The sequence below is a fragment of the Nannobrachium achirus genome (genome assembly GCF_963921795.1).
Source record: "Nannobrachium achirus genome assembly, chromosome: 20".
Lineage (NCBI taxonomy): Eukaryota > Metazoa > Chordata > Actinopteri > Myctophiformes > Myctophidae > Nannobrachium > Nannobrachium achirus.
This window is the reverse complement of record NC_137827.1, coordinates 29,131,135-29,275,313: the sequence shown is the minus strand read 5'-3', so window position 1 is coordinate 29,275,313 and position 144,179 is coordinate 29,131,135. Positions and strand designations below refer to the sequence as shown.

Genomic DNA, 144,179 nt, shown 5'->3' with positions numbered 1-144,179 from the left:
TTATGTGCACTCTTGTAAATATACACATACACCGAATGGAGAAGAGTGAATGAGAGAGAGAGAGAGACAGTGATGCATGCCGGAGAAGACAGAGGTAGAAATGGGAGGAAATAAAGAGTGTGAATAAACGCGTGAAAAAGAGACAAAGGATTGTATTTAATCATGTAAACCCTCTAAGCTTATCGTTGTTGTCAGGTGGAAACCTTGTATGTCCAAAACTGTTCCTTTTGTATCTTTCATTTTGAAAATGATTTATAATAGTGAAAATAGCGGATCAACAAGCGCACAACGCCTCGCACCGCGAGGCGTTGTGTGCTTGTAGATCGGCTGAGGCGTTGTGTGCTTGTAGATCGGCTATTTTCACTATAGCCTTATGCGACAATCTTGTATGATGAAGCAGGGCTTTACTTTATGAAATAACATACACATTTGAAACATGGAGATAGCGAGGTTTCTGCCCGACAGTGACGTTATAATACTTATAGTTGACCGGGCTTGGCTCTGTACTTGATGCGTTCTTTTTTCCATCTATACCAAATATCTTTGCGGAAAATGAGACAAATTAACGCAACGCATTGTGAGCTTGTAGGTCTGTTATTTTCTGCAAAATGTTCGCACCAGAATGGCATACTACATATACTGGTTCATGTGGTTTCAAAGAGATTGTGTTCTATGGAGGTAAAAGGGAATCATTGCCTCTGAGCTTGACCTTGTGGTGGGTGAGTTGTCTTCAAGCTGAGGACATTGGGAGCTTTAGATGGACCAGGCAGAAGCTGGGGGGGTGAAACCCCACTATCACGGTGGTGGGAGGGTGGAGGATGGGGCGTCAGACTGTCATTTGTGTTTGCCGTTGTTTGTGTTGAGGGGCACTGAAGGTTATAGGCTTTTCTGCTGCCATTGCCTCCCACTTTATACTACTGCAGTCATACATCTACAGTGGTAGTAATATACCTGCCAGCTCACCACCACCATACAAACAGATATATACTGTATAGCCCATGCACGTGCATGGACGCAGGCACACACATTGACACGCATGCCTACAAGAGTTATCTAAAGGGTGACTCTTGTGAGTTGAACCATATAAGTGAGCATGATAGAGAGATGTGTAAATTGCTTTGCATAGGACATGCAATTGCCGCAGCATATACTGTAGCTGGCTATACAGCACGGTTCAGCTCAAATAGGCTCCGAAAGCGTCCATGTGTGACTCCCAGTTTAAATGGGTCATACTGTACAGGTACAATTCAATCACACACGAAATGAGTTTGCTGCAAGTAAACTTTGGAAATGATTTTCTTTGTCATGGCTAATGTGCTGGATTCAGTGGCCACGCGGGTGGCAAGTGCGACTCGGATATTTGCAAGGTGATGTGTGTGCGTGTGTGTTGGGAGGGTGGGGGGGTTAATTTAAGAGGCTTAATAATGACCCCCTACCATTCTCCGCAGGAACTGCCTCCATTCGATGTGCCATCACATCACACGCATGGCATGACGTGCATGCAGGGGATGCATGTCATTTTTGACATGCTTCTGCAGTCTGCACTTACAGTACTGGCTGCGGGGAAAACTTCTACATGGACATCACGCTGCGGTACCTAATCATTTCTAGGAGAAAGACAGGCTGTAAAAATGGAAAAGAAATTAAAAATAATTCTAAATTCTTGTTCTTTTATATACCATGGGTCTTCAACAGGGGGTCCGGGACCCCTAGGGGGTCCTCAGAGTTACTACAGGGGGTCCTCCAAATCTTTGAGTGATAGATTTTTATTTTCCTTTTTTATATTAACCACTTGAACCCTAGTGTCCATATTCTGAGAACTTAAGGCAAAAAGAGCAGATCTACAAGCTCTCAACGCCTCGCACTTGTGAGCTTGTAGATCGGCTATTTTTGGAGCTTTGGTGTAGAGGGGAAAAAGAGCAGACTAAGTACAGAACGAAAGGTCAAGTTTATTAAGTATTGACAGTTCAAGTGGTTAAATATCTGAAAACACAAATTGACATGAATCCAAAATACACTGATTATTGTGCTGTCAAACAATGAAACAAAAATCTATGAGAAGGTTGTGGGGGTCCCTGTTTCATCTCTGTCTCAACTAAGGGGTCCTTGGCCTGAAAACATTGAAGATCCCTGGTATATACTATATATATTTACTCCCATGACTGGGGTCCCCCAGGGCTCTATAATAATAACTCCCCTTTTCCCTAGTTTCTCAAGCCAGACTGTTGACTCATAATTTTCTGTAAAGCAATGCTGAAAATGAGTTGGAAGTAATGTGGACGTAACGCCTCCTCGCTGCTTCCGTTTCGTCATTGCAGTTATGCAAAGTTGTCCTAATGTAAATCAAAATAATCTAAGCTTATATAGCATGCTGTTTATTGTGACCGTTGGGAGCCGCCTCATGTCAGTGAGTGAGTCAGTGAGTCACGACTCACACCTCATGTCATGCTCCATATATGGCCATTCATTTATTAGTGAATACATTTTCCCTGTTGACTTGAATGGGGACAATTCATATAAGACAGAATTCATTTGCAAGTGTGACTCGCGTCACAGCAACCACACTTGCAAGTTAATTCTGTCCTTGTCCCTGTTATGCCATATGGAAATCCCTGATGTCATCAATATTAAGCCCATATCTGGGAATGCCCATATATGGACATATTATGTCAGTCTTATGATAACCAGTGTGGTTGCCCCGACGCGAGTCACACTTGCAAATTAATTCCGTCCTTGTCCCTTTTATGCCCATATATGGAGATTTTATTCCCATATATATAGATCGTGGGCGAGGTCGCTTCTCGCCTTTAGGGTGTCATACAGGTCAGAAATGGAAATTACATTTTTAATTTTAAAGATTCCTTTCTCTGCCTTCAGGGGGTGTAGTTCCAGGCTCTATAGTGTTCGGAGATTGTGCAGTAGTCATCTGGCTACGCAAGACAATCCTTTCCCTCGACACCAAATCTCTTCGTTGAAAATTGTGCTGCGTTGTCAGTTTGTAGATGGTCTATTTTGCCGTATGTTTGTCCCAGAATAGGAACGCAAGGCTTCATGTGGTTAAGGAAGAAAACAACATCCAATATTTTTAACTGGACTGCATTCTATTGTACTGCAACTTCACAACTGCACAGCTAATGATAGGAGGATTCGGCTTTGTTCTCTGAATCACTACATCTCTGATTTCCTGAGGAAATAAACATTCACTAAACTGAAAGACCATGTAGGGGCGTCACAAGGGGGGGGGGGGGGAGTGGGACTGAGTTACTAGGGCCCAAGGTGGAGGGGTAGGTAACTTTAGCTATTGAAAAATAGCAGATATATCTATCTGCTATTTGTGAAAAGTCACGAAAATGTGTGCAAATCTTTAAATATATGTGTTTCTTAAGCAAATATTTGTAACTAAAATTTTGCTTCTGGGGGGTCCCTGGAACTAAATATTTTGAGATGGTGGTCCCGTAGCCAAATAGATATCATTTTGGGGGTCCTTGACCTTGACATGAAAAAGTTGGAGCACACATTTTCACGATTTAAAAAAAATAGCAGATCTACAAGCTTGCAGCGCGGAATCTGCTATTTTTCAATAGTTAACATTCATGGGGGGCCCGCAGTGAATCCTTGTACCCAGGGCCCAGAATTTGGTGTGACGCCCCTGTGTCTCTGCCATACATGTAGGTGTGGGGCTGGAAGCTGTCTCTTTTAATTGATGGTGCTTTTGTCATGGCCTCTCACCGCGCTTCAAACAATGGGGGAGGGTTATATATAGACAAATTGGATCCGCCGGCCACACGGTGTCTATATGGACAATTTAAATCTTACCTGCTGTTCAAAGTCTCATTAGATTAATTGATCCAATCTGTGGCTGACGAATCAGCATGAGAGCAGTTAAGAGAGAATGAGGGGAGGGGAAGGCATATTCCTCCATGTTTGTGTTAAATATCTAGGGATTCCCTGCGCTCAAAAATCCAATTCTATGACCTTTTTTTTTTTTTTTTTTTTAAATAAGCACATGTCTTGCAGGGAGGATCTGTAGTTCACCAGATTGATTGATTCTGGTGAATTGTATTGGAGATAAACTGACATAGCAGTAAAATGGAGTAATACACTATGTCAGGGGTCTTCAACATTTTCAGGCCGTGACCCCTTAGTTGAGAGAGAGATGAAGCAGGGATTCCACTATATGGAAGTGCAATCATCAGTGTATTTTGGAGCGCAATCATCAGTGTATTTTGGATTCATGTCAATTTGTGTTTTCACATATTTAACCACTTGAACCGTCAAGACTTAATAAACTTGACCTTTCACTCTGTACTTAGTCTGCTCTTTTCCCCCTTTACATCAAACCTCTTTGCCAAAAATAGCCGATCTACAAGCTTGAAGATCAGCTATTTTTGGCTAAAGTTCTCAGAATATGGACGCTAGGGTTCAAGTAGTTAATATAAAAAAGAAGAAAAAAGGTTTCTATCACACAAAGATTTGGAGGACCCCCTGTAGTAACTCTGAGGACCCCCTAGGGGTCCCGGACCCCCTGTTGAAGGCTCCTGCACTATGTACTTTTGTTACTCAACACATGTTTGTTTATTGACACATTTAACAAAAACTTTTACATTTTAAGTCTTACTTACTTAATTTCACTTTACTTCTCCGCTTGTTGTGTGATAATGATTTATGCTTTTGGTTTGTTGTTTTTCTGCTTGGACCTTTGATCTCATAACTTGAGTTTTGAAGCTCGAGTCACTCCTAAACTGTGTTGGTCTTCCTTAATTCTCTTCTCACAGTAGAAGCCCCAGAAAGTCCCAGGGATCAATAGAAAGCAGGGGCCCCCTTTGCATTGGCTCTTGATGCAACAGTCCCTATAATGCAAGTGGCATGGTGTGTCCGCTGGTAAATGATTTGCATAAGAATCTCTCTCTCCGTTTATCTCAGCTCTTTAGTTTTCCCGTCGTTGACCCATGTAGAATCTAGCTTCCCATTTGGGTCTGCATACGTCCAACCGTTTACATTTCGCCACATTCACATTCCTCCAAATTGGATCTGAAAGGCATGTAGCGTGGCCGTGATTTCATTAAAAATGTCATGTTTTGGGGGCGTTTCAGTGTGTGTGTGTGTGTGTGTGTGTGTGTGTGTGTGTGTGTGTGTGTGTGTGTGTGTGTGTGTGTGTGTGTGTGTGTGTGTGTGTGTGTGTGTGTGTGTGTGTGTGTGTGTGTGTGTGTGTGTGTGTGTGTGTGTGTGTGTGAGTTGGGGGCTTCTCAGAGGTGAGCAGATGTTTTTATTCTGAACTATGGGTTCAAAGTGTGAATGTGAGTCAAAGCCGTCTTTGACTCACAGTTTAGTTTAGTAGCACTTCTTTTTAAAGTCATTTTCATGTATCATTACTTTGCAAATGATGCATTTAAAGCCCCCAAACTGAAAGAGTCCACTTCTTTATCATGTCCAGAGGGCAAAGATACAGTAGTTGGAAGGTAGGTGGAGTTGAACCAGGGACTCTGTGATCCTGTGGTCGACGCACCATTCAGTTAGCCATGTGTAGCCAGACTATATCACTGCGTGGATATGAGTCTGGTATTTCTATTTGGAAGTAGTTTGTTTTTCCAAGGGGCGGGTTAAAAAAAATGGCTCCTGTCTGGACACAATTGGTTAGATCAGACCAATACTGGGCCCTGATTGGTCACCCAACTCTTTGGGGTGAGGAAATGGATTCACGATGGAGTCGGGCCAGACGCAAATCTGCCACAGGCATTTTTTTTTGCACCAGCGGATTCGTCTGACTCCAGGCTACCATCCAGTCACAGACTGGCACGTCCGCCTTCTGAATTCCCTAAAATTAAATAAAATCGGATTTGGTATTATTATGAGGAGCCTCACATTTATATCAGAATGTTCACTCTGTCCCCCCCCCCCCCCCCCCCATGTCCCGCTGGCTCCCCACCCACTACTGTTGGAATGAGAGCCATGTGTGTTCTGTCTGGGCATCGTCTGATCTTACTATCATTGATGCATATTCCACACTCACTGCAGGCAGTTGATAAATCGGAATTCCGACTATTAGAGAACATTAATAACATGTCTGGGATAGCAGAGGGAGATATGAGGAAAACGCCGAAACGGCGCAACTGTGCTTTTCATCATGGTCCCACCATGAGCATACAGTACAAGGTCCAGTGCAGGGACGTGCAGAGAATGTTAGAAAGGCAGGGGCTGAAATTTCTAAAAGGGCCTTTTAGTGGAAACATCGAAAATAGCAGACCTCCAAGCTCACAACGCGTCGCAGGTGCTTGATACCACACTGAACTAAGCATAATCAAGTCAATACTGGAGATGTGGTGTAACGGCATGGATTTCTACACAAAGAGGGCAATTCTTTCAACACAAGATGCTGCATTCAAGTTCAGGAGAGTTTGGACAAGGCAATTCTCTTGAATGCTGCCTTCAGGTATGATATGGAAAGAGGGCATTTGCATTTCTTTCACCACAGTAAAAACTGTCTGGTCTGGAGAGGGCACTTTTTACAGATGGATAAAAGGGCAGGGGCTCAAACCCCCTTTGATGTGTGCACGTGCCTGGTCCAGTGATGTCCTGGCTGGGGAATGCATCGCGAGAGCCAATGGTATCTGAGGACAGTTCACAGAAGGCCTATGGAGACCTTATACCGCTAATGATGATATTATTGCAATTGCAGTTCGGCAGTGGGAATTCCATTCCGGGTTATCTGATTTCAAGCCAAAATGGGTTTTCTTTATGATGATGGATAGTAGTAACACGCGGGCAAGGTTATAAGACCCCTGCAACTGTTTGCAAACCAAGTTCCTTATCGGTGATCTGTTTTATAGAAATGCAATTCTGAAATTAGTCCTCTCTTTAATCATGTGCGCCATGGTGTTCCTGTGCTGAAAACTCCTTTTCCGGAGGTTGTTGTTGGGGAAGGAATTTGGTGGATTAGACTCACGTGCTGTCTCAGAACCTTTCTGTAATCCCGGAGGAAGCACAGCTCCTTTTTTTATATTATCAGGACGCTGATAAACAACAACAATAACACATTTCAGCTAATGAAACAGACCCCAGTGCATGGAGAGCTTACTCTATAAGCCATACACCTTGGGCTCATCACCATTTTGTGTAGCCATGTTTGTTTTTAACTGCCTGCCATTGTTACTGCTTTTAATCCAAGAGAAATAAACGTATTCGAATGCCTGGTGGATTAAATAAAAAACGCGTCTGATTCCCCCCACTTCAAACACACACGTCGGCGGCGTGCCGGGCGATAAAGCGACTGCAGCTCAGCACCGGAGCTTCATTGTCCTTATTCCTCCTGTGCCAAATGCTGTTTACTTAAACATTTCCCCTTTTCTTTTCTGTTTGGGTTTCTGAGTGTTTCGGGTGTCTGTGTGGTCATATCTGTACTATTCAAAGGCCTTGTTTACCTTGTTTCAGTCAGGAACTGTTTGGAATAATCACATCCCACCTGCCGAACTAAAAAAGAAGACCAGGTGTGTGCGTGCGTGCGTGTTTGCGCAAAGAGGAGAATCAAGAGAATATGGATGTATACGTACTTCCAGTATATATGTGTGTGTGTGTGTGTGTGTGTGTGTGTGTGTGTGTGTGTGTGTGCGTGTGCGTGTGCGTGTGCGTGTGAGCGTTCGTGTGTGTGTGTGTGTGTGTGTGTGTGTGTGTGTGTGTGTGTGTGTGTGTGTGTGTGTGTGTGTGTGTGTGTGTGTGTGTGTGTGTGTGTGTGTGTGTGTGTGTGTGTGTGTGTGTGTGCGCGTGTGTGTGTTTAAGGGAAGCCCCTCGGCCCTTGCACAATGTTGCCTATATCTGATTACAGCATAAGGAAACAATGGGGCTTGGGAAGGCTTGAGGACCAGTGGACTGCAGACTTTATTCATGTCACATTGATCTCTTATCTGTCTGCTGCCAGTCCTCCATCCACCCAGAGCTCCAATTAGCACCTCTTCCTCTGTTGTTTCAGGAAGCCTGCTCAGATGACCATGGTAAAGGCCAATGCGCTCCTTAGGGGGAAAGCAACTCCAAGGTCTGAGTGAAAGAGATGAGAGTTAGAGGAAGTGTGTACAGTACGTGCGCGCGAGTGTGTGTGTGTGTGTGTGTGTGTGTGTGTGTGTGTGTGTGTGTGTGTGTGTGTGTGTGTGTGTGTGTGTGTGTGTGTGTGTGTGTGTGTGTGTGTGTGTGTGTGTGTGTGCGCACATGCAGGTCTTCCTATATTTGTGAGAACTATAGTAGTAGTTTATCCCCATAAATATAAGGAGTTTGACAAATCGTTCGTTTGACTGGACCTCTCTAGAGAAAATTCCCATTTCTATGGTAGCAAAAAGGGGAAAGCTGCACAGTGCACATCCCACAAATAGGGTGTAAAAGGAGTAGAGACTGTATGCACCATATATTTGGTATAAGACTTTCTTCAGAATATGTGGGTTACAATTAGTAAAAGGTTTGGGTTAGGATCTGGCATTTAGTGATTAGGATTAGGGGTTACATTTAGGGTTGGTTAAAAGTTGGTTTTGACACCCTCAAAAGCCTGCGTGCGTGTGAGTCCTCACAAGCCTAACCCTAACCCCAGGGCACATGTGTGACTTTTACTATCTAATCTCCCATCATGAAAGGAACAACCTCATGGTTCGTTGTACAGCTTACAATTAGTAAAAGACTCGGGTTGGGGTTATGGATTCGTGTTTAATTAATTAATTAGGGTGAGGGGTTAGAGAACGGGTGCAGCGTGTGTGTGTGTGTGTGTGTGTGTGTGTGTGTGTGTGTGTGTGTGTGTGTGTGTGTGTGTGTGTGTGTGTGTGTGTGTGTGTGTGTGTGTGTGTGTGTGTGTGTGTGTGTGTGTGTGTGTGTGTGTGTGTGTGTGTGTGTGTGTGTGTGTGTGTGTGTGTGTGTGTGTGTGTGTCTGCACATCCGTGCGTGTGTGTGGGAAATACAGAGGGAGAAAGGGAGAATGAGAGGTGGAGGCAGTGGGAGGGAGGACTAGAGAGAGAGAGAGAGAGAGTGTGTGTGTGTGTGTGTGTGTGTGTGTGTGTGTGAGTGTGTGTGTGTGTGTGTGCATGCGTGTTGCCTGTGTTTCTGGGTTTGGTTCTATGGGTAATAGGAGCCCGAACTACAAATACCCACAGGTATGACAGTTGAACAGCATTGTTCAGAAAAAGACTGAATATGGCTAATTATAAACCAGCTGAATGGACAGACATTCACAGAACCAAGGGAAAAGTCAATTATAAGTGAGGACAGAAATACAATCCCCGCAACCCAGAGTGCTCCAAGTTTAGAATCTAATGGGAAAATTCATTAGTTGCTAAATACGTGCCTGTAGGATGTGATTCTGCAGGTGCAGAGTCCTGGCGTACAAATAAATCTTAATCATATGTTGTATCAAATATCCAAATATGCATTTTGCTTTGATGGGAAATGTTAAATGTATTCAGTATTAGGGCTGTCACGATTATGACATTTTACGTGACGATTAATTGTCACTCAAATAATTGCGATTAACGATTTAATTATGTTTTTGTTGTTAACAATTACAAGCTCACAAAAAAATATATGAAGGTTTTTCAACATGGAAACGATTATGACGATTATGAGAAATAATCGCGATTACCGATTATGTCAAACAATTGCGATAAGACGATCATGTAATAATTGTGACAGCCCTATTCAGTATACATGCTGTATAGTAGGCCTACCTTCTGTTTCTAAAGGGTGACTCACTGATTGGATAAACTACAGCTGTGCGTATGTGTGTGAGCGCATGTTTGTATCTGTGCGCATGCATTTTATGCATGGGTATACTGGGTATGAGTGTGCATACATGCGCATGAATACGCATGAGCACGTAAATGTGCATGCTTTGAGAGCTATAGGTCTGTCAAACAAGAAAAGAAAAGAAACGTGAACTGCCAAAAGAGAACAGTGTAGCATTCTGACAGACCCCACCCCACCCTTAAACCCCACCACCACCACCACCTCTTCCTCCCCCCAGGGCCAGGGGCTTTTTAATTGGCCCACTTCCGAACTGTAATTTTTTTAATTGCTTGGAGACACTCCGCTCCCTTAAAAAAAAAAAATCAATGGAGATGTAATAATATCTGTAATTGTCTAGCCACGCTCCGGGGACACCACAAAAGCCTCGGATCAATGGAAGAGAGCCGGGAAGCTGGTAGGGGTTAATTTTTCCCCTTTTCTGTAGGTAATGACAGGGAGGCAGCGCTCGGCTGCTGGCATGGAGGCACAACTTGTGCTGTTCCTATTGTCTCTGCGGCTCCTAATTGGGCCAAATGCAGTTAGCTCCCCCTGGCAGAGGCTGTCGAGGCAGTGATTAATGAAGCCTCCAGTCACGGTAACCTGATAAAAAGGAAAGAGAGGGATCTTTTTTTTTTTTTTTGGAGGGGTGGGGGGGACACAAAAAATCAACCTGCTTTGTGTTTCTCATCCCTTTTTTTTGTGCTTTTTCACCGCCTTTGTCAATTCTTCCAAACTTCTTTCTACCAAGTAAACAGGTGAAGTACTTAGGGGTTTTCTTTCCAGAGAGAGTGTGTTTGGGGTTAAGTCCATTAATTCACCACGGAGCAATTAAAAAAAAAAGAAAATCTGATCATGTGGATCTCCAGATCCACATGGGAGCCACGCTGTTTCCATCACAGATTAACGTGGTCAGCCTGTGATGTGTCGTATCTATATGACTCCTACAACGGCTACATAGAATTAAAGTTAATTATTTCAAATCAATATGAAACGCAAAACTAATGTGTGGAGGTACTTCTTTGGCCTATACTCAATCCAGCGGTTTGTGAGACACTAGCACCGGACACACGCACACACACGCACACGCACACGCATACGCACGCACGCACGCACGCACGCACGCACGCACGCACGCACGCACGCACGCACGCACCCACACACACACACACACACACACACACACACACACACACAGATCCTCTTATAGACGACAACAGAGCAACGCCGTAAAAAAAGAAAGGAGACTGATGTGTGAGCTGGTGGTGGTCGGGTAGCAATAGACTCCCATGTTGCGCTCACGTCTTTCAGTGCTTTATATCAGTGGTTCTCAAGCTGTGGTTCGGGACCCGCAGGGGGGTCCCCAAATTATTTTGGGGGGGTTCCCAGATGATTAACTTAATGTGCAACATTGTTTTCTCTCTCAACAGTAAACAAACCAAAATAAAGTTTAAAGTGTATAGAGGGTGTCTGTACATTTCTAAAGTAACACATTTAAATACTTTTTAAAACCACTAAAATGACAAATTAAACATTGGCCAAATTGTCAAATATTAGAGAGGCAGAAATTGTGAAAACAGCCGATCTACATGCTCACAACGCCTCGCAACGCGAGGCGTTGTGAACATGTAGATCTGCTATTTTCACAATAGAACCGGCCTGACAAGGTTGAGAACCACTGCTTTATATCACACATCGTAGGAGAGCTGGTGAGAATGAGCTGACCCTGGAGCGGGCGCCTTCCTGTACCATCTCCAGAGACATGTGTCAGGAATTCGGGATCAAGAGGTCACAGGTATTAGCCTCCCAGGATCGTCATGGCCTTTGACTAATTACCTCATTAAGCTTGCACTCCAATACTTTGCAGGGCCTCTGAGGCTGGAGCCTCGGCGCTCCACGCGAGGACAGAATGGACGGAGGAGGATTCACTCTGAACCAGGCACGTGCACACATAGACATCAAAAGACATAAAAGGAGGGGCTTGAGCCCCACCTTTTATCCGTCTGTGAAAAAAAAGTGCCCTCTCCAGACCATGAATGTAGTTTTTACTACGGTGAAAGAAATGCAAATGCCCTCCATACCTGAAGGCAGCATTCAAGAGAACTGCCTTTTCCAAACTCTCCTGAACTTGAATGCAGCATCTTATGTTGAAAGAATAAAAGCCTGTCCATACTTTGACCGAAACCGCCCTTTTCGGTCAAAAGGTCCGGTTCCACTACAAAATTACGTCACTCGCGACTTCTGAAAAGCATTAGACCGAATGAGAGTTCGGCAAATTTGCACATTGGAAAGTCCAACTCACGAACATTTCGGAGATACGATGGAGAGGCCTTAAGAATTGCCCTCCCTGTGTTAGAAATCCACGCTTAGTTCAGTGTGGTGTCAAGCACCGCAAACAGCCCACATCCGAGCTTGGAGGTCGGCTGTTTTCTGTATTTTCACCAAAAGTGTCCCTTTTAGAAATTCCAGCCCCTGCCTCTCTAATATTCTCTGCACGTCCCTGACTCTGAACCCGGCTGAACTGACAGCAGCTTGTTGCTGCGCAGCGGGCGGTGTGGGGGTGGGGGGGAATCGATCCTGCGTAAATATATTAGATGCAATTACATCCTGTTGGAGTTTGCCTAACTCATTTATGGAGGCATTAGGGTAAAGTCCTGCTTTATCGACCCCCCTCGGGCCGTTTGGAGACGAGACAGGTAATTTTCACCATGTAAGGAGCTGTTGGAGAGGCGCTGGCATGAGGACACAGGTGAAGAGCAATGTGTACCGCTTTTGATTGTATTCAAGACTAGAGTATATCGTCGTCGTCGGGTGGAAACCTTGTATGTCCAAAACCGTTCATTTTGCATTTATCATTTTAAAAATGATTTAAACTAGTGAAAACAGCCAATCTACAAGCACACAACGCCTCGCGCTGTGTGCTTGTAGTGTTTTCACTACTTTTGTGCGACGGCCTTGTATGATGAAGCAGGGCTTTACTTTGCGAAAGAACGTACAAATTTGAAACTTGGAGATACGAGGTTTCCACCCGACAACGACGATATGTAGCCTGTGGTGATGGTCGATGCAACGTCACAGCTAAGCTTATTCCCGAGTCTAATGGAGGCTTTGAAGATCATTTACTTGCAAAGCAATAGTTGTAGAAGCTAGGTATAATAAATCTGTATTCACACATCATAATTCCAATTTAAAAATAATTTGACAATATAAACTTGCCATTCATTTGCACTTTAACTTGTGATAAATGCAGGGGGGAGGGTGGGGGTGGGATTGATTAGCCTATATCTTCAAAATCATATGAATAACCATCATCCTAATAAACTAATGATCAACACGGCTTTATAATTCTTCACAAAGGGAAAGACTGATATCCTCATTTTCTAAATGTTTCATTCGAACACTCGGGGTTTGCGAGATTACCGCCCAGCTGAAATATCATCACATTATTTCAGGAATTTGATTAATGTTTGTATTTGGGCATGTTCATTTTGTCTGGAATTCCATGGGCACCTTAATTCCTCAGTGAGAAACGTCCAATTACCATAAAACGTATGAATGATAATTGTGGAACAATGTAATGTCAATAGCCTTCTGATTAATCCCTCTGAATGCGGCCAAATGGCTGGCGCAGTAACTCGCTAAGTGATAAGCAATTTCATTTGTTCCTAATTACTAAGAGGCCCATTTCAGCCGCCGTCATGACGAGATTTCTAAACCTGCTTAACAAGTCAAGGCTAATACATTTATAAAAGCATCTTTTTTTACCCTCCTTTCTCTCTGTCTTTCCTTCTCTCCCTCTTTCGTCTTGGAAGGTAGTCAAGACTAATTACTCACAAGAGGGCATGTGTGTGCATGTGTGTGTGTGTGTGTGCGCGCGTGTGTATGATGGCATAAGAGGTGCTTGACGACAAAGTTTCTGCCAGACGGCCAGATTTCAAAGTACCTTCAGGTACTTTTGGGAGAAAATACTTGGCCCTAATGAGAAAATGAGAAAACAATGAGTGTGTGAGCATGAGGCCATGCATTTGCAGGCGCGCGTGTGTATGTTTGCGCCTCTGCGCCGTCTGTTTTGTGTGCTTGTGTGTGTGTGTGTGCACGCCTCTTGTGTGCGCGCACCTCCTGTGTGCTTTTTATTTGAGTTTTTTTCCCCTCTTTTTTTCATGGGGCATCAGAGCCAATAGTGCAGGTTTGTATGTTGTCATCCATGAAATAGCCTTGGGCCTATATGCCATAGGTTCTTCAAACAGCATCCCCCCCCTTTCCCACCCTTCTCTTTCTTTTAGCAGTGGATGGGAGGGAGAGGGGGGGAGGGGGGGGGGGTGTCCTGGTCAGCCCTTTTAGATGGGCTGAGATACAGCATCACACAGTTTCAGCTCAGGGCTTCCTCGCCGTCGCCCAGCAGCACCCTCAAGACCAACTATTCTCCTCCTTATCCTAGACCTGAATTCTTCATTTGGTCACACCGCTTGCTCCTGAATAGTCACCTTTGAGAAGATTAACCCTTTCATTAAAAATGCCTGACCAGGGTCAACCCTACTGCCTGTGCTCGGGAGTCCCAGTGCACTCACTTTGATCTATCAGCTATGGAGAAATTATTAGCAAACTCTTAAGCCCTGCCATGTGATTTGTTTTTCTAAATTTGTAGAAATTATTCCTAATCCTATTATGTGGCCCAGAGGGGCAAACCTGCATTAAACATATGAGGCCCTTTGTTATTGTGGCGGAGGCAGAATGAAGGAATGCTGAATGTGGGTACGCTGGGAGTTCTGGGAATGCGCAGGGCTCCAGGGACCAACCCTAATCTTCTGACTGGGCCCTACAACACCTTTTGATGAATGCCCGCCTGTGACCGCTGATGCCACTCAAGCCCAATATATACAGTTTTTATTTCGGTGGCGGCGCTAGTCGAAAATACTTTTTTTTAAATTGATAATTAGGTTTTTCGGCGAGCAATGCTTCACTCCACTTTTGGGCAAAAAAAATGAGAATTATACTCCACATTTGCCCTCTTGCGAACCCCACCTCAATCCTGAGTATGGTTCATTCTTTTGTAGACAAGGAATAATTGTGACATTACGAGCCTCTGTCCCAGCAGCATGCATTATCGGGGTTGAGGGGGGTGGAGGGTTAGCGAGGGGAGGTGTGTGTGTGTGTGTGTGTGTGTGTGTGTGTGTGTGTGTGTGTGTGTGTGTGCGTGTGTGCGTGTGTGCGTGTGTGCGTGCGTGCGTGCGTGCGTGCGTGCGTGCGTGCGTGTGTGTGCGTGTGTGCGTGTGTGTGTGTTGGAGGGGCAGCACATAACCAGGGGAAGAGGAAAAATCGCAATTTTTACACCTCCCATCTCCCTTTCAGGGGCCGACACTTTGCAGAACAAAAGTCAGTGTCTCAGCCCAAATCTCGTCTGACAACGCGTAGCAGCCTGTGCTATTTTGGGCTCTTTGTGGTGCCAATCTCCTATCTCTCCTGTGACATTTTTTCAAAGAGAGAGTAGATTTCCTAGAGACTCTGCCCTTTGCAACTTCCACTGCGTATTCTTCCTCATAGAGTAAGGAACCTCCTCCTCACCCTAATGCCGTCGCTCTCTGCACTGACCTGAGAAAGGGAAAATTAAGACAGCGTATCAGGCTAAGACCCATATCTTTGGCTGGTCAACTGAAAAGACGTTATACAGACGCTTAATTCCCGGTTACACATTCGGGAATAAAAGGCGGAGAACCTGGGAAAGTTTAGTCTGTTTGCAGCGCTGCAAACAAGCCCCTGAAACATTTTAAAAGTTTGTTGCATTTGCCATGAATCGTTCACCTCTTTGTCAAATCCCAAATACACTACGTGATATTCGGTGTCTTTTAATCCTTCCATAATAACTGCATAGGTTTCTTACAGTTATTTCTAAACTCAATCTTTGCCATTCCGTTCAACTCTCTTTTACAGCATAAAGAGAAGAAAGCTTTCTCGCTCTCAACGTCCCCAATTCCATACAGGCTACCCTAGCTCCTTGGCAGGCCACCAACTTCACATTAATTTGCTGCAGTGTCTGGGTGTACAGGTCTTATCTGGGGCTGTTTTTATTCATGGTGAAAAGCTGAGTAGTTCTAAATAACACAGGTCTAATTGGCTGTGTTTTGTAGATAATTTCCATAAAAGAGTCTAAGGAGAGTGTCACCTCGCTCCGGGAGGACAGGGTGCTGAAGCTGGAGCCACAGCCAGCCCGTTAATCAGGGAACACACTTTCGCCTCCTTCTCAAAGGGCACAGTTCAAGGAGGAGGGGCTGACACCATATCTGCAAGAAGAGTATAATTGTAGGAGTGTAAATTGTTATAGAAAAATGTCCTGTCTTTGAAATTCAGGGAAAATGCATGGTGAGCATCTTGCCCAAAGAGGTATTATGAACTCTGGTAGCCAGCAAAGGTAGCTCTCGTTTTTATTCTTTACTTTAGGTGTGATGGGTTTGATTTGAGCTCTAATGGGAACAGGAGATCCAAAGGATGACAAGTTAATCCTCCTCACAAAGCATCATAATCAAAACCATAAACCATGAATAGAAATCCATAACTTCCTTAACACGAAACATATTTTTTGTCCTCTCTCACTCATATGCCAGAGTTCTATAATGCTGTCACCTTTAATGACACCTAAGGTAAAACTTCTGTGTCAGCCATAAACTATCAGTAAATCTCCGGGCGAAACTGACCAGTACCAAAGTACTTTAGCAACAGTCCTTAACCAACTTTTACACCTGCCATCAAAATGTATACCAAATATAATTGTGGTTTTAGTGGACAAACCAATACGACACCAACATTCTATTATACTGCAGGTACTAGATCAATTTGTGATGCCTGTTCTAAAGGGGAAAAGAATATATCCCCTACAGTCCTAATATATATTAAAGTTACATTTTGATGCTGTGTTCTTTATGAACAAATCTCATACAAATTTCCAACTGCATGCTTAAAGTTTTTTTTTCTTTCTTTTTTTTTTCTTTTTTTTTTTACTAGGCCAACACCTGTCTACAGCTCCAAGGGGCTCCTATCCCCTCTGGTTTCAACCTCCGTAGTGTTACTAAAGGCGTATCCATATCAGTGCACTCAGCAGTCTATATGAGGGAGAGAATTCACCTGCCTATGGTGTTCTGTGTATTCATGCTGCAACGTACCCTGCTCTCTGGGGTTGGACTCCATAGCCCCAATACAATATACCCTGCTCTGGGGTTGGACTCCATACCCCTGATACAGTGGTTCTCAAACTTGGGGTCGGGACCCCAAGTGGGGTCCCCAAATTATTTTGTGGGGTCCCGGTCCCCAGATGATTATCTTAATGTAAAAAAAGAAATGTCTCACTCAACGGTAAACAAACCTACATAAGTGTATACAGGGTATCTGCACATTTATAAAGTGACAATTTAAGGACTTTCAAGACCAAAACTTTAATACCAAACTGGCCAAACTGTCAAATATGAAGTAAGCAAGAGGCAAACATTGCGAAAATAGCATATCTGCATACTCACAACGCCTCGCAGTGTGAGGCGTTGTGAGCATGTAGATCTGCTATTTTCACAATATTTATCTGTGGAACCAACCGAGTCACATTAAATGTAATACCAATTCCAAGTGCTTGTCAGGGTGGGGGTCCCCGATTCATATATGTTTATTTTGGGGGTCACAGCCAAAAAGGTTTGAGAACCCCTGCCCTAACACAATATACCCTGCTCTGGGGTGGACCCATACCCTTAACAGTTCTGCTGCCGTTGACGATCCTCACTGGCATTTAAAGGGTTAAAATCATGGTGCCGTTGACGGTGAGCACCGTCAATCTTACTGTATTTACAGTAAAAGTATTATTACTGTCCGCGATTTGTTTACAACGCACGTTGGGCGTGCACGCGAAGTGAAGCTCCGCCATAGTAAATCCATTGAGCGGCCCATAAAGAGACTTCATTTACTCAAAAAGAGACATTTTGATCCAAAGGGTGGCCTGTTTACAGACACAAACTGCACTCGGCTGGGCACAGCCATGTTTCTTTTCTGGGCCCACACTGTCATGTGACTAGATGATGTAAACATTGACGTCAAGTGATAATCCATCTGCGCAAAAACAACCCCCGCCCGGCCCATAATAGCGGCGGCCTACGGAGGAAGCGGCGCGGCACCAAGGCACCAAGCATCCCTTCAAATTAAAAGGCAGTAGTAGTGTTAACACAATGTACCCTTCCCTGGGGCTGGACCCATACAATGTACCTTGCTCTGAAGTTGGACCCTATGCAACATACCCTGCTCTGGGGCTGGAGCCTACACTCCTAATGCAGCGTGCTTGATCCCGCAGTTGTGATTTTCCGGCTGCCACTTAGCATCCAGTGGCTCCAGCACCCTGAATAGAGGTGGTCTTAACGGAGCCGACTGGCCCCTTGGTTTTACGGCTGCCTACCCTCTTACTCTGCCTGTGGCCTCCAGATCTGAATTACTGAAAAACGTGTGTATCGGATGACAACTCATGGAGGGTAATCATTATTTTTTTGTCAGCCATTTTTATTTCTTACACTTAGAATAGATTGCTTGGTTCATGTGCGCCCATTGACTGAGGATTGTATCCGTGAGTTATGTTGAATGAAAGTTAAAGATATGGTAATGGTATGATTATGCATGGAACTCAATTGCCTCATCTGTGGTATCAAGTGTGCTTCTTAGAAAGATTAAAAACCTTCCCTTGCAGAGATAAATGTAATCAATATCCATTTTAATAGTGTGAGGGTAAGAATTCAAAATAGAAGTAAACAAGCTGCTATATCAAACATAAACATGCCCCAGAGGTACTACTATACAGCACAGGTTTATAGCACTGCCAACAGCATGCATGAAATCCTACAAAGTCTCAGGGCTGTTTCTTTAACATTGCTTAGCCAAAAAGGGGGCAGAGCATGACTAAACTGGCTTTATTTATTCCGTTTAAAGCGTCCATATTGGGTCCGTGCAATACACTAAGCCCCAGCGGTACACTTAAGTGGCTCGCAAAGAGATTCAGAGGATGGCGCTGCCAAGTGTGGCTTTATGGGGACAATTTAACATAATGGTCAAATAAATACTGGTGTAAAAAAACACCTGTGAACACTGGTGGCAGCTTGGAGCCTATTACTATATTTTTTGTGTGACAGTTCAGCAATGTTCAACAGATTTCATTCCATTTCACCCAAGTAGAGGTTCACATTCAGGCTTTATGTGGCAAATCTGAAATGCGATGCAAATATAGTCCACTTCATGCGAGAAGGCAAGGATGCAACAAGCAGTACAGTAAGTACATTTTGTGTATCGGCACTCTCGATATCTCTGTCTTTTAGAGTTCTTCAACACTTTATCACTGAATTCCATTGAATTATTTTAAGGGCTTTAAGTGTAAGCTTTATGTGTAATCTTTTTCATGTTCAAAGAAGAATCTGAAGGACTTACAACAGCCGTAGTAAAATCAGGTTTTAGGCTACATATTGATTTCTGCATCCATATTGTCTTCGATATTTGCTCATCTTCATTTGACACTGTTGATAATGTCTATTGGAAATCCAAGACAAATAAGGCCAGTCAACGTTAACAAGCACAAACAATGGTCAGTGACACGAGCTCTGATTACCCTTGGTCTTTGAGAGGTTTTCGGTGTTACGTTTTGTCTCATGGGGTCAGAGTGATGACTGGGTATCTACAATCTGTCAAAATAGGCCATAATTAACAACTGGCCCCACTCACGACTGAAATCAATACAACACAATCAAAATGACAATAATGATGGTGTCATAGAAAAGAAGGGTTGAACTTATGTTTGAAGCTAACTATTTTGAATTATTACTAGTACAGACAGACTACCAAATTCATAAAGTAAACAAGTCTATTTGTTACACTTTCAATATTTTCAATTGTTGAGCGGTATTTCAACTGTCACTAAGGTACTTTTTAAATCCACCTTTGTGTCATTGCTTCCTCTGACCTTTGTCTTAGCCTCAACCTAAGGAAACTGTTCAATGATTTAGCTCATATCCCCCAACCATTCCTTTTTGTTCTTAAACCTGACCCAGCGTCATAATCCTAGATCTTACATGACGCTGTCACTGTGTGACGGTCCCATGTAACCACCCTCACCCCCCCCTCCCCTCCTCTCTTTTTCTCTCATACTCTCTGCCTTTCTCACTCCCTCTTTCTGTTTGTCTTCTCCCACAATGCAACAGAGAGTTGACCCTGACCTCACCCCATGATGCTGGCTGTGAGCTGGGTGTCCCAGTCAGACCTGTCCTGCTGAATGCCTTGTGACAGGTTGTTTGTGAAGCCCTTGTGTTCTGTTTGTTCCCCCTCCCCTCCTCTGTCCTTGCTGACAGTGTCTCCATTGTGAACATGAAGGGCCCGGGCTTTGTTTCGTTCGCCTCATTGGAGCCAGTTTAAGTCCAAAGAGAGATCACGCACACCTCGGCCCGGCCTGTGAGAGCACCTGTTGACTTACCTGCCCATTGCGTAAGTCTCTCTCTCTCTCTCTCTCTCTCTCTCTCTCTCTCTCTCTCACCTCTCACACACACACACACACACACACACACACATTCCATAGCATTTGTGTTGTTGATTCCAAGGTTTGCATGATTGTGTCTAAAACTTGGAATGCCATGATCTTACATTCATCTGAAACCCCACCTGAATCCAGTGTTAATTCTGTCCTGCAGGGGGCATACAAGACACCACAAGGCTATAAACTGCACCTCATTGGTGGTTAGCAGTTAAAAGTGCTGCATGTTCCACATGGTTCCACATCATGGACCGTTCAAATCAATAATTATATTATAATAAAAACGGAAAGAAAGAATAAAATAAAATGAAAATAAAACACTCGCTACAATCAAATCCCATCTCATCCTTATATCCCCGCCACCCCTTAATCCTCCCCCCTCCTCCCCCTCGCATCAGTGGGGAGCGTGGCTAATTTACGAGCGTGGGCAATGCCAACATACTCTCTGAGGAGGGCCCATTTTAACACCTCCAAATGCTGTAATGCATCCCAGCTGACCTTAATTATAAAAGCATGCTGCCTGGCCTCCCCCCACCCCCCCCTGCTTTAACCCCCCTGCTCCATACCATACCATCCACCGCAGGGCCGGGGGTGTGAGCTGCTGTCTTTTACCTGCAGAAAGCACCACAGCAGCTCAATGTTAATAGTTGCATCCTGAGAGGAAATCAATAAACCTATAAAGGCTGATATCACAGTGCGTCCTGCTCCTCCACCCATCTCTCTCCCCCCTCTCTCTCCTCTCTCTCCTCTCTCTCAGGGGCGTCACAAGGGGGAGGAAAGTGGGACTGAGTTACTGGGGCCCAAGGTGGAGAGGCCCTAGCAACTTTAGCTATTGAAAAATAGCAGATCTACAAGCTCACAGCGCGGCACCGAGTGCCGCGCTGCGAGCTTGTAGATCTGCTATTTTTGAAAAGTCGTGAAAATGTGTGCAAATCTTTGAATATATGTATTTTTTAAGCAGACATTTGTAACTCAAATTTTGCCTCTTGGGGGTCCTCTTGGCCTCTTGGGGGTCCTTTACATGAAAAGGTTTGAGCATCACTGACATGGAAACATAGGTTTCTTGCACACATTTTTACAATTTTTCAAAAATAGCAGATCTACAAGCTTGCGCTGCAAGCTTGTAGATCTGCTATTTTTCAATAGTTAACGTTCATGGGGGGCCCGCAGTGAATCCTTGTACCCAGGGCCCAGAATTTGGTGTGACGCCCCTGCTCTCTCTCCTCTCTCTCTCTCTCTCTCTCTCCTTTTCCTCTCCTCATCTGAGCGGAACCTGTTTATGAGTCTGTGTGCTGGTTGGTGGACGATGGGATGCAGCTGAAAGGTCAGTGCTATGAGGTTTTGATCCAGGGATAAAAGTCCTTCCCAGGGAGCATTACATGGGGTAAAAGGCAAAGTGGGACCCCTCGCTCATTCGGGGGAGAAGTGGAGCTTTTTAAAGGGCTCATGGCCAGTGTGCGTGGTCAAGGTAGCTCGGCATTAGCGTCGGCAAGGGCCTATTGATGCCGCCAATGTACGGTCAGCGCCACGGGGGAATCCCTAGAGGTAAAGAGGGGCCTCGCTAAACTGCTGATGGACCCAGGGAGATATTAAAAGACTGACTTCTTCTGTCTGTATTGCAGATTTTTGCCCATAATATTGATATACGCACAGCACGGGGCTTCGGCATCATTGGGCTGATAAACTACTCGTACAATAGATAATCTTTTATGTACCTCCCCGTGCACAGCACAAATATTATGACTATTAGTACATTAATTAACTCCCTGGCCTGGGGGTCCTCCGCCTAGCCAAGGTTAAGAGCTTCTTTAATTAAAGATCGATACGGTTTTGCAGTATATTTCTACAGCACCGAAGGAGACAGAGGCTCTTTACTATCTAAAGCATGTCAGAGTGATATAGAAGTGATAAGTACAGATAGAGATTCAAAGTGCAAAACCAGACCATTTGCCTACAGGAGACGGTGTGCTCATGTAATAAGTCATGGCTGCTAATATGAGGGGGAACAATATATTCTGTTTCTTTCTCTCTCTTTTTACAATTTACAATTTAAGTATTTTAGAAATCTTATCTGATTTGCATAGTGCAAGATCTGAGTAAATAATAGTCGACGAAGGACAGGGTGAATGGTCAAGCAAACAGAGTGCAAAGAAAACAATGAACTTCTACAAAGTAACTAATAAGACACCAGGTAAATATCAAACCTAACATCTGTCTAAACAGTATGCTATATAAATAACATACCTACATTAGCATTTGTAGCCTACTGATTTATAATGTTTGCAGTGATTACAGTGCACCTACAGTATAAATATGAATTTACCTTATGAAGCGTCTGGGCCTTTGTCTTTCCAGGCGTCATTCATTAACCCATTTAGGCCTAGAATTATTGAATGCTTTAACCAGTGAAAAAACGGTGCCGCGCTGTGAGCTTGTATATCTGCTATTTTTGAAAAAGTTGTGAAAATGTGTGCAAATCTTTGAATATATGTATTTTCAAAGCGAACGTTTGTAACTCAAATTTTGCTTCTGGGTGGTCCCTGGAACTAAATATTTTGAGATGGGGGTCCATGGCCAAATAAATGTCATTTTGGGGGTCCTTCACATGAAAAGGTTTGAGAACCACTGACATAGTAGTCTCTCAAGAACAACTGAGCTCCATTCAAGTGAAAAGGACCTTTTCTTTGACAATGGCTAGCCAGATTGCTGACATAGAAACATAGGTTTAAAAAAAAAACCTTAGAAGCAACATTCTAATTTTCACGATTTTTCAAAAATAGTGCCGCGCTGCGAGCTTGTAGATCTGCTATTTTTCAATAGTTAAAGCAGTCAATAATTCTAGGCTTAGATCTATTTCACCTTTCTGCAAGTATGATCCTGACACCAAACTCACAAACCCATAGGATCCGACCTCAGGAGTCGAGGATCACAGCAACGATGTCCATCCAGTCCTCACGTCTGTGTGTATCTGACTTGTGCCTGTGTAACAAACTTAGTAATGCTCTTAGAATAAGCAAAATAGGTGAGGAGGTGTATTATGGATTGAGATCAAAGCTCACCATCACCCCTCTCCCTACCCGCCCCCGGTCGCTCTCTTTCCTGCCAGCCAGCCAAGCACACCTTAGGATTTAGACCTTGTTTGCAGTGCTGGAGGTGGCAGGGCCCAAAAAACACACCTTCAGACTCTGGGCTCCTAAATTCCCCTCAGATCTCTGTAATCCGCCTGGATTGTGTTTGACAGGACAGGGATCCTCCTGCTGTTCTGTGCCCCTGTTCATTCCGGAACACAGCCAACAAAGGGTGTCTATAGCACAGACCCCAGACCCAGACCCAGCTCTAGCCCTAACCTGCCCCGATAAGCTACTTTTAGCTGGTTCACAACCTTCAACCTGGTCATGTTTAATTGTCTCCTCTATAGACTGTGTCTTCCACCTAGGCTTTTGCTAATCCTACTCAGGATTTAGGGATGTCACATTTAGTCATTTTGAATGACATTGTTAGGGATTTGTTTCAAATTCTGAGTAGAACTTGCACATACATTGAATGCTAATTGTAATGTTTTTGTTTAACATAAACTATATGGTACATTGGTACATAATACTGTGCAAAAAACTCACTGGGGCTATCTAGTTGTGCATGGGAGAATCTCACATGTAGAATATTTTATATCTATAGTGGGTCCTTAAGGTATACCGAGGAGAAGCTACTATAAATATCCTGTGGCCCTATTATAATTGATAACTACCTGGCCTAAATGCAAAATATTCTATGGATATATTTTCACCACTTGCCTATTGCAGGCAAAAGGAAGTGTTGGGAACTGAGGGAAAACCAATATCATTCTGATTTATTACTCTGTGGTTATTGGGGGAAGTTACTCACACAGATATATACAGACACTACCTCCCTCCTCTCACTCTCTCTCTCTCTCTCTCTCTCTCTCTCTACTCTCACCCTCTCTCTTTCATTCTCTCCCTCACACACACACACACACACACACACACACACACACACACACACACACACACACACACACACACACAGGCAGTGTGGTACTCTAACAACTGTACCGCAGATGGGAGGGATAAGGCAGCCTGTCTTATCGACACCGGCCCAGCTTTAGCTTAGCCCTCCTGGGTCTCTGTGGGCCTGTTGACCACCCTGCCTCCCCTCTCCTCTCTTTCTCCTCTCCCTCCCTCCCCACCCCACACAGCCACCCACGCCCCCTTTGCCACACAAGACTAAGACAGGTTAAACAGTTAAACACCGGCAAATCCTGCACTGCCCTGTGGGAAATTTGCTTCTAATCCCTAACTTATAGGCACACAATCAAAGCAAAAAAGCCCGAGCAACAAATCTGATCCTCCCCCTAACAATCTGCAGGCCTCTTGGGATGGCAGGGAGAAGCTCCACAGACGAGACTGAGATGGATAAATACCTAAATGATGAGACAGTCTGGGGACATGGGAGTAGTCTCTGGCTATGGCCGTTCACCTCCAATTTGGCGTCCGCGCAATGAAAGGCAATTGGGCGGCAGCCCCCACACAGCAGCCAGTCCTTATTATTATATGTTGAAGTGTGGCTTGGGCAATGATTAATGACAGTGTCAGGGAGAAAACAAAGCACAGCGCAAGTTATCTCCCATCCACCTGCTCCTGTGGCCCGATTGGAAGGGAATGGAAAAAGGGCGCAAGCAAGCAGCACGCGGCCTGATAATAGGAAAGAGAATGAGAGAGAGAGAGAGAGAGAGGAAGAAAGCTCTTTCTTTCTCTCTCTCTCTCTCTCTCTCTCTCTCTCTCTCGGACAGGGAGGAGAAAGGAAGTCATTGACCAGAGCAAGGTGAGAATAACACACTTCAAGACACACACACACACACACACACACACACACACACACACACACACACACACACACACACACACACACACACACACGACATCATAAAAAAATACCTTTTCTAAGGCCAGTATTTATGCATATGTTGCAGATTCTCCCGTACATGCATATTGAAATCGTTCCTCACCACCCTTAGGTATTTATTCTTAGTGTGCTTAGAGTAACTGAACGCCAACTTGCAGGTAATTGCCATGTGAGGTGTGAACATGCTGCTTGTGGCTAAAGTCTGGATGATTGATTTGACAGACAGAGTGGACTTTCATGGCGTCTGTGTTTGTTATGTCCAGGCCCGCTGTCCCCTGCTGTATTGGTGTTGACATTTATGAGACGTGTTGGAGGGGGCCTGCTAGACCTCACTAATGAGAGCCCAGGCAGACAGGTGGATACTGTAGCCTGACACTGCCATCCAGAGGCCATGGCGGGTAACGCAGCCTGGCTGCTAACATGCTTTGTTTATGGTTGTGCTTTTGATTATTTTCCTTTCACTGTGTTGTGGTGTATTGTAAATAATGGGCGAAACCGCACAAAAAGATTGATATTTAGCTCTACAAAGATAGCCGTCATAACTTCAATCAATCTTCAATCAATCAAAACGTAAATCAATCAATCACAACCTAATTGCATTGGTGTTTCTTGACATATGCTCAGTGACACATGATGCTGCCTCCATTATGCACTCGGCACTGTGTGTGTGTGTGTGTGTGTGTGTGTGTGTGTGTGTGTGTGTGTGTGTGTGTGTGTGCGTGTGCGTGTGCGTGTGCGTGTGCGTGTGCGCGTGCGTGCGTGCGTGCGCGCGCGCATATGAGTCATGACCATACCCATCGCCTGATCGCCCGCATGTGTGTGCATGCACGTGCACTGCATACTGGGGTGCGTGTATGTATTTCTGCGTTGAATAATGTGTGTATGTCTGATGTGCGTCTCGCTGTCACACAGGTCCTCCATTCAGCTCATTGGGTGACAGGGAGGTGCAGGCGCCACAGTGATGAGGATGGGACAGTGGTTGGAGAGCCGGGCTGACCTACATAATGCCACGGTATGGTACCGTGTTTTATTTATGTGCACGCCTCTGCCCTGAGTCATGCAAGGCGACCCACGCTCACTTAAGCCTAACCTATGCGTCGTCTTATGGCGGTGTCGCGCAACCGAAAATAGCCCGGCCACAAGCTCACAGGTGCGAATGCATTTCGTTGTGAGCTTGGTCTGGGTAAAGGGGCAAGACATTCAGTAACATGTTGACATGTTGTCACACTTTTGACACTATACAACAGCAAAACTAAAAACTAAAACTAAAACATCTAACAGCGCACACATTATTTAGCTTATTATTAATTTGGCAATGTTAGCAACTTTTAAAATTAAATAGATTTTGTCTGACAACACTACATTGTGCATTTGACATCCATTGACGTGCACTAGTAACATCAGTAGTAGTGAGGGCTTAAAAATATGTTAAATATGATAGAATAATCAAAGATCTAGGGTGGCCTGGCAGTGCATCGCGGGTTTGAGTCCCGTTCCCAACGAACTTAACTGCATGTATCTCCCCATCTCTCACTCCCTGTTTCCTGTTCGTCTCCACTTTCCACTGTAAGGGCAGAAAAGCTCCCAAAAATATCTTGAATCCTTTTTTTTATATATATTAGGCTACTTTTACAACACATTTCATGTAATATTTTTCACAGAGTTGGCCTGTGAATAGGCTCTGTAGCCTGGTTCCACACCACTCCACAGCTTCAGTCTGAAATCAGGCTATAGGCTCTGTGCATAACAGTAGGTTTCTAGAAGGTGGCTTGTCCATTTCCTGTTCTGGTTCAGCATGATTGGCTCAGCAACAGATTTGAATGGGAAACATTGAGTAACATAATTTTGTATTCTACGTAATTATGTTTTTTAATGGCATTACATATTGACGTCATCACACAATGGCAAATTAAACCAAACAAATTGACCAAACAATTTCTGCTGATGATTAGTTGGCAACTGATGCAGAAAGTCCATCGTATGACCAGTTGAATGGAGGAAACAGGGTGGTGTATGTTTTCCGTTCAACCAGGAATGATGGAAAGATGTATAATTTGCAATGGTTGACACGCTTTCATCTCCATTTCTTCTTCGTTCATTGGATGACATGCCATGGCGCCCTCTGAGCTAAGCTGATGGTCAAAGGTCAAACAACGATGCACAGGAAAAACAGGAAACCTCTTGTCCTATAAACATTCACCAACAAAGGTAGAGACAGACTTTGTGGAAAAATTGGCAATTCAATTTTGAGTGAATCTCTTTGCGCTCTCTTCTGTCCTCTGCAGCTGCAGAGGACATTGCTGAGATAAAGTCTCATTTTGACCCATGTATGGACCCGGAGACCTTCTCCATTAAAACCAGGAAATGAAAGTGCACCACCCCTGGCTTCACTAATAAAACCCTCTCAACTTCCCAAAGAGCCCCTCGCTGCAGCTTACATTATCAGCCCTGGCTATCCCAACTCTGTTCTTCACCCTCTAATGAATTCTATTTGAAGATATATATACACACACACACAAAAAAACAGCTTCATGTAGAGTTTGCCGGATGAAATGTGACCGCTGGAACCTATACATTTCAGAGATCCTCTACACTCCCGTCATCAATCTGAAATTCCTCCCACTGCTTGTGTATCTATCTGCCTTGCTAAAGTTTGGTAGAGTTTGCGTGACTGAAGTTGAAAAGATACTTCAGCTCAAAGACATTATCTAAGCCAGGGGTTTTCAAAGTGGGTGACGGGGCACCCTGGGGTGCCGCGAGATAATTTGATAATATTTGGAAATTATTTGGGACACTTAAAAATATATTTAGTATCATTTTAAACTTGAAGAACAAAGTTATTTTCAGTCAGTTCTAACCAAAATGGCTATTATCTCAACATTTGGGAACCCCTGATCTAAGCCACTGGTTCCCAAACCATGGGTCTGGACCCATTTGTGGGTTGCAGACACATTTTTATGGGTCCCTTTATTTTTGGTTTCCTACATTTTGTTTTTAATAATTTTGGATGATTTAAAATGTTTTTTGTTGTTGTTTTTTAGACAAGAAATTCCATATATAGAAAACAAATGTTTAAGAAGTAGTGAAAATAGCCGGTCTACCAGTAAAACGCCCTAAGGGCGAAGCTCACAACGTGGCACAAAGCGACGCGCTGTGAGCTTGTAGCTCTGCTATTTTCACTTGTGTGGGTCCCGGGCAAACGCATAATTCCTCTTTTGGGTCTTGAGCTAAAATGTTTGGGAACCACTGATCTAAGCATATAGGGGCCCAACAATGAAAGCAGGACAGAGGCACATGGTTTTGAGACATTGGACAAGGATAGGGTGGAGGCGAGGCGCTGTGGTATGGGCGGGTGGTGTTAGCATGGAGCCCACAGATAGCCATGTCAGAGGTCATCCATACTGTTGCTATGGCCTTCAGCGACGCTTCCAGTTCCGACAGGCTCAAGTGTGAGCGGCCAGATACACGCGTGTAGGAAATGTCCGTCTCACGTTCGGAGGTACATCGGAGGCCCTTGAGACAATCGCAGAGTGTTCCAGAAACACAGCTCCCTCATTCCGATGGTGGGCACGGCCATTGCCGAGGCATTTTTTTGTCACCCAGCCCTGGGATGCCAGCTATGTGTGTCTGATATGTATGTGGTGTCTATACAAGGCACTGGCCTTTTAACCCATTAGGATCTGTCAAGAGGACCTGGTGTGACTAATGTTTTGCTGTAAGAGGCCTTAACCCGATTCACTGAGCTACAGCAGAGCCGACTTGGCAAGCGGCCCTGACAGTGTTTCCAGAATTGACTAAATCTAAACATAACTGTGAAAACAAAAGGCTTTTCTGTGGAAAAAACCTGCCAATCATTTTCATCGAGAACGTTTTTGCCTTCAGTTGGTGCGACATCCAACCGTATTCCGTACTGTACTTCCGTACTTTAATTAGTGTGGTTGCTGGTAATGGGGCAATGCTTTTTGTAAACTTTTGCACAAACATAAAAGTGAAGCTTTTGGTCATGCTTCACACACTGTTGTCACCGTTGTCATGCTTCACATGACATAACAATATATAATACCAGTAAGACGCCCTAATGGATATAAATGGTAAGACGGAATTCATTTTCCAGCGGATTCCTCGCTGCTCGCGGCAGTGCAACCACACTTGCAATTTCCCAGAATTGCACCTTTCTAGTTCTGTCCTGTATTCCTACTCTACGCCTTATTCGACAGTTCCAATCTTGTATTACTAGGAATTCTTCAGCTCTGGATGTGAAGGAAGGTGCAGTATTTCAGTAGCAGCAGTAATCTATGAAGGAAACAGTAGTGTTATTAATGAGAATCTGTGGTCTCTTTTCCTCGATAACAGCCTCTTGTCTGTCTGTAGGGTGGCGCTGGCGCGGCACGGGGCGGCGCATAGCAGCGTGCTCCACAGAAATGTGGCCTGTCTGTGTGGGATTGCCAGGGTCCCTTTGAAGTACACAGCAGCAGCTGCTTCTTTTGTGTGTAACACATGAAAAAAAAGGAATCAAAAACCAAAACGCCACACCTGAAAAGGGGGTACAATATAAAGTGCCAAATCATCATAACCTGTCAGGCAGAAATCTCCAAGTTTCAAATTCGTATGTTTTTTTCCGCAAATAAAGCCCTGCTTCATCATACAAGGCCGTCGCACAAAAGTAGTGAAAACAGCAGATCTACAAGCACATGCTTGTAGATCGGCTGTTTTCACTAGTTTAAATAATTTTTTAAATGATACATACAAAACAAACGGTTTTGGACATACAAGGTTTCGACCCGACAACGACGATATATACAGTATGTATAGACGATATATACAGTATGTATCGTCACTGTCGGGCAGAAACCTCGTATCTCCAAGTTTCAAGTTTGTAGGTTTTTTCACCAAGTAAAGCCCTGCTTCAGCATACAAGGCCGTCGCACAGAAGTAGTGAAAACAGCCGATCTACAAGCACACAACGCCTCGCGGTGCGAGGCGTTGTGTGCTTGTAGATCTGCTATTTTCACTAGTTTAGTTCATTTTTAAAATGATAAATTCAAAACGAGCGGTCTTGGACATGCAAGGTTTCCACCCGACAACGACGATGTGCTGCTTTACGCCATATCTTTCTTGTTTCATCCTCCTCCCCGATGTCATGATTATGCATGTCTCCTGTGAAGAGCAGAGCTGCGTCTGGAGAGCCCCCTTTGAATGGCGGAAACGGCAGGTTACAGAGAGGTGTGCTAAAATCCTCAAACGTTCTCAAACGAACGACCCAGGGACAAAACACGAATTCCGTGCAGCGTATCCCCTTGTAGTGGTGCGGCACAGACAAGGACACATTTAGTCAGGGGCTGCTCTCTCTCAGACAGTGGTCCGTTGGGATGTGTAGCTATGTGTTTATCAGAAGATGAACTTCCTCGTTTTATGTGGCACCCCCCCCCCCCACCACCACCACCCCCTAGCCCCACCACTTGTTCTGCTCCCTCCCTCTCTCTCTCTCTCCTCTCCTCCTTCTCTTCCATACATCTCAGTTGAAGGTGAAGCAGCAGAGTTCAGAGAGCAGGAAGGCGCCTGAGTCACACAGCGATCTGCCCAGTTGGGAGCCCAGGGTTCTCCCCCCTGTGTAATTGCTGTGGCACTGGCACACTTTATAGTGTGTGAATGGTGAATGTGTAAGCAATCTCTCTCTCTCTCTCTCTCTCTCTCTCTCTCTCTCTCTCTCTCTCTCAATCTCTCCCCCTTCCCCTCTCCCCTTCTCTCTCTCTCTCCCTCTCTCGCTCCCCTTCTATCTTTATACGTATATAAAAAGGAGAGAGAAAGATAGAGAGATAGAGAGATATCTTGGTATTACTGTCTGTATTACAGTACTGTCTGTACATTGAACATTTAAACAAACAAAAAAACTTTAGCCATGTAAAATATTAGGACCGCCTTTCTACAGTCAATGTTCATCTCACTTGGTGCAAGTCAATTCAACTAAACATTTCAACTAGAAAATATAATGCTGATTTACTTCAACTATCATTTGTTCAACAGTGCTCTCTACTGGACACTTTGCCTCAATGCTATGAATGCCACCCCAGCTCAAAGGTTTTGGAATATCCCTTCAGGGGGCTCCGTGAATTGAAAACAAAACATAAGAGAAGAGATTTCATTATTTTGCCAATAAACACAAATTGTATAGATTAAAACTAGTCATAAAACCTGATAGGATTGGTCTATTTGTCGAATCTGATACGGTAAACTGGGTAAAAACAAAGAAACAAACAAAAAAGAATTGCAGTACTCCATGTATTCTAGGACTGACAACCTCTGTAACCTTCAACTCAAAGGAAGATTCATAGGAAACCTGGGCATGCATGAAAACAGAGGGATGTTGATGTGTGATGACTCAGACATCAAAGTGGAATTACACAAACCAGACAGCACTTACCAGTTCCATGTGCACCTCCTCTAAAAATACTTCTCCTAATTACATTTGTTTTTCTTTCTATTTTTCCCCCCGCCCCATAACCTTACTGAATGGCAACGATTGTCTACTCAATCTCTGCAGCAGGCATGTTGTTACCGGCCCTCCCAAACAACAAGGTTATGTTATCAAGTTCAAAAGCACTTGGCCAGAACTCAGTCATCAAGGTGTAATACAGATGTTTCCAGACAACAAAGTATATTTGGACCATACAGGCATAACACTGCAGGGGAAGTCAAAGCGTTCTTCTTACCCAAGTACATGTTGGGATCATTTTAATGCCAGCCGTTGACACGATGGACACATGTTTTGCCAAGATACCTTTAACATGTTGTCGGTGGAATGATAGTTTCCGTGTGTGCATCAGTGTGTGCCTGTTTTTGTGTGTTTCTCTCAACACAAGAGATAGTGTGTGTTACAGTAAATGACAATGGCACTCTTCACCACCCTTCAGAGTAACTGGATGACACCTCGTGTTGATGACAGTGCACATTGCATGACACACCTTAAGCAGGCAGACATAATACGCTTGTGTGTTGTTGTAGAAGGCACCGTATATTTACACAACGACCACAAAACTTCTCGCCTTTTCTCCTTCAAACTTGTACTTAACACCAATAAAGTATATTCTCTGTCTCTCTGTCCATATATCTCTATTTCAGTCTGTCTGTCTGTCTGTCTGTCTGTCTGTCTGTCTGTCTGTCTGTCTGTCTGTCTGTGTGTGTGTCTCTCTCTCTCTCTCTCTCTCTCTCTCTCTCTCTCTCTCTCTCTCTCTCTCTCTCTCTCCATGTGGTACTGTATCTGTGAAGAGGTAGATTGCTGATGTACACCTCAGGAAAACTGATGGAGTGGGTGGAAATAAAATGGATACGTATAATTATAGGCTATCTTGTTTTCATATCGCTGACCTTTTGGCAATTCAAGCGCTTTGATCTACGTACCTTGAGTGTGTGCTGAAATGAATGTTGGCAGCTCCAGCGGTTGTTTAATGAAGTTCATCGCAGCACACACTAACACCTGTGTGTGTATTTAGCCAGCATCGTCACAGCAGTTATTTCTTGTGTCCAAATCGCCCTGTCTTTTGTTTATTCATCAGGTTATTGAAAATGTCAGTATGGTATCATCTTTTCAGGTTTTTGCATCATAAAATGTCAATTGAAAACATTTCTTATTCTCCCACTAGGTACTTATTGTTGTTGGAGAACTGTTTTCATTCATCCTCTACATCGGGCAGTGATCTTGATTATCACCAATGATGTGCTTAATAGTAAAATAAATTCCACAGTTTGTTTATTCAAGATTCAGGGCATAAATGTAATAATTACGTACTTGCATTTTATGTAAAACACATAGATAATGCACAGTCATATAAATGCTGTACTATCACAACAGGCTACAAAATAATTAGTATGCTAGTATGAAAAATATCAAAGAAATTGCTTGGCAAGGAAGTTACAATTATATATTGCAGGCAGATAGAAAACAAATTGTAGTAAATCCAGAGCGATTTACAATAAGCAAGGTAATACATCAATACATGTACGTCAACATCATTACATCAGATGCATAGAAATATCAATCAAGACAAAAAATAACATAGGTAGACCAAGCACCCAATCAGTAAAAACGCTATATTTAAAACCTAAGAAAATCATTAGGTGAGTCCTACGGTAAGTGCTAACTAGTTACATGAGCTTTTTGTGCTGTTGCATAGCTATAGGCATATAGGAACATCAGCTGGGCTGTGTGGTTTGCTGTATGCACGTGACAGCATGAGGTGCACTTTGTCTTACTTTTGTGGGGACATACTTACTGAATGGCCAACGTTTGTGGGTAGGCTACATATAGACCAACCTTGTTCTCTTCGGCACCACACCATAGAAGTTTACCAAAATAGAGAATACGTTTCCGGCTGCGGCCTTTAGTATGAAGACCACTGGGCTGCAGCGTGAGGGGGCGTAACATGAGCATCCAATTAAACACTTAAAACCACAATGAGCCAATGTAGGACCATGACAATAAGTGAACATTCAACAGTTTAGTACAGCCTTCAGTCCAGCAGGGGGCAGAATAGTTAGGATTAGGATTATGGCCTCATTTAGGACTACTTCATATGTGTGATTTATAAATAGATTTATAACTGATTGAGTGATTCCTCCCTATCGGTATCAACAGAGTCAACAGCATGGCCGTCATAAATGCAAGTTACAATTATAAGCTATATTTTATTACAACACTGAAATATGTAACACTAATAGCTAATGTATGATGTACCTGTACTTTGTACCTTGCTTGCAGATTCAAAAGCTGTATGGAAAATCTTTATACACGGGTGCCAACATTGGCACAGGGGAGGGTGATCACTGGCACACTGGCAGAAGTTTGAGAGAGAGGATTTTTATTTTAAAATCAAATGTTGTTTTGCAGCAAATTATCCTGCACGTTATTCTGCATTCATTAAAAGTCTGAACTTTGACTGGAGATAGGTGGGTTATTGCTCCGAGTCTAATGATCATTAAAACATTGTCCATTTTAATGGGGTGTCATTAAAATGTATGTTGATTGTTGACATGGCACACTGACTATCTAGAAAATAAAACCATGGCACTTCATTTTCAAAAAAGATTGCAGACCCCTGCTCTACAGCTATGTGGAAAGGGTTACCGGCAAGTCTTAAGTAGATTAGCTGCATTGTTACCTTAAAGTCCTCCATAAAGAGCTGGCTGAGTGGCAGCTGGACCTGACCATCAATTATTTGAGTTGTAACAAGTTCCTTCCCAGTACCCTTGTTGTGCTTGGCTATTTTACTTGTCTAGTATGTTGAGATTTTATAAACATAACCTTTTCTGTACATAAGCAAGACCAGGGTTTGAATCCCGGGTGGGGCATAAACATAATTGTAGCTTTAACCGTATTAACCTGCAGCAGCACAAACATAAAAAGTAGCAAAGCAATAAACCAAAACTCTTTCCTTGAAAAATTATAAACACATTATACTTGACACCCTTCAATATTGAGTTTTGGAATAGTTTGACTGTTGTAGCCTAACTTGTACAGTAGCTACACAATGTGTAATCTATCTCGTTGAAGCAGCCTTGTAATGCTGTTTGCCTCTAGGCAAGGCAAGTTTATTTGTATATATCACATGACACACACAAAGGCTTGATAAAAGGGCTAACCAAATAAGACTTATAAACAACACTGCCTCAGCCAAGTACTTCACCAATTACTTTGGGTTTTTAAGAGATGTTCATTTGTACAACACTAGGTCTGGGGTTTCAAACATACAGTACAGTGTATACAATTTAAGGACCAATAATCCATGTTATTGTCACATCACAGGTTTACGGTTGTAAATAAATGGGTGTAATTCTTTTTTGTGCAAGCTCAATCATTTGTTTTTTTCAAGAAAGAAAAAAGGGGGGACAGACTCCGACAGAGAGAGGGAGAGGAAGGAGGAGAAAAACAGAAAAGAAACAAAACAATCAAAGATATCTAAACATAGCCTATACATGTAGCGTAAAAAAGGAGCAGCAGATATGGGGTGCCTGCTGGCCTGGTGGTCAAGGTGCATACCACATACTAGGCTATGATGCCTGTTGGCGTCGCCGGTTCGATTCCCGATCCGGAAGACCTTTGCCACATGTCATTCCCCATCTCTCTCCCCATTTCCTGTCAGTCTACTATCCTATCAAAAAAAGGCATAAAAAGCCCAAAAATAAATCGTAAAAAAAAAAAAAGAGTAGCAGATATGAACGCCAGGTTAGACATAAGAAGTAAAACAGTGGCTGTACAGTGTGTACATGAGGTTTTTCAACAGGAATCGTTACACACATACTATATACAGTAATGCTGGTGCAGGACAAAACATAAATAGTGAAAAATCTGAATAGTCGAAGTTCACGTTCACAACGTTTCAGCCAACGTGGCCTTCCCCCTGAGGAAGGTACCAGTGGTGTAAATTAACTAAGTACATTTACTTAAGTACTGTACTTAAGTACAATTTTGATGTATTTGTACTTTATTTGAGTATTTCCAATTTCCAATACTTTTACTTCTACTCCATTACATCTTGGATGCAAATATTGTACTTTTACTCCACTACATTTATTTGAAAACTTTAGTTACTAGTTACTTTGCAGATATAAATTATGATATTATAAAACATATATAAACCCTTGTAGCTCTATTTTATACCTTGGCAATTTGAAAATAGCCGATCTACAAGCTGTGAGCTTGTAGATCTGCTATTTTCAAACATATTGTACTTTTACTTTTGGTACTTTAAGTACATTTTGATGCCAACACTTTCATACTTTTACTCAAGTACATTTTGAATTCCAGACTTTTACTTGTAACAGAGTACTTCTACATTACAGTATTGATACTTAGATACGATAGAAATTGAGTACTTTTTCCACCACTGGAAGGTACATGAGGATAGATTTAAGACACCAAAGGTAGCAGCACATCGGCAAGTCCACATAAGAAGATAGTCTGCATGAGGCAAGACTTCACAGATAAAACCCACATGGTAGATCCACAAAGGAAAGTAGTCCACTTAGGGCAACAAATCCACACAAAGGAAAGATAATCCGACATAAGGAAATGCAGGCCGTCAAAGAAAAGTATGCCAGTGTGGCAGGTGGTGTTCAGGCCTTGTTCAACAGTCTGATGGTACATACCGGTAGCTTGATACTGTGGTAGACCTCTTTGCTGGGCCATAGTCGTAGTAACGTTGCGAACAGATTATGGTTGGGGCGGTGAATGTTCTGGACAACCGGATCCCCATATATGCCTAAAGCAGGGGTCAACCTTTTCGTAGATTCCATATAGCCTAGTTTAATCTTTTGACAGCACGATAAACAGTGTATTTTGGATTCATGTCAATTTGTGTTTTCAGATATTTAACCACTTGAACCGTCAATACTTAATAAACTTGACCTTTCTCCTCTAAACCAAAGCTCTTTGCCAAAAATAGCCGATCTACAAGCTCACAACGCCTCGCAGCGCGAGGCGTTGTGAGCTTGTAGATCGGCTATTTTTGACTAAAGTAGATGCTATAGGGAACAAGTGGTTGGTTAGAAAGGAGAAAAAGGTTTCTATCACACAAAGATTTGGAGGACCCCCCTGTAGTAACTCTGACCCCTAGGGGTCCCGGACCCCCTGATGAAGACCCCTGGCCTAAAGTATATACTGTGCCATGTCATAGTTCCGACCTCCCATTCTTCTGACCTCCCATTCTTCCGACTCGACCACCTAACCCTAACCTCAGTAAAACTAATGCTGGTGAATGCTAACCTGACGATGCTGGTGAATGATAACCTGATGAATGTTAACGGAACAACGAGAGTTTGAACCAATGCTCAGTCTGTGTATAGGTGTGCATATTGGTCGGGAACTCTCCGACCAAATCGACACCGGCACCGCACTCCCGCGGGCCGAGCCCACCAATTCTGAAGTTGGTTGGATGGTTCTTGAGATATGTGAACTACAGATGTGCAGACATGCATGCATGCAGAGATTTTGCACATTTATAGTAGGATTTCTGTATAGAGTTCTGAAATTCAGACCGAACCCCTTTACGGCCGTGTAGTGCCTAAAATGCATGCTAATTAGTCGGGTAGGGCCGGGCCACGGGCTCAATGAAACAAGAAAATATATATTTTGAGATTATTTTATTACTTTTACTCTGTGATAGAGTTCTCAAATTCTTCCCAAACCGATGGGTCGGCTAGGACTTCAGTTCAGTTCAAGTAGAACATCTTTTATTCCATAATAAATCAAGGACATTTAAAAAACGCAGGTGACCACGTGTTTCAGCTAGAGTCCTTCATCAGGGTCCACTCAGTATTTTTATATGTTTGGGTCATGGGGAGGGCCATCAGCTGAAAAGGTTTGTGAACCCTGGTCATACCTGTCCTTTGGACACAAATCCTTTAATTATTCATATAATAAAATAGGCTGATTTCATTATTGACTTGATGTGGCTATTTAGGAATCTTTAGGAATTTAGGAATTACACAGAGATAGAACAAAACATCTTGAAACAGAGTTGGATATCACCAGTGTTGATTTTGTCGACTAAAGCTATGACAAAAAATGTTTGTCGACTGCGTTTTTTTCACTGACGAAAACTAAATAAAAACTAAGCTGTGATGACTAAAAACTAAGACTAAAGATTTTGACAATTTTGTCAAAAAAATTAAAACTAGACTAAAATGTTGGGGAGGGACTGGTGGAGAAGAGAGTCATTTTATGTTTGGTTGCTCTCCGGTGTTGCGTGCTGAAAATAGCAGATCTACAAGCTCACAAGTCACAACGCGTCGCACTTAACAAAGTGTAAAATCAATCATTACAATGTCATCAAGGCACCGCCAAAATACATTTTAGTCGACTAAATCAACTGTAGATTTAGTCGACTAAAATTAGACTAAAACTAATACTTTTCAGGTGACTAAATTATGACTAAAATTAAATGACATTTTATTTAAAAGACTATGACTAAAACTAAATCAAAATTTGCTGTCAAAAACAACACTGGTTCCAGAGACATTATCCTGTGGGACCCAAATCACAATGGAAAGAGATTATGACCTATAAGACAGAATTCATTATCAATGTCAGGAACAGTGAAGACCATGAAAATACCATGCATGGCTGTTATATTACAGTATATTTGAGCTGTGTGGTTTCCATCAACTGAACTAGTAACTGCAGTATAGATCCCCTCCTTGTTTTAACCATAGGTTTTAACATGTGTGGGGATGATGTCTGGCTAGTACAACAGTGCTTAAAAATTCATCAACATCTTTTGAACCACTAGAGGGAGCAATATGCTATGTTAAACTTTTCACAGTAAAAGAAAATTGATTGATTGAAGACTTTTGCATAGGAAAACGCTTCAGGTTTCATGACAGTACAGTTCACTGGTACAAGGTCAACTAAAAGGAGATCCTAGTGAGCTTTTCGGCTAATTTACACAGGAAACCTTTATTTATCTCATCTAACATTGAATGACAGACGGATAGAACACATTACTATGCAGTAGATATTGTCAGGAAAAAAATACAAAAAAAGAAAAGAAAAATAAATATATATATATATATATATATATATATATATATATATATATATACAGTAGATATTTACCAGTAAGACTCCTTAATTTGGGAGATAAGCGACCGTCAGGTCGCATACACAAACTTTAGAAGGCAATCGTAGCCAATCAGGAGGGAATATGGGAAATGGGACAGATCCATGTTGATGACATGACTTTAGAGATACTGTGTACCGCTTTGTGTGACAGACTGACTTACTGACTTACTGACTGACTGACTTACTGACTGACTGACTGACTGACTGACTGACTGACAGCCGGTGGAGCCGTGGAGGTTGTGCAAAAAATATATATAGAGTAGATAGCCTATTTACAATAGAAGGGTCAGGGGGAGGGTAAGGCTGGGCTAGGTTTGTTTTTACCAGTTACGAGCGGCTTCCACCTGTAAGTGTTTTTTCAGGGCGATTTTAAAGGATGTTAGGGATTTACACTCCTTTAAGCCCTTTGGTAAGACGTTCCACATTTTGGTGGTATAGCAGGAGAACGGGGTTAACCCTTTGAGTTGACTCTGGGTTGAACGTGATCTGTGGCGCTGCCTCTGGTGTTGTAATTGTGGACATCCTTCATGTTTTTTTGCCAGGTACATGGATGTATCTTAGTGGTGTAGTGTATCTTGTACAACAGGCCCAATGCACGATGCTGTACTCTGTCATCTACTCTGAGCCACCCCACGCTTAACTGGTGAGTAGCGGAGAGGTGAGTTCGATAGGAAAGGTTAAGCAGGACCCTAGCTGTAATCACAACAGGAACGCAGCTTCAAAAAATTAATATACATTATAGTGATGTACTTCTTCTTTAACCCACCTAATTTGTTGTTGGGGTGACCACATGACACACTACTGACACTATCCCATTGTATTCAAGTGTACACATAACAGTACAGATACACAATGTATTACAATCATTATAGCAGAATCTGAACACAAACTTAATGTAACATAGCCTAGAAGTTCAAATGTAGATGTAATTGTAGATGGGGGGTTCCAGTGGGTCCGCAGCAAAATAAGTGAATGAATATAATATAGCATCAAAATAGGTTATGTTTTTGCTATTTCAAAAATTGCACATTTACAAGCTCACAACGCATTGCGACGTGTTGTGAGCTTGTAGATCTGCTATTTCCGAAACTTTTTAAAGAATTATTAAAAAAGAAAAAACAAATCTCTTATGTGGTCACACACACTCCCTGGATGCCAGAGCAGTACTTCTGCCCTAGATTCTTTACATCGGCCTGTTATAGCGCCACCAGGAGGTAATTTTTTAAATATCACTCCTACAGATTTTGTCCAAACACACAAATAGGTACACATTATCTCTATAGTCAAAACGGATCATGTCCGATTTTTGCGACCTTAGGTCGCGTTTAGTATGAAAACCTGCAGATCATGTCCATATGTCCGTACGTCCATGTGTCAAGTCTCATGTCACGCTTCATATATGGCCAAGACATCTCCATATATGGAGCTGGCCAATACTTCTATCTGACCTCATGGATGTCTCATGTCTCTACATCTAACCTCACAGACTCCAGATAAGGATATAGCTGACCTGTTCTAACATCACAATGATTACTCGACCAGCCAGATTAATTGCGACCATAGGTCGCTACTTGTTGCGACCGTCCTTGTCCCTTTTATGCCCATATATGGAGATCCTTGATGTCATCAACATTAAGCCCATATCTGGGAATTCATGGACATATTGTGTCAGTCTCATGTGGTCTATGACATCAAACATCTATGATGTCAGATGTCAGTCATCTCCATATTTGGTCAAATAAACAACCAACCAGGTTTGTGCATTTCTTTTTTCAAAGTTGATCCCATTAATAGTCTTTAAAAGACAAAGAACGGCCGCACACACTGTGGCCAAAGTGCCAATATTTATTTTATGACACAGAGGGAAAGTTCATCCCATGCCAAAGCACCAGTGCTCACCCAGCAGTCTTGCGGATGCGTGCACTTAAGGGCGACCTTGCCCTTAAGGGGCATATTCCATCCTGATTGGCTAAGATTGGCATCTAAAGTTTGCAGGAGTGGCTCGTCCCACAAATCAAATCAAATCAATAACTTGATAAACATTAATCCCTCAACTTCTACAGATTCCACTCACCTCTATAATGAATAAATTCCGAACATTGCTGGACCACAATAACCTAATCTGACCTGGTGGAGACCTACAGTATGCTCCGATGAGCACTATTTCAAGTTGGTATTGCTTTTGTCCTGTGTATTACTGTATATTTCACCCCATGTCCAATTTAACCACTTGAAACCTAGCATAAATACTAAATAGCATATACATATGATGCATTGCTTGTATACCGGCATAAAAAAAGAGTAGACCAAGTACAGAGCTGACACCGGTCAACTAAGTATTTGTTTACTAAGAATATAGAGGGTTTAAAATGGTTAAGATGCTCAGGAAATAGTTTCTACCCCTCCACTTTGCTTTTACCGCTACAACGCAACAATATACATCATTTTAGATGCTATTTTGAGGGACAGCCGCTGCTTGGGTCAGACGCGGACACGGCCGCGGACGACCCGAGCAGCAGCTCTTGCTGGCTATTTTATAGTAAATGTTTGTTACGGTTGGATGTTCAGTTAATGCTGCAATTCATACGTTTCATGTCCAACTCAGGATTCGAACGCAGGGGTACCGCAATTTATTCTTGACCATGCAGGGGAGACAATGCGCCTATGAGCTTTGGCCAGCACAACTTGTCAACCGGTAGGTGTCCTACCCAACAGCAATGTCTAACTTTCTCAGTGGAAGAGTAGGGAGACCTTCTCCAACCACTTATATAGTTTCTACATGATCTATGTACCACAACTAGGTCAGCAGCAAGGCTTATTGTCGGTATATCAGCCTATATCAGCCGAGTTGTCAGTGCCTGAGATCAAACCCATGACATGACCTTGTGGTCCAAAGGCAAGAGCTCTACCGACTGAGGTACCCGCACGCAAAGCTACCATACTACCATACAGATTGGTTAAAATAATGTTTTATTCATTAAAATAAGTTTGCAATTGCATCTTTAAAACTTCAGACGGAAGTTGCCATTAGTCTTGGCCTTGACTGGGACTTGATAAGCATCTTGGGATTTCTGGGGCAAAAGGTTTTCCTGAGTGAGTATGACTAAAACCTCCATACTTTCAAAGCCTGATCGAACCCTACAACCCCACCCGTTCACTAAGATCAGCTAACACAGGGATTCTGACAGAAACCTTGCTAAAAAAAACAGGACAACGATCCACTCGTTGTCCTGTGGAACAAAAAACTCCCTGTTGCACTTAGAACGGCAGACTCACTCCCTAACTTCTGCCGTGGTCTGAAGACTCACCTCTTCAGACTCCACCTTAGCCCATAGGACTTACCGTAGCACTGCCTACCCTCAATCACCATAACTGTAATTTAGATTAGCCTGGTTCCAGACCATAGATCCCGCCCACTCTCAGAGTGGACTGTTTCTCTGAGTTTGAAATCAGGCTAAATTTAGATAGCATTTTTTTTCTTTTAAGTTTTTACTTTTACTGAATAGGTGCTTGGTCTACCTAAGTTTTTCTTAGATTACTATTTCTATGCATTTGATATGTATTGACCTTGCCATTGTAAATCGCTCTGGATTAAGAGCGTCTGATAAATGCCTAAATGGTCAATTGTAAAACAGTTGTTTGGGGCAACTGACTTCTGGTATGTCACGATGAACAATATTTACAATACTATGTTTGTCCTCTTGGTGGCAGTATAGACCACAGGAAAGCCTTGACAACAGAGTGGTTCAAATTTCACCTAGCAACAGGGCAGCTGCTTGTTCATTCACACACCTACATAGTTACACGTGATCCCCTTGCACTTCCACATGCACAAACAATTTATCATAAGCACAGACAAGCAAGCTTGGTTCAAGTACAAATGAACACGTGTGATGATATGATACTGACTATTCCTCATGCACTCTCACGCATTCACACACCAACAAATAAATACTCTACACTCATAGGTAGTAGCAAGACAGCTGCAAACATTTGATAATAACTTGACAGCAGTCAGTTTTATTTATGCACTCTCACTCTCCCTTCCACACACACAGACTCACACACACATACACATAATAAATCTATGCCAATGCACACACAACAAAATGTATTGTTGATACATTTACATGTTGTTTATATTGCTGATTTATCCATTTGTAACTCTGAGAGTATACAAACGTAACCAAATGGAAGCTTACGCCTCCATTTGGTTGCATTTGTATACTCTCAGACTTACATTAACACAGGATTTTACAATTCATATAAATATAACAAACAAACATGTATAAATATAACATCAGCATTATGTAGTGAGGGAGTGTGCATCATTGCCAAGCGGGCCCTGTCTGTCTGTCTGTCTGTCTGTCTGTCTGTCTGTCTGTCTGTCTGTCTGTCTGTCTGTGTTGACACCAGGGCTCTGTCATACAGCCCAGTGCTACTGTCAGCCCACATAAAGCCACTTTCAATGTGAATGGAAGTGCTTTGAGTTGGCTTTCAGGCCACGGTCAGAGTCAATGCAACAGGCTCTAATAGTAAAGCTACTCCCACCACTTTACCCCCACACACTCCTCCTCCCCCATCTCTCTCCCTTTCACACTGACCCCACTACTCTTCTTTTCTTCCTGCCACCCCCTCCCTCCCTCCATATTCTCAAACTCTCCCAGCCCCTCTCTCTCTCTCTCCCCATTCCAAATAAACAGACAGACCCTGTTTATTTGTCCCATTTGAAAAAACAAATCCTGAGGTCCTGGCGCTGTGCGAGAGATCAAAAACGCGATGCAAAAATCAATTGGCTCTGCGAGTCTCAAGACTGCCATGCTGCAAATTAGCCCTGAATGACAGCACTATGCGGAGTGTTTTCTTTTTATAGCTCCTCTTTAAAAAATAAAACTCATCTTTGGGAAAGCAGAAGTGCACACAACCCCCATCGTCTTAAAAAAATGTTTCACTGGAATCATATCAAGGGAGTTTTCATTGGAAGCACGCTACTAGTTTTGTGGTGTTTCTCAATAACATTTATTATCGCTCGCAAATGGACCTACTCACCAAAAGCAAACATCCGTGACCTTTTGAAAACCCCTATGGGAATAAACAATATTGGATTGTGTTTCAGTGAATCAAATCTCGTTCTTCCTCACAAATCCACCCCAAACATCTTGTCATACTTTTGGCTCCTCCGAGAGCTGAACTTCGTCAAGATAATCAAATTTGTCAGGACTCTGAAACTCCCTCCCGCCATAGGAAGCAGACTAATTACTCTTGATCAATTAAGAGGCCTAGTTTTCCAGTCTGCGTGCGTGCTGGTCGGTGACAGGCGTATAAACTATAGAGACCAACTTCCCCCATACTTCCCAAGCCCTTTAATTAACTCTTTGATCTGGGTGCTATGTACTGCGCTCAGGCCAGAGGGGGCTCATAGGACCAAGTGGTGAATGGATGGTGATACAGATACTGCACAGAAAAATCTAAAAGTCTATATCCTTCATTCACTTTGAAGTGAATGCAAGTGTGTACTTTGGGCAATCAATCCTACAGCAGACTGTTCAAATCTTGAACAGGTTTGTAAACATTTTAACATCTATTATATGCCACATCTATAGTCTATTCACGTGTCTAAAAATATGCACTGCAGTAGTTTGTATGTGTCAAAAAGAAACACATCTATGTGGCTGTTCACTTTATTGTGAAATGTGGAATAATATGTTGATAGGTGTATGGTGTGTGCACTGGGGTGCACGCACCATAAACCATAAAAGTATCAATACTGCAATATAGAAATACTCTGTTACAAGTAAAGGTCTGGAATTCAAAATGTACTTGAGTAAAAGTGTGAAAGTGTTGGCATCAGTACCAAAAGTAAATACCTCAAAACTGTACTTAAATACAGTACTTAAGTAAATCTACGTTAGTCACTTTACACCACTGCACACACATACACACACACAAATAACAACAAAAGGTGACACTGAACAGGCTGCTTAGATGTGTGTTAGCAACCAGACCTTGAGGGGAGACTTTGTGAGATTTCAGGGGGAGATGAGAGGAAAGGGGCAGCAGATCTGGCAGATTTTAAAAGGAGCAGCTAAGCTCACTTTGTTGGTTGGAATTTGCAGCACCATGGAACAACTTAATAACAATGCGTGAAGCAATGAAAATTACACAGCTCCTGCACCAAAGGAAAAATTAATTGCTCTCAGGTTGCACTCCAGAGGAGTTCGGTCATCCAGCCTCACACATGGGTGAGCAAGAAGCACAGTCAACCAACCAACCACTCCAGTGCACTCCAGTGTACGCATGCCCGCACGCACGCACACACACACACACACACACACACACACACACACACACGCACACGCACACACAGCAGATGAGGAGCACGATCAACCAAAAACATACATACATGCACGCTCACACACAACACAGGTGCACATGGACAAAGGTGTATGTGATACCATAATGTGTGCGTGCGTGCGTAAGTACGTGCTTCCATGCGGGTTTTGAGTGTGTGTGTGTGTGTGTGTGTGTGTGTGTGTGTGTGTGTGTGCGTGTGCGTGTGTGTGTGTCTGAACCTGCAGCTCTCTTGTGCTGTGGAGTGGAGAGAAGAATAAGACCTGGGCCACATTCCAGCCCTGCCTCCCTGGGCGAAAGACAGCATTCAGCATTCCACCGCCTGCCTATCAGGTGCCTGTCCAGGTGCATTCCAGAACACACACACATGCACACGCACACGCGTACACGCATACACACACACACACACACACACACACACACACACACACACACACACACACACACACACATGCTGTAAATATGCCTACACACACTCGCATATGCATCAAACCTTTTCAGGCCGTGACCCCCAAAATACACATATTTGAACTGGGGGACCCCCACCCTGACAAGCACTTGGAATTGTAGGTATTATATTTAATGTGACTCGGTTCCACAGATAAATATTATGTAAATAGCAGATCTACATGTGAGCATGTAGAGCTGCTATTTTCCACAATGTTTGCCTCTTGCATACTTCATATTTGACAGTTTGGCCAGTTTGGTATTAAAACGGTCTTGAAAGTCCTTAAATTGTCACTTTATAAATGTGCAGTTACCCTGTATACACTTATGTTGGTTTGTTTACCGTTGAGTGAGAAAAGAAATGACATTAAAGGAGCTATAGTCAACTTTTTCATTGTAGGGCCGACACTTTGTTTACATCCTAGTCTATAGACTAGAATGTAAACAAAGTGTCGGTCTGACAATGGCCAAAATGATTATTTTATAATTATTTTACACTTTTTGTGGTCATTTTTTAATAGAAACACATATATTTTTTTATAAAATATTTTCAAAACATTATTTTTATTTTAGCATCCGTTTTTCAAGAAAAAATTGACTATAGCTCCTTTAAGCTAATCATCTGGGGACCCCACAAAATAATTTGGGGAACCCACTTGGGGTCCCGACCCCATGTTTGAGAATCACTGATTTAGACTTACATCACACAAACGTTTGTCATCACACATGAAACACGTACAGCATACAGGTACGTACATATGTGCATGCAAGTGTTTACAGGTGATCGTGGATTAAAACCTTGTGCACACATTGACATTTAAGACCATGCACACTAACAGCACTATAACGGTATTCTCCAAAATCTTATTACTCACATCTAAATGAAAATGCCTCCCCCCACACACATGCACTTCCGATGTGCATGTCATCCCCACAATCACATACTGCACTATCCCTTTCCCATACATATGCCATGTACAAAAACTTGTATGCAGACTTAAACCACTTAGAATCTCGCATCAGACATATTTAACTGCCGGTGAACATTTTTCAAAGACGTTAAAATTATTATCATTCATTTCAAATATTAGATCTACAAGCACATAACATGTTGTGTTGTGAGCTTGTAGATCAGCTATTCTCACTGTGCTACACCGTTTTACGACAAATTATGAATCGGCCATTTATTGGTTAAGCCAACACAAACTGCCATTGTCTCTGTGCAGCCGTGCTGCTGTGTTGTGCTAAAGAAGATGTCCTCTGTCTCTTTAATTCATGTATGGTTCAGTCATTTTTAATGCATGGATTTTCTGTTTGGAGGAGGCAGCAGAGCTATTTAAAGAGCAGGAGTTGAATACACGGTGAACATACAGCCAGCCTCTATTTGAAGTTCTTATGGTGCTGTGCTGCACTGTGAGTCACACACATGACAGTGCAGTCGTGGGTGGAGTGTGCACGCACATCACATGTGTGTGTGTGTGTGTGTGTGTGGTTGGGTGGATGTATCCATCCACGTTCTTCTCTTTCATTTATCGCCGGTTTTGCGTAGTTTGACCCTTACATGAATCAAATCGTGAACGCCACCACCAGGTATCTGGTGATCTGTCAATATGGGTTGGAAGACTGAATGTGTGAAATGCTCAGTGGCACTGGTCTCTCAAGGGCGAGGCAGGCAGGTGGAAGGGCTAAAGCGGGAAGAGGGATGGAGAGTTAGATGGATATGGGGCTTCTTTTTAAATGCTTCTCCCCTCATGCAACGGCGGCCGTATCTGCAGGCTCGGTCGAATGTGAAAAAGCCACAACGGCCACAGAACAAAAGCGCCATTGAGTGTGAACGCGCTGCTTCCCTTCCACACCACTCCACCATCAGACACAGAGAAAGAGGCTGCTGGTTACATGCTACTTGACAGGCACAGGACTCCATGCTTGAGGAGGCCTGAATCAGGCCCATTATTCCTCGGCATGCAGGCCCCACTATACCTTCTTCCTCACCGTTACGCTTACTTCCCCTGTTCTGGCATCGCCCTCCCTACTATCCTTTTCCCCCTTCCTCCTCCTCATTATCATTCCCCTCCCTCCCTAGATCCCTTTCTATTACTCCCTTCCATTCCTGTTCACGTCTGCTGGTAGCGTCAGCCAACTCCTTCCTTGCTCCCCCCCACCCCCCATCCCCGCACCACCCAGCCCACTTTTCATCCATTTCCATGTGGCCACTTTTCATCAGCGAAGTGCCTTCCTGGCCTTACTCCTCCTCACCACCCCATCTACTCCCTCTCCACCACTCACTGAATGGATGCAGCGTTGGGGGGAGGAGGGGGAGGAAGGGATGAAAGCCGTTCGTCCTTCCCTTCCTGCCACGAAAGAGCCACCCCTTCGCCTGCTGCAACAGTGGTACGTTCCACAGCGAGGACTGCAGAAGTTGAGAGAGCACATTGTTTGTAATCTGGCATCGCAGGGGTCACTTCCTGACTCGTGTGTTCGCTCCCCAAGCCCCGCGCCGATCCCCTGCCACCCCCCCTCCCGTCTCCCGTCTCTCCATCCATTGGCTGGGGCGGCCCTGGGCTTTTGGACAAACCCTGTTCTTCCTCTTTTGTGTATAGGAAAGTGCCGACATCTGAAAACAATCAAATAATCTGGGCACAATGCGCCTCTTTATGGAGGGGTGCTGGTGGTTCCCAGATGAGCGGGAGGATTAAGTGGAGGAGGCCAGAGGGGAGGGAAGGAGAGGGGGGTGGAGATGTGGGGGGGGTGCTTTGGGGGGACTACACAGCTGAAGTGGGGAGGGCCACATATTGTCACAGGGTTTTTGTAGCGGAGCATGTGTTTGTGTGGGCGGCCCCGAGCAGAGGGATGCTTTTGAAATCGGAAAATAAAAAATGTGAATACTCTCCCTAAGAGTAAGGTGAGGAGTCACGTCTGACTCAGTGTTTTTTGGTCAGTGAGTCCTCCTTGTTTGAGGCAGAATGGAACATTTTTGAACATGACTCTTTCTCTTTCTTTCCTTTTTTCATCTTTTTTTTCTGTCAAGAAAAAGAAAGTGGTTGAGTAATTTACTTGTCTGTGATGTTTTGGTCAGTCCATTTTGGCAAAACAGTGTAAATGGTGACACATTTCTTTGGGGTGTGCTGCAATGTGTGTTGCACCTCAGCACCTGCATATATTACTGAATTTCCCCCTTGGGATAATAAAGGTATCTATCTATATTCAGCCAAACTTCTGGAAGTTTTTTAAAAAGTTACGGCAATTTTGAAATTCACACCATGTGAAAACTTATTTTGTGTGTCGGAACTTTTGGCGTCCGAAATGTTACGGCAAAATACCTAGTAATTTTTGTCGAAAGTACCGGGAGAATACAAATTTCCCTGCAATGAAAACGCATACGGTGATTTTTGCCTTTTTTTGGACAAGCAGGTGCGTGCAAGGAGCCAATATTAACAGTTAAAGCTTTGTATTTGGGATTGAAAGCTTGGAGAATACTAGTAATGGCTAAATTAGATTAGGATAAATAAGACAACTATGAATGTACTGTATGCAGACTGTATTTCTGCTGTTCTATCTTCACTTCTCTCTCTCTCTCTCTCTCTCTCTCGCACACTCACACTCACACACACACACACACACACACACACACACACACACACACACACACACACACACACACACACACACACACACACGTGCACACACAAACACACACATGTGCACACGGACGGACACATGCATGCGCGGCACGCACAAATTCCTTCTTCCCCTCCGTCTCTCATGCTGTTCCTTCTCATCCCCATGAGAATGGTAAACAGTCATCTGTAACTTCCTCTGCAACATATTCATTAATCCCTTCTATCCTGTGGGGCTGGATGCTGATTACAGGGAAGCCAACTGAAGCCGCCCAAATAAACACCCCTCAGGCAGCAACAAAGGCCTGTCCACCTCACCCTAAACACAGCTTCCCTAGCTAGATCAGGTTTCAATCAAGCCCACGCACAACACACAAACAATAGGAAGTAACATAGTCTAGCACATGAAAAAAGGCCAACTGTGGCTAAAGCCAATTCTGTTTCCTGTGTGTCTGGTTGAAACATTGGTGGCTGGTACAAATTTACTGTACAGGAGTCCCTTCATTTTGACTGTAATCTGTATGAGACCTATAGTTTTAAAACTTGTTACAACAGATAGCCTATATTTAATAGGCTATATAGTAAATTGAATGAATGCCTTTCCCTCATCATTTTTAACAATAACATTATTGTCTAATATAGCATGCTACTAAAGCAAAAGCAATTCCTCCACTATTTCCTGAAACATAAGCTACTAAATTACATTTGATGTTCCAAAACAGAGCACAGGTTATCCCTAATTTCCCCTTTAAAACACCACTCCATTGGTAGTTTATATAGATGTTCAAATAGTTCACATTCTAGACATTTGTACAGCGGAGGCTAACACGAAGTGCTTATCCCAAGGGCTTCATAGCCATGATGACCTTCCGTTTGAACCACATCCTTGTGCACGGTCACGAGACCAGCTCTCTAAGCATGACACACTTTGCTCGTCTAGTTATCATTATCCATCTCTCTTCTAAGACATTCAGAGAGGAGGGGGGAGAAAGATAAGCTGCTGTGTCAAATGACATCAACAATTCTGGAGCAACTATTCTAAGGAAGTTTGGGGAATATGTTACACGTGTGCATATTTAGTTACACGCCAGTTCTATGTGGCTATAAACACACAGGCTAGGAGAGAGAGAGGGGGGGGAGCACAGCACATAGTCAAACATGCCTGAAGGCGCTTGCACTTCCTCTCCCTCTAGCTGCTACACCTTTTCTGCTCACCACCCTGCAATTAGCGTGCCTAACCGTTGCAGGCTTCCGAGACCAGGCCTATACTAATCATAGGTATGCATTGTTGTGTTCAGCTGCCAGGCCTTTAAAAATCAGCACCTCTCGTTCAAGTCCCGCCCCTTGGCCCAGATGGCCAAGTCCTCTGACTGCATTGTCTGGTGGGTCCCGCGCCAAATAAGAGATGAATCTTTCCACAGACTGCCCTGGGGTGGCATTACCAGTGAGTGAAGAAGACTTGTAGGCCTAGTTAAAAACGTCAATGATCCTCATCATTGACTAAATCAAACCTAAGTTCAAACCCATGCGCAAAAGGTAGAAAAGGCTAACCTAACTTCTAGTTGTAGTTAATAAGAAAATGGTTGAAAATGAGGATATGAATAAATAAAATAGTACAGGATCCCCCCCCCCCTTACGCTCAATCTGAGCACCCAGAGAGGTCTCTGCCAGAGAGGTATGGCTGCAGCCACACAGACCTTGGATTTCCTTTCCATAATGGCTGTACAAAGAGTAGCCTTCACTTTCCTTCTCTTGTGACCAGAGGTTGTCTCTCCTGCTGCCTGGGAGCTGGTGATCAGATCACCTAGCTGTGTTTTGAGGTCATCATCCAGTTCAAGCAGTGGATACTTCAAACCGCCTTGAATACTATGTGCCTGGGGTTATTGTTTCCATTCACTGTGAGATAGACTGGTTTGGTTTGTCCCTCACCACTAACTTGCTACAGTATGTTCTTTGAATTTTCAGCTTGCTACTTTAAACGCGAAATACTTATTTGTCCATATGTCCCGAGTACATAAAGCATGTGATTGGTTGTGTATATCCTTATTGTCTCCGCCAGGCCGAAGGCGTGGCCGAGACTATGTATTCCTCCCTGTGTGTGTGTGTGTGTGTGTGTGTGTGTGTGTGTGTGTGTGTGTGTGTGTGTGTGTGTGTGTGTGTGTGTGTGTGTGTGTGTGTGTGTGTGTGTGTGTGTGTGCGTGCGTGCGTGCGTGCGTGCGTGCGTGCGTGCGTGCGTGCGTGCGTACATTATCTTGCAGTACATTATCTTTATAGTCGTGTTGAGATCAAGATGGATTTGTATGATTTGTCATATTCCAACCTGATTGGCATCTAAACTTTGCATGAATGGCTTGTTTTGAAGAAAATGCCTCAAATCATGAATGCATCGTCCGATTGCCATGAAACTTGGCACACACATTCCCACTTGGCCGACGAAGAAATTCCACCCTTTCCTCAATGGCTTATTATAACGCCACCAGGAGGCAGATTTTTGCTAACTATTGTTTTTTATATTGGCCTACCCCTACAGATTTTGTCCAAACATCTGCTACTACTTTTTCAATACTCCTGCAAATCAACATATTCTGTCTGTGCTGTGCAATTCAATACAATACAATACAATACAATACAATACAATGCTGGCCCACCAACCTACCTGGCCTGGCGGAGACCTGTGATGCGCACATTTTTCTAGTTTAGCTATTGCATTCTCTCTGTGCTAAGCTACCTGGACTGAGCAGGATAGTCCAACATATCAGACTATTTGGGGTGGCTGTAGCTCAGGAGGTAGAGCAGGTTGGCCAATCATCCATGGGTCAGCGGTTTAAATTCTGGCTTTGTCGAAGTGTCCTTGGGCAAGACACTGAACCCTGAGTTGCTCCTGGTGAGCAGGTTGGTGCCTTGCATGGTTTCCACCGCCACCGGTCTATGAATTGGTGAATGTAATGCACATTGTAAAGCGCTTTGGATAAAAGCGCTATATAAATGCACCATTTACCATTTTAATAAACATATCCACAATTGCCTTCCACCAGCCATCATAAGTAAGTTCCAAATCATTAAGTCTGAATCATGATTCTAATCTCAGCTTAAAATAGTCAAGTCTCAGGACAAGACTGTAGTTTCAGCATGACATGTCAGGTCATGTGTATTAAAAGCAACATAGGTTTTGTAAAATACTTGCCTATCATTCAAAAGATAAAGATCTTGTCATTGAATAAAACATTGCTGTACAACAAAGACAATTGATAATTTAAAATCCGATCAAATGTCATCTGCGCAACATTTGAACGTTCAATCAAGTCAATGCAAGTTGGTGAATAATTTGTGTTCGACTCGTTGAATGATGTTTGAGCTGAGATAAACACATTCCTCATTCTGTGGCCATATGTTGCCAACACAGAAACACTAGCTTGTTTACAGTCTAAAAGAGACTTAAAGAGAATGGTGATGACCCTGATTGAGGAAGTCAAGGGAGGGTTCACACCGTACACACAACACTTGGTGTGTGTGTGTGTGTGTGTGTGTGTGTGTGCGCGTGTGCGTGTGTGTGTGTGTGTGTGTGTGTGTGTGTGTGTGTGTGTGTGTGTGTGTGTGTGTGTGTGCAGGGGCGTCACAAGGGGTAGGAAAGTGGGACTGAGTTACTGGGGCCCAAGGTGGAGGGGCCCTAATAACTTTATTTATTGAAAAATAGCAGATATACAAGCTCACTGCGAGCTTGTAGATCTGCTATTTTTGAAAAGTTGTGAAAATGTGTGAAAATCTTTGAATGCATTTTTTAAGCGAACATTTCTAACTAAAATTTTGCTTCTGGGGGTCCCTGGAACTAAATATTTTGAGATCGGGGTCTGTGGCCAAATACATATCATCTTGGGGGTCCTTGACATAGGTTTCTTGCACACATTTTCACGATTTTTCAAAAATAGCAGATATACAAGCTCGCAGCGCGGCACTCGGTGCCGCGCAGTGAGCTTGTATATCTGCTATTTTTCAATAGTTAACATTCATGGGGGGCCCGCAGTGAATCCTTGTACCCAGGGCCCAGAATTTGGTGTGACGCCTGTGTGTGTGTGTGTGTGTGTGTGCGCGCGCGTGCGTGCGTGCGTGCGTGCGTGCGTGCGTGCGTGCGTGCGTGCGTGCGTGCGTGTGTGTGTGTGTGTGTGTGTGTGTGTGTGTGTGGCACAGGAAATGCATTATACTGTAGGCCATCCATTTTTGTGATATGAGAAAGCAGTCTGACTTACTGAACTCTGAATACTCCAAAGGATAGAAGCATGTTAGTGGGAAGATTCTAAGATGTCCATTGTTTTTCATGTACAATTTGAAACAAGGGACACTCTATGATGTGCACGCGTAAGCTTAATCATGAGGATAATAAACTCTTTCGAAAAAGGGAGTGGAGAAGTGGTCACATTTAATCAGACGCAGCTTTTGCTTTTTTGAACCACTGTCTACGAATTTAAATAAGGGTGTGCTGTGTTTTCAATATAGGTTGAAATCCACTTTTATTGTTTATTGCCGAAACTATAAATGTTATAATTTTATTGATAAAAAAACAACAATCCATATGGTGAATCCACCTTTGTTCTAAGGCCAGTCATAAAGGTCCATTGTATCAGACAGCAGAGCAGATAGGAGCCTCTCCATTGTGACATGCTGATAAACATGCACGTGCACACATAGACATCAAAGGGGGCTTGAGCCCCTGCCCTTTTACCCGTCTGTAAAAAGTGCCCTCTCCAGAACATGAACGCAGTTTTTACTATGGTGAAAGAAATGCAAATGCCCTCTTTCCATGCCATACCTGAAGGCAGCATTCAAGAGAATAGCATTGTCCAAACTCTCCTGAATTTGAATGCAGCATCTTATGTTGAAAGAATTGCCCTTTCTGTGTAGAATTCTATGCTGTTACGCCACATCTCCAGTATTTACTTTTTTATGCTTAGTTCAGTGTGGTATCAAGAAAATAGCCGACCTCCAAGCTCACAACACGTCGCACTGTGACGCGTTGTGAGCTTGGAGGTCAGCTATTTTCAATATTTTCACCAAAAGGCCCTTTTAGAAATGTCAGCCCCTGCCTCTCTAACATTCTCTGCACGTCCCTGCTGATAAACACCACCTCGGCAGGGACAAAATCTAATCAAACACCTGGGGGGGATTTACAATGTGTGTTAAGTCTGCACATGACGAGGGTCATGTATGGGCTATCTATATACTCTGACACAGAGGACTGTTTTACATGGCTGTAACATAAGGCCGTGGCACAAGCTGTATGAGAGCCAGGGAGGTACAAAGAAACTTCTCACACAACATACTGTCACTATGACAACCGGGCAGAATCATTTAGCCCGATCTCTCGCCATTCCACACGGCACAGAAATCCAATAGCATTTAAGTCTTATGCAACCAGGCTCGCTCTGCATGCACGACATTGAACACATCCTAACAATCTGTGGTTCACAAACTTTTCCATGTCAAGGACCCCCCAAATTAATAAGCATTTGGCCACGGACCCCCACTGAAAAGATTTTGTGCCAGCAGGGATCCCCATACAAGATTTGTGCTGTTAAAATAGATGACCTAAGCTCAAAACGTGACAGAGCTCAGAGCTTTGTGAGCTTGTAGATCTGCTATTTTCAAATAGCTATAGGGTTAAAGTGGTTACGTTTTGCTGAGGACCCCCTGGAACCTTCTTGTGGATCCCTGGGAGCCCCCGGACCCCATTTTGGAGAATCACTGATCTATATATGATTTTGTTGGTAACTTGTTAGTACTATTTTATAGTAGGTTCAACTGTCTACCTCAGTCTCACAAGAACATGAATGGGGTAACTAGCTACAGAACTGATATATGGCTGGAGGCTATTGTAACACAGGCTATATCCAACATCTGGACAAAGACTTCATTGTGTGTGCGTGTGTGTGTGTGCGCGCTAGTGCGCGCGTGTGCGCGCGCGCGTGTGTGCTTGTGTGTGTGTGTGTGTGTGTGTGTGTGTGTGTGTGTGTGCGCGTGCGTGCGCGCGTGTGTGTGTACACACACATGTATACACATGTATGTACATACATACATAGGCCTATACATACATACAGTAGCCTACACTTTATGTAGTCGTATGTATGTATGTAGGCGGCCTATGTATATGTATGTAGCCTATATGCTGGGAGTATAGAGAATGGTATAGTTATGATAGCTGTATAAACCATATAGCAAGACAAATAGGCGTATTACTGACTAAATAGATATGGTTTTGGTATAGTCTTCTAGTTTATTAATTGGCTACCACATCTAAACATTTGTATTGATACATTTTTATTATTTAGTATATTTAGTATTTAGTATAATATCATGTTCAAACTATTCCGGTTCTACAGAACAGAGGCGAAATGAATGAAATGCTGCCTGTAATACAAAAGTAACATCGGCCTTTTGCTTCATAAATCATGAAGGGGAATCTGATGTAATTCCCACGTGCTGCACCAGTGTGGGTTGTTGCATTTAAAACATTTCCCCACCGTTTCAGAGACCAGCACCATGCAGAAACAGTTGGTCTAGTGCAGTGAGTGAGTGGTTCCCAAACTTTTCACCTCCAGACCCAAAAGAGACAACAGGCTATTTTCACTACTTCTTACTTAGACATTTGTTGGCCAATTCATGGAATTTCTTAGATTTTCTTTTATTTAATACTGAAATTAGATTGTATTTCTTTAATTCGTGGAAATCTTAGCTTTTTTGGGAATGTTTTTTGAAAATGCTTTGAAATAATAATAGCCTAATTTAAAAAACAAAACGTAGGAAACAAAAAATAAAAATAAGGGACCCACAAAAATGTGTCCGCGACCAACAAATGGGTCCCGACCCACTGTTTGGGAACCAGTGGCCTAGTGAATGCTTAATGAAAGCAAACAACAGAATTTCTTAATGGTCGTGTGTGTGTGTGTGTGTGTGTGTGTGTGTGTGTGTGTGTGTGCGCGCGCGCGCGTGCGTGCGTGCGTGTACGACACACAGACACATTCACTGTGTCTGGATCCTTCTCTCCAGTGTGCGTGCTATCACACAGACGCTTCCCTCTGCTGTGTATCAATGCGTGATTGAAGGGAAACTTCTTTTGGGAAGTGTGTGGGGACTACTTTGGGTCAACTTTAAAAGTGAACGTCCCGTTTTCATTTGCAATGCGTCGTTCCGGAGTCGCATATAATAACGAACAACGTGCGACGGTCGGCGTGGACGCAACAAAGCGTGTAAGCGTAGAAACGATTTCGATGTAATCGCGGCTATGTTTTTTTTGCTACCTCCTCGCGGAAGGATCTCGTTTTCTCTTGGCGAGGGTCGACACATCCGCCCAGTTTTCCGATGTTTCGTTGCCCCCGAGTTGAAAATGGAGTTCGATTAAAGCAGATGTCCACCAACTTTCTCTGGGAATTTTTCGTATCTACAACATTTTCTTGACTCCGCGTCTCCGTAACAACATTGAAAAAATCACGAGAACATTCCCCTACCGCCACCCACCGCCACCACAGCTTCGGAGCTCCTACCGCAAGATCCCTCGGACGCGTTGAACGGAGCAAAGAACGCTGCTTTTTCAAGTGTTGTCCTGGACCTGAAGTTGGCGAATGGATGCTCGACCAGACCAGCCATAAATAACCTGCCAAACGTCGCGTACGATTTGTACATTTTCCAAAGGATCCGTACACGTTTTTTTCTTTTTGAATATATGGGATATGCGTTGCTGAAGAGGACGATGCAGACGGGCAATTTGTCGTGGTCGGATTTTACTTCCAGAGAAGATAAAAATGAATCATCGGTTGTCATTCCTCCTCGTAATTTAGTTCCAGCAGGCAGCAGAGCAGAGCTAGGCTAAAAAGGCTACTTGGTTTCGAGAGGAGCGCTCCATTGTAAAAAAAAAAAAAAAAACGTTAACTTTTTTTTTCTATCCAACTCTAGGGGTGATTTGTTTTTAATGTGAAAGAAAATGGTGATATTTGTGGTGTATTACCCTGCCGTCACTGCGTCGTCGATGCTATTGCTAGGATTTGGATCCCCGTGAGAAAAAATGAGCGAAGATTCGACAAATCCAAACAACGAGTGAGTAGTACTCTTTATTATTTTTGTTACATTTTTGTTACATTGTTACAGCGCTGCAGTGATATCAGGTATCTCAGTGTTCTAGAGGTGATCCTCTACACGTCCTTGCATCTTATACACATCTTATACATTGTGTATTGCTCCATACATATATAATATATGATGTACTTGGACCAAACCAAAGCATACAGTTTGGTTTTCATTGCCAATAATAACACTGATGATGGCCATATGAGTCGATCTGCCCTCTGTTATTGTTCGGACTGTTTGACAGGCTATTATGTGTTTCTATGTTTTGACGTTTACATTTTAAAACGGCGTTATTACGCATACAATGCCATATAGGCCCACGCTGATCGCAGCGCATTCCCCCGGCCGTTTCTCCCTTTATTTCATGTCTACACTTATATGTCAATGGGCATCAACAATCGTCCATTCCATTCAAAAATATATCGTTGGTTGGCTGTACACGTTTAGCCGAATAAACGTGCATTTCCCCCCGTTATTGGTGTAGCTACTGTACACAGAATCCCCGATAATGGTATTACATGTAATTACCAATTCGCGAAGACAACGATAGCTACACGAAATAATCTACTTTAGTCGTTATATTATCCTAACATCAGCTCAGTACATGATGTTCAAATAGAGCTATTTAGGCAGTTTAGATCAGTCGGCAATGTATATTTATATTCCACGATGGGCTACTGATCTATCATCGTTGACATACGAATCATTGAAATCACGCTGCTATTAAACAGTTATCTTTATTAAAGGAAAACGTGCCATCAAAGAGAACGCTGCAATGTCAGCGTCCAAAAGCTGAAGATGCCATTTTTTTTTCTCAATCACACTCATTTGCATATCACAATCTCCATTCATAAAAAAAACGTTAAAAACGGCACGGTTGACGTGCAAATCTCTCGGATCTCCGCGCGAAAGGCAACGACTAAGTGACGGCGATCAATGGATGTGTCGTTTTGTGAACGTTTCGTCGATATTTAGTGGCAAATTCGCATTGTTTTAGTGGGCTGATCCCTGTGTGCAGCGTTGCTTGTTGACTGTCAGTGAGAAATATCTGCTCGGGAGGTGCTGCGGTCACGTGATCCCTTCCATTCATAAAGTACCTGCCTGCCCATTCACAGCACTGTACAGTGTTTCGCATTGCACTGCACGATCACACAATGATCATGTTTCCTGCATTTACTGTTGGAATCGGGTAAATATAGTACAAGGGACGAGCCCTGCGGCCGTTTATCTTTCATAAAGTGCAACAATCCGTGTCATTTAATCGAATATGTGTCCTTACTTTCTCAGAGATGTCGTTGTGTGCTCTTGACACTGGAGGAAGTGTTTCTGTAGACTCACATTGTCATGGTTTCATGTGCGAAACAGCCATGTTCCCCCCACCCCCACCACCCTCCTCCGGTCCATTTATCTGGTGCTCATAAGGTGGATTGATTTAATGCAGGGACACTTTGTCCTTGAACTAGACACCAGTTGTTTTATATGCCATAGAGGCTTTCAGACCCAGCCTATATGGTGCATCTGTTAAAGATTACACAATGACAGCAGCTAAGATGGCTAACGTTATGGTCCAAGCAGCAGTTCTATGCTCTCACCACCACCTATCTGTGATGATGGTGGTGTGATTCATAGAATCGGAGTGAATGGAATACTAAGCATTTCCATTTGTTTTAACTGAATCTAATGCGCTGCACTTGATGAAAAAGCCACTCAGTAGCCTAAGTGAAGAGAGATATTTTCATGGTTTGTATGAGGAAGGATGCCATTTTAACTCTTCAAGCTAGAGATATCACATATAAGCCCGCTGCAGGTACAACGTGACTGTTGTTGTTTTTTTTAGAATGTTATTGATTTTGTAATGTTCAAGAATTTATTACAGCCCTTTCCCTTGTAGCCTATTGTGACACAGATTGAGTTGTTCCATGCCTGAATGAGATTTGCCTGTATTCAAATGTCTAATCTTCCCTTATGTTATGCAATTTCTCAGGTTCTTTATTTGGCTTTACGGGCTGTTATTGACATTGTCTCTCACCCCTTATTTAATTGAAGAAAACACAATGCCTAATGATTCAACATTCTGTTTTCCTGGACAGGTGTAATTTGTGGAGATTGATTGATGTTCTGGTGGTAAGGTTAGGTGGTAAACCGAGTTGGTGTGCACACAGCACACCCTTCCCTGAGAACATATAGCCCGACCTCCTGCGAGCCTGTGTTCACACAGGGTTCAAATGAATAGACGACGTACGGAGCCTTGTCAAAGTTTGGTTTGCGTCTGCTCTGGGTTGTGTTGCTGGTGTGAAGAGTGTGGTGGGAGTTAAGGCCTAATGGTAGTTTAGCAGCCAAGCACCATGATTAGGCAGAAAGAAGATTGAGTGTGTGTGTGTGTGTGTGTGTGTGTGTGTGTGTGTGTGTGTGTGTGTGTGTGTGTGTGTGTGTGTGTGTGTGTGTGTGTGTGTGTGTGAGATTTATTGAGGATATGCACAAGCCCCGGCCTCTCCCCTGAACATCACGTTTTTTTGTTTGTTTTTTACTATTGGTATTTACCTCTGTAGTCTTGTCTGTTGGACAAGGGTATTTTTGGTCTTCCAAAAGTACCTAATTTACCTCCTTTGAAAGTCTATAATATTTTGTCCAGTAACTATACCGTCAGATTGGCCTATACAGTAATTTCCCAGTTCCTAGTTTTGTATTTGCACATCAATTGCGTTTATAATAGAGGCAGACCTTATTAATAATTAAATAAAACCTCATGTTTTTTCTTGATAAAGGTTGCCTTCCATGTTCCTACTTTAAAGCTGTTTTATGTCCTCTCCTGGCAGAGAAGGCTAATTGTACAGTAACACCTAAACAGTGGTGGAAAGTAACTAACATTTACTTAAGTACTGTACTGCCTACCTATTTGTACCTTACTTGAGTATTTCCAATTTCCAGTACTTTTACTTCTACTCCACTACATGTTGGATCCAAATATTGTACTTTTACGCCACTACATTTATTTGAAAACCTTAGCTACTAGTTTATTTGTAGATTATTATTACGATTAACCCTTTCAGCCCTGTATACATTTCGGCCATTTGAAGATAGCTGATATACAAGCTCACATTGCTTCACGATGCGACACATTTCGAGCTTGTAGATCTTTGTGAAATGTATGAAATGACAGTCTTTCATACATTTGAAAAACTGAAATGGGACATTCTGCATAATGAATACTTACTTTTGGTACTTTAAGTACATTTTGATGCCAATATTTTGTACTTATACTGAAGTACATTTTTAATTCTTTGAATTTCTACATTGTATTTCTACCACTACACCTGGGATCTGAACCCAGGTCACCTTTGTGGGAAACCTAATTTCTACCACTCATACAAAAGGGAATCCTTGCTTGAGCAGGGGTCAGGGGAGCGATTGGATTCACAAGCTTTGGGCCTAGTTACCTATATTCACTGTACTCTGTCTTACAGAATTGTTAAAATAAAATTTTAGTTGTTCAAATAAGTTATGGATTTCATTTCAGCTTTAAACCCAATTCATACAAATGTATACAATGCATAGTGTTGCAATTGGTATGTTATTTTTGGCGGATGAAACCGTTGTTTTAGATTCCTGCAGCACTCTAGTATTGTCGGTTGCCAGTCAGGTGATCCCTCGGTGATTCCTGTCTCTGTGCCCTCTTCCTATCTGTGTGATTGATTTGACAGCTCAGCGTTTTGTCTGCCAATGTGGGTGTCGCGATCTTATCACCTGAGGGCTGTTTTGCACTCCCCATTCCTGCCGCCAAGCTTCCTCAAACACATTCCTCCTCCCAATCAACCCCCATCCTGGCCTGAAACAACAAAGGGAGACAGCTACTTCAGCTGTTAAGACTAGTGCTTTACAGTGCAAATAATTGCCCATGTCCTATAACCCTGATGTTGGGCTAAAGCGTTTCCTGGGCCTTTTTATATGGACATATTATTTGCGGTTATTGCCAGTTGTTGAATGTGACCACCATGAACTAGTTGGGCACAGCCTAGTCTAGAGGCATATGGTTTCTTGTGTCAAAGCCTTCTGAGGTGAACATATCTTAGGTTTTGCTTCTGTATTTTTTTTTTTATGGGGGGGAGTCTTGCTTCTGACTGTAATGGCCAACACAGACCATATTGGAATTACTGTCATCGAAGTTGTAGTAAGAATGTATGTATGTATGTGTGTGTGTGTGTGTGTGTGTGTGTGTGTGTGTGCGTGTGTGCATGCATGTATTTATGTATTAGGGGTGTAACGATATAGTAACTGAATTGAAAAATAGATTTTAATTTGCAACGATCTACTATTTCGATATGCACAGCAAAACAGCAAAATATTGTACCGTTTGGCTTTGTATCGTATCATATCATTTTACAAATAACCGGTATCAAATCGTTTTGCAATGCAAATACTCGATTGTATGGATTGGAAGCATCCTATAAGTACTTGCAGTGATGTCATTACGTGCACATCCCGCATCAAAAACTCATTCAAGTCGCCCAGGGACTCATTCATGTCATGGTCCTGGGGTCCCGGGGATGTGCCTCCATTGGAGTCCATGTTAAAATAATTTACCGGTCGCGGTAAAAGAAAAACATTTTAAAATTCCACAGACACCACCATTGTTCATGGGTGAAAGCATCCTACTTTACCCTACGTTAACACAAATAAAATCCACGTAGAAAGTCTTAAACAGGCGATAGAAACGTCAATGTTTTGATTCCACCGACGTCCGACGCCATTTTGCTCGCCCGAATTCATTAGGGGCACATGTTTTAGTAGTTTTAGTAGTTCTAAGTTCAAACATTAGCCAAATTGTAAAATAAATATAAGAAATAGGCAAACATTTTGAAAATAGCCGATCTACAAGCTCACAGCGCTCGAAAACATTGTATTGAGGACTCATAAAACCTTTCTGGGACCCATTACATTGAAAACCTAGTAACATCACTGTACTTGTGCCTTTGTATTTAGCAATTTTAAGAAGAAAAATGAAAAAGAGGGGTCTTATTACTTCTCCATTCCATATAGCTACTCTTGGTCTATCGATAAATGTGTGTGTCTCTGTGTTCATGTCAAGGTGCGGGTTTGACCATAATTATGTGTTGAAATATAATGTCCATGCATGTATTTCCTAGAGAATCACAGTGTTTAGTTATTTATATCCATAATAATATTTTCCCTTAAAAAACCTGCACTATTGGCATGTTCCACACAGATTTAATTTCTTTGCTAAATAGTAACTATCAATTTTAAATCATTGAATTGAATCGTATCCTATATCGCCATGAATGAACCAATATCGTGATGCGTATCGTATCACTATTAAATGTATCGTTACACCCCTATTATGTATGTATGCATGCATGTAATATACGTATGTGTACATGTATGTCCCCATTCCATATTTCAGCCAACTATACCAATGCGGTTGGCTATGGCCACTTGGAGGCCAGTCTTGCGTGTATGTGGAACCCCATATTTGGGCAAGACAGATCAATATGACATCAGAGATTCTCTATATCGGGCTCCATAGCCCACACACACAGACATGCATCACCATGTGACGATTCGAGTGTAAGCGCTCAATCAGCCTCTGAAACATGACATGGTGGTTATGCTAATACTTTTGCATGGGAGTATTTTATCACTAGTTAGTGTCACAGCGTCTCGACTTTACTTGTCTAGCACCTGGTAGTGTTTTTATGGCTGTGTGTGCTTTTACACCATTTTAATAAATGTTTATCCACATGTTGGCCAACCATAGATCCTGTGGAGACTGAGGTGTCTCATTTCATACATTAGATATCATCTCTGATATTCCTCCATTGCCATAGCTATGCATTTAAAACATTGAAATATGAAAATATCAAGCTGATGAGTTGTATAATCCTAGAGTTACTTTGTTGTACAGATACCACAATCCAGCATCTCTCTCTTCTGGTCGAGACCTCTGTATTGTTTGCAACTTTGCATGATGAATGACAATGAAAAAAGGAAAAAGAAGAATGTGGACAGTCTGTAACTGTTACAAGTGATCAAAAATGGACAGGGCTGTGTATGAACGTGGTGCACTGTTTCATTCCCATGGCCAGATCTGGGACAGGATTCTGTGTATTTTAAACCAGAGCCACTTCCCTCTTGTAATTTTCATTTCCTCTTCAAGTATTTTAGGAGCAGACATAAACTGGTGTAAATGTCAGCAGCGTATTTGGATATTTCTAACCATTTATCTGATTTATTGTATCGGCTAGTGTAGGCCCTACAGCCTACACAGTCCTTAGTGTTCATTTAACCCTGGAATTTGGAACCTTACAACTCCATTTGGGCCCTCTTAATTTCTTTGCTCTATATCTCACTACCACCAGCATAATCAGATAGCATGGCTTCTCTCTTATTTTCTTCATTGAGGAGGGCTTCTGGTGTTCTACAGACCAGGGGCCCTATTTGCGTCCATGCCTTATCCCCCATCCCTAAACTTCTTTGCCTTTTTTTAAATAGTTCAAATAACTGATCTACAAGCTCACAACGTGTCGATGTAGATTGGCTATTTGAAGTATTTAAAATGTTTTTAAAAATAGTAAAAAAAAGGCGAAGTTTAGGGCAAGGGACGAAAGGCATGGACAAAAATATATAGGTCATCTCATTGCCTCTAAAGCAGTGGTTCCCAAACCTTTTAGCTCAAGACCCCAAATTAGACGTTTGCCCGGGACCCAAACTAGTGAAAACAGATCTATACAAGCTCACAAGGTATCGCTTGTAGATCGGCTATTTTCACTACTTCTTAAACATTTGTTTTCTAATTTATGGGATTTCTTAGATTTTTCTTTGATGATTAATGAAACTACTTAAAATGTGGGGGGGTCCCCAGATGATTAGCTTAATGTGCAACATTGTTTTCTTACTCAACAGTAAACAAACCTAAGTGTATAGAGGGTATCTGCACATTTCTAAAGTGACCATTTAAGGACATTTTAATACCTCTAAAATGACAAATTAAACATTGGCCAAATAGTCAAATATTAGAGGCTGTAATTGTGAGCATGTAGATCTGCTATTTTCACAATAGAACCGTGTTATAATACAAAATGTAATGCCTCAACTCTTAGTGCTCTTCAGGGTGGGGGTCCCAGTTAAAATATGATTCTTTTGGGGGTCGCGGCCTGAAAAGGTTGAGAACCACTATTCTACGGTACAGACTACAGACCATATCTCGTTGCCTCTAAAGAGGTTCTTTTTAGCGGTACATTTGTGAATTGTGGATATTGTTTTCAGTTGTGCTGCATGCGGGAGCATAGAGGCTGGGTCTCGTTGTGAGCTGAGCTCGGCTGCAGCTGGGCTGAGATGGTTCTTTCCTGCAAGGCCACAGACATAAAAGGCCACAGATGTAAATCCTAAACCTTGTGTCTTTGATTGAGTTTCCAAACTCTTTGAAAACAGGAAGGGGTTTGTGTGTGTGTGTGTGTGTGTGTGTGTGTGTGTGTGTGTGTGTGTGTGTGTGTGTGTGTGTGCGTGTGCGTGTGCCGTGCATGCTCTTGTTTATTACTCTGGGAACATTTGTCATGTGTATTTGTCTCTGTGTATAGGCCTCTAGTCTAGACCCTAGTTTCATAGATCTAAACAAACACAACTTTGTCTTATGAAATGAACTCTTTCTTTTTTATCCACAGATTTTGACCAGGAAAGCTCATAATCTATTAGGCCCATAGGAAAGAAAAAGACGCTTGTATGCTGAGTCATTTTGATCTGATTTTGTGCTACTCGGTTGCCATTTTTAGACCTCGAATCAAACATTAATATTTGCTCGGAAATGCTTGGGTTGTTCTTCCAGATGCTGGAACGGGCTACACTATACGCTGTAGTAGGCTAAGCTTATTTGAATGTGAAACATAATGGATTTTCAAGATGCGCCACTGCAGTTTATTTTGGGCACGTCGTTATAGGCAAAATCTTTCTAAACATTTAAAAAAATAGCACTTCTACAAGCTCTCACTGCATTGCGCCGCAAGCTTTTAGATTGGCAATGTTCACTATTCGACAAAGTAGATAGATAGATAGATAGATACCTTTATTATCCCAAGGGGGAAATTCAGTAAGTATTAGGGCTAGTATAAGTGGTTAGGGTGGTTAGGCCCACCAAATTCTGGGCCCTGGCTACAAGGATTCACTGCGGGCCCCCCATGAATGTTCTTCATAGCGGGAGGGGGTTTAACCCATTTAGACTGGGAATGCATTATTACACGTTATTTTGTGCTTTAACTATTGAAAAATTGCAGATATACAAGATCACAGCCGCGCTGTGATCTTGTATATCTGCAATTTTGTAGATCGAGCTTGTAGATCTGCTACTTTTTGAAAAAACTTGATTTTATTTTAGAATAATATGTCAGTGGTGCTCAAACCTTTTCATGTGAAGGACCCCATCTCAAAATATTTAGTTCCAGGGACCCCCCCCCCCCCCCCCAGAAGCAAAATTTGAGTTACAAATGTTCGCTTAAAAAATACATATATTCAAAGATTTGCACACATTTTTACGACTTTTCAAAAATAGCAGATCTACAGGCTTGTTTATCTGTTATTTTTCAATAGCTAAAGTATAAAATAATGAAGGCCCCTCCACCTTGGGCCCTAGTAACTCAGTCCCACTTTTACCCCCCTTGTGACGCCCCTGGTGGCGGTGGTGATGATGATGGCACCAGTTTTGTGATGATGTCCCTTTTTCAACAACAGGGCAGGCTGTGATATTTTACAACTTGTTTCACAGCCGCTTCTCTTAACAGCCATGGTCCATCATCATGGTTTGGTGGTCAGGGGTGTCACAAGGGGGGGGGGGGGGGGGGGGGTGAGTGGGACTGAGTTAATAGGGCCCAAGGTTCACATGAAAAAGTTTGAGCACCCCTGCCCTGACATACTGTAGAAACATACAGTAGGTTTTTTGAGGAAAAAAACTTAGAAGAATGTGAAATCGTCGAAGACTTGCACAGGTTTTCACGATAAAAAAAAAAAAAAATAGCAGATATACAAGCTTGCAGCTGTGAGCTTGTATATCTGCTATTTTTCAATAGTTAAAGTAACCAGGGCCCAGAATTTGGTGCGACACCCTTGGTACCGTTTCATCAGTTTTGCGATGATGACCACTTTTTCAACAACAGGGCAGGCTGTGATATTTTACAACTTGTTTCAGAGCCGTTTCTCTTCACAGCCATGGTCCATCATCATGGTTTGGTGGTTTCTTCTTCCCAGCGTGCTCCCTGAGATGTTTTGATGGTTTCTCCCACAGCTAGACAACCGCCTTGTCCCCTCCGTTTCCCGTCCGCCCCGCTCCCAAAGTCCCACCAGTCTTGGAGTCTCTCTGCAGTTATACTGTGACGATTAGAAGCCTGAGTCCCTGGGGACTACTTTCACATCAAAGCAGACCAGAGTCTCCGCAGCAGTCCAAATTTGCGGTTCCTCTTTTTTTTCTTTTCTTTTTCTTTTTCTTTTTCTTCCTGTAATGGCAAGCGCAAGGTTTTAATTTTCCAAATGCTTGCGGTTCAAATTAAGATCATCTCAATATGTGGCTTTGATTGATGTTTGAGAATAGTTTTTTGGCGTTTGATACACATATGGGATCCTTTTGATTTATTATAGTGCCACGGCACAGAAGTACCCAGAACATTGTTCTTGGGGTAGCAGGCCCAATCCAGTAATGGAAGGGTTGGTTAGCTTCGGCGTAAGGCAGAAAATCAATGTTACAAAAAACCCCCCCAAAAAAAACGAGTGAGCAGTTTGACATTCACGTCACGATACTGGTTGAGGTCTGTTTTTTTTTTCTTTTTTTTTTTTTTTTTTTTTGGTCTGCTAGCTAATTTTATCTGCTAATTGCTGTCTATGATGGATGCTAACAGCAGGGCATGGGTTCAGTTAATTTGTCTAACCTTGTTAGATTGTATTTCTATTGGCGGACTGTGGGTAATCTTGAAGTGTGGATTTGTGCTGTGTGGTGGAGCAGCTGAGCGAGCAGGCCTGTGTTTTTGTTGTTGTTTTTTTCTGGAGTCTGGTGGTAGCTAAGCTGAATGTTCTTGTGTGGGAGATGACTCACCACCACCAGCCCCGAGGTGTTGAGAGGAGATAGGGCAAATTTCTCTTTCACTTCTCTTTCTATAGCCATCATATTGGTTTTCACTGCGGCTTCTATAGCCGGGACTGGTGGTGACGTTGGCTGTCTGTGTCTGTTTTGTGTTTCTTAAGGCAGTGGTTCTCAACCTGTGGGTCGGGGCCCCCAGGGGGGTCCCCACAGATGATTAGCTTAATGTGAAACACTGTTTTCTCGCTCAACAGTAAACAAACCAACATAAATAGATGGTATCTGCACATGTCTAAAGTGACTTTTTAATACCTCTAAAAATTAAACTTTGGCCAGGCAGAAATTGTGGAAATAGCAGATCTACATGCTCACAACACCAGTATGTAGATATGCTATTTTCACAATAGAACCATGTTATACCAAATGTAATGCCTCAAGGCATGTAATGTCTTAAGGCATTTTCCCCATCATCACCGGCGTCACGTTAATGGTTAACAGAGAGACTCTCGCTTCAAAAGTGTCTTGTTGCGGCATTCTGTCATAATTTGCACTGCATCTGTGTTAGGTCATGTCGGTGTTTGTTTTGGGTATGTCTGTGCCCTAGAGTTTGCCACCGGTTATTGAAGGGATTTGAACCGTGGCTAATTGGCTAGCTAGCTTGCACCGTTCAGATTAGATGCACTGCTGGAATCGACACTGGACTCACTCTCACATGTTATTTACTTCCCACATAAGGCATGATTGTTTTGTTGACAGCATACACATTCTACTTTGGCTTAACAATATTATTATTATTATTAATATTAATATTATGAATATTATGTTTGTTGATGTAAGGTTGACAAGTTAGTGATTTCTTTTGAGAATAACGAGAAAAAGAAAAAAGATTTTGATCGGTGGCTTATGAATCCCAAACCCAACTTTTACTTCATTACAGCAGTAGATAATAGCAGTGTTGGATTTGTGCTTAGATGCAGGCTATATTACCCTGGACAAGGCATAGATTGATTAGGCCTGAATACGTAAGGTATTATTTTGTCGTTGTTGGGTGGAAACCTTGTATGTCCAAAACCTTTGTTTTGTAATTCTCATTTAAAAAATGATTCAAATTAGTGAAAACAGCCGATCTACAAGCACACAACATCGCGAGGCGTTGTGTGCTTGTATATCTGCTGTTTTCACTACTTTTGTGCGACGGCCTTGTATGATGAAGCAGGGCTTTACTTTGCGAAAAAAAAAACATCCAAATTTGAAACTTTGAGATACAAGGTTTTCTGCCCGACAGTAATGATATCTTTAATCACAGCCATGGAAGATACACAAGATATTTTTTGCAAATATAGAGAGAATGAGTCACCCCAGTTTGAGTAGCATTTCTTTTCTTTTTTCCCACCTTCCAATCCCACCTTCTCCTTCGCTAGGGGTTGCTTTCCTCTCTCTGACTCTGAGGATAATCTATAGAATCCGATCAGGATAAGTAGCTTGTGTTTATTTTCCCAATGATTTTTTAATGATTTTTCTTTTTTTTTCTCTCTCTCTCTGCAAAAGTCCCAACGAGCCAAAGGGTTCTAGTGAAGCCTGACAGAGCCCTGACAGCCTTCCTCCGGTTTTGATACAGGGGCAAAGATGGGGAGGGAAGTGTGTGTGTGGTGTGGTGTGGTGTGGTGGTGGGGGGGTGGGGGTGCTTTTCTCCCCCTTTTCTGATGCTAATGAAAGGAGGGAATGGTTTTCCAGTCCTTTAGCTTGCAGAGTGTGTCTCTCCTGCAGCATGCTCCACTGCCTGGACATTGTGAGAGCACAAAACTCCAGGCCCGGGATCCAATAACGTGAAATTTCAGCAGAGAAGCGGCCATTGTGTAGAAAGAGGCAGCCGGGGGAGAGGGAGGGGGTGGAGAGAGAGAGAGAGAGAGAGAGAGAGAGAGAGAGAGAGAGAGAGAGGGAGAGAGGGAGAGGGAGAGGGAGAGAGAGAGAGGGGAGACAGGGGAGGGTGACTTGGCGAGCACCCAGGGCTCAGGCCACATCCTTTCTCTCTCAGCCACCCCCCCCCCCCCCCCCCCCCCCCCACACCCCCCCCACTCCTCCTCCTCCTGTCTTTCTTTCACTCCCCCCCCCCTTTCCCCCACTCCTCCCCTCCCCTCCCCTCCCCTCGGGGGGTGGGAAGCCCGGGGCAGAGCCGAGGCAGAAGCGGAGCATGATGGCATGCTGAAGGCCCTGTGAGCCATGGGGCTGGGGAGCAGCAGACAAACGGCCACTTTGTCAGCTCAGGAAATGGTTGTCCCTGGATCCCCCCTCACCACCGCACACTGGAGCAGCCTGCCTCGAGGCCCTGTAGGCCTGCCTGGCCTGCACGTGCTCCCTGCTCACCTCTCTCTCTCTCTCTCTCTCTCTCTCTCTCTCCCTCTCTCTCTCTCTCTCTCTCTCTCTCTCTCTCTCTGTCTCTCTCTCTCTCTCTGTCTGAAATGCAGACCTTCGTAGCTACGTGAAAAGCCCTAGCAGTAGTATGTTTTCAGTGCATCTCATCTCCGTTCCAAGAGCCCACATTTCTTCTTCATCGCTGCAGAACGTTTTGAGTTTACCGTCAAAATTATGAGTAAGGCGAGGGCAGTGGTGAAAAAATAAGCTCCCAACGCGTTGCATCGCGACGCGTTGTGAGCTTGTAGATCAAGGTATAAAATGGGTCTAAAGTGGTTTATGTATGTGTTATAATACTAGAAGCTCGGCCGCCCTTTATGTGGCCAAGCGTCTAGTCGGGTACCGGCAAACTCGGGAACGATGTAAATAGGGGATGAATGCCCCGCCCTTTAATGCAAACCCCATTATACCTGTTGTCATAGGACCCGTTTTTACCATCTGTTTGCCTGTGTCCATTTATGCCCATATACGGAGATAACTGTATCTGTCTGTCTGCGTACATTTTATGCCCATATACGGAGATCTCTGTATCTGTCTGTCGGGCGGCCGAGTGTCTAGTCGGGGACCGGCCTACACGGGAAAGATGTAAATAGAGAATGAATGCCCCACCCTTTAATGCAAACCCCATTATACCTGTTGTCATAGGACCCGTTTTGACCATCTGTTTGCGTGTGTCCATTTATGCCCATATATGTAGATCTCTGCAGACACAGTGCCGGTTCCGGAAAACTCTGATGTCAGACATCAGCTCCGCATACGGGCGTCCATTTTATGCCCATATATGGAGATCTCTGAATGCCCTACCATTTAATGCAAACCCCATTATACCTGTTGTCATATGACCCGTTTTGACCATAATGTTTGCCTTTGTCCATTTATGCCCATATATGGAGATATCTATCTGTCTGCGTCCATTTTATGCCCATATATGGAGATCTCTGTATCTGTCTGTATGTGTCTTTTTATGCCCATATATGAATATCTCTGTCGCTTTTTGTTTGTTTCTTCTTTAAGCAGAATACGCAGATGTCAACAGCTAGATCTGTGACATCAGAACACGTCATACTGATGACATTCATGGCATTTTTTGTTGACTCATGTGGCGTACGTGATGTCAGAGCCTTTTATGAAGTGATGTCACAATGAGTCAGCGCTTGCGCCGGTTCCTCCTGAACAGCCTGATGTCAACAATCAGTTTCGCATACGGAGATTCCGAACGTTTCGCACCGGTTCGGGCGCATCGGGTGGGGTCGAGGCCCAGCACTGCACTCCACGGCGGGGAACGCGCGTGCCGAATTTGAAGCCGGACGGACGAACGGTTCTCGAGATACGCGGATTACATACATACATACATGCACGCACACGCAGAAACTTCTCGCATGTATTGTAAGATTATTATTTATATCTGCAAAGTAACTAGTAACTAAATGTTTTCAAATAAATGTCGTGGAGTAAAAGTACAAAATATGGATCAGAGATGTAGTGGTGTAGAAGTAAAAGTATTGTAAATGGCAAATACTCAAGTAAAGTACAAATACCTAAAAATTGTACTTTAGTACATTACCTAAGTAAATGTACTTAGACAGTTACTGTACACTAGGGTTGGACACGGTAACCGCCGTACCGCGGTAAACCGAGGTCTACCGCGGTGTCAGTGTGCTTACCGCGGTAAAAAAAGACAAAAAAAAGTCTATTTTTTATTGGAAAACCAGCGAGTTTTAAAACAGGGGAGAAGCGAGGACCGCATGCGCTCCATGCCGCTCTGCTCTGGGCCGTGTACCACAGTTTGGAAGCCACATACGTCACTCTCACTCTCAGAGACACAGACAGTCAGACCTACACAGGGCAGCCTGCGTAGAGGAGTACAGAGCAGCGTAAACTTTCTCTGTAATCCACACGACACAAGGATGTTAAATAATACATACCTTGTGTTGTGGCATATCTTTTTTTATTCATACGGATTACTGGCGGAGCGCGGGCCGCATGGACTAAAACCGAAAATGAAACTATTTTACTTTATCCACCGCGTCGCACGTTGTTTCCCGTCTGTCGGCGCGTCGGTGATTTTATAACCTTTTCTGTCAAGTCTTGTAACTAAAACCTGTATATAGCAGCACTCAATCACTGCGATTTTAGAGTTGAGACGTGACGTGAGTTTACAGAATCACTGTACACGATCTGACTACCCGTCCTCTTCTGGTTTGTTCACACAGCTGTTTGTGTCTGAAAAGCTAAGTAGCTAGCCTACGTTACTATGGTAACCCGACAGTGCAGATCTAAAAGCTCAGAACGCGTCGCGGATGCGATGTGTTGTGACTGTGAGCTTGTAGATTAGCTCCTTTCAAAGCCATACCCGCTGTGCTGTACGGAGAAGTATAACTCGGGCAGTCAGGCTGTGGAGAGGCGACTTTTGGGAAGATGATTGCAATATTTTGGCTTATCGCCGAACCTTAATTAATAGATACGGGGGTGCGGTAATTACCGCAGTACCGGCGGTAAATGGGAAGACGGTAATCGCGGTAACAAAATGTCGATACCGCCCCAGGCCTACTGTACACCACTGCCTAGCAGTAGTACACACGTTAACGTTTTCACTGTATCTCCGTTCCAAGAGCCCACATTTTTTGTTCGTCATCGTTGCAGACCGCTTTGAGTTTTCCTGTCAAAAGTTATGAGTAAGGCTAGGGATTGTTGAAGCTGCGTTTGAGCTAAATACTTTTCTGTGTTTGTTAACTATTAATACAGACACAGGCTATGGTGTGCAATAATGATAGCTGTCGGCCATACAGGCTGAGTCTGTGGGCACATCTTGTTTTTTTTATGAATAGAAGGAGCCAAATTAAAATGAGTTTGAGAGCTGTTGATTGTCACCCTCAGGGTGTCACAAGGGGGGGGGGGGGAAGGGGGGGGGGGGGACTGAGTTACTAGGGCCCAAGGTGGATGGGCCTTCATTATTTTATACTTTAGCTATTGACAAAAAGCAGATATACAACCTCACAGCGCGGCACCAAGTACCTCGCTACGAGCTTGTAGATCTGCTATTTTTGAAAAGTCGTGAAAAATGTGTGCAGATCTTTGAAGATATGTATTTTTTAAGCGAACATTTTTGTAACTCAAATTCTGCTTCTGGGGGGTCCCTGGAACTAAATATTTTGAGATGGGGGTCCTTGGCCAAATACATGTCATTTTGGGGGCTTCACATGAAAAAGTCTGAGCACCACTGACGTAGAAACATAGGTTTTAAAAAAAAAACCTTAGAAGGATTTGAAATATTCGACGGATTGCACACATTTTCACAATTTCTTCAAAAATAGCAGATCGACAAGCTCGCTGTGAGCTCGTATATCTGCTATTTTTCAATAGTTAGTAGGGCATTCACGAATATTGATTTTTAGTATTTGAATTATTCGACCTCAAAGTATTTGAATAGTCGAATATTCGACAGGACTCGCCAAACTGTCAAATATTTAGTAAGCAAGAGGCGAACATTGTGAAAATAGCCGATCTACATGCTCACAACGCCGTCATATTTATCTGCAGAACCGAGTCACATTAAATGTAATACCTACAATTCCAAGTGCTTGTGAGGGTGGGGGTCCCCAATTCAAATATGTTTATTTTGGTAGTCACTGCCTAAAAAGTTTTGAGAACCCCATGGTATAAAGCATTAAAAATGTTCATCCACCAGGGGCATTGACAACTCATTCTTATGACTTCCTATCTAGCCAAGCTTTATATTTTTTAAAGAGGAAAAAAAAAAAAAAAAGCGAATATATCGCCTCCGGTGAACAACATCGAATAGTGACTTTGATATTCGAATATTCTAATATTTGGTGAATGCCCTAGTACCCAGGGCCCAGAATTTGGTGCGACAGCCCTGGTCACCCACCCGGGTCCCCACCCTGCCTCCATGCACACCCTCCTCCTCATCCTCCGTTAGGCTCTCTCACCCCCTCCCTCTGTTTTGCTCTCCTGCTTCTGGTCGGAAATGAAGTCAGTCATCCAGCAGAATAACTTGGAATAATTTGGAATGGGGGGCTCCTCTCTCTCTCTCTGTCTCTGTCTCTCTCTCTCTCTCTCTCTCTCTCTCTCTCTCTCGCTCTCTCTCGTGGGCCCAGGCCAGCTGATCTGCTTCCGCTCTCAATTGTGTGTCCAGTGGACTGTGTGCTCCCAGCGAGGGGCGTGGAGAGCAACCTTTGTCTCCATAGACCATCCCGCTTTACACCGTGTGTGTGGTGTGTGTGTGTGTGGTGTGTGTGTGTGTGTGTGTGTGTGTGTGTGTGTGTGTGTGTGTGTGTGTGTGTGCGCGCGCGTGCGTGTGTGTGTGTGTTCTGCAGGTTGTGAGAAACCATCCCTTTTTGAGCCCTTACTGCATTTCGTCGTTGTCGGGTGAAAACCGTGTATGTCCAAAACCGTTCGTTTTGCATTATTCATTTTAAAAATGCTTTAAACTACTGAAAACAGCCGATCTACAAGCACACAACGCCTCACTACTTTTGTGCGACAGCCTTGTACGATGAAGCAGGGCTTTACTTTGCGAAAGAACATACAAATTTGAAACTTGGAGATACGAGGTTTCCACCCCACAACGACGATTTGTTATCCTAAGAGGAAAATGTTGAATTAAAATGAGAGGAAGTGTAGCAGGCTGACTTCTTTTGTGTCCAGTGTAGATGTTAGATTAGAGATCTAGAAACTTTTTTCATTTATGTGATTGTCTGGATGTCTATCGGCTGTGTAGGCTAAACGCAGTCTTGTGGTCGTGTGCATGTTCGTTATTTAGTACAGACTAGGGGAGGGCAATATGGTGATAATGCAATGTCTCCACGATATGCCTTTTCAGAGGTATCGTATGTATCGTGATACAATTGAGGGAGCCTTGTAAAAGATCCTGTTTAATCGTTAATACAGAGATTCATTGCAGAATTCAATTTAAACCTGCATTTTGGTCTAAATCAGTAGTTCTCAAAAATGTTAAATGTCAAGGTCTCCACTTAACTCTGACAGTATACAAATTTACATACTTGTAAAGTTCAATTTAGACCTCCCAAAAGGAACCCAGAGAGTCTAGTTTTTGTCAAGTAACTTGAAAAATATCCATAAAAACCAACTTGAAAATAGAATCGTGATAAAACCGTGTATTGTGATACAGCTTGGGGAAAATACCGTGATATTGTATTTTTCCATATCGCCCACCCCTAGTACAGACCGAGAGAGAGACGTTTTCTCACTCGGCGTCGTTGCTACAAAACGCGTCGCCCCTGGTCTTTAAAAGTTCCTTTCTTTGTTTTTTCCCCCTCCTCCTTGTGTTCTCAAGAAGACTTCCTCCCCGGGCTCGGCCCCCCTCCCTGTGAGTGTCATGGTTGCTGGCATGTGTGTGATGGTAGGTCTACAGGGTCAGGGCCTGGTCATTGTGCCCTGGTCATGGCTGAGCGACACCACCGCCTGCCTTCTGTTGGCCCCCAGGGACACAGCGGCTGACTGACAGACCCTCCTGCACCCACAACCCGCTTCCTTTATTGGGGGCCGTAGACAAGGGGGTATAACAGTGGCAATATTGCCCCCCTTTTTTTTTACTACCCCACTACTATCCTGCCTTCAAAACAGCAGTTTGGAGCTCTGTGTGTGTGTGTGTGTGTGTTGTGTGTGTGTGTGTGTGTGTGTGTGTGTGTGTGTGTGTGTGTGTGTGTGTGTGTGTGTGTGTGTGCGCGCGCGCGTGCGCGAGCGTGTGTGCGTGCGTGCATGTGTGTGACAGTGGTTCTTGTGTAAAGCTATGCTCTGTGGTGTCGTTTTCTTTTCAATTTAACCCTTATTCTCTGCTTTAACTATTAAATAAACAGCAGATATACATGCTCACAGCGTGGCACCGAGTGACCGAGTGACGCGCTGCGAGCTTGTAGATCTGCTATTTTTGAAAAATTGTGAAAATGTGTGCGAGTCTTTGAATAATTTTGACACGATTCTATAAATGTATTCTAAATCCTTTTTCTAAATCAGTGGTTCTCAAACTTTTTCATGTCAAGCCCCCCCCAAAAGGTACATGTATTTGGCCGCGGACCCCCCCATCTCAAAATATGTTGTTCCGGGGACCCGCGGAAAGCAAATATTGGACTTTGGCAAATGTTCACTTTAAAGAAAAATAAATATTCACAGATTTGCACAAATTGTCATGTCATTGCACAAAAAGTGCAGCTCTGTGAGCTTGTAGGTCTGCTGTTTTCAACAGTTAAAGCAGTGGTTCTCAAAGTAGATTCCAGGGACTCTTTGGGTTCCTTTAAGGGGGTCTAAATTGACCCATACAAGTCTGTAACTCTGACAGTGTACAAATGGAACCAAATGAACCCTAACGGGTCCATTTGGTTCCATTTGTCCACTGTCAGAGTTAAAGTGGGGACCTTGAAATTCAAAAGTTTGAGAAACTCTGTAGAACGGGTACACATTATTGTGTATCATTATTTTATGCTTTAACTATTGAAAAATAGCAGATATACAAGATCACAGCGCGGCACCGACTTTCAATTTTTTAAGTAAGTGTTCTTGAGAGACTACTATGTCAGTGGTTCTCAAACCTTTTCATTTGAAGGACCCCCAAAATTATATTTATTTGGCCACGGTCCCACATCTCAAAATATTTAGTTCCAGGGACCACCCAGAAGCAAAATTTGAGTCACAAACGTTCGCTTTGAAAATACATACATATACATTCAAAGATTTGCACATCATTTTCACGACTTTTCCCAAAAAATAGCAGATCTACAAGCTCGCAACGCGGCACTCGGTGCCGCGTTGTGAGCTTGTATATCTGCTATTTTTCACCGGTTAAAGCATTCAATAATGCTAGGCCCTAAATGGGTTTTTAAAGCATAAAATAATGGGTTAAGGTGGTGGACCCAGGAAGGGCACTGGGAGGTCATTTGGGAGGTTTAGTCATGGTCGTTTTCTGTCGCTCTCTCCCAGGACCAGCTGCCCCTGGTCTCGGCCCGGAGACAGGATGTGAGAGCGTGAACTCTTCCAAAGTATGAGAGAAATGTGTGTATCATAAAACCAGCCCTGACCCTCCTCCTCGCCAAGGAGACAACTAATGGAGGAGGAAAAAAAAAAACATTGTTTTCCCTCAAAAAGCAAACCGGGTTTTATGGTGTTTGAGTGTCTACTAGGTGACTATAAAAACAGTTTGCACAATGTGCTGCACTGTTTTTCTTGCCGTTGAGGTCAGTAAATCTACGCTGGGATTTTGATTGGTTGTTGGTTCGGAGGAGGAATAGCTGCACGCATTGGTATTTGATTAGTTTCCCATTCAAGAGAGAAGGTTGTCATATAGGAGGAAATTGGATGACTCGACTCGGACGGTTTATTTAAAGAGATGGTTTGAATAGTTTTGTAAATAGGCTCAATGCAGGAGAGGCTAAAGACACTCGGTGAACTCAGTATGAACCGGGGATGCATGGACACTTTGTTGAACGTAATGTTGACTACAGAGTAGTAGACCAATTTATTTTAATATCCACAGAATTACTGGAAGAACCGTTTAAAGACTTCTGTTTAGTAAGGTTTGTAGAGTTGCAAGAAAGTGTTCATAAAGGTGTTTCCACCACTAACGTATGTGTGTGTGCGTATTTGTGTGTGTGTGTGTGCGTGTGTGTGTGTGTGTGTGTGTGTGTGTGTGTGTGTGTGTGTTTGTTTTTATGCGTGTGTGTGTGTGTGTGTGTGTGTGTGTGTGTGTGTGTGTGTGTGTGTGTGTGTGTGTGTGTGTGTGTGTGTGTGTGTGTCTGCGTGCGTGCGTGCGCGTGTGTGCCTGCGCGCGTGTGTGTGGTGTCTGTCTGTGCAAGCATGTGTGTGGCGACGTGTGTTTTTCCTTGTGCCAGACTGGAATTATCCCAACGTTTCCCTTTTTTTTCTCTCTATCTTTTCTTTTTTTAAAGGCAGTCTTGTTTTGTTGGTTGATTTATTTTGGAATTATTTACCATGGTCATCAGTCCTCGGAAGGAACTTTGGTCAACTATTAGCAGGCAGCCAGGATATTCAGCCCTACATGGCCAGAAAGCAAAGGAAAAAAATAGCCACAAGTTTAATGCTCAGCGGCTCATAGATTAATTTCTAACCAATAACCTGGGCACAGAGGTTTGCCAAGGGCGTGGAAGGTAGCAGACCAAAGGTTGCCTATTTTCAGTAGGCCAGGATTTCCAATAAGGAGTCGGTAAGGAAGTGGAAGTGACCGTTTCTCTTTTGAGGTAGAAACTGCTCTCTGTGGATGACGTGTAGAGAGTTTCCTCCAATTAGTCTTATTCGGTTCTCACAGTGATCTCGAGCAGTGCTTCCCAGACTCTTTAGCTCAAGACCCAAAAGAGAAATTAGAATGTTTGCCCGGGACACAAACTAGTGAAAATAACAGATCTGTAGATCTAATACATACGTTTGCTTGTATTCATGAAATACTTACAAAATTGAATTGTTTTTAATTGATTGTTGTTTTTGTTTAAAAAATGTTTTAATCTAATACAGGGTTCTTCAACAGGGGGTCCGGGACGCCTAGGGGGTCCTCAGAGTTACTACAGGGGGTCCTCCAAATTTTTGTGTGATCGAAACTTTTTTTCCTTAACCACTTGAACCCTTGAAATAGCAGATCTACAAGCTCACAACGCCTCACACGGCGAGGCGTTGTGAGCTTGTAGATCGGCTATTTTTGGCAAATCGCTTTGTAGAGGGTAAAAAGAGCTGACCAAGTACAGAGTGAAAGGACAAGTTTATTAAGTATTGACTGTTCAAGTGGATAAATATCTGAAAACACAAATTGACATGATTCCAAAATACACTGATGATCGTGCTGTCAAACAATGGAACTATGGCATCTATGAAAAGGTTGTGGGGGTCCCTGCTTCATCTCTCTCTCAGCTAAGGGGTCCTTGGCCTGAAAATGTTGAAGACCCCTGATCTAATATATATACATATATACATAATATGTATACCCATTACCAAACATGGGTCCCGACTCCCGACCCCCTGTTTAGGAAACAGTGATCTAGACCAGGGGTGCCCACACTTTTTTGACGTGAGATCTACTTTTAAAATTACTAGCTCAACATGATCTACCCATCCAAAATGTTTTAACTGAGGGCCTGAGGGGGGCTTTGGAATAGCTGGCATTACATTTTAGACAAACACACTTACTGGAACTGGAAGGGGGAAATAAATGGGAAATACTGGGGGAAATGTCTTCATCCCATTCTGTATGGAAGTGGTAGCTTTTGGGGTTCTTTGTAATGCTACTGACTCTTGAACAAAGCATTGCATTGGAGGTTTGGCTACTTTAGAAGCCATGAAGGGAGCTGACAGGCCCTTCTTGATGTCATATTGACATATTATTTTTATATTTTAATTATATATTTTAGAGGCATGTCATGTGGTCTACCTGCACACCCTTGGTGATCTACTGGTAGATCACGATCTACCTTTTGGGCACCCCTGATCTAGACTCTAGAAGGTGCTCTAGATTCTAGAACACCTTCTGTCATCTCAGTGACACTTCTACATATTAATTATTGACTAAATGTTCCAATATATATCTGATGTCAGGATTATTAATAAACCTAAACTGCCCAGAGGTTGACGTGACACAGGGGTGAAATCTCCGTCCGTCTCTCTCACATCTTCTGTCTTTAATATGTTACCAGGAGAGTCTGCAAAGCGCTGCCCTCAGCACACTGTGACCTTTGGCGTTTCCGGTGGCCCAGTGGAGTGTCTGTTATCTAATCAGGGAAACATCAGATTGCTGGAAAAGGCACAGAGTGCAGTAGGGGAGGGGGTGAACGGGGGTGAAAGAGAGAGACGGGGAGAGGGAGGTATAGGGTGAAATCAGGGATATGTTTGTGGGAAGAGAGAGGCCGTGGTTGTCAGCAGAGGGAAGGTGGGTGGGGTAGCGTGGTGGTTTTCTGTGCCCAGTTTCTGTGCCCAATGGGCAAGTCAATGTCTTTCTTTAGGCACACCTGTATTCATAGTGAAAATAGGTGATCTACAACAGTGTTTCTCAAACTTGCAAATGTCAACATTTCCCCTTAACTCTGACGGTGTACAAATGAGACCAAATGAACCCACTGTCAGAGTTACAGACTTGTATGGGTCAATTTAGACCCCCCTAAAGGAACCCACAGATTCACTGGAATCCACTTTGAGAACCACTGATCTACAACATGTTGTGATGCTTGTGTGAGCTTGTAGATGAGCTATTTTTGATATTTTTGAAAATGTGTGAAAACAAAATTAAACTCAACTTGCGCCTTGTACACTCATAGCCAAATATGGTTGGTAATTCGTGCCACTTTCCGAAGAAAGCGACAAGTTTGACCAGTAGAGCGCGCAATTAGGGTGATGACGAGTGCTGTCTGTCTGTTGGTACGTATGTGGGCAAGCTGGCACTCTGTTGAGGTGCCAACTTGCGCCTTGTTGTTTATATCAGGTCGCACTTAGAACGCTGCTCCCTCATTGGCTAAAGGTCCTGCCTTTGTACTGTCAGCCACATACCTACCCACAGTCAGCACTCATCTCTCTACTTGCATGCTCTGCTGGCGCAGGTAATTCGGCTATAACAACATGCTTGAAATACAGGTTGAAAATCTATATATCATCATTGTCGGGTGGAAACCGTGTAGCTCCAAAACTGTTTGTTTTGTATTTATCATTTTAAAAACGTAAATGTAAACTAGTGAAAACAGCCGATCTACAAGCACACAACGCCTCGCACCGTGAGGCGTTGTGTGCTTGTAGATCTGCTGTTTTCACTAGTCTTGTGCGACAGTCTTGTATGATGAAGCAGGGCTTTACTTTATGAAAAAACATACAAATTGTCAACTTGGAGATATGAGGTTTCTGCCCGACAGCGACGATATATTTTTAGGGTATAGAATTTCCCTCTGCATTAGGAAATGAGTGTGCACAAAGTACTGATATAGTAAATTAAAACATACCAACTATTTGTAACAGTTCATATATACTATATTACTATAATAACATGTGATTGTCACAAAATCACAAGGCACACCTGGACTTGTCTCACACACTGCTGGGGAATCAGTTGCTTTGTGGTCACATCCCATCATGTCTGTTGTAGTGAAAAGGTTGCAGTGAGAAAGTGTCCTCACCCCTTTAGTCCTTTTGTGGCCAAAGTGATCATCTTAAGATTACCACCCGGCTTTGTGAATACAGAATCATGTTGCTAGTTGAGATTTCAGTTATCGCTGTGCAGCTGTTAGAGCTGGGACAAATATAATACATTTTCATCACTTCCCAATAGAAATTGTAGTCTGTCTTGGTCTCATGGCGTTTCTTCCCAAATTCATTTTCAATACTGTTGTCTTGTCTTGTTAAGTTTAAAAGGTACTTAAAGTACCAAAAGTAAAAGTACAAAATGTTTGAAAATAGACGCATCATGAGCTTGTAGATCAGCTATTTTCAAATAGCCACGGTCTAAAATCGGGCTAAAGTGGTTTATGTACGTTATATAATATTATAATTTATATCTGCAAAGTAACTAGTAACTAAAGTTTTCAAATAAATGTAGTGGAGTAAAAGTGCAAAATTTGGATCCAAGGTGTAGTGGAGTAGAAGTAAAAGTATTGGAAATGGGAAATAATCAAGTAAAGTGCAAATACCTCAAAATTGTTCTTTAGTACATTGCCCAAGTAAATGTACTTTAGTTACTTTACACCAGTGCTTTTAAGCTACCTGTTTAGGGGAAAGGTTAGAAGCCAGCAGGGGTTTGGCCACGTGGTCACTCACCCACCAGTCGGGGTTAAACTTACACAGAGAGGCCGGAGCACTCAGGAATAGTAGCCGACGCCACAGACTGTCACAAACTCACAACTCGTCGCGACTGTGAGCTTGTAGGTCTGCTATTTACAAACATTTGGGACTTTTGGTACTTTAAGTACATTTTGGTGCCACCAACACTTTCATACTTTTACTCAAGTACATTTTTAATTCCAGACGTTTACTTGTAACAGAGTAATACCACGTTGCAGTATTGATACTTTTACTGAGGTGTGAGTACTTCTTCCACCAGTGGTCACAGCATGCACTACAAAAACACTTCAATGTTGAATCTGCTCAGAATTTACTCAATGGATTTACCTTTCTCCTTGTTTTGCCATGGGGTTTTAGCTGTGTATGTTCTGTTGTCTGCTCAGACGAGTTTTGCAGAATGTCATCTCAAAACATGTCATGATGAAATCATGGGAAACAGCAAGACAGGGTAGGGTAGAAGACAGTGTGGCTTCCATGCAGATCTTGGATGTCATGTGGCCAGTCTTATGTCGTCAGTCATCTATGACGGCAAAACCTCGATATTCTGAGGATCCCGTTGTTTCGAGGTCCCAGTAGTCCGGTTAGGATTAGGTTTAGGCTTAGGTTTAGCATTCAATAGCGTCGGGGGAGCTTCTCGGTATTTCTACAAGTCATCTTTTCGACAATGAAACCTAACCCTAACCCTAACCTCTGTGTGGTGAGTAGCGATACCTGCCAACGCTCCGTTGCCGAAATGATTGCGTTCGAAAAAGCGAGATTTCCCCAGCGTGGGCAGGTTAGCATTCAACAGCATCGGCAGGTTAGCATTCACAAGCGTGGGCAGGTTAGCCTCGGACTACTGGGACGCAGAAACAACCGGACCTTGGAATAGCGCTACGCGCCCATCTATGACGTCGATAGTACTATGATGTCAGACATCTCCATTTGTATATATAATATTTGTATATTTTTAAGATTTGTTTTTGGGCTTTTATGCCTTTATTGGATGGGACAGAAGACTGACAGGTAATGGGGGGAGAGATGGAGAGTGACACGTGGCAAAAGTCGTCTGGATCAGGAATTGAACCGGCGACGCCGCCAGGCAACCATGCCTATGTGGCAATGCCTGTGTGGTATGCGCCTGGACCAGTAGGCCAGCGGGTCCCCCACATCTCCATATGTTTAGCCTAATCCAACACCTTCATTGACTTCCAGTAATAATAAAATGATAAAAGAAACATCCACAGTATGGTGAAAGATATTCAGGGATTTACTTCCTTTGCCTTCCTCTACACACACGGAATCTGGCACTGATCAGTCCAGTGGTTTGTGAGATTAGATTAACACTCACACAGACAGACAGACCCTCTTCTAGATGGCTTAGCCCGTTAGAGCCACGCCATAAAATACTATCTCAGTGAAACCTTTTAAAGAATGGCTTTTGATAGCAAGTCATCATTATGTAAATGCTGAAACACATTCACTTTTTCACAATTCTTCTTAATCATACTTGTCCTAATGAACTTCTATGACGCCATGTTGATAACGAGGTCAAACGGTGGGTTGCTTCATTTATGATGAGCAGAAACGGTTAAACGCTTTATGTGTGAGCACTGCTATTAAACAACATCATCAGTTGTGACCAATAACCTTAACATTTCCCCACCCCTCTCCTCTCTTCTTCTACAGTGACAGTTATGCGCGTGTGAGAGCAGTGGTCATGACTCGGGATGACTCCAGTGGCGGGTGGCTCCCCCTGGGGGGCGGAGGCCTTAGCTGTGTCACGGTCTATAAGGTCAGCCGGGCGGAGGACAGCGGCAGCACCCACAGCGGAGGCAGCGGAGGAAGCAGCGGAAACCCAAGTCCCTGTAGCCCCAGTCCGAGCCCCAGCCCCACCACTGTGGAGTTCCTCATTAAGGGAGAGAGGCTCAAAGACAAACTGGTAAGGGAATATATGCAGCTTTCTCTGGGAGAGTATGTCATCGTTGTCGGGGGGAAACCGTCCTTTTTGTATTTATCGTTTTAAAATGATTTAAACTAGTGAAAATAGACGATCTACAAGCACACAACGCCTCGCACTGCGACAGTCTTGTGTGATGAAGCAGGGCTTTACCGTACGAAAAAACATACACATTTGAAACTTGGAGATACAAGGTATCTGCCCGACAGTGACAATATCAATGTAACCAAATGGCCCCGTAAGGGTCTTGCAGTCATTTACTTTCCATTTCCATTGATTTGAATATTCATTGCCATATCGGCAATATGCGAACATTCCATTTGAGCTAGAATACCTCCTCTGGCAAACAATTGTGATTAATGATGACAGTATCTAGCACAATAATCTGGATTATCATGTCGACCATAATTTTGCGGCTGTTTTAATACTTATAATCTTTGTGGAAGTGTGATGTTAACTCACTACAAAGTAAGCCTTGCCGAGCCATGTGGCCCATAGGGCAGGAGCCTGTTTCTCTAGGGGGTCCTCTGTATCTTTGAGTGATTTTTTTCTCCTTTTTTATATTAACCACTTGAACTTTAGTGTCCATATTCTGAGAACAAAAATAGCAGATCTGCAAGCTCACAATGCATCGCGCTGCGAGGCGTTGTGAGCTTGTAGATCGGCTATTTTCGGCAAAGCGCTTTGGTGTAGAGGGGAAAAAGAGCGGACTAATGACAGTGTACAAATGGAACCAAATGGTCCATTCGGTTCCATTTGTACACTGTCAAAGTTAAGGGGAGACCTTCAAATTTAAAAGTTTGAGAACCACTGCCCTAAAGTATTCTACAGGATAAAACAGAAAAACACAAGTACTTGTTGGCTTGCGTTTTAGAAAGAAGTGTGTTCCCTCCATTGCTCTCTTACTTATTCTTTCTCTCTTGTACGCACACTCACACACACACACGCGCGCGCGCACACACGCACACATGTGCACACACACACGCACACACACACACACACACACTACACACTGACACATGAGAATTGGTGCATTCTGTGGAATGAGATCACCAGGAGCCCCCCTTCCCAGCCCCCCCTTTCTCACAAACACACGCTCACATAAACACACACACACTCACACAGGAAGTGGTTGTTTGGCTGGCCTCCATGGCACAGGTATCTGAAAATAGGAGCGAGCTGCGTGATGCTGTGATGCATGATGACATCATCAAGGACAAGGGCAGATTGCTCAGGAGAGGAGAATGTGGGATGAGGGAAACACAAAGAACTTGGAAGCGGCTGAACGGCGGAAGGCATGAGGGGTCCGGAAATTAGTGCTCGGCTCGCTGCTGTGGCTTTCTACAAGACTTAGCTCACCACATAAACATTTTGTCTCCTTCTTGATTTTAGTGTTATGACATCAGGAGGTGGGTTTTAATAAACAGTCACTCCCCCCGCACATGAAAACATTCCCTTCGGCTGTGACCTGTAGAAAAAGTTCTTTGTCTGAGTCTCATGATTGATTCATGATGGTGTCCACATTAAAAGATATACTGTACCGGTAGGTCCTTGTTTTCCAACCCGGGAACTATTTTTCTATGTGTGCACGTGAGTTTCACATAACATTAGCACTCTGAGGGGGAGTGGGACTGAGTTACTAGGGCCCAAGGTTGAGGGGCCTTAGTTTATTACGGGTAAATGCTTTAGCTATAGAAAAATAGCAGATATACAAGCTCACAAATCTTTGAACATATGTCTTTTTTAAGTGAACATTTGTTCAACAAATTTGCTTCTGGGGGGTCCCTGGAACTAAATATTTTGATATGGGGGTCCGTGGCCAAATACAAATCTTTTTGGGGGCCCTTCACATAAAAAAGTTTGAGCACCACTGACATTGAAACATAGGTTTTTTATTCAAAGACTTGACTTGATGATTTTTCAAAAATAGCATAATCTACAAGTTGTGAGCTTGTATATCTGCTATTTCTCAATAGTAAAAGCGCAATAATGCATTCCCGGCCTTAATGGGTTAACCCTTTAAGCCCTGTACTTGTATGATGAATAGCGGGGGTCCTCAGAATTACTACAAGGGGTCCTCCAAATCGTTGTGTGATAGAAACTTGTTTTTTCTCCCCTTTTTTATATTAACCCTTTGCGTCCATATTCTGAGAACTATTTTTGGCAGAGAGCTTTGGAGGAGGAAAAGAGCAGACTAAGTACAGTGAAAGGTCAAGTTGATTAAGTATTGACGGTTCAAGTGGTTAAATATCTGAAAACCCACATTAACATGAATCCAAAATATAGTGATGACTGTGCTGTCAAACAATGAAACTATATGTAATCTTAATAAGGTTGTGGGGACACTGGAATTTTTCCGGGAACAAAGGAACCAAAACGCAGAGCAGAAAACAGTGACTTTCTATGATTCACAGAATGGCTGCATATCAAAAGGGAAATACTCGCCACCGGCAGCACTTGCTTTGTTTTGAGCCAACTCCCTCCCCACTGTCGGGAAATCCCAGCGGGATTACCACCATTTTGTTTATTGGGCGCAGTTTCTCATTGATAGTAATATTAATTAAGAGGAAATGTTTTCTGTTTTGTACAACAGATTTGTACAAAAGTTTATTTTTTTGGTGATTAGCCAAAAGGTAACAGGCCTTGTCAAAAAACTCAAAGTCACCCAGCGGTATTGCAGCTCATGCTACAGACAAACAAACATATATACAGTACATAGTAACATACATGCACACGCAGTCACGCATAGGAGACGGTGTGACCAGCGCTCAAAAATGCACTTACTGTAGTGTACATGCTGTTCAGAATACAAAATAAAATGTATTGTGGTTCCAGGAAGAACTGATTTTCTAGTCGTTAAACAAACCAAGACAGTGTTAGCCCTCGGGCTGATACACCAGCCGTCAGTTGGATAACACTGGGAAAAGACATGATAATTAAGCAATATTGAGAGGGTGTGTGTTATCGTGAACATCGGCACTCCTCCGTTGCTGCAGGAACGAGCCAAAGGCGAGGTTCCGTAGGCAGCGCAGAAGTTACACCTTCAAGTATAATATTGCGATTATACAACAGTTACCCTTAAAAAACATGTCAACTTCATTTCATTTTAATGCCACATTTAGCTACTATGTCCCTGAACTTCACATGAAACTGCTAGTGTAGCCGCTTACAAGGCATCACTTGTTAGGTAGCGAGCCGGCAGCTTTTTTGCGACCAGCACAGCTGATATCTTTGTTTGATGAGACCCATTCCGTAATGCTCAATATCACCACGGCTAGTTAGCTAGTTCAACCAATCGGATTGCTTCGTCGGAACTACCTGTTGTATAATCTATGATATTCTATACTTTTACCTTTAGCCATTACCTGTCATTTAGACTCTGAATGAAACAAATGCTTAAAATTAGATGGCATTGGATTGCAGGCCAAAGCCTAATAGTCACTGTCACAATGTGAGCTTCCAGGTAGAGCTGTCAACATTATTACATAATCGTCTAATTGCAATTATTTGACATAATCGCAATTATTTTGTGATAATCGTCATAATAGTTTACATGTTGAAAGATGTTTATATGTTTATATATGTTCATTCACGTTAAGACATTTAACCATTTATTGCAAAATGGAATACACAACAAGCAGATTTAACCATTTATAGCATAAATGGAATACAGTTAATCTTGGCGTTTAAAGGCCTCCACGATAAGAGATGCTCCCTGAAATTTTGTGCAAGCTTTTCTGAGCATGCTAAGCAAAATCAGGGAACGCAAAGCAATACCCCCCCCATAGGGATACAATAGCAGAATAATAGCAATAAGTTGACGTGTCAATATCACTGTATTTGAGCTTAACCTTGACATGTAACATAGTAAAAATCACAGTATTGAGCTTAACACTTATGTTGCTCTCGCGTTGCCATGGTTACCATAGACTTCCATGTAATTGTGCAATTGTGTAAAAGGTGCACGCCCATGCCTAGATGATGCACCACGTATGTAGATGCTGTTCACAGCTTTCAAACAAAAAAATCCGCTTGGAAATCCGTTCAGGCATTCATGATTTATCAGCCATTATGTTTTCTTCAGATGTAAACAAACATGGCTGCCATGTTTGAAAGAATGAGTTGGTATGGGGGTTAAACATGCAATTTCGCGATCGCGATCATTCCTAATACATTTCTGGAGGTCCAAATTTTTTTTTTGAAAAAAAACAATTTGAAAAAAAAAAAACTCGGGGTTGGCACCATATGTGTTAACAACATTGACATGAACTTAGTCAAAATCACAGTATTTGAGCTTAACCACATTGACATGTAACTTATCAGACAATCACAAGTATTTGAGCTTAGCCAGACTGATCGTGCAAAGGTGGAGGCTGGGGTGGAGGAGGCAGCAAGCAGCAATGATTCCGAAGAGTCGGAGGCCTTAGGGCTTTTTCGCGCTAATCAGTCTAAAAGCGCCACATTTTGCACAGATGTAGCCGAGGGCATGCTCTAATGATTTAGCTAGGGCGCCCGACTATAAGCTTCAGAAACCAAGCATTGGTAGAGAAAGCAAGCCGTATTTAAAGGAGCCTTCCCTACTGATTGAGCGCTTTGATTGGAGTATGGCAGTCATGTGACATAATGACCAGCAGATATGTTAAAGAGGTATGAGAACAGAACTGACTGATATCTGACTACAGCTGAGCAGCGACTTGACTCCCATGTCCTGCATAAACTAACGCTGACGCTTCATTGATCGCAATTATTTGAGAGACAATTAATCGTCATGTAAAATGTCATAATCGTGACATCCCTTCTTCCAGGTCTGCTATTTTCGCTCTATTTTAAAGCATGTGCCAACAACACGGTCCCATTCACAACCACACCGTGCCATGTCATGTGTGATGGAATCAAATGTAAAGCAGATCAAGTACAGTGAGAGACCCCGGGATAATCCCAAGCTGCTGATGAGTGTGTAAATCTGTGCGTGTTAACTGTTAAGAACAGGGGCGTCACAAGGGGGGGAGGGGGGGGTTAGTGGGACTAAATAACTAGGGCCCAAGGTGGAGGGGCCTTAACTATTGAATGCTTTAACTATAAAACAAATAGCAGATATACAAGCTATACAAGCTATACAGCGCGGCACTCAGTGCCACGCTGCGAGCTTGTAGCTTGTATTTTTGAAAAGTCGAGAAAATGTGTGCAAATCTTTGAATATATGTACTTTTTAAGCGAACATTTGTAACTCAAATTTTGCTTCTGGGAGAGGGGGTCCCTGGAACTATATTTTGAGATGGGGGTCCGCGGCCAAATACATATCATTTTGGGGTTCCTTCACATGAAAATGTTTGAGCACCACTGACATAGAAACATGTCAGAAGGATTTGAAATATTCAAAGACTTTCACGATTTTTCAAAAATAGCAGATCTACAAGCTCGCAGCGCGGCACTCGGTGCCACGCTGTGAGCTTGTATATCTGCTATTTTTCAATAGTTAAAGCACAAAATAATTGCGCGGGGGGGGGGGGGGGCCCACAGTGAATCCTTTTACCCAGGGCCCCAGAATTTGGTGGGTGACACCCCTGGTTAAGAATGAGCTGTCTTGTCACATGTCAGAAAGACAGAAGAGCTTCACCATGCCGAGCACACAGCCTGGTGTCTCCCAGTGACATCATCGTCCCTGGTGGCGTTTAAAAGCAGGAGGTCTAAACCGCTGTTTTTTTATTATTATTCTCTTTCACAGCGCCTACAATCCTTCCGCCGAGGCCACACACAGTCTCTATATGTGTGTGTGTGTGTGTGTGTGTGTCTATTTATGTGGGTGTTTACAAAGTTTATATTTGTTTGCATGTCGTTCTCCAAGTTGTGTGTGGCGCGGAGGGGAAGGGCGTGATGGGATTCGATTGTTCACACACAGAGGGTATTCCTCCTCTACCGAGGCCCCAGGTCTTTTTTAACCCATTTAGAAGGGGTACACATATTGTGTATCATTATTTTATGCTTTAACTATTGAAAAATAGCAGATATACAAGCTCACAGCTTGTAGATCTGCTATTTTTTTTTAATCGTGAAATGTTGAATTTTGACCCGATTCTATAAGTGTCTTTTGAATCCTTCTAAGGTTTTTTGAAAAACCCTATGTTTCTATGTCAGCAATCTGGCTAGCCATCGTCAAAGAAAAGGTCCTTTTCACTTAACTGGAGCTCAGTTAGTCTGTTCTTGAGAGACTACTATGTCAGTGGTTCTCAAACTTTTTCATGTCGTTCTCCGAAGTGTGTGTGGCGCGGAGGGAAGGGCGTGATGGGATTCGATTGTTCACACAGAGAGGGTATTCCTCCTCTACCGAGGCCCCAGCGAGCAGAGGCGTCACAAGGGGTAGGAAAGTGGGACCGAGTTACTGGGGCCCAGGGTGGAGGGGTCCTAAGAACGTTATCTATTGAAAAATAGCAGATATACAAGCTCACAGCGCGGCACCGAGTGCCGCGCTGCGAGCTTGTAGATCTGCTATTTTTGAAAAGTTGTGAAAATGTGTGAAAATCTTTGAATATATGTATTTTTTTAAGCGAACATTTCTAACTCAAATTTTGCTTCTGGGGGTCCCTGGAACTAAATATTTTGAGATCGGGGGTCCGTGGCCAAATACATATCATCTTGGGGGTCCTTGACATAGGTTTCTTGCACACATTTTCACGATTTTTCAAAAATAGCAGATATACAAGCTCGCAGCGCGGCACTCGGTGCCGCGCTGTGAGCTTGTATATCTGCTATTTTTCAATAGTTAACATTCATGGGGGGCCCGCAGTGAATCCTTGTACCCAGGGCCCAGAATTTGGTGTGACGCCCCTGCCAGCGAGTATTCTGGGATGTGGTGAAAACGCCGCCACCATTAGCCAAACCCACCCACCCACCCAACCCCCCCAAAAACTCCCCCCGCCCACCCCCGACCCCACCACCACAACAAACACCCCACCATATGTAAGCCTGGTGAGGATGCCACCCAGTGCCAGTGGGCATGGGGGTGGGGGGTGGGGGGGGGTTGGCATCGACCACAGTGCCACTAACAGTCTGAGGGCATCAGAGAGAGAGAGAGAGAGAGGGAGAAGGAATAATGGTGAAGCGAAAACAAAACAACAAAGGAAAACACAGCACATGAACGACCGGTGCCGGTGGATTGCTAGCATAGGCGCCACGTCTCATTGAGGATCTTTCAGTCGTCAAGCCTGGATTGGCGTTTGGGGTGGGTGGGTGGGTGGGGGGGGGGGGGCTATGGTGGCGTCTACTGTGAAGCACTGTGTTGCGATGCATAATAATAGAGAGTCTATTTATGTTTCAAACAGTCGCAAATGAAAGACCAAGTTATATTTTAGTGAATGATGAGCTAAAATGTGTCAATAGCCTATATTGGTTTGATCTGGCAAGTGAGTGACTCATAGCTACCGTATTTACATATTTATTTATTTTTGGCATTTACTTTTTTTTTTGCTTTATTAAGCAAGCTTTATTGTGCAAGATTTACACAAATTGCAGGCAAATGAAAACGAAATAAAAGATAATAACAATGAGCTTGTATGAGCTTTTTAACTCAAATCTAATATGACACCCATGCTTTCCCAGTGGGGTTAATAGTTATATTGGGTTGTATACAGTAGGTGTGTATGGGGCTGTCACGAATATGACATTTTACATGACAATTAATTGTCACTCAAATAATTGCGATTAACAATTTCATTGTATTTTTGTCGTTGACAATTACATTTCTGTTTGGCTTGTAGGCTTTGAAGTTGCACATGGCAGACATGACACATAACCTAAACATACAAAGAAATGAAGAACATATTTGACAACTTTACAATTTAAACGACGCGTTGTGAGCTTGTAGATCGGCTATTTCCACTATTTTTTAAATGTTTGAACATATATATTACATTTTTCAACATGTAAACGATTATGACGATTATCCCAAAATAATTGCGATTATGTCAAGTAATTGCGATTAGATGATTATGTAATAATTGTGACAGCCCTAGGTGTGTATGGACTGAAAACCTAGGCCAGGAGACATGTGATGTGAGACAAGACGCCACAAGTCAAACTAGGGGAGGGCGATATGGTGATAATTATCGTTGAGACGATACAATGTCTCCACGATATGCCTTTTCAGAAAAGATCCTGTTTAATCGTTAATACCGAGATTCATTGAGGAATTCAATTTAAACCTGCATTTTGGTCTAAATCAGTAGTTCTCAAAATTGAAAATTTCAAGGTCTCCACTTAACTCTGACAGTATACAAATTAAACCCAATGGACCCTTTGGTTTCATTTGTATACTGTCAGAGTTACAGTACATACTTTAAAGTTCAATTTAGACCTCCCAAAAGGAACCCAGAGAGTCTAGTTTTTGTCAAGTAACTTGAAAAATATCCATAAAAACCAACTTGAAAAAGGAATTGTGATAAAATCGTGTATCGTGATACAGCTTGGGAAAATATTGTGATATTGTATTTTTCCATATGGCCTACCCCAGGTCCTCACAACTCACAAGGAGCAACTGTTTGAGCAACCCCAGCTGTTTGCTTTATTTTTCAACAATAATAATTCATTTTCATTTGTCATCTCCCAAATGAAACTTCATCTCTGAAAGTGAAAGGGAGTACCTCACTGTGTGCTTAAAGGAACTTGAGGTGATAAAAACATGAAGTATTGCCAGTATCCTGGCAGTGATGATGTCATACACATCATAACGGGAACCCTGAGGTGGCTCCTCTCCCCTTATTGGAAATTGGACGTGTTTAGACCACTGTTTCCCAAACTGGCTCGGACACATTTTTATGGGCCATTTCTCAAAATATATATATTTCAAAAAGAAATATATTTATATTTTTGAAATAATGTTTCAAAAACAAACAAATCCAAGAAATGTCATGATTTAAAAAAAAATGAGAATGAAGAAGTAGTGAAATAGCCGATCTACAAGCTCACAATGTGGCGCAAAGCACTAGTTTAGGTCCAAGGCAAACGTCTAATCTCTCTTTTGGGTCTGGAGCTAAAAACATGGTGAACCACCACTGCGTTAGATAGGTGGTGGGAATGTGGTGCAATCTATTAGAAACCAGTGAGTGTAAATATTCCTTGAAGGCAGCAGGACATGGCACCCACACAAGAGATGAACATGGAGGACGTAGCCTATAGAGCAGTCATTCTCAAACTTTGAAATCTGAAGGTCTCCACCTGAACTCTGACAGCGTACAAATGGAACCAAATGCACCCTAACGGGTCTAGGGATGGGACCATACGTGATATTATTGTTGATAAAAAACACTGATGATAATCGGATCGTGGAGATTTAATTTATCGTGATATCGTCCTCCGTCAAGCACTGGGATCAATTCACCTTTTATTTGCCGAGCTGCATATCCGGTACCAATTAAACCCTCCATTGGTAAAACGTACCTTTAATATATGTACTTGATACAGTAGTTTTTTCACTCTCTACCTTATCTCTTTGCCAAAAAATAGCCAATCTACAAGTTCACAACGTGAGCTTGTAGATCGGCTAAATGTCGGCTAAATGTTCTGCCCCAGTATAATGGATGTTTTGGGATATTTTGATTTTCGTGATAATATCGCAAATCGCTATTTCTTTTGTCACATTAATCGTGATATGAAATTTTCATATCGTCCCATCCCTAAACGGGTCCATTAGGTTCCATTCGTACACTGTAACTTGTAAGGGTCAATTATAGACCCCCCCCCCATAAAGGAACCTAGAGAGCCCCCGAAATCCACTTCTTTGAGAACCACTGCCGTAGAGAAAGAAGTGAAGAAATCTAGAAGACAGAGACAGAACCTCCAGAAATGGAGGAGAGATGAAGGGAGATGGAGGGAGAGAGGTGGAGGGGATATGTCTATAAGCGCAGTGATGCGGCACAGAGTGTACTGGTGATGACTCAGCTGGCTCTCCGTATAGCTACATCACCCTGCTTCTGCTCTCTCTCTCTCTCTCTGTCTCTCTCACGCTCTCTATTTGTTAAGCCATTTTGATCGGTAACGATTCTATAAATGTCTTCTAAATCAGTGGTTCTCATAACTTTTCATGTCAGTGGACCCTCAAAATGACATGTAATATGGCAGCGGACACCCATCTCAAAATATGTTGTTCCAGGGACCCCCCAGAAGCGGAGATTTGAGTTACAAAAGTTTGCTTTGAAAAATATGTAAGATAGCAGATCTACAAGCTCGCAGCGCGGCACTCGTGCCGCACTGTGTGCTTGTATATCTGCTATTTTTCAATAGCTAAAACATAAAATAATTTCAGGTATTGATGGGTTAAATAGTAAAGACTACAGATCTAAATGGCCCTTGAATACTTAGATGTTCCGGGCGTTCAGATTATAACAGATCTCCCGTGCTAAACTCGGTACTACTTTTGCCTCGCTCCTTGTGTTTTATTGTCTCTCTCTCTCTCTCTCTCTCTCTCTCTCTCTCTCTCGGTCTCGTCCCAGTTGATGTAGCTATGAGTGTGGTTCAGGGCCAGGGATACTCAAATGGCTCTGCCTGAGGGCTGGGGCTTGCTTGGTGCTATTGTTGTCTGTTTGCAGCTAGCACTCTGTTATCACTCATCTTAGGAAAAGTATGGTATATTAAGTTCAAGTATTCATGTCTAAGGAAGCAGGGCAGGAAATGTGTTCTAAAGCAGTGGTTCTCAACCTGAACCAACCAAATTATTTTGTGGACGTTTTGAGGCCCCTGACTTCCATGTTTCTTTACTTTTTTAATGTACAGTAATAAATGGTACACTTTATTATATTCATTCGAAGAAAGATTTAAACTTTTAAATTCACGGAACCATTTCTTTTTTGAGTTCCCCTCCCAATTCATTGATGCAGTCCTAACAACAGTTGAAAGAGACTCAAGTTTGACCGCGGGACATTTATTGGCTCCTCTAATCAATAAATGAGTAACGATTGATGATTGTGGGCGTAAAAGAAGAGACTTTGCACTGATTACTGTAAGAGCATCGGAAGTTGTTTTTGAGAAATGCTGATGAGCGATAAGGCTCCCCGCTGGCCAGATAGGTGGATTGATTGATGCTGGATGCAAACTGGATCTCCTGGCTCCTCTTCTTTATCTCTCCATGTGTTAGTCTGCGGCGTCCAATCTAGGGATGGGACGATATGAACATTTCATATCACGATTATTGTGACAAAAGAAATCGCGATTTACGATATTATCGCGATAATCACAATCCATTATCCTGGGGCGGAACATTTGCCCAAAAATAGCAGATCTGCAAGCTCACAACACGTCGCAGACGTTGTAGATCGGCTATTTTTTGGCAAAGACATTTGATAGAGAGTGAAAAAAAGACTATCAAGTACGTATATTATAAGTACATTTTACCAATTATAGAAGGTTTAAGTGGTACCGGAAATGCAGCTCACGCAAATAAAAGGTGAATTGATCCCAGTGCATGACGGAGGACGATATCACGATAAATTAAATCTCCACGATACGATTATCGTGTTTTTTTATCATGATAAACCATAATATTGCGTATCGTCCCATCCCTAGTCAAATCCAGCATGTTCGTTTAACTCTTGAGAGTAAAGCAATGCTTAAATGAAATGAGCACACTCTCTCTTGTCACTTGTATGTATGTCACACGCACGCACACACGCACGCACGCACGCACGCACGCACGCACGCACGCACACACACACACACACACACACACACACACACACACACAGAACGGGGCCTGTCCCTGTGATTACCAGACCCTCGTGTCACAAAAGCCAGAGTGCAACTCTAAACTCCTCAATCTGTTTACACTCCCTCGCCAACCTATTCATCTCCTCGCCGCTCTCCCTCCCTCCCTCTCTCTCTCTCTCTCTCTCTCTCTCTCTCTCTCTCTCTCTCTCTCTTCAGCCATCTCTCGCTATCTCTTTACTAATCCCCGCGCGTTTCACCTCTGTCTGTCTCCCTCCACCCTCCCCACCCTTTATGTCTCCTCGCTATCCTTTCTCTCTCCTTCAGTCTAGGGATGGGACGATACGCGATATTATCGTTTATTGCGATAAAAAAACACTCACGATAATCGTATCGTGGAGATTGAATTTATTGTGATATCGTCCTCCGTCATGCACTGGGATCAATTCATCTTTTATTTGCCGAGCTGCATATCCGGCACCACTTAAATCCTCTTTTGGTAAAAGGTACTTAATAATAAAGGTACTTAATAATATACGTACTTGATACAATATTTTTTCACTCTATCAAATGTCTTTGCCAAGAAATAGCCGATCTACAAGCTCACAACGCGTCGCAAATCTGCTATTTTTTGGCACACGTTCCGCCCCAGGATAATGGATTTCCGATAATCACAATAATATCGTAAATCGCGATTTCTTTTGTCACAATAATCGTGATGTGAAATGTTCATATCGTCCCATCCCTCCTTCAGTCTCTCTCTCTCTCTCTCTCTCTCTCTCTCTGTCAGCGTGGCTCCTCCTCTGGTTCTGTGAGCGCGGTGTGGAATGTGGTGTTAAGTGTCGTCCTTCCTCGTAACGTTGATACTTCCTCCATGGGCCGGCCTGGCTGTGCGCTCACCTTACCTGCTCCGGCTCCATTCAGTCTCGCCTCCACACAATCAGCCCCAGAGGCACACAGGCAGAACCCTCCTCCTCCTCTTCCTCCCGCCTCCCCCTCCTGCTTCTCCTCCTGCTGCCTTTCCCTCTCCCTCTTCAACACTCCACCTCCCTCCCTCCAGTGGTGGAAAAAGTATTCACATATTTTTACTTAAGTAAAAGCATCAAGTTAAGATTAGAATAAGACAAGAAAACTTTATTGTCCATCAATTGTTTTCCTATTTTCTTCTTTAAAATCGCCACTGCAGTTGGCACAAATGATTTCTTGTAATGTAGAAATACTCCGTTACAAGTGAAAGTCCGCAATTCAAAATGTACTTGAGTAAAAGTGGGTAAGTGTTGGCATCAAAATGTACTTAAAGTAGCCAAAATAAAAGTACAAAATGTTTGAAAATCGCGATATAGAGCGGCTATTTTCAAATAGCCAGGGTATAACATAGGGCTGAATTGGTTTATTTATGTTTTATAATATTATAATTTATATCTCCAAAGTAATTACTAACTAAAGTTTTCAAATACTGGTAAATGTAATGGAGTAAAAGTACACTATTTGGATCCGAGATGTAATGGAGTAGAAGTAAAAGTATGGGAAATTGGAAATACGCAAGTACAAATACCTCAAAACTGTACTTAAGTACATTACTTAAGTAAGTGTACTTGGTTACTTTATACCACTCCCTCCCACTATCCACCCCCATCCTCCTCCCTCTGGCTCTGGGTAAACACACAGGCTTAACCCTTGCTGTTCTTGTCTCTCTGGGAGATTTATGCACGGGAAAACACAGGTCCATTTGGTTACGTTTTTGTACACTTGGAGCTACAAATGGATGAATTGGCACCGACGACTCTGCTGTGCACACATGCAATAGGCTGCAACAATATGTGACTGCACACTCACGAAGACACGTCACTTACTTGTTCAGTTTTCAATTCAAAGGCGCTTTATCGACATGAGAAAATATACGCTTACATTGCCAAAGCAAGTGGCAAAATAAAATAAAAACTGTTGAAAATGGCGAACATAATATAGTCTACAGTTGAGGGGGAACAGCATTGTGTAAAAAGAGCTATGTCGCATTGTGTCATTTTATATGGTATAAAGCTTTTGGAACAAATAGCAGAATTATTTTTCTTAATACTTTTTAAATAGTAGAAGGAAAATAACATTTTAAAATCTGTTTAAAGGTAGCGGCTCTGTTTCATACTATGTATGTACAGTACGTCTAGAGGTCAATCAGTGGTTTGTAGTCCTTAGGGTGCTTGTGTTTAATTCCCTAGCCTTCTATTATTTATTTTATTTTGTTCACCGAACGTAGTTTTGGTTTCTTACATTTTTGCGAGTGTATTCATGCAGATGCTCAGAGCAACTTACCTTATAAATACGTTGATTGGCACAATTACGTTCCTTCCGGATGGATTATGTTCTAGTGTACTTGATTGAGACTGTGCTGCCGTTCTCAGAAACATGCATGCATGTGCGTGCATGCTATTAATCATGTGTTCAAGCACGCAAGGAGCTTCCACGTATGGGATAGCGTAGCTCTGGTCCATTGCGTCACATCCAGTGATGCTCTGACAGACCCGTCGGCAAATGAATAGACCGCGATTTCTCAGCCTCTACTAGCGCTCAACTTGAGTCAAAATAAACAAAACTACTTCACTACTCACCAAACCAAAGGTAGTTTTGCGTTGTTGAAAGTCTATTCTCCGTGGTGGGAAACCTCTCAGCCCCCCACCCACTCAGTAAAATTCATTATTTTTGTCATGAAATAAAACGCACCCACCTCGAGCCACCCAGCGGCCACCGCAGACACAACGGTTCACAACCCGGAAATAAGTGGCGGTCGAGTTGGATGCGTTTTATTTCATGACAAAAATTATGTATTTTACAGAGTGGTTGGGGTGCTGAGGGGTTCACCACGACTTTCAACAACGCAAAACTACCTTTGGTTTGGTGACTATCGAAGTAGTTTTGTTTATTTTGACTCAAGTTGAGCGCTGGTAGGGGCTGAGAAATCGTGGTCTATTCATTTGCCGACGGGTCTGTCAGAGCGTCAGTGGAGCTGACACTCTGTACCAGAGCTAGGGATAGCGGTGGTGGTAGTGGCCACACTTTGGGCTGGCTTTTGGTTTGTTGAGTTGTACGTTTTGTGTTATATTGCTTTTGACAAGGCATTTTGTAGCACTGCCACTAAAGACGCACCGTGCAGCACTTGCGTCAGTATTTTCATCATGCCAGTGACAGTCACGTTCTCCCACCCAGGACACCCCCCCCCCCCATATCACCCGTCCCATGCACACTCACACATTCACACCCGGGCTAAGCCGACCTCTCTCTCGCGCGCGGCCCACTCACTCACGCATTCAGACGCTTAAGCCTTGCTTTCCTCGCGCACGCACACGCTTCTCTCAATCACTCAGCCGTCCACCGCGCACGCTCGCAGGAAAAACCTCAAAGACTGTAATGGCCGTCTCTCATTTCATTTAATCTGCCTAGAGGAAAGGCCTGGAGGCGGCCCCAGCAGCCCTGATTAATAATAGGCTTTGGAAACACAGTCTCTCTTCTGCCACACACTTCTGCTGCTTGGCTCCAAAACGCACTGCCCCCCCCCCCCCCGCGCCACCACCGCTGCACTCCAGTTTTATCATCATCTGTAATGAAAACCCCACCATTTAGAATGTGTTTTACAAATTATCCAGAAAAGAATGCGAAAGTATTGCGGGCTTGGAGGGATTTCTTTTTGAGCAAGTCTCAATTTGTGTCCAGTTTGAATTGCAGGTATTCTTTTTTCTCCCTCTACGTTGCCTACCCCCCTGCCAATTCACACACGCACGCACGCACGCACGTACGCACACGCACACGCACACACACTCATAAAGTTGCGTATTGATTGAACGTGACATATCTAACCAGCTTAGGGCGAGGAGGTAGACGAAGGATTCATATGCACATGTTCTTCCATCTAGGGTCCCATTCCTGAGACAGTGAATAACACGGTCCCTCCAGTCCGCATGCTAATACCTCCTATAGCTTGACAGCTCTACCAGACACATGTATTGGATGAATCTGGGGAGACATAAGTTGCATGACTTTGCACACACACTCCTTGGCTGGCAAACCACAACCTCCGCCCCTGATTTCTCACATGCCCCTCTTCTAGCGCCACCCTGAGGTTGCTTGCAACCTGGCGGTTGCTTATCTCCCGATAGGGTAGTCTTACTGGTGTTATAATGTTTATCCTATGTAATAAACCTTCGCCTGTCACAATTACATAATCGTCGAAACGCAATTATTTGACATAATCGCCCATTATTTTGTCATAATCGTCATAATCGTTTCCATGTTGAAAAAGGTTAATATATTTTCAAACATTTTCAAAAATAGTTGAATCTATCAGATCTACAAGCTCACAACGCAACACGTTGTGGATCGTAGATCGGCCTATTCCACTTTAAATGTTCTTAGTAGAAAGTTGGCAAATATTCATAAATTTCTGTGTATGTTTAGGTTTTGTGTCATATGTTTCATGTGCAACTTCAAAGCCTACAAGCCAAACAGAAATGGCAGCGACAGAAACACAATTAAATCGTTAATCGCAATTATTTGAGTGACACTTAAGCCCTAACCTTGACTCTGTGTGTGTGTTTGTGTGTTTGTGTGTGTGTGTGTGTGTGTGTGTGTGTGTGTGTGTGTGTGTGTGTGTGTGTGTGTGTGTGTGTGTGTGTGTGTGTGTGTGTGTGTGTGTGTGTGTGCGTGCATGGTTGGTCAGGTGGTGTTGGAGTGTGTCCTGCAGAAGGACCTGGTCTACAACAAGGTGAATCCCATCTTCCATCACTGGAGGATTAACGACAAGAAGTTTGGTCTGACCTTCCACAGCCCCGCTGACGCCCGGGCCTTCGATAGGGGCATTCGCCGGGCCATCGAGGACATCAGCCAAGGTGGGTCTATGTGTGTGTGTGTGTGTGTGCTGTGTGTGTGTGTGTGTGTGTGTGTGTGTGTGTGTGTGTGTGTGTGTGTGTGTGCGTGTGCGTGTGTGTGTGTGTGTGGCATAGGGATGGGAAGATAAGCGATATTATCGTTCAAATGTTCCACCCCAGCATAATGGATTTTGATTATCGCGATAATATAGTAAATCGCAATTTCTTTTGTCACAATCATCGTGATATGAAATGTTCATATCGTGCCATCCCTAGCGTGGCACCATCATGGGGGTTACGGTGCCTGCATGCGTGCGTCTGGATGTTTGGGCGAGGTGTGGGAGATTGTCAGGCCTCACCGGAACACACCTTAACTCAAGGCATCAAACAACCACCATTGACTATTGTTTTGGTTATCTGAAAATCAGTACAACCCGCAGATTACTGTCTGCTCATTTTCCTTTAAAAAAAAAATATATATATCATACTCTGAGCCACCAGTAGTCTCACAACAGCAGGGGTGGAAAAAGTACTCACATATTTTACTTAAGTAAAAGTGTCAATACTGCAATATAGAAATACTCTGTTACAAGTAAAAATCAAAATGTACTTAAAGTACCAAAAGTAAAAGTACAACATTTTTCGGCTCTATTTTCAAATAGCCTAGGTATAAAATAGGGCTAAAGTGGATTATTGTATGTTTTATAATATAATCATTCATATATGCAAAGTAACTAGTAACTCAAGTTTTCAAATAATCGTAGTGGAGTAAAAGTGCAATATTTGCCTCTGAGATGTAGTGGAGTAGAAGTAAAAGTACTATACTTAAGTACAGTACTCAAGTAAATGCACTTAGTTACTTCACACCACTGCACAACAGGCGTGATTGGTAGAATGCCCCTGCAGAAGGTCTGCAGTGTGCATGCATTGGCAGCCATCCTATCCACGCGTCACCATAAAAAGTCTGTGTTCACGGATGTGGTATGCATTGTACCGTGTGCGCACAGTGTTGTAAAGTAACCAAGTACATTTACTTAAGGACTGCACTTTTTGAGGTATTTGTACTTTACTTGAGCTTTTCCAATGTCCAATACTTTTTACTTCTACTCCCTACATCTCGGATCCAAATATTGTACACTGCAATTATTTGAAAAATGTAGTTGCTAGTTACTTTTCAGACATAGATTATAATATTTTAAAACATACATTAACCATTTACCGCCAATGTTTTATATCTAGGCTGTTTGAAAATAGCTGATCTACAAGCTCACGACGTGTTGTGAGCTTGCTATTTTCAGATCTGCTATTTTCAAACATTTTGTACTTTTTACTTTTGGTACTTAAAGTACATTTTGATGCCAACACTTTCATACTTTTACTCAAGTACGTTTTGGATTCCAGACTTTTACTTTTAACAGAGTACTTCTACATTGCAGTATTGATACTTTTACTCAAGTAAAGAACGTGAGTACTTTTCCCACCACTGCACGCGTGTGCGTGCGTTCTCGCGTGCATGCGTGGCAGCCCGTGCCCCTGTCTGTATGTTATTGCCGTGTAATGGCTGACCTAGCATCTGTTGTAGGGGGAGATGCATAGCGTTGATTAGCGTTGATGACTTCCCCCCGCTACCTGCTCACTCAACCAAGCACGACCCCTCCTCCCTCCCTCCCTCCCGGGTTATCTTATCAGCGCCAGCTGCCCAGATAAACACTCCACTTCCTGTATAGAGACTGGCAAAGGCGAAGCCGTGCCCGGACAGCGGGCGATAGTGGAGAGAGAGGGAGGGATGGGGGGAGGGAGGGGAGACACGTGGACCAGCCTGGAGATCGGGAACAGGAACAGGGGCAGAGGTTCACATGAGGGAAAAAGGCTGGAGGAATTTCACTGCAAATGTCTTAAGCCTCTATCAGAGTCCTGGGTGAAGAGCTATTCACCGCAAATTTTATGTGTAAAGCTATCCACCTAAAGTGAGAAAATAAGTGGAGGCCATCATAGTCAGTCACGGTGAAGTCCTATCACTGTGACTGATCAGTGAAGGGGTGATGGGTCGATCTGTCTGAAAGTAAAAACAGAGACATGTGTCGGGGTTCGTGGTGGATAGCTCTTCACCGCGAGTAATGACACAATGTTGTAGTTTTATGACTTAAAAAGACTACACCGCGGTGGATAGCTTATCACCGCGGTGCCTACTATGATAGGGGCTTTAGACTCTAAGACAGGGGTCTTCAACAGTGGGTTCCGGGACCCCTAGGGGGTCCTCAGAGTTACTACAGGGGGTCCTCCAAATCTTTGTGTGATAGGAGCTTTTTTTCTATATTAACCACTTACCTAACCCTAACCCTATAGCGTCCATATTCGGAGGACGAAAATAGCCGTGAGCTTGTAGATCGGCTATTTTCGTGTAGGTTTCTAGGAGAAAATGAGTAGACTAGGTACAGAGTGATAGGTCAAGTTTATTGTTACTGTTCAAGTGGTTAAATATCTGGAAACACAAATTTTCATGAACCCAAAATACACTGATGATTGTGCTGTCACACGAGGAAACTATATGGAATCTATGAAAAGGTTGTGGGGGTCCCTGCTTCATCTCTCTCTCTCTCAACTAAGGGGTCCTTGGCCTAAAAACGCTGAAGACCCCTGCTCTCTCTAAGACATTTGCGGTGAAATTCCTCCAGCCTCTAAGCCTCTATTTTGATTGTCTTAAGTACCAGCTCTTATGCCTTAACTTAAAGGCCTATCCATACTGTCTCCGACCACCAAACCTATCGTCTGACTCTGAGAGTTCTGACTTTCCGACGTGCAGCTTTCCCAACTCTAATTCGGGGTAATGCTTTTCAGAAGATGGGATTGATGTCATTTTGTAGTTGAACCGGACCTTTCCGATGAACGGTTCGGTGGTCGGAGACAGTATGGACAGGCCTATAAATTAAGGCATAAGAGCTGGTACTTAAAACAAATAGAGCCCTAGAGTACGAGCGTACATCTGTACACTCAGTGTAACAAACGGACAGTGGTGGGGAAAAGTACTTTCTGCAATGTAGAAATGCTCTGTTACAAGTAAAAGTCCGGAATTCAAAATGTACTTTTAAGCACAAAAAGTAGAAAGTATAACCTGACTTTCGCCAGATAGTTGCAGCAGTGCGTAACGCTCTGCCTTACATCTGGGATCTCTCGGCCAGACTCTATGTAAGGGGCGGGCCATTTTTTGAATTTCTGTAGCAGGTGATTGGATGTGGCCGTTTCTATCACAGTCTGGGAGTGCCAACTCCAACCACTCATATTGGCCTGTCTGCATGACGTTGCAGACAGGCAACGTCATGCACTCAGGCAACGTCACTCTATTGGCTCAGAGCCGCTCAGAGCCCGCCCATAGCTGCCGCTGATTGGTCCGGCCCGGGACTTTACGAGTGTTATCAACGCTGGCGGACCGAGCCCAGATGGTAAAGCAATGCAACGCAATGCTGCCACCATCTGGCGAAAGTCAGGTAATAGAAAGTACTCATTGTGCAGAATGTCCTTTTTCGCAAGTTCAAAAATGTATACAAATCTTTTGAAAATAGCAGATTTGCAAGCTCACAATGAGCAATTTTTAATGTATGTTTAGTAATAGAAATCGAAATCGAAAAAGTTTTCAAATAATTGTAGTCGAGTAAAAGTACAACGTTTGCCTCGGAGATGTTATGGAGTAGAAGTAAAAGTACTGAAAATTGGAAATTCTAAGTAAAAAAATACTGCAATAAAACTGCAAATGGATAGATTATCATTGAGCATTTTACTGAGTCTGAATACAAAGGCAGCCTTAGAGGAGAGACATCTGTATTTGTCTATGGTTGACAAATAAAGATGTTTTTACTGTAGTTGGCGTGCGGGTTCTACGTTTTTAATAATGCTAGCGCTTTTAGCCCCGCAGCCACTGTTGAGGTGTGTACAGTTAGGTCCGCCTTGAAGCCTTAATAGAGGAAACATTTGGTCGAGGCCTAACTCAAGGTAGCATTTAGGCTAATTTAGGAAAAACAAGACAAAGGGTGGGGTTTGGATCTCGGAGTTGAGTTAGCAGCTTTGGTTCCTGATAAGCATTATTTCTCAGCACTGTGCCAAGGGGTTGCAAAGTCATCCAATTAGCAAGAGCACCGCCAGCTCAGCAATCTGCCACCGAGTCCTGTGTTGCGCAAGAGGCTGGCTGGCAGACCTATGGGGGCAGCACTCTCTTTTACTCTCTCAACCCAGCACCCCTTAGTGGGGAGTGGGGTGGGGTACAGGGGTGTCGCACCAAAGGCTGGGCCCTGGGCACAAGGATTCACTGCGGGCCTCTCGTGAATGTTCTTCATAATGGGAGGGGGGGTTTAACCCATTTAGACTGGGAACACATTATTACGCATTATGTTGTGCTTTAACTATTGAAAAATAGCACATTATACAAGCTCGTAGATCTGCTATTTATTTATTTTTAATCGTGAAAAAGTCTTTGAATATTTCAAATCCTTCTAAGGTTTTTTGAAAAATGTTTCTATGTCAGTGGTGCTCAAACTTTTTCATGTGAGGGACCCCCAAAATGATATGTATTTTGCCACGGACCCCCATCTCAAAATAGTTAGTTCCAGGGACCCCCGGAAGCAAAATTTGAGTTGTAAATGTTCGCTTAAAAATTCAAAGATTTGCACACATTTTCAAAAATAGTAGATCTACAAGCTCCCAGCGCTGTGAGCTTGAATATCTGCTATTTTTCAATAGCTAAAGTATAAAATAATTAAGGCCCCTCACCTTGGGCCCTAGTAACTCAGCCCCCCCCCCCCCCCTTGTGACGCCCCTGTATGGGGGCAGTACTCTCTTGTACTCTCTCAGTCCAGGACCCCTTAGTGGGGAGCGGGGGTTTAACAAACCTTATTGTGCAGGTTTATTGATGCTTGCCTCTGTAACTCCTTGTCCACAACACTTTATCCAAAGATCCAACCACAGGCCCACAGAGACACATGTTAAGTATTTCAGTCATGCAGAGTGGATAATCGTGGGCATAAGAGTGGGCCATCTTTGAAGATGCTGAATAGATCACCAATGATAAAAAAAAAGTTGAATCCTAAGGGTGGATTTAATGAGACAAAAAAACAACAAAAAAACATGCCCTAACAGAGGCCAATTTACATAACCAGTAAGTTGGCGGGAGAGCAAGTTGGCTCAGGCTATGAGAATATTAAGCTATTGTAGCGGAGTAAGCCTCTATACCAGTGGTTCTCAACCTTTTCAGGCCGCGACCCCCAAAATAATCATATTTTAACTGGGGACCCCCCCACCCTACAAGCACTAAGAGTTGAGTCATTACCTTTTATTTAACATTGTTCGATTGTGAAAATAGCAGATCTACATACACGCTAATATTTGACAATTTGACCAATATTTAATTTGTCATTAAATTGTCACTTTAGAAATGTGCAGATGCCCTCTATACACTTAAACATTATGCTGGTTTGTTTACTGTTGAGTGAGAAAACAATGTTTCACATTAAGCTAATCATCTGGGGACCCCCCAAAATGGTGAACCACTGCTGGGTTCCAGGTGGTCCCCCAGGTAAATGATTGACAGTTAGGAACCAATTGGACACTTTACAGGATTGCAACTTGTTCTGAAAGTGTAGAAATGGAATGAAATGGGTCCCATATAAGGGTCCTTTTCGTTCCGTTTCGGTTAAATGAACACATAGGACATTACAGTGTCGATTGGATAACAATCGTATCAAATGGGGGTCCTTAGCCTAATGCACAGCAAACTGGTGGTCCTTGAATTTAAAAAGGTTGATAATCACTGCTCAATTTATACTGATGTCAACATTACTGCATAACCTGCCTGATTAACCCATTAAAACCGGGAAAGCATCCAAGTCATTTTAGATATTGTCGTTGTTGGGTGGAAGCCTTGTATGTCCAAATACTGTTAGTTTTGTATTTATTATTTTAAAAATGATTTAGACTAGTCAAAACAGCCGATCTACAAGCACACAACGTCTCGCGGTGCGAGGCGTTGTGTGCTTGTAGATCGGCTGTTTTCACTACTTTTGTGCGACGGCCTTGTGTGATGACGCGGCGCTTTACATCACGAAAAAACATGCACATTTGAAACTTGGGGATACGAGGTTTCGCCAGACAGTGACAATATTTTGCTTTGGCTATTCAAAAAGAGCAGATATACAAGCAAGCCTGCACATCTGTTAGTTTTTATCATTTATTAAAATATCTTATAAGTGTGAGAACTACTGATTCAGAAGGCATTTGTACTAGAACAAGGGTCTTCAACAGGGGGTCCGGGACCCCTAGGGGGTCCTCAGAGTTACTACAGGGGGTCCTCCAAATCTTTGTGTGATAGAAACCTTTTTCCCAAAAAAATAGCAGATCTACAAGCTCACAACGCCTCACAGCGCGAGGCGTTGTGAGCTTGTAGATCGGCTTGTAGATCGGCTATCTAAGATCAGATTGAAAGGTCAAGCTTATTAAGTATCGACGGTTTACACGGTTAAATATCTGAAAATCGACATGAATCCAAAATACACTGATGATTGTGCTGTCAAACGATGAAACTATATGTGAATCTATATGAAAAGGTTGTGGGGGTCCCTGCTTCATCTCTCTCTCAACTAAGGGGTCCTTGGCTTGAACACGTTGAAGATCCCTGCACTAGAATGGGCCTCTGGTCTTCTAGCAGTAAGAGCACTGCTGAATTGATGATTAAACTAAACTAATACCATGGATCATTTGAACGTTCTATCAGCAGCCTTGTGAATTTCAACTGCGGCCAGTAGGCTGTGCAGAGTTTTGTCCTCTCTCTCTCTCTCTCTCTCTCTCTCTCTCTCTCTCTCTCTCTCTCTCTGTCTCTCTCTCTCTCTCTCTCCTGCTCTTTTCTCTCTCTTCTGGCTTCCTCTGTATTCTGCCAGTGTTGTGTAATACCTCTTCACCGTGCAGGGCAGGTTCCTCTGTATTCCTGTTGCATCGCTCTGCTGCCCGACTGCTGTGTGTTTGTGTGCGTGCGTGCGTGCCGTGCGCGCGTGTGCGTGCGTGTGTATGTGTGTGCATGCACATGCAAGTGAGTGTATCAGCCTTGCAGTCCTCTGTTGCCATGACGACGCCAGGCACATGGCTCAGGCAGCTCTGTGGTCCAGCACTGATAGAGTCGTGCAGCAGGAAGCCTCTGTCTCACACACACACGCACGCACGCACGCACGCACGCACGCACACACACACACACACACACACACACACACACACACACACATGCACACACATGCACGTAAACCCACCTACCTCTCTCTCCACGTGATTGGAAGACGGACATACTGATGGACAGACCGCGTTTAAAGGGTGATTTGTGCTTAGTTGGGAGCCAGCGTCGCACACTGAAAATAGCCGCGAGCTGACAACGCAGCGCAGCGCAATGGGTCGTGAGCTTGTAGATCCGTTGTTTTTGTCGCACAACGGCGCAAGCATGTATGAATGAATCGGGCATAATTGGAGCCCTGTTGAATTATCCTTGTGATGTACACTGCATCGCCCTATGACAGAGACATGCATTGATGTTGCCTTGCTACACACAGACAGACAGACAGACAGACAGACAGATAGATGCCTGGCCGGTTCGACCACTTGAACCCCGGCATTCATCCATGTTCTGGGGTAACATTAGCCAAAAATAGCAGATCCACAAGCTCAACGAGTTCGTGGACGGGCTATTTCTGTCGACGAGACTTGGTGTAGATGGAAAACAGCCGTCCCAAGTACAGAGCCAGCTCAGACAAGTCTGGAGGGTTTAAGTGGTTAAATAAGGCCTCAGTGATTCTAATTAAGTGAACTTGAGACTTTAAAAGAAGCTCTTGATGCCCCAGGTACACACAGTTTCCCCTTCATCCTCGGTGGAAATGACTTAATCCTTGTTTTCCACGCCGTTGCCAATATCTTCCTTTTCTCCTCTTCCGGTCAGTTGCTTCTGCGGCGTGTTTTCAAACACGGCGCGTCCGCTGCTCCTTGCAGGTCAAGGTGCTACCACGCGCACACAGCGGTGGCGGTAGTTTTTTTTTGCAGATGACAGGGCGCTCTTTGCTTTCACAAAGAAAACTTCAATATTTAATGGCGAAGGCTTGCGCTTTGAGTGAAAACACATAGTACCGCTTGTATTCAATAATAAAAATGTGTTTCTTTTTCGTTCTTTTTCAATTGTTTTTAGATAATTAGTTGCAGACCTCAGTTCATGGTGACGGATGATGAAAAAGAAAGACGGTAACACGGTTAGCCAAATCAAGTGTCATATTAGCTCTGGCTCCAGTGTCTGTAGATGAGGTGTTGTGGACAGGGGGTGGGGGCTCATGGCGTTTTAGCCTGGGTCAGAGTTGCACTATCCCAGGCATGCATATTTCATTAGGCTCTACACAGTCAAATCCGAGAGTCAACAAATGGAGCCAAATGGACCCTTACGGGTCCATTTGTTGACTCTCGGAGTTAAATGGACACTGAGGATTCTACAGTGTGTGTGCCTCACTGACACAAAGCAGCTTTCATTTCCCCATTAGGGCTGCAGTCGGAGGAAAGCAGAAGTCCTGCTCTATTCTCGCTTGACAAGAATCAGCGTTTATGACACCGAGTCTGTCGGCACGCTGTGCTCAAACATGCTCAGAGGGAAGGGCAGGCTGCCGTGCGTCGAAATAGAAACGCTTTCGCGAGGTTTTTTTCTGTTGAAACGTTGTCTTGTTGCTTGTATGCAACGGTACTCCAATGAGGAGAGGTGGCCAGGCAGGGATAGAGTTTAGAAACAGAACAAGATTCAATTCGTGTTCTGAGATGTTTTGCCCTCTAGCGATGTCAGTTTCAGCTTCAAGAATGGATATTCAGCCGTACCTTGAATTTCCATATTATACTCTCTTGATACCTCCTAGGCCCAAGCACTCTGCTTTTAAAATAACTTATTTTCATTTGAATTCCTTTTCAAAACAATTTCATCTTGTGGAAGGCTACGGGGGAGTGATTCACCTTTTGTTGCATATGCTGGAACAAACTGAAATGGTAACCTCCTTAGCAAGATTATGTTTTAAATTAGGGCATCGAATTGAATCACCTCTGTAATAATTAACATGCTTTTTGTGTGTCTACCAGTACCGGCACTGAAAATACCATGGATGTGTCAATAATTCTGTAGTCAGACTAAAGGCCTCACGCCTGGATGGTTCAATGATGATTTGGGACAGACAGAGAGAGGGTGCTGTTGAGATGCTGTAGCTGTATGTTACTCTGTGAGTGTGCAGTGGTGGAAAAAGTACTCACATTACGTATCAATACTGCAGTGTAGAAGTACTCTGTTACAAGTAAAAGTCCGGAATTCAAAATGCACTTGAGTAAAGGTACAAAAGTATTGGCATCAATAAGTACTTAAAGTGCCAAAAGTAAAGTAAAGTAAGTGCAGAATGTTTGAAAATAGCAGATCTACAAGCTCACAACGCGTCATGATGCGAGTGTGTGATAATTGTGTTAGGATTGAGGCGTCCTCTAATCTCCTCTTCTCCTCTGCCTCGTCCCTCACAGGTTGTCCATCATTCGGGGAAACGGATGCTCCTGAGGACGGCCTACAGGTGAGTGACAGCCTAGCGTCGTCATCTATTCACCATCAGGGACCCCCCCAGAAGCAAATATTTGAGTTGCAAATGTTTGCTTTAAAAAAGATAATATTCAAAGATTTGCCATAAACGACCTGATTTTTCAAAAATAGCAGATCTACAAGCTCGCAGCGCGGCACTCGGTGCCGCGCTGTGAGCTTGTATATCTGCTATTTTATCAATCGCTGAAGTATAAAATAATTCCAGGTCTTAATTCACCGCCGTCGGTTGCATTTCAGTTATCAGCTTCATTTTGACATCGATAGTGATGGTGTTTTGCAGCCCTTTGGTATGGATAATCCCAGATGGAACACCCCAACTGTCTCTGGTGTAACACACACTGCATGCTCTTTTAATGACTTCAACCCCTAGTCGTTTAATCTTGGCCCCTTTATTTTCTCCCTCTCCACCATGGGACCCAACGTATTTAAAGGAGTAGTTCACCCCTCAAAATGACTTTCTTTCTATTGATTACTGACGCCATGGAGACTTGAGCTCAATAATATTTCTTTTGTATTTGTCGCATTCCTAAAACAAAAATTTGATTATAGTAAATTTACCCCCATTGATTCCGGATGGGGACCCAAATGCATTCGGTTACCCATCCAGAATCAATGGGAGTAAATTTATTGTAATGAAATTATTGTCTTTGGAATGCGACAAAACACAAAAAAACATTATTGAACTCAAGTCTCCAAGTAATCAATAGAAAAAAAGTCATTTGGGGGGTGAACTACTCCTTTAAGCCAGGTTTCTATATCACAGTACCAATACGGTACCAATTCATTTGCAGTTGTTTCCTTTATGTGTGTATTTTTGAGTGTACAGAACCAAATGGACCCAGCAGTCGTTCCTTTTTGCAATCCATGGCTTGGCCCTCATAAAACATATAGCACAGTGCAGAGGGGGTGAAATGCCAGTTTTGTTGTCAACTACAATTGTTTTTGTCTAGTTTAGGGACTTGGGTTTAATGCCTTTTATTACATGTTTTTGTTTTGTAGCAGGATAGCTAGCTCTGGACCAGAGCTACATGATAGCCTGCTTCCTCAGAGCTAGTATGGATATTTGCGATTATTTGGCCGTGTTCACCCTGACGTTAAATGTCGCTATTGTAAATGATTGATTAGGGAAGTTGGAGGAGATGCCAACAATTGTCCACTGAGGAAATGTGAAAGTGTGCAACCATCTAGCAGCAGTAATAAAGTGATATAATGATTTCGGGAATCATGGTGAACTGGCATTTGGGGCATGCAAAGAATCTCACCTTGCGTCAGCAATGTCTTCTCAAAATATGTCCAAGACACATCCATGATTTCTTATCATAACAACTTGTCTTTGGAGACGCATAGCAGCCAGAGGGTATTATTTCTCATAGTTGTTTTGTGGTAGGCTTAGGCTACCTCAACAGCATGTGCAATATATGAATGCTACATGACCCAGATCATTCATAATTCTTTCAACTTCAGTGCTGTGTCTCTCAGAAGTGTCATCTATCATGTTGAATGTGAGAGTTGTGTTTAATTCAGGTGACTTTTGAATGGAAGCAGTGTGTGTGTGTGTGTGTGTGTGTGTGTGTGTGTGTGTGTGTGTGTGTGTGTGTGTGTGTGTGTGCGTGTGCGTGTGCGTGCGTGCCTTGTGTGTGTGCGTGCGTGCATGCGTGCGTGTGAGAGAGTGTGTGTGTGTGTGTGTGTGTGCCCATTATGATTGCGAACCTGCTTTCATATGCTATGCTATGTTAATAATGCGCTCTCTAATCGTGAATGGGGAAATACTTGTGCTGTCACTGGATTTAAAGGGATATTTCACATTGGAAAAAATGGTAACCCTTTACTTTCCGGTACAGTAATTACATGGTAGTTACCACGTAATTACAAGGTAATTACTTGGTAACCACCCCGTATTTACTGAGTAATAACTAGGTAATTACAAGGTAATTAGAATGTATTTTACATAGTAATTACCTGGTGTTACCTGGTAATTCCCAGATACATTCCTGAGAACTACCAGGTAATTACTAGGTAATTTAAAGCATGTACCTGGTAATTCCATAGTAACTACCTGGTAATACACTTAGCAATTACTTAGTTTATTACCCGGTAGTTCCCTGGTATTTTCTTAGATACTACAAGGTAATTATTAGGTAATTATAAGTATTTTATTATGTATTTAGCATGTAATTATACTGTAACTACCTGGTAATACACTTAGCAATTACTAGGTTTATTACCCGGTAGTTACCTGGTATTTTCTTGTATACTACAAGGTAATTATTAGGTAATTATAAGTATTTTATTATGTATTTAGCATGTAATTATAGTGTAACTACCTGTAATACACTTAGCAATTACTAGGTTTATTACCCGGTATTTTCTTGTATACTACAATGTAATTATTAGGTAATTATAAGTATTTTATTATGTATTTAGCATGTAATTATAGTGTAACTACCTGGTAATACACATAGTAATTACAAGGTATATTGCCTGGTATTTACCAGGTATTTTCTTTGATACTACCAGGAATTTATGAGTAGTTGCTTATGCAATTACTATATAATTACATGGTAACTACCATGTAATATACCTATTAATGTCTAGGTAATTCCTATGTATTTTCTTAGAAATTACTAGGTAATTACCGTTTAATTTCATGTTAACTATCATGTTATTTACCTGGTCCTTACCTTGATAGGTAACCCATTATAATCTGTGCATATACAAAGGTACTTACCTGGTATTTACCCAATAACTCCAAAAAGTATTTACAGGGAAATTACCCAGTAGTTACTGTTGGTTTGTACTGTAAAGTAAAGCGTGATCAATTCCATGACCTTACCTGGTAATTTCTCAGTATTAACCCAATAACTACAAAAGGTATTTACATGGAAATTACCCAGTAGTTACTGTTGGTTTGTACTGTAAAGTAAAGCGTGATCAATTCCATGACCTTACCTGGTAATTACTCAGTATTAACCCAATAACTACAAAAAGTATTTACAGGGAAATTACCCAGTAGTTACTATTGGTTTGTACTGTAAAGTAAAGCGTGATCAATTCCATGACCTTACCTGGTAATTACTAAGTGTTTACCCTGTAACCAGAATAATTATGTGCCTTGCATTTAGCCAGTGTAAGTGCAACTACTGAAAAATAAGTACTTTTTTTTGGGACCAAATGGCATCATGGCCATGGGTGGATAAAATAACCAGGCCTCAAAAATGACCAGTGTCGTTCATTTGTGTTCAGTGCATGCTTCTCCGGTGTCCGTGAGTCTGCTTCTCCCCTGGACAGCACACTGCATCTGAAATCCAGTTCCCACCCCAAGCACCAGCAAGCAACCCCACCATAACCAAGGCATGATACAACACAAATATAAATTCCATTACATTAACACCTCCTCAACCGCCACCAACCTTGACATAACACGCAAAAAAACAGGTGAGCTGGCAAAGAGATTTCTTTATAAAATGCTGTAATGCTTTTCAATAAACAAACAAAAAAAATCACATGTTCGACAGTGCAATACTATAAAAAAAACTATTTACAAGAAGTACACAAAATGACAGTTGATTCTTCACACATTGGTTGCCAACCCCGAGTTCCCCGAGTTTATAATGGTACCCCCCAATTGCCAACCCCGAGTTCCCCGACCAAAAAAGAAAAAAACATTTTTGGACCTCTAGAAATGTATTAGGCATGATCGCGATTTTGCATGTTTAACCCCCATACAACCCCCATACAACTCAGGTAGCAGACATCCAAGCTCACAACAGTGTAAAACATAATGGCTGCTATCTCATGAATGCCTGAACGGATTTCCAATCGGATTCTTTTGTTTGAAAGCTAGGAGCATTGTGCACACACATGGTGCATGATCTAGGCATGGGCGTGCATGATCCGTGCACTATGAATTACATGGAGTCTATGGAGACCTTGGCAACTTGGACCCTCAAGAGATTTTTTTTTAAGGCAACAACAACAAGTGTTCATATACATATGAGTCGAACCGCTGAGATAATTTTAACACAGTTCTTATATGAAATATATGAAAAGGGTCTAGGGGAATTCAGAATGGGGGAAGAAAATGACGAACCAGCTAGGATGGGTAAATTACGTCACGCTTTACTGTTCTAAGGTTTAAGGCGCTTTCCCACTGCGCCCGATAACGATAGTTTTCAATTGAAGTGGATGGCAGCGTCCACAACACAATGATATAGCCGTCATAATTGACGTGAACGCCATCGCCGACATGTCGCTATCGTTATCGGGCGCAGTTGGTAACATGCTCTGACATCCTTGAACAATCGTCCAAGAATGCCCTCCCTGTGTTCCCTCCCCAGCCAGTAATGCCACTCGATGAACCGTAGGTTCATCTTCAGTGCCTTCTCAGTGAGGTTCCCCCTGTACCTATAGATGTCTTCCTTGCAACTATTTTAGAGTATAAACTAATTTGAGTAAACTAGTCTGTATCTATTTTGTTTCTATGTTCAAATATCCTGAGTTAACTCTTTTTCCTTTTCTTTCCTTCCACAGGTAAAAACCCAAACCAAGAATGGATGATCACAGGTAGAGGTATCAAAAGTATCAAAAATCAAAATAGAACAATGAATTTCAAATACTTGGAATGTAATGAAAATAATAAAATACAAAAATAAATGTACTTCAATGCTCAATGTTCAATTCAAAATCAAATGTCCTCTTATTCAAAAATCAAATATATCTAATATGGCTCAGTCTTTTTCAGTTAGATCCAAAAAGAAAAATATGACACTTTAATACTGTCCTTTTTCAGCTCAGTGTGTCTAAATCCGAAGGCACTTTGACTCAGTGCTTAAGTTGTGCCTTAATACTGTAAGTTCAGTCCAAAAAATAAAATAAAACTGGTGTCTCAATTATCTCAGTCCAAAAAATGAAATAAAGTAATCCGTTCGAAATTGTACTCCGATACTCCTACCAGTCTGGCAGTGAGTGACTCTGTTGGTTGGTTGTGCAAAGTGGACCCTTTGCACTGCTTGTAGATCAGCTATCTAATGTCCGTGGGCCTCCTCGCTCGCCATCCTGTATCTCCAGGAAATATCATGGGGTGTTTCCCAGCAAGGGAAAAAACCTGACCTGTACAACAGGCCATAAAGAAAATAACATCACTATAAGTAACTCAAATCAAAACATCAAAGTGTTTCAGGCACTGTGTGACTGTGGGCCAATTAACACTAGCTGCTGTAGACAACTAGACCCAAATTGATGGCTGATTGCTGTCAGCTGGCTGCCCAGGTCAGTTACTCTGATTACATAAATCCGTTTTTTACCATGGATAAATCTTCACATTTAACACCAGAAACATGCACAATACCCTTGTATTCCTTAAATAATGCAAAACGTTTTCATTACAAGTGCAAAAACAATGATTTAGTGCAATTATTCCGTTTTCAACTCACCAAAACAATTGGCTGTACAAACACAAACAAACAGCTTCTTCCTGTACAAGGGCTGCTCCCAGGTTTGACCAAACGTTCCCCCAAAAGGTGGCTTGCTTGTCACACTTTTAGGCTTGTAATCAAACAGTTTCTGGTAGTTTTCTTATCATAAATCAATTCACTTTTCAGTTCAGTTCTGACGTTCACTCCTCCTTCTCTCTCTCTCCTCTCCAGGTAATGACAGGCTGCACACACACTCTGCCCTTAAAGGGGAAGTACGTCATCTGCCTCTTAAAGGCATATGTTGTGTTTTCTGTACATGTACAGTTTTAAAGTAGCTTCTTAACATAATAAAACCATTCCCATTTTAAACCAACGTATGACTTCTGTATTTATTAATCACTTGAGTGTCTTAATGAATTATTCATGCATTTAAAATGGGTATGTACAGAATATATACAGAAAATGAATAAATATGAACAGTTCATTAAAATGCATGAATAATTAATTAAGACACTCAAGTGATTAATAAATACAGAATTCATACGTTGGTTTAAAATGGGAATGGTTTTATTATGTTAAGAAGCTACTTTAAAACTGTACATGTACAGAAAACACAACATATGCCTTTAAGTGGCAGATGACATACTTCCCCTGAGTGCAGAGTGTGTGTGCAGCCTGTCATTACCTGGAGAGGAGAGAGAGAGAAGGAGGAGTGAATGTCAGAACTGAACTGAAAAGTGAATTGATTTATGATAAGAAAACTACCAGAAACTGTTTGATTACAAGCCTAAAAGTGTGACAAGCAAGCCACCTTTTGGGGGAACGTTTGGTCAAACCTGGGAGCAGCCCTTGTACAGGAAGAAGCTGTTTGTTTGTGTTTGTACAGCCAATTGTTTTGGTGAGTTGAAAACGGAATAATTGCACTAAGTCATTGTTTTTGCACTTGTAATGAAAACGTTTTGCATTATTTAAGCAATACAAGGGTATTGTGCATGTTTCTGGTGTTAAATGTGAAGATTTATCCATGGTAAAAAACGGATTTATGTAATCAGAGTAACTGAGCTGGGCAGCCAGCTGACAGCAATCAGCCATCAATTTGGGTCTAGTTGTCTACTGCAGCTAGTGTTAATTGGCCCACAGTCACACAGTGCCTGAAACACTTTGATGTTTTGATTTGAGTTACTTATAGTGATGTTATTTTCTTTATGGCCTGTTGTACAGGTCAGGTTTTTTCCCTTGCTGGGAAACACCCCATGATATTTCCTGGAGATACAGGATGGCGAGCGAGGAGGCCCACGGACATTAGATAGCTGATCTACAAGCAGTGCAAAGGGTCCACTTTGCACAACCAACCAACAGAGTCACTCACTGCCAGACTGGTAGGAGTATCGGAGTACAATTTTGAACAGATTACTTTTTTTCATTTTTTGGACTGAGATTAATTGAGACACCAGTTTTATTTTATTTTTTGGACTGAACTTACAGTATTAAGGCACAACTTAAGCACTGAGTCAAAGTGCCTTCGGATTTAGACACACTGAGCTGAAAAAGGACAGTATTAAAGTGTCATATTTTTCTTTTTGGATCTAACTGAAAAAGACTGAGCCATATTAGATATATTTGATTTTTGAATAAGAGGACATTTGATTTTGAATTGAACATTGAGCATTGAAGTACATTTATTTTTGTATTTTATTATTTTCATTACATTCCAAGTAATTGAAATTCATTGTTCTATTTTGATTTTTGATACTTACCTCTACCTGTGATCATCCATTCTTGGTTTGGGTTTTTACCTGTGGAAGGAAAGAAAAGGAAAAATAGTTAACTCAGGATATTTGAACATAGAAACAAAATAGATACAGACTAGTTTACTCAAATTAGTTTATACTCTAAAATAGTTGCAAGGAAGACATCTATAGGTACAGGGGGAACCTCACTGAGAAGGCACTGAAGATGAACCTACGGTTCATCGAGTGGCATTACTGGCTGGGGAGGGAACACAGGGAGGGCATTCTTGGACGATTGTTCAAGGATGTCAGAGCATGTTACCAAGTGTAATGGCCCTTTCCCACTGTGCCCGATAACGATAGCGACATGTCGGCGATGGCGTTCACGTCAATTATGACGGCTGTATCGTTGTGTTGTGGACGCTGCCATCCACTTCAATTGAAAACTATCGTTATCGGGCGCAGTGGGAAAGCGCCTTAAACCTTAGAACAGTAAAGCGTGACGTAATTTACCCATCCTAGCTGGTTCGTCATTTTCTTCCCCCATTCTGAATTCCCCTAGACCCTTTTCATATATTTCATATAAGAACTGTGTTAAAATTATCTCAGCGGTTCGACTCATATGTATATGAACACATTTGTTGCCTTAAAAAAAAAATCTCTTGAGGGTCCAAGTTGCCAAGGTCTCCATAGACTCCATGTAATTCATAGTGCACGGATCATGCACGCCCATGCCTAGATCATGCACCATGTGTGTGCACAATGCTCCCAGCTTTCAAACAAAAGAATCCGATTGGAAATCCGTTCAGGCATTCATGAGATAGCAGCCATTATGTTTTACACTGTTGTGAGCTTGGAGGTCTGCTACCTGAGTTGTATGGGGGTTGTATGGGGGTTAAACATGCAAAATCGCGATCATGCCTAATACATTTCTAGAGGTCCAAAAATTTTTTTTTCTTTTTTGGTCGGGGAACTCGGGGTTGGCAATTGGGGGGTACCATTATAAACTCGGGGAACTCGGGGTTGGCAACCAATGTGTGAAGAATCAACTGTCATTTTGTGTACTAGTTTTTTTTATAGTATTGCACTGTCGAACATGTGATTTTTTTTTGTTTGTTTATTGAAAAGCATTACAGCATTTTATAAAGAAATCTCTTTGCCAGCTCACCTGTTTTTTTGCGTGTTATGTCAAGGTTGGTGGTGGTTGAGGAGGTGTTAATGTAATGAATTTATATTTGTGTTGTATCATGCCTTGGTTATGGTGGGGTTGCTTGCTGGTGCTTGGGGTGGGAACTGGATTTCAGATGCAGTGTGCTGTCCAGGGGAGAAGCAGACTCACGGACACCGGAGAAGCATGCACTGAACACAAATGAACGACACTGGTCATTTTTGAGGCCTGGTTATTTTATCCACCCATGGCAATGATGCCATTTGGTCCCAAAAAAAAAGTACTTATTTTTCAGTAGTTGCACTTACACTGGCTAAATGCAAGGCACATAATTATTCTGGTTACAGGGTAAGCACTTAGTAATTACCAGGTAAGGTCATGGAATTGATCACGCTTTACTTTACAGTACAAACCAACAGTAACTACTGGGTAATTTCCATGTAAATACCTTTTGTAGTTATTGGGTTAATACTGAGTAATTACCAGGTAAGGTCATGGAATTGATCACGCTTTACTTTACAGTACAAACCAACAGTAACTACTGGGTAATTTCCCTGTAAATACTTTTTGGAGTTATTGGGTAAATACCAGGTAAGTACCTTTGTATATGCACAGATTATAATGGGTTACCTATCAAGGTAAGGACCAGGTAAATAACATGATAGTTAACATGAAATTAAACGGTAATTACCTAGTAATTTCTAAGAAAATACATAGGAATTACCTAGACATTAATAGGTATATTACATGGTAGTTACCATGTAATTATATAGTAATTGCATAAGCAACTACTCATAAATTCCTGGTAGTAGCAAAGAAAATACCTGGTAAATACCAGGCAATATACCTTGTAATTACTATGTGTATTACCAGGTAGTTACACTATAATTACATGCTAAATACATAATAAAATACTTATAATTACCTAATAATTACCTTGTAGTATACAAGAAAATACCAGGTAACTACCGGGTAATAAACCTAGTAATTGCTAAGTGTATTACCAGGTAGTTACACTATAATTACATGCTAAATACATAATAAAATACTTATAATTACCTAATAATTACCTTGTAGTATACAAGAAAATACCAGGTAACTACCGGGTAATAAACCTAGTAATTGCTAAGTGTATTACCAGGTAGTTACAGTATAATTACATGCTAAATACATAATAAAATACTTATAATTACCTAATAATTACCTTGTAGTATCTAAGAAAATACCAGGGAACTACCGGGTAATAAACTAAGTAATTGCTAAGTGTATTACCAGGTAGTTACTATGGAATTACCAGGTACATGCTTTAAATTACCTAGTAATTACCTGGTAGTTCTCAGGAATGTATCTGGGAATTACCAGGTAACACCAGGTAATTACTATGTAAAATACATTCTAATTACCTTGTAATTACCTAGTTATTACTCAGTAAATACGGGGTGGTTACCAAGTAATTACCTTGTAATTACGTGGTAACTACCATGTAATTACTGTACCGGAAAGTAAAGGGTTACCGAAAAAAAATATATATATATATATATATATATATTTATATATTTATTCCACTCAGGCTTTTGGGACCACCCTGGTTGATTCAGTTTAGATATTTGATTTTTTTTTTTCTTGTCATTTTCACAAAATGTTCGTCTATTTTCACAGAATGTTCACCCATTGTGACATGCCCCGACTGGGGACGTCATGGTTCAAGTTGTGAACTGGAGGCAAGCCAGTGCTTGAACCAGAAGTGTACGTCTCAGAGCTTTGCCCCCAGCCAGGCCCCAGCAACCGGCCTTTTGTCTTCCAATGGTTGTTCTTGGGATTTACAGGTGTTTAACCAGGGCCAGCTACAACCTGATGTGAGGCTGGGTGTTGGCCAACCAGTGTGCTCTCGCAGGCTTAGCTGTCCATATCAATCTATCCAGCCAGCTGTCACTCTGTCACAACTGAAGTCCAAACAATAACTGGTGCCTCGGGTGCCATATTTTGTTCCTTGAATCAGTTTCTGTTCCAAGGTAGTGTGGCGTGGCGTTGGCGCGGCGCAGTGTGGTGGATCTCGTGTTTAGGGATGGGACGATACGTGATATTATCGTTTATCGTGATAAAAGACACTCACGATAATCGTATTGTGGAGATTTAATTTATCGTGATATCGTCCTCCGTCATGCACTGTGATCAATTCACCTTTTATTTGCCGAGCTGCATATCCGGTACCACTTAAAGTTTTAAACCCTCTATAATTGGTGAAAGGTACTTACAATATACGTACTTGATACAGCCTTTTTTTCACTTTCTATCAAATGTCTTTGCCAAAACATGGCCGATCTACAAGCTCACAACGCGACGCGTTGTGAGCTTGTAGATCTGCTCTTTTTTTGGGCAAATGTTCCGCCCCAGGATAAAGGATTTTGATTATCGCGATAATATCATAAATCGCGATTTCTTTTGTCACAATCATCGTGATATGACATTTTCATATCGTCCCATCCCTACTCGTGTTATTCAAACCTGCCTTGTTGAGAGTCTGAGGTGTGCTAGGTCGGTCAGCTGATGAAGGAAGTGTACGTCTTTGTTCCCTTTGTTGAAGCAACGCGCCGTGGCCTCTGGTGCTGTGTTAACCGTCGAGGTGTGTGGATAAGAATGCAGTGCAAGAGAAAGGCATGCAGGAGGCATATAACTCAGTCATACACACCCATGTTCATTTGTTTTAGATATGAGGCCCGTTACAGGAATGCCACTCACCTGCTCCACATTTGATTGTGAAATAGGTGAAAAGACAGATTTGAAAAGGACAAAGCTCTTGTAACACAGGCTTATGTTGCAAATGTCCTACATGCTCAAGCAGAGCATTCTTATTGCGGACAGCACACTATAATGGCCTATCCCATAAGGCAGTGGTTCTCAACCTTTTCAGAGCGCGACCCCCAAAATAACCATATTTTAACTGGGGACCCCCCCCCCCCCACCCTGACGAGCACTAAGAGTTGAGGCATTACATTTTGTATAACACGGTTCTATTGTGAAAATAGCCGATCTACATGCTCACAACGCCTCGCAACGTCTGCCTCTAAAATTTGACACTTTGGCAGATATTTAATTTGTCGTTTTAGAGATATTAAAAAGTCCTTCAATTGTCACTTTAGAAATGTGCAGATACCCTCTATCGTCTATACACTTCAACTTTATGTTGGTTTGTTTACTGTTGAGTGAGAAAACCGTCTTGCACATTTGGTTAAACATCTGGGGACCCCCCAAAATAATTTGGGGACCCCCTTGGGGGTCCCGACCCACAGGTTGAGAGGCACTGCCATTAAGGGACGTTCAGGTGTGAGCTTAAGGTGAGGACCAGGACTGGTCTTTACCTTTGACCCAGAGCAGTGTAAGCAGAGTGGCGACACGCTTTGATCTCGCCGCAGACCGGAAGTGGCTTCGCATGGAGCCTGTTCTCATTCTTAGCGAGCCTCTGCTCCTCTTCAGCCCCGTCTGCCCCCATTCTAGCCGAGGCATTTTCACTCGCTGGTAAGTAGACTAAATCACGTCTTTTTACCCCTTTTAACTCATTCACGGGCCTCTCCAAGGTAGACAACAATATTAAAAGGGGTAAAAAGACGTGATTTAGTCTACTTACCAGCGAGTGAAAATGCCTCGGTTATAATGGGGGCGGACGGGGCTGAAGAGCAGCAATGGCTCGCTAAGAATGAGAACAGGCTCCAGTAAGCTAGGCTAAGCTAGCTTTCCACTATGCTTTCCACGCTTACAATGGGAGTCGATGTAAGTGTCATAACTCTCTCTTTCCAGGGGTCTGCTTTGACCCCTCTGTGTACCTCAGTCACTGTGTGGACTCAGAGGTCAAAGGGCAGGGAGGAAGGGCGCTGTGTTCCTGTACCTTTCGTTAAGTTTCTCTTTAACCACTTCCTATCGAAAGGATTGTGACGCGTTTCTCCTAGTTTAGCTATTTCTGAAAATCCTGGGAAAGGTTTTGAATGTTCCTGAACATTTTTTGGACAATTAAAAAAAAAATAATAATAATCCAAAATATAGATGCCAGGATTAAAGTGGTTAAGGAGCCTGAACATACAGGAAATCCAATGGCACCACTGTTGCTAGGCAGCAGGGGGGGGGGGGCTTCTATGTAGAGGGGAGGGCATGGATGGATGGGGGGGTGGGGGGGGGGGGGGGTGTTCAGGAGGTTCAGTGAGTGAGCCACCGAGGGTGTCGCCATGGTGATTTGGCATCCGAATGTTGCGGTCGGAGACCTGGGCTACAGAGAAAGAGAGAAGTGAACGGGTAAGTCATTTTCTCGCGCAGAGCGCAGGCAGGGAACTTGCACATGGCTCGTCTTAAATGCCACCACACAACGCGTGTGACATTATCTGCGTTACTTCATGCTACTCTGCAAACAGGGGTGTCGCACCAAATTCTGGGCCCTGGGTACAAGGATTCACTGCGGGCCCCCCGTGAATGTTCTTCATAGGGGGAGGGCGTTTAACCCTTATAGACTGGGAACAAATTATTACGCATTCTTTTGTGCTTTTACTAGGCTATTGAAAAATAGCAGATATACAAGCTCTCAGTGCGGCACCGAGAGCCACGCTGCGAGCTTGTAGATCTGCTATTTTTGAAAAATCATGATAAAGTCTTTGAATGTTTCAAATCCTTCTAAGTTTTTTTTTTTTTTAAAACCTGTTTCCCATCTCAAAATATTTAGTTCCAGGGACCCCCCAGAAGCAAAATTTGAGTTACAAATGTCCGCTTAAAAAATACATATATTCCAATATTTGCACACATTTTCGTGACTTTTCAAAAATAGCAGATCTATACAAGCTTGCAGCACGGCACTTGGTGCCACACTGCAAGCTTGTATATCTGCTAATTTTCAATAGCTAAAGTATAAAATAATTCCGGGTCCCTCCACATTGCCCTAGTAACTCCCCCCCCCCCCCCCCCCCCCCCTTGTGACACCCCTGTCTGCAACCATCCAACGGATGCCCTCGGTTGGTACCGATGTCATCACACGACATTGAAAAGTCACCGACGTTCTCGTGTTCAAGTCTTATTTCATTGATATCGATGGCATCTCAGGAGGCAGCGCTCTGCCGTAGGCGGCTTTGACCTTGTCTAGCAGACAGTGTCACATCAACATGGGAGGTTGCCATTAAGCCCTGTTTAGTTCCCTGATTAGACTGGGACATCTTAGATCTCGTGGTCTGCAGATCCCCGGGGATCTGTGATGGCCTTGTTGTATTGTGCAGCATAATTATTTACTATGTGCGTGCGTGCGTGTGTTTTCCCCTCCGTCCGTCCGTCCGTGCGTGCGTCCGTCCGTCCGTGCGTTCGTCCGTGCGTCCGTCCGTCCGTTTGTCCGTTACCAGCTAATCTCCGGCGCCGTTGGCCCGGTCGCTGCCAAACTGTGCACACACACTCCCTCGACACCAATTCAGAACCTCTGCCCCAAATATTTCACATGGGCCTGTTCTAGCGCCACCAGGAGGCCGACTTTTGCAAAACTAACTTTTGCCAGTACTCCTACAGATTTTGTCCAAAAATCACGTAAATCAGTAGACAGTATCTCTACAGTCATGTGATCGACATGGAAGTGTCAGATTTTCCATATTCCATCCTGATTGGCTAAAACTGGCTTTCAAAGTTTGCAGGATTGGTCAGTTTTGAATAAAATGCCTGAAATCCTGAACGCAGTGTGCGATTTTGGTGAAATTGTGCATGCACATTCCCAATAGGCAGAGGAATAAATGCCACTTAAGAAAAATCAAATCAGCCTCATGGTGGCGCTATAACAGGCCGATTCATGTTTTCACCTATAACTCCACCGATTAGTGTCAAACTTTGTATGCGCACTCCTTAGAGGCCAAGGTAAAACCTTTTCCCTGCATTTTTTACACCAGCCTTTTATAGCGCCATCAGGAGGCCGACTTATGTAAAACACATTACATGCCTGACCTGGTTGTATTGTGCAGCATAATTATTTACTATGTGCGTGCGTGCGTGTGTGTGTGTGTGTGTGTGCATTTTAGTTAATTAAACAAGGCTTTATAAAAAATAATAATAATTACAAAGTGAAAAAACAGTATAAAACTAAATAAAACGTAACTAAAATCCTAGGGAAAATGTGCTTAGTTTTAGTCTACAAGCTCACAATGCATTGCATCACAAGCTTGTAGTACACATTACAATAAAAAACTAAAACTCACTCTGATACTCAACTCTCAACTGATAACTACTAAACGAAAACTAAGCCTTAAAAAACTATAGCAAAGCCGATTTTGAAAGCTAATCTGAAATTGCAAAAAAAACTTCAAAACCAAATAAAAATCTAAAACACAACACATATGCAAAACACAACAACCTGGTGTGTGTGTGTGTGCATGTGTGTGTGCTAGCGCATGTGTGTGTGTGTGTGTGTGTGTGTGTGTGTGTGTGTGTGTGTGTGTGTGTGTGTGTGTGTGTGTGTGTGTGTGTGTGTGTGTGTGTGTGTGTGTGTGTGTGTGTGTGTGTATAGGTCCATCTTATCAACCCACATCCTGCCACGCAAGGCTCAGCGCCCACTTGCTTAGTTGTCCTCCACCAGTAGACCACATTTCTTCCTCTCACTCCAACACCTCTCTCTCTCTCACACACACACACACACACACACACACACACACACACACACACACACACACACACACACACACACACAGAAAAACAAGTGGTTGCACAACACCAAGCCACATACACGACTCCGTGCTGATGACCCTGTGCCAGAAAAGATGTTTCACAGCCACAGTCCTCCTCTCAGTACAAAGCCAAACACATTTCAGAAACACCACAAGAAAAACGTCCCCATCCAATTTAGCATCGGTAGGAAGTGTTCTATTATCGGTTTAGTACACAGAGGTCGGTTGCCAGTTGACATTTACAGCCTGGCTAAAAGGCATACTGTAGGCCCCTTAACATCATACTGGTTTGGTGCAACTTGACAGACCTCCATAAAGTACCTTGGAGCCAGGAAGGGTGGTTGAAGGCATATTTACTGGGTTGGGGAGTAGCCTGGATCTTGGCTCTACTTCCTAGTCTTGAGTTAACAAGGCCCGGAGATAAACACTACTTATGATTAGCTACATTAAGCCAAGGCCTATTTGTAGCGTGGAGGAAAAACATCATATTCATGGTTCACATAAACCCCGGTTTCAAGTTTTTTAAACGGCAGCCTTGAGCATACCTCCCATAAGACGCTCTCTCTCTCTCGCTCTCTCTCTCTCTCTCTCATTCTTGACACACAAATGCACGCGCCTACTGTACGTGTGCTCAATGGGTTTTCAGTGTGCGGTGCCTCTACCCCCAGCTTCCCCTGTCCTGAGCCCCTGCGCCTGTGAGGGCGGAAGCGTGTGGAACCCTGATGTTGGTCCTGAGCCAGGTTGCCCCTGGCTGCCTCCCACCCCTCCCCACCTCCTCCTCCTCCTCCCCCTCCCTCACCCGGCCACATCTCTGGGGTCAGATCAGATCCAGATTGGCCCCCACGCATGCCTTTGAATGGTGGGGCTTAGGAAAGCGCTTTAAAAGGAAGCCCAAGTCTGTTTCCCATTTCACCTCCCCCCATCTCTCTCTCTCTCTCTCTCTCTCTCTCTCTCCCTCTCTCACACACACACACACACACACTCGCTTGCACACACGCACGCACACGCACACACACACACACACACACACACACACACACACACACACACACACACACACACACACACACACACAGCTGTCATCTGGCTTTTTAAGTTCTGGGCTGCATTTCTCCAGCTGGAGCTGGTTTATGACATTCCCTCTGCAGACTCTTTGGCCGCTCTCTCTCTCTCTCTCTCTCTCTCTCTCTCTCTCTCTCTCTCTCTCGCTCCTCTCTCTCTCTCTCTCTCTCTCTCTCTCTCTAGCTTTGTCTCTTGCTCTCTTTCTCACATGCGCACGCACGCACACACACACACACACACACACACACACACACACACACACACACACACACACACACACACACACACACACACACACACACACACACACACACACACACACACACACACACACACACACACTAATTCTTTCCTGTTCTGTTCTTTTTCTCCTTTTCCCCTGACTGTCTCCCGCTGCTCACATTCCCCTTTAGATGCTGGATGCATGTCACACACATTTGGTATGTGAGTAAGCAGAGTCACGCACACACGCCGGCACACACACACGCACGTACGATGAGCACACATGCACTCACACTCACTCTCTCAAACACACACTCGCGCGTGTGTTAACTAGTGGGGTGAATGAGTGACGGAGAAGAGAGAGAGAGAGAGAGAGAGAGAGAGAGAGAGAGAGAGAGAGAGAGAGAGAGAGAGGGGAAAAAAGAAAGAAGAGAAAGAGAGAGAGAGAGAGAGAGGGGGGAGTCAAAGGAAGCATCTCTTAGCAACCACAGGACAGTAATTACTGTAGCAGCAGCTGGGAGTCAACCAGATTTCCGCTGTGCGTTAAAACACTGGCGTGGGCTACTTTACACACGGCACTGACTAACCAGAGCCAGCAGCCTCCTCCACACACGCACGTGCGCGCGCGCACACACACACACACACACACACACACACACACACACACACACACACACACACACACACACACACACACACACACACAGAAAGAGAAGGACTGTTAACTCTGATAGCGTACAAATGTAACCAAATGGGTCCGTAAGGTCCACTCTCAGAGTTAAGTTAGCCCTGAAGATTTTACTTTGTGCATTGGTGAGGTGTCTGTGTGTCTGTGTGCGTGTGCGTCCGTGCGTGTGTGTGTGTGTGTGTGTGCGTGCGTGCGTGCGTGTGTGCATGCGTGTTTGTTTGTGTGTGTGTGTGTGTGTGTGTGTGCATCTTGGAGTGAGGCAGGCATAGAGGTTTTTTCGTTTGAGAATAGCTTTGTCTTATAAACTGTCATACATTTCAAAGAGAGAGCGAGAAAGGAAAAGAACGTATTTTCTATCCAATCTATTATGCTATTAGATGTGAATTAACTTTGTCAGTGGGCCCTTGAACCCTGCTTGGTCTCATGCAATTAAACTGTCTTGCGATTGTGCGTGAACAAGCTGTCAGCTGTGCAGATGGACGCGCCACACTCATGTGAGAGTGCTGGAATGTGCTGCGCAGTGCGCACTGAGGACGTCTGAGCAGGAAGGCCATAGGGCCAAAGTGTGCATATTTTCTCTACATTGTGGGGGGGAAAAAAGTTAAAAAAAAAATGAAAATAAAATAAAGTAAAAATAGAATGATCTTGAAATTGAGTAAGCCTGAGTGACATTGTTGTTTGGACTCAGTGGTGAAAAAAGTACTCAAATGTTTTACTTGAGTAAAAGTATCAATACTGCAATGTAGAAATACTCTGTTACAAGTAAAAGTCCAGAATTCAGAATGTACTTGATTAAAAGTATGAAAGTATTGGCATCAAAATGCTAAGTACAAAATGTTTCAAGGTATAAAATAGGGCTAGTGTGTTTTATGTATGTTTTATAATATTATAATTTATATCTGCAAAGTAACTAGTAACTAATGTTTTCAAATAAATGTAGTGGAGTAAAAGTACAATATTTGGATCCCAGATGTAGTGGAGTAGAAGTAAAAGTATTGGAAATTGGAAACACTCAAGTAAAGTACAAACGACTCAAAATTGTACTTAAAGGAGTAGTTCACCCCCAAAATGACTTTTTTTCTATTGATTACTCATGCCATGGAGAGTAGAGTTCAATAATATTTTTAGGTTTTTGTCACATTCCTAAGACAAAAATGTGATAACAATAAATTTACACCCATTCATTCCGGATGGTGACCCGTCTCGAAACGGGTCACCATCCGGAATGAATGGGGGTAAATTTACTCAAATCAAATTTTTGTCTTAGGAATGTGACAAAAAACAAAAAATATTATTGAACTCTACTCCATGGCATGAGTAATCAATAGGAAAAAAAATCATTTTGGGGGTGAACTACTCCTTTAAGTACAGTACTTAAGTAAATGTACTTATTTACTTTACACCACTGACTGTTGTCATTGCTAAAACTGTGCTGCTGGACACGGGATGTCTCCATAAAGCTTGGTTTGTACTTTTGACGATTAGTTCGCCGAAATAGCCGATCTACAACGTGTGGATCTGCTATTTTCAGGACCGTAAAAGACTGACCAACTACCCTCTGCCTCATTGTCCTCTCTCTCTCTTCCGCCTCTCACTACCTCGGCACACATGATCAACATATCGTCGTTGTCGGGTGAAAACCCTGTATGTCCAAACCGTTTGTTTTGCATTCATCATTTTAAAAATGTTCAAACTAGTGAAAACAGCCGATCTACAAGCACGCAACGCCTCGCGGTGCGAGGCGTTGTGTGCTTGTAGATCAGCTGTTTTCACTACTTTTGTGTGACGGCCTTGTCTGATGAAGCAGAGCTTTTACTTCGTGGAAAAACATACAAATTTGAAACTTGGAGATACGAGGTTTCTGCCCGACAGTGACGATATGCACACGTGATCTGACATCTTATGTTGCCTCTTGCCTGTATCAAAGTGCTGTTGTTTCACTTCTAAATGCTGTTGAACAGATACTAAATTCACACATGTTGTAGTGGACATTAGCCTGGTTTATTATCAATTGTCTTGCCTACATTTAATATTGACGGAGACAAAAACATAAGAAAATAACAGCATCCAGCAAGTGTTATTTATAGGCATCTCATCTGGGTTGATGACAACAACAATCTTCCCTGTTGTTACGGTGAGGTTAGGCGTAAAGCAGAGGGAATGCTCCCTTGCTATTGAAAGGCCCAGATTCCAGCATTTTTTTCCCTCTTGTGCGCATGGCTCTGGGTTACAAGTGCCTCTGTGTTTATCAGGCTCTCCATGTCTGTAGGTTTTGCACCAATAAAAATGCTTGTGGGAACGCATGCGAGGCTGATAGGAACTCAGAGTTCTCAACAGAAGGGCCTTGAGTCATCCCCATTCCCCACACAGCCATGAGGTGGCTATTATACGTAGGTGCAGGGCCCCCCCTGGTGGTGAGATGTGGGACATAGCCTACTCGCCCTGAGTCAGAATTGCAGTGTGGTAATTGATGACATGAGTAGTATAGACAGTCTGAAATTGAACAGAATCTTGGTTTGCCTGTACTCATGTCACCATCAAATTAAGACTTTTTAATGCATTTGTGTACGGTCATTGTGCTTTCTTTTACTGTTAAACCTTACATTTAACAATTGTAATGTCTCTCATTTACTGTATAGTAGGGGTGTAACGATATAGTAACTGAATTGAAAAATCAATTTTTATTTGCAACGATCTACTGTCGATATGCAAACAGCAAAATATCATACCACTTGGCTTTGTATCGAATCGTTTTACAATGCAAATAATCGATTGTATGGATACTAAGTACTTGTGCCTTGTATTTAGCAATTTTATGAAGAAAAATTGAAAAGAGGGGTCTAATTACTTTTCTATGCCATATACTGTAGCTACTCTTGGTCTCTCGAAAAATGTGTGTGATTTCTGTGCCCATACGTGTTGAAATATAAATAGTTACTATACAGATTTTAAATCATGGAATCGTATCGTATCGCCATGAATGAACCAATATAGTCCATGTATCGTATCGTCAACCATGTATCGTGATGCGTATCGTATCATTATGAAATGTATTGTTACACCCCTGGTACATCGCTATGCTTTCATACAGTACTTTTTTCCTTCATATACGTTTCTGCAGAGTACTTGGCATAGTGTTTTTAACCCGAGAACAATTGTGTCTGCGTTTCTCCAGGTATGTGAGGAGCCTCCCTCCATCTGCACCCCCATGAAGGAGCCCTTCTCCCCCTTGAGCAATGTGGTCTCCACTGAGCCGTTCCGTGGCTGCTACGTCCGCGCCCAGCCGTTTGACGAGTTTCCCTCCAGTAACCGCCGTTATCTGCCGCCACAGGTCAGCGCTTCCCTCCCTGATACAACTGACCCTATCTATGTGAGATGGATTTATATAACAGCTACATTTGAGAATGTGATATGAATTGGGGAGGACCTGACCATAGCTAAATGGTTCCTGTCATAAGATTTCTTATATATCGTCGTTGCCGGGTGGAAACCTTGTATGTCCAAAACCGTTCGTTTTGTATTTATCGTTTTAAAAATTATCTAAACTAGTGGAAATAGCCGATCTACAAGCACACAACACCTCACACTGCGAGGCGTCATATGCTTGTAGATCAGCTATAGTTTTGTGCAATAGTCTTGTGTGATGAAGCAGGGCTTTACTTTACGGAAAAACGTACAAATTTGAAACTCGGAGATACGAGATTTCTGCCTGACAGTGACGATATGGTGGTAGGAATTGACAAAAAGAATTGTCAGATTAAATCCTATAAGGTGATCCTGACTAATTAAATGTTTTTTTCTCTTAACATCAATAGCCCCTTTCTTGTGGTACTAAAATGTACCTCAAAACCATCTACTACTACACAGCAACTAGTACTGTGTTAATAGAGACTTGGGGAGGACGGCAGTTCATAGTGTTTGGAACCAAAGTGATATTCCAAGGTCTATGCTGTTGACAGAAAAATAATTAGTGTACAGCAAGAGCAGATTGTGCACAGCCTTTTTTTTCGTTTTCTACACACCATGTTTCATGATGTCTCTTTAAAACAAGGCTGTTGTAGTAATTGGACTCTATTATTATTCATATCCTCGCAGGTGTCCTTCAAATCGAGTCGTCACGTCAGCTTCCACATGGACGAGGAGGAGATCGTTCGGATTAACCCGCGCAAGGACGTGCTGATCCGCGGCTACGAGGACTACCGTCACCCCGTCATGTGGAAGCAGGAGAACGAGCGCGAGGACCCCGACTTCCCCACTGCCTTCCACAAACTGGACAGTAAGAAGTGCGAGTACCTCTTCCCCGAAGGCCCCGGCGGGGAGCCCCACTCTGGCCCGGGCATGGGCCTCGGGACGGGCATGGGCCTGGGCCTGGGCAAGGACACGTCCATCAAGACCCAGCCCTCGCCCCTGCTCAAGTCCAAGAAGGGCCGGCGGCGGAGGGAAGACGGAGAGCGCTCGCGCTGCATCTACTGCACGGAGATGTTCAACCACGAGGACAACCGGCGGGGGCAGTGCCAGGACGCCCCCGACCCCATCAAGCAGTGCATCTACAAAGTCAGCTGCATGCTGTGCGCCGAGAGCATGCTCTATCACTGCATGTCCGACTCTGAGGGCGACTTCTCGGACCCGTGCTCGTGCGACACGTCCGACGAGCAGTTCTGCCTGCGCTGGCTGGCCCTGGTGGCGCTGTCGTTCATCGCGCCGTGCATGTGCTGCTACCTGCCGCTGCGAGCCTGCCACCACTGTGGCGAGGCCTGCCGCTGTTGCGGGGGCAAGCACAAGGCAGCGGGGTGACCCGTCGGACCCGAGACACTGGGACACCCACAAAGCTAGCTAACACACAGGAAGTGGATAAAAGCGGAAATAATAAGCCGACATCCTTGTTTTCATTCCCCCTCTCAGACGGGGGTGACACGTTGTTGATCCCCAGCTCTGAGGGCTTTTGGAGATTTCAGTTTGCGTTTGTCGCCGACAAGCAGCAGCGGAGGACAAAACCAATATGCTTTGCGGGAGCTCTGAGCATCAAGCTAAGTTCAGGAGCTTAACCTGAGGAGGAGGTGTTGAGATTAACAGACTTGGAGATATTACTAAAACACACCTATACTGTACACATACACACACACACACACACACACACACACACACACACACACACACACACACACACACACACACACACACACACACACACACACACCCACACACACACACCTCTAACATTCACACTCAAAACCAGGCCACAAATGTCAGGACTCTGCTACAAGTAACGTGTAACTTTATGAAGGAAATTTGTCTTTTGTACAGAGAGCGAAACCTAAATGACAAAAAAAGAAAACAAAATTATTATGCGTAAAGAAAAAATACTTGCTGTTTGAGTATGCTAAAAGGGATATGTTCTTGCTTTTCTTTTTTTTTCTTTTTTTAATTTGCAGTCGGGTAACAGTGGCCTTTCCTTCACGGCTCAAGATTTGCTGACAATGTAATTATTAGACGGAGAAAGTGCACTAGAAATTGTACCCCAACCCTCCCTCTTAAAAAGGTAACCCTCTCAAAATCTAGTGGTACATATACCATATTTAGTGTAATTTAACATTTGAGAGATGTTGCTGTGGTGGATGTATAGTGTTTCCTTGCTTTCTTTTACATCGAATGTTAACACAAAGAGAACGTCACAGCTTGGTTTTTTTTGTTTGTTTTTTAAGGTACAGTACGCTGAAGGTACGGCATAGCTCTTGACATTCACTTAGATAGAATGACTTCCTTGTCCTTCTGAGGTGATTTGGACCATGTGATTGCATTCCAACAGAAAGGGATTGATTTCCATGACTAGAAGGGAAAATGGTAACGATCTACCATCCTCAATCCCCTGCCCCACACAGCCCAAAAATAGCATAGTGTTTCCACATCAACAACTAGTTTTAGAAACCTCATAATTGAGACCAATACTCCACAATATCATTTACTTTAGCAGATTTCAGTTTTTGGCCCAGTTTGTTAGCTTAATAGTGAACCTGGTGTTTTTGTTCCATTGTTGTGATTTTTATTTTTTATTTTTGTTATGAACCTGAAGCTGAAATTTTGCTCAACCAGCAAGTTTTGTTTTTGGTGATTAATGGGTTTTGAGTGCTCCTTGGTTGAAATGATGAGGCACTTAAATTAGACGACTCTTTGAAGCAAATCCCAAGATTTTAGGATTAGACTGTACATACAATTGACCACTTGAACTCCTAATTTGGCATGAAATGAACCCACCTTGAAAGCACTGGTCTACAAGCTTTGGTTACAGCACCCTCTCCAAATTTACAAAAAGTACTGTATGTGTGTCCCTTGTAAAGCTTTGTTCTTGATTATGTAATGTAGTATTGCTTGTAATGCTATCATAGAGTCTATTCCTGACAGCTGGCCCACAGGAACTCCTGGCATGTGTCACGTGACCATTAACCAAGTCCTGAATGAATGGGTGTATAGTTTTCAACGTTGAATACTTTTTGCTATTGAAAAAGCATACAGCTATTGTGTGCGTGCATAGGTCTTCGTATGCACTGGCGAGTGATGTCAAATAATGTTACCATGTGATGTGGTTTGACTCCTAACAAATAACAATGTGCTCCGTTTTCCCAAAAAGCATCTTAACATTACTGTTATCCCATTGGCTCAAAGTCAAATGAAGAGATGACTTTAATATTAAGACCCTTTTCTGGGACTCCAGGCCCCCCGTTAGAGTGATAGGTAGAGTGAACTGTTAAATCCCAGTTCCTATCCACAGGAACACAGCCAATCTAACACTGCAGATACAGATAAGCCTTGGTTGAACAGCTGTCGTTGACTTGAAAGGATCTCAATATTATTAAAATATTAATTTTGATTAACCCCTTACTGTTAATTTGGGAAATCTGGCTACGATAACACGGAAATGTGTTTAAGCTTAAAAAGACAAGGCATTGGTGTCTTTTACATGTTTGACATTGAACTTAGCACTGCTAGCATATACTGCTTAATTTATATTCCGCCGCACAACAGAGTCGCGCACCGTAAATAGCCAACCTACGAAATCACGGTGTGTTGCCATTTCCGCAGTGCGACTCCATGGTACGGCATAAGTAGGGATGGGACGATATGAACGTTTCATATCACGATTATTGTGACACAAGAAATTTACGTATTTACGTATTATCACGATAATCAAAATTCATTATCCTGGGGCGGAACATTTGCCAAAAAATAGCCGATCTACAAGCTCACAACGCGACGCGTTGTGAGCTTGTAGATCGGCTATTTTTTGGCAAAGACATTTGATAGAGAGTGGGAAAAAAAAGACTGTATCAAGTACGTATTATTATAAATACCTTTTACCAATTATAGAGGGTTTAAGTGGTACTGGATGTGCAGCTCTGCAAATAAAAGGTGAATTGATCCCAGTGCACTACAGAGGACGATATCACAATATATTAAATCTCCACGATAAGATTATCGCGAGTGTTTTTTATCACAATAAACGATAATATCACGTATCGTCCCATTCCTACATATAAGACTGGATCAAGAGGGGAGGGGGCAGACAGACAGACACGTTTCTTCCCTAAAAGTCCACCTCTGCAATGCCCACTGGCACCAATGCTCTCTTTACTTTCTATGCAACCTTTTTTTAATTAACACGGGAAACTCACTGACCTCTCTCTCTCTAGACTGAGACAGTGACGGCAGGACATGACACTTTAACACTCTAGGGTAGACAACCGACCCTCCCCTGGTACCAAACTTCAAACACCTGTAAATACTTAACACTATATTTAAATACTGATAATAATCCCAGTTGTCGTTGTTATTGTTTTTTTTTTCCTCTCCTGAAATTTTTAAAGATAGAGCTAGCTGTATTTATCGCTGCTGTCAGTATTTATACTGTAGCTTCAATTGACAGCATTATGTACATAGGTCACCTTTTAGTATTATTTCACATTGAAAAGTAGAGGGCGTTTGATGGAAATGGCTATTGAGCTTCTAATAGAGTCTCTCTCTAGTTTTGTACGGTGAAAGGAAGGAAGGAAGGATAGTGCTAATACGGTACAGTAGTGGCAGTCCACTTATTTCAAAAGGAAAAGAAAAAAAAAAGTTTGATATATATAAAGCTGCTAGATACAATCACTAATTTTATTGTGTGGAGAGAGAGAGAATCAGCTATGAAAGACTGTTAAAACAACACCTAATTCTGCAACAGCTTATAACCATGACCATGAGCGTTTTAACGGGTTAGATCGCTGCGTGTGTGCATGTTTGATGTGCACATCAGTGTGCTTGTACGTGTGTGAAGGCATGCATGTGTGTACGGGGTGTGTGTGTGTGTGTGTGTGCGTGCGTGCGTGTGTGTGTGTACGTATGTGTGTGTGTGTGTGTGTGTGTGTGTGTGTGTGTGTGTGTGTGTGTGTGTTGGCATGCATGTGCAATGTGTGTGCGTCACTGAATGGTGTGCCTGTTGTTATAACCTCCCATTGTAATTGGATTGCCCTGCATAAACAGTCAAATCCTCTAAGTTAATTCAACTTGTGAGAGTGTACAAATGTAACTGAACTTGCCCCCCAAGGGTCCTTTTGGGTACATTTATACAGAGTTACAAATAAATAAATTAACACTGAGGGTTTTTTCTGTGTATCGCAAGCTGAACCAAGGTTTGATGAACCTGAGTAAAACTTGCTGGCTGAGAAGCAAAATGTAGGACGTGCATTTATACAAAGTTTAGAAAATACGGAAATAACACTTTTTCATTCTGCATTAACCAGCACAGTGCAACTTCCTCTCATGTACTGTATTATATATGCAACACGTGTCTGTCCGCTTTAATATATTGTTTTTTATTTTTTACCTGCATTATGTAAGACTTCAGTTTTTAACCACTTTGCTGCTAGTCTTTTATCTTATTTCAATCTTGGAAATTGTGCATATCTTTGGGGAATGCATACGTACAAGTGTACATTCTTGACATTGTGTAGATTAAAAAAAGAAAAAAGGCTATATAAACCTGTTTCTCTTCAGTGTATTGTTTTAAAAAGGTTACTTTTCACAAACAGTTGAGTGGTTATGTTTCAATCCTCCAATGCTTTTGGTGCACTGATGATATATGTAAGCTTTTTCTCATCTTACAAACGCTTTGATGATGTAACATTTATGTGATTAGTTCTAAATAGTGGAAGACATTTGTGTTTTTGAAAATTGCAGTATAAATGGTACTCTAACTATTCTGTAAACACTGCCTGTTTTCTTTCTCTCTCTCTCTTTTCTTCTTTTTTCTTGTGCATATTTCCTTCCTGTGCATCTTTTCTTTGAGTTTCTTAGTGCCATCAGCTGTTCACACCCTGACAACCTCGAAAAAGTGCCTCACGTCCATCTAATGCTTCATTTATACCCCGTCGCATGACGCTGCCGCGCACCAAAAAACAGCAGATCTAACAAGCTCGCAATGCGACGCAAAGTGGCGCATTGTGAGCTTGTAGATTGGCTATTTCCAGAGAGCGACGCCGCCGCACGACGAAGTATAAACCAGGCTTTAGTTTCCATCTTACAACTTAACAACTCTTGTTCTGGTTCTATTGGTTTATATACGTCTAGGTATTTCTATCATGGTTCGAAAATACCAAGTATATGATGTAAAATTTATAGTCCAATAACTCATGTCATAGTTGTATTTTCTTTATACAGATGTAGCTCGTTACTTTTCATAAATATATAATGTAAATATGCATACATATGTTTGTAACTGTTTTTATGTTACATCATACACTTGTAATTTGACATATCAAATAACATTATCATAATAAAATGGTGAGTTTTAGTCTTGTTGTGTCGTATTCTTTTTTTGTGTTGTCTTTTAATCTAGAGATACATTCCAACTGAACTACTCCTTTTAAACTGGAGAAAATAAGTGGTAACCAAAGTGGTGGAATGTACTAGTACACACACACACACACACACACACGCGCGCACACACACACACACACACACACACACACACACACACACACACACACACACACCTCTGCATCTGTGCATCAACATTTAACTTAAACAGCATCCCTGTCTAAATATAAGATATAAGAGTGTATAATTATGCTAAAGCTATTCTAATTCATGATTATTAATAGGTTAAGAAATAGGCCTACTCGGAGTGTATACGGGTACCTAAGTAAAAGTAGCAATACCACAATGTAGAACTGCTCTGTTAAAAGTTAAATTCATAAGTACTCAAATCATTCACTACATTTTCAGGATAACAATTTTATCAGGATAGGGGATAAACAAGTGGAAAGAATATGACAAATGGAATTGGAACACTATAAAACTGAAGCCTATTCATAATATTTGATGAGTTCTTTGGCATCCCACCTAAAAATGTATTTTCTATTCAGAACTGGAGATCATAATGTATTCGTTAATGTATGTTTTGGAGGCCTATAATGCAAAGAAACTAGTAACTAAAACCCAATTGTAAATAATTGGGGTCTGATGGTAGGTCAGGTAATAGCAGTGGTGTAAAGTAACAAGTACATTTACTCAAGTACTGTCCTTAAGTACAATTTTGGGGTATTTGTACTTTACTAGTGTATTTCCAATTTCCAATAGGCCTACTTTTACTTCTACTCCACTACATCTCGGATCCAAATATTGTACTTTTACTCCACAACATTTATTTGAAACTTATAGTTACTTTGCAGATTTTGATTATCATTATTAAACAAACAGCCTGATGTCAACAATCAGCTCTGCATAAGGAGATTCCGAACGTTTTGCGCCGGTTTCGGAAAACCGCACATCGGGTCGGGTCGAGGCCCGGCACTGCACTCCGCGCCACGGCGGGGAATGCGCGTGCCGAATCTGAAGCCGGTGGGACGAACGGTTCTCGAGATACGCGGATTACATACACGCAGAGATTTGTCGCATTTATAGATCAGGGTTGTCAACATTGGACTGTCAGAATCCAGGAGATTTATTTTTGGGGGGAACTCCACAACCGGGGTCTGGGGGGTCCTCTCCCCAAAACGTATTAATATATATATTTTCCTGTGTTCTGTTGAATTTTGTGCATGTTTGATACATTTATCAGGCTTACTTTACTAGCATGTGTACAATTTCAGCCTAATATGCCAAATGTAGGTGTACAGATCTAATGACAGAAGCAAAGTAAAACATCTTTAATTATGACGTCTCATCTGTAAGTCATTACTTAAAGTTGTACTATGTAACTTTTTTTATAAAACAAATCTTAAAATTCTCCTAACTATTAAATCACAAAAGTTTTAGAAGATCCGCGCCGTGAATTTCAGCCTGTAAAGCCTTCTCTGTATGTAAACTGAGATCCTTGCCGTGGACCGGATCTCGCGCGAAAATTGCGTCATCACACTACCGGCCAATCACAGCGAGGGTTATACAACTGCCGGCCAATCACAGCGCATCTTGAAGTGGGGTCGCTATAGCAGCCATATTTGTTGTCGCCCGTTTGTACCATCCCTTCTCTAGGTAATTTCGCCTACCAGGCAGGGTGAAGGAGTCCGTATCTCTGGAATTACTGAACGCACAGGAACAAGGGACCCCTTAAAAGATAGATCTCAGCGAGGTGGAGGCAGACGCGGGGGTCTGAAGGTACGAAAAACGTCCGAAAGACGCGGACGCGACCGCGGTTTGCTATAGGGCTAATGACCACTAGTTGGGCATCTTACACAGTATGGCTTTAAGTGAATATCTGTATGATCTTTCTTGCATGCATTGCCCCCACCCCTAAAGCGGGGGGTCTAGGGGTCCTCCCCCAGAATTTTTGAGCGGTGGTCACACCGTCTCCATAGCGTGGCCGTGTGTGTAGGTATGTATGTTTGTAGGTATGTTTGTGGGTCTGTATGTAGCCTCAAGCCTCAAGCCTGTGGTGTAGTACCTTTTCTGGCCTCACATGTTAAGGGAGGGGCGCTGTTGTTCAGGCCAGGCCCCCCACACACACACACACACACATTTCTGACCACACATGTTAAGGGAGGGGCGCTGTTGTTCAGGCCAGGCCCCCCCCCCCCCCCCCCCCCCCCGCACACACACACACACACACACACACACACACACACACACACACACACACACACACACACACACACACACAGGGGGGGGGGGGGGGTGGCACACACACACACACACACACACACACACACACACACACACACACACACACACACACACACACACACACACAGGGGGGGGGGGGGGGTCACTCACTCACACACACACACACACACACACACACACACACACACACACACACACACACACACAGGGGGGGGGCTGTGTTTCTCTGTACTGTAGCACTTACAAATAATTTATTATTATTATAATTATTAACAAACTGAATGTTTTAGGGTCAAATAAATTAGAGTGTGTGAAGAAACTACAGCATTGGCACACTACACTAATTGTAGAGCGACACATGGGGGGCAGAACCCTTTGTAAACTTGGATCAGTCTGAATGACAATTTACAATTTAGGCTTTTAGCAGACGCTCTTAATCCAGAGCGACTTACAATAATCAAGGTATAAAATAAATACATAAACATCAATACATCACATGGAAAGAAAGGCACATTGTTGAAATTGCATAGCTATAAACACGTGTTGATCAGCTATAATCGTGTTGCCATTAAACATGTTTAATCAGTAGGCCTATTTTTAAATGAGAGGCTAATTTTAAATTAGCCTTTAGTCAGAGTGACATTTTTAAATGTGGATTTTGAAAACAGATGTGAGCAGGCCTGGCTTACATAATGGGATTCAAACCTACATTGAGTAGCCACTGAGTTAAGGTATTTACAATGTGGGTGTATAGATAGGTCTGTATGTTATCTTGAACTAGGAGAGAGGAGGAGAGGCAGACTCTCCGGGAGTCCGGTTGCCAGATTCTGTGAGTGAAACAAGCTACCAGGTCTATGAAAACGAGCCCAAAGGTTTCAACACTTGAGCTCTAGTACATTCGCTATTTTCCAGAAGAATGTTGAAAGCAAGGTCAAATAAGCAACTACACTTCAGAAACAAGCCCAAACAAAAGCAACCCGCAACTAGAGACATTACAGGAAAAAAGACCAAGGTTGCATATAATGAGCAGATCTGGCAACACTGTTCCATTTGACATTCCTCAGTAAAGACACATAGGTCTTATCTTAAGTCAACACCACTGGGGACCAAGCATTAGAGATGGGATGTATGGCTCTTTGAAGTGAGCCGGATCTCTGGGATCCGTTCCTTTCAAAGAGCCGTTCAAAAGACTGGCTCATTCAAGTTACTATAGTTAATTTGTAGATTTTGATTATAATAACAAATAACTTCAACCCTATATACATTTATTTCTGACATACATAGGTTACATACCTGCCATTTGAAAATAGCCGATCTACAAGCTCACAATGTGTCACGTTGCAACGCATTGTGAGCTTGTAGATGGGCTATTTTCAAAGCCGATTTCAAAAATGATTTTTCTACATTTTACTCATTGGAAAACCTGTGAAACAGGACATTCTGCATGAGTACGTTCTAATATTGGTACTTTAAGTACATTTTGATACCAATACTTTTTTACTTTTACTCAAGTACATTAACATTCCAAACTTCTACTTGATTGCAGTATTGATATTTTTACTTAAGTAAATAAATTGAGTACTTTCCCCACCACTGTTCATTAGAAAGGAACGGCTACTGTGAACCGAATCATATCGTTCATTTCAAAGAGCCGTTCAAAAGACTCGATTCGTTCGCGAACGTCCCACCTCTACCAAGCGTCGCAGGCAAACCATCGTCAAGAGTGAATACATCACTCTCACAACCACATCAGAACTGGAGGACAAGAAAAAAGCTTTCCCTGCAGCTCCCACAACAAATGATGCTTTTTCTGCAAAAAAGAGGTTAGTTTTCAGGTTCATATGATATGCAGAGCCTAAATCAACACAATGCAACGCAAGTGTTAATTAATCAACATCATTAAGAGTTTCTAAAACCAGGTCAAGTAACTCCTGTTGTCTGTATAAATAGGCCTACTTGAGTTACAAGTAGAAGTCAGTAGGTATAGGTATTGTACAATTATTTGACTTGCCAAAAATATCAGTAGGCCTACCATAGTATTATGCTACTCATTGTGCAGAATGTCCCATTTCACAAGTTCTCAAATAGGCTCTCTAAAATGTCAAATAAGTGGATCTACAAGCGCACAATGCGTCTGTCCGCGCTGTCTCTCTCTCTCCCCCCCTGCTCATTTTAAACTCTGTCAGGGAAGGCCAAATCGAGGATTTGGGAGGCAACATTGCTAAAATATATAATTCATGTGTGTGTGTGTGTGTGTGTGTGTGTGTGTGTGTGTGTGTGTGTGTGTGTGTGTGTGTGTGTGTGTGTGTGTGTGTGTGTGTGTGTGTGTGGATTAAAAGTTGAATGAAAGAAGCACCCGTCGTTGACGTCGATCTAAACTATATGCACAAAAAGTTAGGCAACTTAACTTCGGTCCATTATACGCCTCCCCTTATAATACCAATTGCTATTGTGTTTTATATACTTTCTATTGTGTTGATAAGTAATTTTACAACGAGGTAGGCCTACACAGTAGCGCTTTCGAGGCCGGACGCCGTGTGGTCAATTACATTCTCACATGAACGGACGCACGGACGGTACCGAGACCCCCCCCCCCCCCCCCCCCCCCCCGCGAGAGCCGCGACAACCCCCCACCCCGCGAATCCGTGATAACTACAAGCTATACTTTAATCAGTGGCTACTACTTTAGGTTTCTAGTGGTGAATGTGTGAGCATCCTCAAGCCCAAGTCCCCCCATTCACATGGATAGCCTACTTTAACACCTATACGTTTTCCCACCATTAGATCTGCTGTCTGCTGACATCCTTTCTAAATAGCCTCTAGAGGCGCGTGCACGTGACGTCAATAAAAATGACCGTCCGCCCTGAAAAGAAAATACCAAAGCTCCACTGGAGGTACAACTTGTAAGCATCGGGCATTAGTGGAATGCTCGCTGTCTGTGTGCCCCCCCCCCCCCCCCCCTCTCTCTCTCTCTCCTGTCTTTGACAGAGTTTACAATTAACACAGTGTAAAAAATGCCAATGTGTTATTTCTTCTTTTCCTTATTGTGTGAGAATTCCAAAGTAAACATAGGCCTATTGGAAATTGTTAAAACTCAAATAATGTACAAATAACTCAAAATTGTACTTAAAGGACAACTTTGCCACTTTTCAACCTATCTTCATATAATAGGTCCTCACTAATGTTCATAATAAAATAGCACCATTTTTTTCTACTCTGTCCAAGTCTCTTAGGAGAGCTGTGGGAAGTTCAGAAATCCATAGTCTTGTGACATTACCATTTGACAAAAAAAATGTTTTAATCAATATTTTTGAAAAAAAAAATATATATATATTTTATTATCGCGAGAACAATGGCTTCAACTTTAACATTGCAACTTTTCAGGAATAGAAAGCCTGCATTTTCTATTAGCTTGGATTCCCCATTGATGATGTCACAAGACTATGGGAGACACCAGAGTTGAAAAATATTATTCTATTTTATCATGAACATTAGTGAGGACCAATTATATGAAGATAGGTTGAAAAGTGGTGAAGTCCTCCTTTAAGTACAGTACTTAAGTAAATGTTCTTAGTTACTTTACACCACTGCACAACAGCAGGGCTTGACATTAACTTTTTAGCTTACATGCATTGGTGGAAAAAGACACATTGTGAGCTTGTAGATCGCATGGGTATAAAATAGTTATCAAATAAATGTAGTGGAGTAAAAGTACAATATTTGGATCTGATATGTAGCGGAGTAGAAGTAAATGTACTTAAGTAAATGTACTTAGTTACTTTAAACCACTGATTACATGTGAAAGCTGATGACTTTAGCCACTGACAATACGCTATTGAGTATTGACTTTATTGTTTTTTATTATTGTGTATAAAGGTGACTTAGTGTGAATTAGCAATAGAGTATCAGTATATAATAGATATATAGACAAATACAGTAGACAGATATATACAACGTGTAAAATCTATCACATTCTGATTTGTTTACAAGTCCACTGAATAAACATTATGCTACTTTAAAGGGTCAGTCTCACTCCACAATGAATACAGACTTTACATTTTTATTATAGGGTCTTCATGGAGAAGAACACATTTCCTTTGTCATGGCCAGCTCGACAACATTACCTGATGACCTGCTTTCACGTGCAATCAGAAGTGCTCAAAAACATCATATTGATGTGTTTCCTGGAAGGACAACATCCACAAAAGGAAACTGCTGCTATGAAGCTGTTATATTCAACATAAATGACAGAGACTGCTTTGACAATCTCAACCTACTTGTAGATGAATACAGACAAATATGGATAACTGAATTTCAACATGAAATAGAACACAACCATCCAGGCATCATTGCTCATTATGCCCCACACTTCAGACAAGAACAGTGGAACAAACTTAAGCTTTCTGGTTGCTGGAATGTGGACTTCTTTGGTGATTTGGTGCCCAATGCAATAGCTCGAGGATGTGGAAAGAATTTACTCATCTTCAACACAAGTCCTGAAGCTGCAAGTCCTATTCATGTGATTCAGCCTGAAACATTTGGTGGGGTATTGGACACAGATGTTCCTGTACTTCTTGCTTACAACGAGTCCCATTATGAAAACCTTATTCCTAAAACGAGTCAGGACCGAGAAGAAACTGTTGCCCTAATGAGAAAGTATATTGCAGGCACCTACGACTACAAGAAGGATGACATCCCAATGCTGATCTCACCAGCAAGCACAACACTCACATTCGGTTATGATCATTGTGAAGAAAGACTAAACGCAAAACATGCTCTTCTGAATCATCAACACATCTACCACAACAAATCGCATTCCATCAAAAGGAAATCATGTGAAGATGATGTTCATATGGAGAAAACAAAAAAACAAAAGACTTTAATCCAAGACAAAAACACTCTTCTGGAAAATATTTCACACAGTACAGACATAAATGAAGAAGAAAGACAGCAAACAAATCTGAAAATGTCAACGACAACACAAACTTCCAAAGACAAACACCTCAGTGACATAACAACCTCTAAACAAACGCCCCACCAGAAACGACTTCATGAACAAGACTCACTTTCAGAAGATGACCCTTTCCATTCACACAAAATGAAACAACATAAAACTGATGTTGAAGACAAAACCACTATTCTTCATGATCTTTTACAGATTGCAACTAAAAACCGAAATGAAGATCAAAAACGTCAAATTAAAAGATTGCAAACTTCACTAAGAAGAGCTAGACAGACATCAGAGCAGAAAGAACTTCTCAACAAAAAGATGGCAGAAAACAATAGACTTAGGAGGGCTGAAAGAACACATGAACATAAAAAACTTGATAACAAAAGGGAGGCTGAAAACCAGAAAATGAGGAGGTCTGCAAGAACACATGAACAGAAACAACTTGATGA

At 42.7% G+C, this 144,179-nt stretch overlaps 1 protein-coding gene across 1 annotated transcript; it reads left to right on the top strand.

The window, feature by feature from the left end:
* The first annotated feature begins 56,621 nt into the window (after positions 1–56,621).
* On the top strand, positions 56,622–133,795 carry spred1 (sprouty related EVH1 domain containing 1). The gene is made up of 6 exons (XM_080750065.1): positions 56,622–57,310; positions 83,289–83,541; positions 99,959–100,127; positions 109,659–109,705; positions 129,862–130,017; positions 130,782–133,795. The coding sequence occupies exons 1-6, from the start codon at positions 57,279–57,281 to the stop codon at positions 131,478–131,480; spliced, it is 1,356 nt and encodes a 451-aa protein (XP_080606191.1). The 5' UTR covers positions 56,622–57,278; the 3' UTR covers positions 131,481–133,795.
* The last annotated feature ends 10,384 nt before the right edge of the window (positions 133,796–144,179 follow it).

Excerpts from the sequence above, each read along its gene's own strand:
- spred1 (XM_080750065.1), top strand. The coding sequence starts at position 57,279 with ATGAGCGAAGATTCGACAAATCCAAACAACGA. Across the intron at positions 109,706-129,861 it reads CTCCTGAGGACGGCCTACAG|GTATGTGAGGAGCCTCCCTC; the intron begins GTGAGTGACAGC and ends GCGTTTCTCCAG. Across the intron at positions 130,018-130,781 it reads GCCGTTATCTGCCGCCACAG|GTGTCCTTCAAATCGAGTCG; the intron begins GTCAGCGCTTCC and ends ATATCCTCGCAG.